We start from the raw sequence: 135476 nt of genomic DNA, 5'->3' as shown, positions 1-135476 counted from the left end.
TCCCCTTCTTTCAACCTTCAACACTCATTTCTCCTTCACGCCGAAAAAAGAAAGAGATAGAAATAAATTTGACAAGTCTCATCAGTGATCTCTAGGCCACAGTGTTTCCCAAATGTCCGCCACACGCGGTGACAGAAGAAATATAACGTCCTCTAATCTCGACAAAAACAAAGTGACTACGAACGGTACCGGATATTTAACTAATCGTAGCTTTTTAATCACGTTCTCTCTTCTCTCATGCACGGCCATTCGTCTCTCCATCAAGCGTCACATTTTCGCGACGAAAATATCTTTCCTTCTAATCGTTCATCGCCTCGATTTAACTTTGATAAATCTTTGAAAATCTTTATTTTTATCTAGAAATTTGAAAATGACGATAAGCGATAAAACATTTATCCGTACATCTTTGAAAAGCCGCAATAAAACGTTCACCGAAAGTGAGCCGTCCGTATGATCCATTTTGGATGGTCAAAAGAGTGCCAGTAACAAGATACTCACCAGCGTCCACTTTGGGAAACACTGTTCTAGATGCAAAGGAAAAAAGGCAAAGGTTTCGCCCACGCCCGAGGAGGAACAACTTGATACAACGGAGCCGTCTCGCTTACAATCTAGTCCTTATAGAATCCTTTTGAACCGAAAAGAGAGAGAGAGAGAGAGAGAGAGAGAGAGAGAGAGAGAGAAAACGATAAAGACAAAGGCAAAGGAAGGAATGAGAATGAGAGAAGGGAAGAGTATGGGGGAGAGAGAGAGAGAGAGAGAGAGAGAGAGACGGAGTAGAGTCGGTAGAATAAAGAGATGAGAAAAGGGGAAGAGGGAAATACTCTCAACGGTGTACACAATGGAGAGTCGGAAATTCGAGCCGATGCAACGAGAGAAGCATCTTCGGTAATGATGTAGCTAGAGATCTCACTCGGTGAATGGCTTTGTGGCGAGGAACAAACAAACGTTGAAAAAAAGAAAAAGAAGAAATGTCTAGAGAGAATGACATGTCTGATGGACTCAAAGAATCGACGGCATCTTGAGATTTATTCGAGGTCACGCGATAGAGCATCCTCAGAAATGTTGACGATGTGAACGAACCCTTAATCGTGGAAGCCAGAGTGCCGCGCCTCTTGTATTAGGCAGATTTCTTAACGCCCGTTATCGAGATGCTCCTTTGAGTCTGAAACGAACTGCACGGACTGAAAATCTCGCCGTAGAATCTAACGTCGTGAATTGGATCTATAATACTTCTTTCTTCGTGCATTCGTACGAAAGACCTTGGCCTCTGTAATATCTATGATTCGAGTTTACTTTCGAGTCTCGACGAAGCTTCGTACCTTTTGTACGATCACCCGACGAAAGATCGAAAATCGTAAGAAATGAAAGATCGAGCTAACATCGAGGCAATCTCTTTTCTATCGACAAAGTGATACAAACCTGTTCGCTATTGTCGTACTCGAGACTCGGCAACGAAGGCGAGATCGGCTACGTGATTTAAGGGACGTCTAGGATAGTAATGGAGTATAAACGTGACTGCGGGGGTGTGGTGAGAGCAGGTCGACCACATTTTGGAATCACTCGGACGAGTTATAAGCCTTTGAACGCAAGACATTTTCTCGACGTTTAATTGTGATTTACGATACGTTCGACGCGAGGAATCCTCTTCTTCTGTTCTTCTTTTTTTCTTCTTTGAAAAAAAAGGAAAAAATCCTTCTCCATCCAAATGCAACATTTCGAACATATAATAGCCATTCTGGGCGAAAATCTAAATTATTTCGTTGATTCAAATGTTTTCGTGTATGAAATATCGATTGACGAACGAAGATGCGTGAATCAACGCCCACGCCGCTCGTGAAAATTTATATTCGATTATTACAAAACGATTCGCGAAACAATCCTGAAAGAACATCAAAGTATCGCAGGATCGCTATCACGAGAGCGAAATAATCTAACAAACTAATGAAGAGATCTCACTGTCCTCGGAACACACCGACGGACACATATACGAATTTCCACTTTTCTCTGTTTTTTATAGACGCTACAAAAATTGAACTGTAATCGAGTGTATACTTGGTAAATGTCTACGAACCACTCTCTCCTGTTGAACCTATTTCACCGTCATCTACAAGAAGGTACACATACTCTGGCTCAACGTCCGAGCAAAGATAGAAAATTGTCGATCGCAAGCAAAACTTTGTTTTCCTTCGCGATCCCTTCTCAAAGAACACTCCTATACCTCCCACTCGATATCATGGCGCGAGGAAGAACGTTCGATTCTTACAAAAGAGATCTATCTTCTCTCGCGATCGATCCTCTCGCGTTTATATCTCTTCTATCGGCAGGATCAGAGAAGAAACGGTAACATCTGTAAAAGCGAGAGATCGATCGATCGAAGAAGAGAGAGAGAGAGAGAGAGAGAGAGAGAGAGAGAGAGAGAAAGATCGCCTCTCGATCGTGAGTGGTTGGCAGGCGCGCGCGCGCGCGTGCCCAGAGCTCCCTCTTATTACTCCGACAGGCTGTCTCTCCGTCGTAAAAGCCAGCTGTATGTAAGTGCGGCGTGTGCACGATGGGAGCCGGTACGTTGATGCAAGGATCGTGGGTGTCGGTCCCACGCGTCTAGGTGGGGCCCGTCCTCCTCCTCCTCCTCCTCCTCTTCCTCCTTCTCCTCCTCATCTCTTCAGTCTCCCTTTCATTTCTTTTACTTCTCCTCTTTCTCCCTCTCTTTCTCTCTCTTTCTTTACCTACCTATCTACCTACCTACCTACCTATCTACCTACCTACCTATCTACCTACCTACCTATCTCTCTTCCTCGCCTTCTCTCGCTCATCTCTCTCTCTCTCTCTCTCTCTCTCTCTCTCTCTCTCTCTCTCTCTCTCTCTCTCTCTCTCTCTCTCCCGGACCCCAGTCATTACATATATGGAAGGTGGAGGTCTTCCAAACGCGATCCAAACGAGTCTTCGTGATGCCGTCGTGAACTCACGAGAAAAGTATTCTTCCTTTCTTCCTTCTGTCCGTTCTTCTTTTTCTTCGGCCAATTTTCTGATTCATCTCAAAAGCTTTTCAAAAACATCAATTAAAAATGTTGTCATTCTTAGTCTAATAGATATAAAGGACAGGTACGATCATGAATATTTCCACTTTCGTCGATTATACGAATAACCGAAATTTTGTAAATCCTCGAATTGATGCGAATTACGATAATACGCGTATATTGTTCAACGTACGCCACGATTCGATATTCGTGAGAAAAAAAAAGAGACGATTATTACACGCGGCGATACCACTTTGCCGTTCGATCACCTATTCTCTTTTTAAGAGATCGAATCGCAAGACACCCGACACGATTATTAGTTACGAACCGTCAATGTTTCGAGCACATAAAACTCAATTCCATAATATACCGATACCTTATCTATATTTTGTACAAAAAAGTGTGAAAAGAACGGAGTATAAATTTACTCGCATCTTCGATCAAAGACCTTAGAACGGAATATCCCACTTTAATAAAAAGACATAAAAGGATAGAAAGACCGCGAGTATCGCGGAAAGGGCTCGACGACAGCTCGCGTTACGCCTGGAAGCAGATCTCTTTGCGGTCTTGTTCGTTCTTTTTCTCCTTCGACGAAAACGAGACTTTGGCCTTCTCTTGGTGTACGAGCGTAAACATATGCAGATTGCCGGGTGGCAGCGTGTCCCCAAACTTTGCGTGCAAGATTATACACTTCGCGACGAGATTCCAGGACGCGAAGGAAAAAGGAAGAAGGAAACTCTCTCTCTCTCTCTCTCTCTCTCTCTCTCTCACTCAGGAAAGAGAGTTTGAGTGAAAGAGATAGATAGATAGGGAGAGAGAGAGAGAGAGAGAGAGAGGACAAGGGAGGCTGTGGAATCACGATGCTGCCAAGGTGTAGCCAATATTAATAACAGGACATGTGTATCGAGTCCTCTGGAAGTTCGATGCTTCCGTACAACGCCGCCTTTCTCCTCCTACCTAACACGGATGCATTTTATTATGCTCTCCGCCTTGTCTCCTTCTCCCCCCCTCTCTCTCACACTGTTCGATCACTAACCGTATTAAATGCGATCGTCTTCCTACCGTTGCGTTTAGCCGCTCCAACCTAAGACCAAAACGATCGCTTCGTACGATCTAAGACGTCACTATTAAAAGAACTGAGAAAGAAGCACTCACGCTTGGGGGCGTATTTATGAAATAAAGAGTATAAGTGTGGTAAAAATAAAGGGACGACTATACATGGATTGCGGCGAGAAAGTGGACGTGAGAACGAATAACGAAATGGAAAAGAAAAAGAGAGAGAGAGAGAGAGAGAGAGAGAGAGAGAGAGAGAGAGCATATACGGAGCTACCTTTTATTATTGATAGTTACATGGTCGCGAGGCCAGCAGGGCATGTACGAAATTAATTTCGTACACGAGAAGAGTCCCAATATATTTGAGGGGAATAGTGCATAAATCAGCGATCGAATGCATTAGCTTCCAAAGGACTGCGCGATTATAGCGTTTAAAAGTACGTGGCTTTTGGCGCTCGTGAAAGAACCACGACCGGGAGAACGAGAGAGAGAGTGAGAGAGAGAGAGAGAGAGAGACAGGGCACGACGCTCAAACTAAAGAAAGACAAACGAATCGGTACATTCGCTCGCCCACGCGCGCGAATTAAAAACCCTTGGATAAGGCGAAGTCTCGGAGAAGCGTGTTGGGCGAGAGAAAAGAAGAAAGACGGAGGAAGGACGAAAAAGAGAGGAGAGCGTGGAAAAAAGACTCGCAAGGGACCACCCCACCATAATCTCTCTGAGAAGAAGAGGGAGAAGAGGGGGAAGAAGAAGAAGAAGAAACGAAGTGAAAAGCACAGAAACGTGTGGGACGACGAAGCCAGAGGCCCTACGAAATTGGCGCCACTACCAACCTCCCTCCTCTCTCCTTTCCTTTTATCTCTCTTCTTCTCCTTGCACCTCGATAAAACGACTGTTCACGTGCAATATTCGATTTTTTACAAAGACCCTCTCCAACGGAGAATATTCATGAGAGAGTTTAAACCTCGCGGGAAACGATACTCTGACGCTCTTAACGAGCCGACGAATATTTTTCTCTTATAATTATCGGTAATTACGTTAACGGCTAACATCCCACAGTAAGATTTCCTTAATAAACACTCAATAATTGCGTTGTTACGTGTATATTCCTTTGGATAAGTACATGGCTTCTTCGCTTTCTTACATAGGTATATGTAGGATCTTAACAAAACTCTTAACAGTTGATGTCTTTTTCTCTATTCAAAAATATAGATGAAATTTTGAAAAGAACGTTAAAAAAAGTATTTTATATTTTGATGACTACTGCAAAAATTTAGACACATGCACGTCAAAGAGAATTATTTAACAAGTATTTTTATACGCGATGAGCAGGCAAAGAAATGAATTGTATAACATAGACACTCCCTTTCGAGGTCAGATTCACTATGTATATTTTTCGCTCGAGCGAAAAAATTTCCTTTTACAGAATGCCTTTGCCTTTTGCAGACAAAAGTGGATGAAAAAAATCTGACGATGTCGGTCGACTCAAAAAGGCAGGCAAAATCGTAAGATAAACGTAACCTTAGCAAAGATAGGAATCTGATCCTCGATAAAAAATAGTGGAAAGATTTCTTGATACTCTTCTTTTCGTCTTCACCCATTAAAAGTGAAATCCTAAACAATGCCATGGAAATGTATCTTCATCCTCCAGAAATTCCAGAAATTGGAAAGATAAGGTATTCTCCATGTAATACGCTTATAAATATTATTCTTATATAGATTATTTTCTTACTCTAAAAAATCACTTCTCGTCTTTAATGAGATTGAATTCGAAATTTAAAAAAATTAACACGTCAACTCATCGGGATTGTAAAAATTCTTCGCCGAGAGCGAGCCAAGGAGGCTTCTACGAGGCACTCTTCTACCGCCAATTACACCGTGACTAATGCTCCATGGCCTTGGGCATCTTTTCGAAATTCATCAAAATAAAGTAAAAGTATGAGGCAAAAGTACCGCGGTGGTCGGTAAAGGACCACCGGAGAGAATAATTCATTATACGAGGAATATCTCGCGAGGAATTAGTAATAGGAAACCCGTACGATACAATTTCATATAACGTACGATGTATCACACGTAATGTGTACCATACACGTATACGTTCGTAAAATACGAGGGTAAGAACGACATCGTATATCTGCTCGCGAAATATGAACAATGAGGAAATTGAAAATAAGAGGCGGTGATATATTCGTTTGCTCGCACGCAACGATTATGTACACAAGCAACAATACATAGGAATCCGAGGAGCTCGAAGAACGGCATTAACGAAACAACAACGTCGACGACGACGACGACGACGACGACGACGACGACGACGCAGCTCCGCTCCGCTCGTTTTTCATACTACGTACTTTCACAGCGTGACCCGTGGCATACCGTATATACAATAACTTTCTTGCTAATTATAAAATAGTGATACGAGCGCAGTGTGCGTATAAACATGGTAACACATCGAAAAACACGAAGCCAATTATCTGCCGCCCGGTGAGAACGAACGCATGCCCTCTCATAAAGTGCTCGTCCCGTAGTTCCGCAAAGAAAAAAAAAAGAACAATGAGAAGATCAACAATAAGGAATAGCGCATATCTTAAGTTTCGAAAAATATTAAACGCGTCCTCGAACCTAATTGAAATCGTTCAAAGTTCATAGTCCATATTTAATCGAATGCCCATTTAATTATCAAGCAAAGATCTTCCTCTTTGTTATACATAACTATTTGATGTTTAATAAAAATAATGTGCGCGAACCGATTGAAACGAAATGTGCAATCTCCTTGCACGGTCCATTAACGTTATTACAAGTGCGGTGGCAGCGGCAGCGTCGTCAAGTAGAGGAAGCATAAGAACGTTTAACTTTAATTTTAATTTAAAATCATTGCGTCCGATGGGAGGACCACCTACGATCAGTAAGGAGGTCCGTCTCACTTCGAGAGGAGAGAGCTCGGGACTAAACCGCTGCTGAGAGTTAAGTCGGATTTCGTTTGACTTTTCAACGAAAGATTTAAGCAAATTCCAACTCGTTCAAACAAGACAAATCATTCGATTTACGAAATGATACAAAATCGATCTCATTTCGTAAGTTTTCCCGCTCGCTGTTTAGCTTGTTATTGATCCAAGAATAAAAAAACGAATGTCGCAATGATGAAATAGTTGGCATTTCGAAAACAAACAGGTTAGTTCGAAAGTAAGAGACTTGAACGAATCCTTTTGCCGTCGAAGATCCATCGCTGGCCGAGCCACGAGCCAAGGTTCTCCAGGTAGCAGCGTACCCGACTCGGAGGCGGATGGCCATTGTTGAGACCTCCCACTGGGACCGCGACTCCTTGTCATCGCTCACATCGTCTGCGGCGAAGAGAAACAGTCACAACACGACCACGAGTGACGAGAAAATGCGTAATTACTTTGTCGTGAGTTCACGATTCTCCTCGATCCTCGCTATATCGAAGGTTTGAAAAGGTGCGAAATGAAAACAAATGTTAGAATAGAGAAGATCGGGTGTAAGAGAGATAAGATACGCGTAAACGAGGTAAATAATAATGTCGTTAGTAGTCTTCTCGTAGTACGTAAACGCGTATAAGGTCATAGAAGACAATAGATCGAGGCAAAGAGTAAAAGAGAAAAACGAGAGGAAACAAACGCCGGTGGGCTTCAACGATGAAACGCTTTTACTCATCGACATTATTAACGAGCCGCCGAGCAACGTATCTACGTCGAGTACGTTAATGACGATGATCGATCGTAGAATCATAACTATCGTTGCTCGCGAAGGAAAAGGCCATTGAGAAGCTCTTCGAGGAAAATAGAGAAATGAAATTCCGTCTCGACTATTATTCGAGGCGATCTTCCTGTGAATCTCGCTAAAGAAAAAGATAGGCAATTCGATGACGACACATAAAGCTTTCCATATTTCCATTCGGTACCTCGATTAATAACACGTTAGAGCGATACGGTAACTAAACGGCGACAAATACGGAGTAGCGGCACTAATACGGAACACCGGGATTTATCGTCCTTACACATGCCTCGATTTATCAAGAACTACAAGAGAGCTACCTTCGCGTACGTGCGTCACGGACACACGAAAGAAGAATAATGATCGGCTGTACGAAGCCACATACATTTAGTAAACCCTGTCGATTCGTTAAACTTATTCCTCTGACTTTGCGAGCCTTAGATGTTTATTTTCGTCTCTGCCGATCCAGCGATATGTCATAAATAGCCGACATTCAAATTTACGTAGAGTAAGATCATTAAGGACTTTTAAGTAAATAACTTGAGAGTCGCTCGTCGAGGATCTCCTTTAATCAGGGTTTTTCGTTTTTTTTTTTTTTTTTTTTTTTTTTTTTTTTTTTTTTTGTTTTTTTTCTTTCATCGACCGTAGGCGCCAGCACCATGGAGGATCGTCGTCGCAGGACATAAATCGGCATCCTCCTCGTGGCGTATCGCGCGGACTACACGCGAGAAGGACGCGCGATGCACCGACCGACCTACCGCCTACTTGCACTTGCACGCTCGGCAGGCACATACTTACGCGTTACCTGCATCTACGTAGGATATCTATACGTAGTAACGTATCTACATGCCCGTAGATATACACTTGAAAGGAGAAACGCCGTGTGCGGGCCCGCGCGAGCCCGCGTACACACACTTGACTAGATTTGCGAGCGTATTCGAGCTCGGCCTTTAAATCGCAATTTTCCACGCATAATTTCGTAGCGTAACGTAACGCAAACGAACCGAACGGACTACCTAACGTAACCGTAGACGCAACTCTTATTTCTCCTGACGATCCTCCAGTCCAGGATTCAAATTTTCTTTCATTTTCGACACAGACAAGTGCTGCAAGACGTTGAAATAGTATAGAACGTAAAGGTGCTTCCTCGTCATCGCCTATCGCCAGTACCACCTCCGCTTCCTCCACCTCCACGAACGTCACGCTTCTCGATGCGAAGGAAAACGGATTTTGCCCACGTGCAAAGCCCTCCACCCACAGGGTGGAAAAGGAAGGGAGATGGCCAATACACAACAATGAACGCTCAGGATTTATGTTGTAGCTCGTGCTAATATAAAAGCCAATTTATTTCGCGTCGGAGAAGGAAGAGAGATATCCTCCCTCTCTCCCTTTCTCTCTCTCTCTCTCTCTCTCTCTCTCTCTCTCTCTCTCTCTCTTTCTCTCCCGCGCGCGCGCGCGTTTTCAAACTCCTGCCCCACTCTACTAGTCACTTTGTCTCAGACTATAAGCGCTGGACACACCGTTCTACAATTTATGCACAATAACTTTGTACAATGGGCAAAATTTATCACGAAAACAATGCCGAACGTACCTAGAATTTATGTACGAACGAAGCTAGTCGGCCTTTACTTCGGCTACTCGTCGAATTAAAGGGAACGTTGTTTTTTCAACGATTAGATCTCCCTCTCGAGAACAGCTCGATCGCGTAAATCAAATTGTGAAAGTGAAAGGACGGACAGTGACCGTTGCCCGTAAATATTATTAACATATCACGTGTGCGTTTCAAATTCGCTCGATCTTTCGAAAGAGATATTCCTAAATAGAGAATAAGAGGAGAAAAAGAGGAAAAAGGATGAAATGTTTGATCCATGGGACGGGATAAAGGGAACGACGCAGAGAAATCGTAAAGAACGCGCGTTCAACAACGATACGTGTATGTATATCTATTTATTCAACTTTCCTACGTCCTTTACATCGACGATGAAGCGTCACGGTCGACCCTTCTAAGGGTGCGTGCCTTCGGTCATTTATTTTCAACGCGTCGGGATTCACGGATCGCGGTAACGACCACGGTTAATATGATTTTCCCAAAGTGGTAGTTAAACCCTAAACCGGGCTCATAACGCATTACTTGGATAAAGTTATGTAAATAGTAGCTTGAACGGAAAACGAGGGATTAGAATCGTATATGTAGGTGTCTCGACGATATGACTAACAACTAGCGATGTCCGTACCCATCTCCCTCATCCATCCGTACTCCCTATCTAGACATTCCTCTAGGCATTCCTCTAGCTCTCGACCTTGAGTTTCGTAATAAACGTTCTTAAAAGGTAGATACTACAGACGATCACAGTCGTGAGTAAAGAATTGTGCGACTTTAATGTACCTTACATAGCTACATTATCGCGACGATGGATACTTAAGATCGTAGACAGTGTTGCGCAACATACGTACAAGGTTAATTTCGTATCGCATAAAAGTGACAATTTACCGGTTACTTTTATAGAGTCAAGATAAAGTAGCCATCAAAATAGTATCCATAAAAGTATCCATAAAGTGGCATACAAAGACGTATGATCTACTCGTACCTTTACACGCCATTTCGAATTCAGAGTCATCGAGGATGAGCATTCTGGGTACGGAGAAACGATGAAATAACGAATTGAGATATTTATAGGACTCGGAAATCACTGTGGAGAAACGAACCCGCGTTCGTTCGATTAATAAATTTCAGAAGACACAGGCAAAGACGAGCGCCTTACAAGAGTCGGACGTTCGAATCGAGCCTTTTAAGCTGGGATCACGATCTCTATCTGCACCCTTCTCTCCCTTTTACACATTTTTATCCGACGACGAAACGCGTCGTCTAACGAACCAAACGATCGTCCGGACGAGCTAACAGGCAGAGTAATTTAAAGTGTAACTCTTCCCAAACGTGTTGCGCGTCCTAACGTGGGCATCGAAACAATGCGCCCGATGGACAATACTTATTAGTTTCGGGGAGGTGGGCGAGTAATTTTCTCACTCCTTCTTTATGGTGCACGAGAGTAGAAGCGAGTATGAAGCGAGGCCGAGAGAATGCCGCCTACAAGCCCGGAACGAGGTGCCGGGGTCTATCATTGCCGAGGTTACACGAAATCGCTTTCGGAAGAAACATCTGAAGTTTCGATCCCACGTGGGATTCTAGTGGTTTTCAAGATAAAGAGGAGATATAACAACGTTCTTAAGCGTTAATCGATCCCACCAATTTTGTTATTAACGCGAAAAATGCAAACGCTTCGACGCTCTCGACGATAAAAGGGCCGGCAGTTAACGAACGACTCTTCGACCGACTCCTCGAACGACTTCTCGAAGGATCTACGAGGGATTAACTTTCGTGGGCACAAAGTCGATACCGCCGAACGATAAATCAGATCGTGCCGTTCCGAGAGAGTGGTATTAAGCCCCTATCGCATTACGCGGAAAATAGGGCAGCTTGACGAATATTTAGACCACGACCAGTCGAACCAGTCCCCGCTGGCGGATTCACCTCGGCGCGATATAACTTGCCCGCTGCCGAATCATGAATAAATTTTAACAAGATCGAGCACGCTTGTGATCCTACGAGTTGCCGAATGCCGCTTCTACCTACACACGCGCACACACACACACACACACACACACACGGGCGAGTAAATATACGTAAGAAAAAGTTATAAATCAAAAGTTCTAATCAGATTGCTTCATCGACCCCACTTTTCGAGAAGTTATGAAGAGAGGAGATAGGAGAGGTTGAATACGAAATGTTGCTAAAATTTGGAGCCAATGGACAAATCAAACACCGCTCGATTCGATATCTCCAATTTTAAAAGCGATCTTAAAATGTCGTGCGCCCGAATAGAAGAATATCCCAAAAAAAAATCAATTTTGTCTTGAACTTAAAAAACTAATTTACATAAAATGCATAAATACTCTAAATGTACAATGATCGTTAGAAATCTCTCGATTAGGTTTTAGAGGCCTCTAAATAATAATAATAATTTCAATTATCGCATCGTACAACTCGACCCTAATGAATGACATGAGGAACTCGAAGAGAACGAAACGATTACCGCATGCCATCGTTGAAAGACAAAACTTTCGACTTTCTACGATCGCGAGGGAAGTTGGTTAACGAATTTTTTCATTCGAATAAAACTAATTGAACGTACTTAATAACTCCCCCTCGTAGGCAGTGTCGAGCGATATCGCAGGCAAATTATTTTCTGATCTAGCTGAATAAAATAGGTTCGTTAATATCTTTTATCGAGAAAGCTGAGCAAGTCGAACTAGTGCGAAATATCTTTCTCTCTCTCTTTTTTTCCTCGTAAAGTCCTACACACAAAGTGTCGGACACGCGCGATGACGTAAGTTTCGTTTCACGGAGGAAAAAAGTACAACTATATGTAAAGAGATAAATTGTGGCGAAACTCAGAGGCACGCGTGCGCACGCTCTCACTCGCTTAACGATTCACAGAGAATCGCGAGATTCTACGTGCACCCTAGAATATTTATGCAAATCGAGAGCGTAAAATGCTCCTCCACGCAATTTACCTCCTCGTTATCCCACGTTCTAGGATCAAATGAAGTCTTCTCCAAGGAAGCCCGATTAATATGCACGCAGTCTTTCTCTTTTCTGCTTCTCTCCTTCGAACGAAAAATGTTTGCGATATATCGATACTAATCTAAAACCTTATGATCGGTATTACGAATAAAGAGCTTGCCAGTGATCTTGAAAAAGTTCGAGAAGATAGAGAAAACGAAAAGAAAATGGAACGTGCATAGCCTTGCATATCGAAAAGCTAATCCATCCCGACGCGTCAGCACGTTCATTCGTAGTATATACCGTGAAAATTGTAGTTCACCTACGTGAGATAAGCCGCACCTCTCAAAAGAACGAACGAATGAAAGGACACGGAGGAACATTTGAGAGAAAGGGAGAGAAATAGAGAAGCCAGTTTGGTTGACGCGCGCGTTTTACATGCACAGGCACAGTGTTTACAGCTACAAGCGCTTGGTCGGTTATTTAGTCACGCTCCAGTAAGCGTTTTCAAGAGTACGCTTTGTGACCCATTATGGCGCGTGTCGGGACGCGTGTCATAGACTTGGTGCAGGGACCTGCCACGCGACGCAAATATAGATGCGACTTCTCCTTTCTCTTTTTTTCCACCGATACCTATTTTCGATATCCCTTCTACTCTTTTCCTAGAGATCCTAGAGAAAAGCCGTAATTCAATGGTATTGAGAAAGCAGGCTTCTCTCGCATCAACGGGTTGCATCTGTCCCCGTGTGAGTCCGTGCGAGAAGAAATATGGCTTGATTTTCTGAATGACTGCGCGTGTAAACGCGCGACTGCGGAAGCCAAGAAGATACGATCCGCAAATAGTAAAGCCCGAACCGAAAAAAGACGGCGGAAATAGAGAAATGTTTTCCTAACCCAGAGACAAGAATAAATACAAGCGACGCGTATCCGTGAATAGAGAGAGAGAGAGAGAGAGAGAGGAAACTCGTCAAAAATTAGGTGACGAGCAGCTCATTTTTTTCAATAGTAAAACTCGATTCGAATCGAGATAAAAAAAAAGATGATAAAGAAAACGTCAAGCATATCCATCCTACCCTCTTGTTGGCCACTGTGGATAATTGAAAGCGCATCCACCGACGCGCTGAGTTTCTTCTTTTCTCGTTTATACGAGAGTATATTTCGCTGCTTCGCGAGAAGAAAGAAGATGAAAGCGCGAAATTAACAAACCAAGCGAAGCGAAAGAAATCAAGCATGACGGAACAAGAACTCTATACTTTCTTTCACACCTTTTGTTCCCCCACATACATATATTATTTATCTCGCTTCCTTATATCTTTTCTCAGTAACTATTCTACCATTGTCGGTCGTGCATCTTGGGTCACATTTGATAAAATAATATTTTATATTCAGGTACAGACGATGTATCTCTACTATACTTTTCAAATATTTTATCAAATATTCTATCTCGTAGATGAAATAATTGTAATTAATGAATAGAAAACAAAATAAGTTTAGATAAGAATCCAATAAAGATTCTCCAAGAGAATAGTATTCATAGCATAAGTTATATACATTTAGATGTCAAAAATAATTGTATCTTTAATATTAAATATGTGCGCGGTGTATAATAAATTAATATTTAAACAATAGAACATTCTTAACAACGTTATAAAGATCAAGTTCTATCTTATATTATCGATTAATAGAGATATTATCGATTTAAAATTAAGTACCCAATGGGGTTGGACCCATGAATGTGGGCCTTTGTGCGGGCTGCTGTCTCAGCATCGTGTAAAGCCCATCTGGGAAGGAGACACTTTGATGTGGACCCTCGGATGGAGTCTCCTTCTTTCAGTAGAGAATAATTAGGCTTCACCTCTCGTTCTGAGTTCCATCGTTCTCACGCGCATATTATTTTGCGGTTTTCTTTTCTACTATTTCTACGGTTTACCCCTCTATCTCATATTTCTACTCTTTTTCTTCTTCTTTTCCAGGGATCATCAAGGGTCATAGAAGGGATCATCGAAGGATAGATCCATCATCGATTTTTACGTGAGAATATAGGAAAGATAGGAAGAACAATCGCGCGCATGTTGGCGGGCACAGAACGACTGCGTGTTCGCGGGCGCGTTTAAAAGTTCTATCGGGGACTTTGTTTTATTTCCATGAAAATTCGATTGGATTACCTCGCGAACGCGGATTTTAGAACAGAGAATAGATCGCCAGCTCGTAAATCTCCACATGCAGTAACTTCTACGTAGTGAGATTTATATCGGTAGTACTACTAGCGATCTATTGAAATTTAATTGTACATCACGCTTCTTTTCTATTTCGACGAGTAAACATATCCTTCCGTCTTATTATATTTATTATTTTACTATAATTAACTATTATTTAAACAATACCGCATTTATTTAAATATTATCAAGTTAAGGTAAATTATTAATTTTAACACATAGTTCTAATATTTTTTTAATGAATCTAGGAATAGGATGAAATTATTTTAAAAACCGAATGATCATTATTTATTTGATGTTTTATGTAATGAATAATAACAAATAACCCATATACTTCGTAAAATTATTTACGATTATATGTTGTTTTACATATATACAAATTACTATACAAGTAAATAGTATTGTTAATGAACAATATTTTCTAGTTTTCAAATTATGAAATATAAATAAACTTTCGTAAAAAATCATGTTATTGGATGGGACAAACAATTTTAATATTACCAAATACATTAATGATGTAGGCATACTTTTATTTACTAAATATTTTATATTTTTCCAAATTTGAATCTATCATTCGTCTCCTCATTCGGAATTTTGAGATTTCATAACGCGCATAATTTGAAAATTGGTACATTTGTAAATAAGTAAAAGTATCAATAGATCGACTTGTCAGAATTAGCACGAATTAGTTAACAATCGTTATGAATTATCCAAGAATATTTTTCAATGTATTATAAATACTCTTTTTCTATACATATATATATATATACATATATATATATATATATATATATATATATATATTATATCGCTGGAATAATGCATAAGATAATACAATTAATATTTTTAAAATGACGTTTATCAGTTGAAATAATTATATGATATTACAACTTCATCATACTTGTAACTTGTTTAAAAAATGGAAAATATACAACTGAAATGAATATTATCTGCATTAATAATGTTTGTACTTATCACTGCAACAATTGGAACTAATATTTATACACCAATCCTTTAATGTTCTTCACTTTATACATGTTCTCCTTAATCAAGCTGTAGCAATTGTCCTTTCTTCTTCTTTTCTTTCTGTATGAACTTCTATTGCTGGAGCTTTAGATTCCATTAACTTTGCACTGCTCTCTTCAGTCGCATAAATAGATTTGGATTCTTGTTTTTCTTGCTCACTCTGCCATTGCACCTTTAAAATAAAACACAAACAAATTTATGTTGAACTGTATCATAAAATTTAATGTTTCTTTTGCTTTTTCATAAACAAATAAAATACCTTTTGTTTATGTTGTTTAATAGCTTCCATACACCTATCTACCACCATTTGCTCTGTTAAAACCCCATCTCCAGACGCATATGCTACTGCTTGCCATGCAACACCAAGTTTTGCTAATTCTCTCCCAGACATTCCTTCTGTCATTTTAGCCATTTTACTACACAGAGCACCATAATCAAATTGTGCTACTTTTAATCTTTTATTGCCTTCAATGGCTGGTTGAAGAACAAACTTATCAAAATAAAGACGAACTAAGCGCTCCCGTTCTTCGATACCCGGAAGATGGAACTCCACCATTTCATCCAATCTATCATTCACTGCCCAATCAAATTGTTCTGGAGTATTTGATGCCAAAACTAACATAAATTTATTACTTTGCTCGCCCGTTCTATATAAAAATGCATTTAACATTGCTCTTAAATCTTCTGATATATGTTCGCTCGATCTTTTCCTTAAAAAAGCATCTGCTTCGTCGATAAATAATAAAAGACCTTTTCTAGATGTTGTTGCCCAATCGAAAACTTTATGTATTGCAGTAACGCCGTCTCTACCCAAAGGTGCCAAATCACCGCCTGTCACAATTGCATAATCCATGCCAGAATGTACTGCTAATTTTTTAGCAAACATAGTCTTACCAGTACCAGGTGGACCATGCATTAATATATTCCTATACATTCCACGATTTTGTTTTGTATTTTTGGTAGCTATTGCAACATCACGTAATCTTTCTTCAAGTTTCGGTGCTAAAACTACACCTGATAAAGCATCAGTCTGCTTATCCTTGAGCTTTTTAATGGCTTGTATAGGATGTCTTACAGTATCCAATACTGTAAATCTAGAAGTTTCTCGAACTAAAGATGGTTTTCCTAAACGAGATTCAATATAGCGTGCAGCTATACTGGTTGACCCCTTAGCAGAATATACGCCAAAGGCTAAAAGTGATAAACCCCCTGCAGCAGCAAGAATTTTGTCCCAATCTTGTAAAAGAGCAGTGACTCCAGTACCAAGTACCGAACCTGCAGTTCTAAAAAGTATCGTTAAATATACAAATATTTAGCGATAAAACAATTTTCAGATTCAAATTAGAAGGAAGATATAAGCACTTTAACTTTTTAATAATTACCTTATAGATTCTAAAACAGTAATTCTATTTTCAGATGCCTTCAGTCTAATTTGTTCTAAGTTAAGATCTTGGTTTTCCCTATCAATCTTTGCTTTAGCTTTAAGTTCCGCTTCTAATTTTCTCATTTCATTTTTATGTCTCAATTCCATTTCATGCTCAATAGTGGCTTTTCTCATAGCTTCTTGCTTGGCTACCGATTCTTCTTGCCTTCTTAAATTTTCATCATTCATTCTTTGTTGCTGTGCCAATTGATCGTCGTAACGTTTTCTAGCCAATTGATCTTGATACTGAGCCCTTGCCTGGTGCTGTTTTGTTTCTTCTTGCAACGTTTTACGTTTCTCTTCTCCTTCAACACGTTTTTGGTCAGCTTTCATTTGCTCAATACTAGCCTCATACTTTTTTAGTTCTGTTTGCATTTCTGCTTGTTTAGTCACCTCTTGCATTTTGGAAAGTTCCAAAGCTTGTACAGCATGAGCTAGAACAATCATAACGTATCTTATTCATATGAGTTAATATTATATATGCATTTATTAATTTATTTTTTGTTTATAACAAATTTTTCCATTATTTATAGTTATTAGTACATTTCTAATTTAAATTAATTTAAATTTTTTATTTAAACGAAATTAAATTAGCAAATATATTTGCCTTATATTTAACGCGTACATGATTTTACACGTTGAATGTTATTTTTAACAAATATGTAATAATTTAAGTTATATAATGAAGAAAAATTTCATCGTCATAAAGTCATTCATATAAATTTTATGCATAGGAACATGTTTCTATAACCAAAAAACATAATCAATTCTCGCTTACGTAACCTATATGTAACGTTAGATCGGTGTCGAAGTTACTTAGAAAAAAATAAACATACAAGACTTTTCAAGTTCTTTGGCAGCTGCAGCCGCCCTTTCTAATGCGCTCGAATCAAATCTATAAGCTTCCATTTGAGATTTCATAAAATTTTTTGAAGAAGAACCATCTCCACCACCGTCTTTGCCCGATGCCGGTGGTTCAATAAATTGAGAAAAATCCTGTGGCTTTTTCGTGTCACGATAACCAAAAACCCACGCCATTTTTAAATAAGCCCGACAAGTATGAAAATTCTTTAAAGTAGACGTTTGTTCTCTCTTTTCAAAGTTTAAATGATTATCCTTCAGTAGCTCGATAAAGTGAACCTCTCACGTGCACTTTATGGACATTGAACACGAATCAACACGAACTATGTAATACGATTAAAATTAGTCAAAACGAACAGCGCGAAAACGAAGGAACACGCAATTTCATGCGATTGCGCACGCTATTGGATGTATATGATAACCAATGAACGCGTTGCTTTCAACTGATACTATATATTATATATAACCAATGACAATATTGCATAGTAAAAATTTTCATAAAATGCATTTCGTAATACCAAATTATTTAAAAATGGCATCTTAATCAATGAATTTTCAATCTATATTTCTTATTTGCATTTGGATTATATATATTTCATCATTAATCAGGAAAAGAAAAATTAAATCCTATATGTAGGGAATGTCCTAGAATAAGTAACTTGATATTCCCCATTGTATTTACTGCGCATCCAACTGCGTCATTCATTTTCCACATTTCCAATTAATCAAGTGAAATGTTTCATACGCGTTTTATTTAATGTCAACACCTCATAAGAACGTATTGAAAGTGACAGCTGACGAATGTAATAAATTTTCGCATTCTCGATTGTCTGCATATTTGTACTTTACGATTTACGTTTTCGTATACAAAAGTAATAGCAACGGAGAATCGCATATATTTTGTTAATACAGTATGTATAATATATTAGTAGATATCAGAATTATTACTCTATAATGTTGTTTATCTAATTTCTTCAATATATAATGCATTTTCAAAGAATAATTTATCCAAGACAACTTTATTTTCCGATATTATTCAAAATAGAATATATACTATGCGATACTATAATGGTTGTATACAAGTATCTAAAAGAACCATCAGATCTGTCTTAATTTCTTAATTAGATTTTTTATTAAATTAACGTTTGTTCTTTATCACTTTTGTGAATTAATAATTATAATTTTAATTCTGAATTTAATTCGTCACAAACAATATTATTTTCATCTATAAAAAGATATATGTATATATATATATATATATATATTTATAGAAAATTATATTAGAGCAATTTTGCTCTATAAAAATTGATCATGGAACAAATGATCGCATTGAGTACACAAAATCCATTATCATTATTGGTTAAATTTGGAATGATGGCTTGGAACAACAGTTGCGGAATTGAAAATTGTTCGGGACATGGTGAATGCCATAATGGCACTTGCTTATGTGAAGTAATATCTCTTTATTATAGATATAACTAATTGTTAATATATACATGTATATTATATATATATATATATTCATTTATATTGATATATGTATATATTGTTTTGTTCAGATCCAATTCGATGGACCTGAATGCCATGTACCAAACCTAAGTTATTACATAGCATTTGCATCTATTTTCTTTATATTGGCATTCGTATGTCTTATTCAACTTGTGATGTGTATTATTGCTGAATGGAAAAAGATGAAGGCACCTTCATTTCTGAGAGCTTGCCGAGTTACTACTCAAAAAGTATTATATTTTGTAGTTTTTCTTGCATCAGTAATACGTGGAGCATACTTTACTTCTCCGGTTAGTACATTCACTTGTTTTATGAATTTATATCTTTGATATTACAATTAATTTAATATTATTTTCATTCTTTAGACTGCATTCAAAGAAGGTTGGTCAAGAAGTTTGTTATCAGCATATTATCCACTTTTATTAAGTGGTTCATCCTTAATTGTATGTTTTTGGGCTGAAGTTTTCCACCTGAGAGATGTTCAATGGGATAAACCGCAATTTTTATCAAAATCTTTTTTAGCATTTGTTGTATTTAATATAATAACATATTCATTATTATTAGCCGAATTTGTCATTGCACAAATAAATTCTCAAGAAGATCAAGTAAGCCGCCTCTTATCAAATTTTTCATATATATAAATATTCTATTAAACATGATCTTTTATATTTATATGCAGTAGAGATTATAGTACATAGGATATTACATTTATATTAGAACATTTTCCAGAGCTATTATACACACATTTTTAATGGATGCTATGCAGTACTTTTATTCATTGTTGTCATATTTTTTTTGATATATGGAGTGGAAGTATACTTTAAGGTATTTTGATACTATCAGTATATTTGAGATAAATAATTTTGATTGTATTTATCTTTCTATCATGTTATTATCTTTTAGCACGATTAAGATATGTCATATCATTTTGAAGACTTTGTTAAAATAATCGATGCAATTTTTTTCTACCAGGTTCGAGGTGGATTTTTAAATGAGTACCAGGTAGCTTCTATTGCAACAAATATACGTACTCCAGATGAATCAAAGTTATTAAATGAAGATCAAGTTACAGCTAAATTATTCGATTCTCAACCATCTACATCTGATATTTTACACATGCAACAACAAGTGAATACTTCTCAATTACATCAATCTAGATTTGGTTTATTATCTCAAGCATTCATGTTGTTTATCGTGGTTGGATTTTTATTTAGTGAAACACTCAGCGAATTTTGGAAAACAAAGTGAGAAAAATGAAAAATATAAAAACAATAAAATATAAACCGATATACCTAATAGATATAATGAATGTTCAATATTTTAGAGTTCCCTTATATAGCAGAAATTGGCATGATGTTGTGTTTCGTGTAATAGAAGTTGGTGTAGCATTATGGTTTCCTTGTGTTTTATGGAATTGTATGAGGTGAGTTCTATTTAGAAAATTTATGCTACCAGTATTTTATGTTCTTTAGTGTAATTATTATTTCACTTTTGTCTTTTTCTTATAGTCCTGAACAATTATGGATTTTAAATCCAAAACGAATTTTGAAAAGGCTAGATCTTGATCAAACAAAACATATGAAAGAAATTGAATTGCAAGATAAGTGTTCAGCACAAGAATCTGCTGTACTTACTGATGGAACATCAATTAATAGTAAAGATTGTTGGATATGTTATGACAATGACAGACACGATGTTGGTCCATTGATACAGCCGTGTCAATGTAGAGGCGATGTAAGTGCAGTCCATCATGATTGCTTGCGTAGATGGCTTGTTGAGGTATGTTAATATATATATATATACACGCGCGCGCACACACACATATAATATGCAATTAGATCTTTTAATCGATTCTTTTTGTCTATGAGTAATAAATTCTTTTTAATATTTACTTTATTAGAGTTCAGTTAATGCAGATAGTCTTACTTGCAAGATATGTGGTACCAATTATAATGTGGAACATGCTACCCGTTTGGATTGGCAAAATAGTTTAACAACGAAACATTGCCTTCAAACTATTGCAATTGTTACTACAATGTGTGCATCTTCTGCAGCTGCATGGACAGTTATACAACTTGTAGAAGGTCCCATTATTAGGATGCTTGCAGCTGGTGCTGCTCTGTTGATAATGTATGTTTGTATAAGGTAAGTTTATGTGAAAACATTATATATTTTTTTTAAAGACATATGTTCTAGTTTTTGAAAATTATTATAATTATTTTATTACTACCATTAATATTATTCTTTTTAGATTTTTGAGTTTGAACACAGTGGTGGCTTATCAACGTGCCAAAATTTTATCATTAAACATTGTAAATTCTGATAATAGTGGAACAGCAACACATGTTGCCACAATCAGTCATACTGTTTCTGTAGATTTAACAAAAGCAGAACCTGCTATGATATAGGTAGCATGGCATATCAAGCAATAGGAACATAGGATCTGGAATAAATAAAATATTAATGATTGCAAAGGCAGTATAGAAATTCTAAGGTAATAGTAGTAGAGCTATCAGATACATGTAAATAATAAGTAAAATGATAGTCAAATGTGGTATACTTGTAATAAAACTTTCCAAATAATTTTTTATAATAATCATCAGGAAACTTTTGAAAACTTAATGCTTTTTTGTTGAATTTGATATATATATATATATATATATATATATATATATATATATATTATATCAGTATTATACACATATATATATATGTATATATATATATATATGTGTGTGTGTGTAAATCTGAAAATTACTAATTAATGAAAATAAAATAGAATACTTATAGTTTGACATTATACTTTATTTAATTGTTTAATTTTATTTGTATACTGTGAAAAATGTTGTAGTTATATTTAATAAACCAGACAAATATGAAATTATAATAACTTTTAATTTTAATTTGTTCTAATATATATCTTTCAAGATTATGAGTACAACATTTTTCAAAAAAAAAGAAAAAAAAACATAAAAAGAAAAAAAGAAAAAGAGAAAAAAAGAAAAAAAATCTTTCACAATATTAAAAATATACACTAACATTGTTATAATGTGTATCATTAAAATTATTAAAGTAAAAAGCAGTTGCTGTATTAATGATAAAAGATTATCAAAAAGTAAACAATCATATTTAATGAACAATAATAAAATCGTAGATTTTAGTTTTATATAGTTCATAATGGGAAAACTAATAAATTCTCATATGATTGAGATTATCAACATAAGAATTTAGTGAATAATTTTCATAAATTGCTTTTTAAACTACCATATTTGACATCAATAAAAATAAATTCATTATTTTGCATTAAAGTATAATATTAGAATGAAGTACAGTACCAAACATTTCTTTTTTTTTTTAAATCTACATATAGTAGATTGTTAATTATACATATTGAAAATAGTTATGTTTTCAGTTAAATTTTTGCCAAAGACATTTATCATTATTCATTTATGAGAGCGTATACTTTTTATATGATAATGCATATTTGGTTTAGATTTAAGTGCATAATATAAAAAATTAGGTATTCAAAATGTCATTTGAACATTTTTCATAACATATATGATATTTCTATTCACAATTAAATTTTAGTGAGTGATATGTAAATATAATAACTAATGTTGGTAAGTAGATCGTCAATAATAATAGTATTAGTAAGTAGGATGTACTATTTAGTATGTATTATTGTTGGTTTAATCTTGATATGGCAGTTACATAAAAAAATATCTACATAGTTTATTGGAAAGAATCTGTTAAAATGATATCATTAATATGTGTTATAGTACGACTGATATGACAAAATATACTTTTCTGGGATTGTTATTAAACAAAGGAAATTTTAGTTAATATTTTACTAGTAGTTACAAAATTGAGTCAAGTAAAATTTATAAGAATCAATAAAAAAAAAAAAAAAACATTGCCATGCAAGTATTTCTTATTTATTAATAATATATTGCATAATTCAAAATATAGTTTAATATGTTGCTGAAGTATTTTACTTAATGTCTTGATATTTCTATATTATTTGTACGAAAATAAAAAAGATAATTGATGTATTTAGTATTTCATAAATCAAAACATTTATAAGATATATTTTAAATTATGAATTTCGATTATATTATATTGTAGAATATTATTACTTAGTAAAATGTAAATATATGGAGAATGATTGTATGACTTTGAATGGGATTGTTTGAAAGAAAGTTGAAGTAAAATAATTACTATGTATGTACGTAATATACATCATTTGGAAAAACAATAATTATAGAAAAAAATTAGAGAAATAAAAGTATATAGCAGTATTCTGTTATCTTGTATTTCCCAGTTATTTTTACTTAGTAACTTTAACATAATAAGGTCAATAAAGTAAAATAAAAATGTAAATGAACAGTGAAAAAACAGATTATTCTAGGTGTTGAATTTTAGGAATGATAATTAGGTATTTTTATTATTATTATATTATCCTTTAAGACAACTACTTATATGTATGTATATGAAATACATGTTACAAATTAAATTGAATATTTAATAAGTAGCGTAATTATAGATATACAAATCAAACAGAACTTAACATACTGTTTACATTTATCGCTAATTTAAATTTTGTAGTTCTTCAAAATTTTGCTCCAACTGTGCATTAATATTACCTCTTGTCAAGTGTAAGTGGAAATATTGTGACATGACATTTGTAATTTCTTCAATATTGTTGGATAAATGATAAATGCACCTGGCATCCTGCTCAGCCTATGCTGAAACAAAATTGATTATCTTTCTTATTATAACTCATACGAGAGCAATAAAGAATATAATAAAACAATATACCATAGAGTAGATATCAGTATATCATTAATATAATTCTTGCATTATCATATATGCATATTACGATATATCTGTAAAATTATATAACAACGGTATATTGCAACATTTCTTATCACTGAACTTAACAGAGTTCAATTTATTGAAAGTTTTAATTATCACAATATATTAAATTAACAATAAATATAAAACAGAAAAAAGCATATCCATAAGTTATATAAACGAATTGTAATTTTTTAATGTTTAACATTTTCATTTTAATTGAAAATATAAAATGAGATATATTATCGTAGACAAGTACGTAATCTCTCTCTTATTATTAAAAGATTATTTCTCCTTAAATATTCAATATATTTAAATAAAAGGAAAGGAAATCAGATATTATGTAATTATAATATTTTATTGATATCTAAACTGTCTTGAGAAAAAAAAAACGTTTTTTTTCCAACGTTCGATTATTCATGACATTACATTTATATATAAAAACACGTCATTGCGTTAAAAAACAATTTAATCATATAAATGGTCGTTTTATTGGAAACCCTTGCCACGTTACAATACAATAGATATAAATATTCTATTCTGTAAATAAAATAAATATCGCTGAATTATATACCTGCAATTCCAGCAATTGCTTCTGAAGCAAAATATTTCACGTCTACATCACTGTCAGTATTAAGTTTGTCAAGAACAGGTTTCACTTGTGTTTGAACTGCAGAAGGCTCCAGGTAGGGTCCAATCCGTTGTAATGTTTTAGCAACGTTAAATCTTACATTTGCAACATTATCTGTTGCCATTCCTAAGACCGTTGGAAGCATTACTTTTGTCGTTATTTCTGGACCGCATACTTCAGCCAATACCTAAGAGGAAAAAAAAAAAATTAATTTAATAATAAAGATCGATGTGGAGCATTTGACTACCCAGTTATAAATATAATTTAATGAGAATTCATAAATCCAATTTACATTAATACAAAATAAACATGTCATCCTATGAAGATAATTCTGATCCCTGGACATTGCTAATACTTTAGGTATTACAGTATTTTGTGCCCATTCTGGTCCAAATTTTTCCACTAATTTTTTCAAGTTCAATGTCGCTGCTTCCCTAATAGCATAAACATGGTCTACGAGCCAAGTCATACATAAAGAATTTAATTTCTCATCGAAGAATTCCACTCCCAATTGACCAGCTAAGAGAGGCATATACCTGAAAAATAAATTTTTGAAAATAAGAAATTAAATGATTTTTCAATTACTTCAAAATTTATTCATTAATTGAATACTTACTCAATAATAGCTAATCTAACTCGCCATTTAGAATCTTCTGCTAACTCTACAATAGCTGGTAAAAGTGACAATGAAAGCTGTTGTATGCCTATAACCTCATTAACACATTCTAAATTGCTAATAATGTTTAGACGGACCTCAGGACATTCATCTCTTAGTTGAGATAAAAACAGAGGTAACAAATGTTCGATCGTGCTACGAATATAAATTGTACATTATAAATATTTAAGATTAGTGGCACGTAATCTGGCCATTTAGTTATGTTTACACTTACTTATGTTTACCAAGTATTGGACTAAGTCCCATTATGACACTTGCTAAAGCTGATTTAACATGCTGATTAGGATCTGCTACAAGTTCTTTGACTATAGGTAAAATATTATTCATAATAATGGATTCTTGATTAAACTGATCAAGATTTTGACAAAAATCGCGAACTTTATCAGCGGCTGCTGCTCGTACTTCCGCTTCTATATCTTTTAATAATACTTGAAATGCAGGTACAAGATCAGTTTTTGTAATTTCTGGTCCAACTGCTTTCTGGAGCTATCAATTATTATATCATATGTTTAGTCTTTCATCATATATAATGAAATATGATAAAGAAATGTTAAAAACATACATCAGTAAATTTATCCGCTACCATATATCGTACACGCCAAGACTGATCACTAGCACACTGTCGAAGCGTTGACATAACTAATTGTTCAACATCTTCTGGCTGTAATAAAGCTGCAATACTGACACACGCTTCAACTGCCAAAAGTCGTACTGAATCCTAAACATAAAATATATAATTCTTTTTCACTATTTTTTTTTTCTTTTCTTTTCTTTTCTTTTTTTTTTTTTTTTTTCCACGAGTAATCCAAAATATCCTACTACTTATATAATATAAATATCCATACATTGAAAATACTTATGGTATTATTACTTGCGTATAAATGTTCTTTATTATAATTAATCTTTCATGAATATATATACCTGTTCATCTTGGGCAAGTATAACAAACATAGGAATTAAATCTGATTTTAAGTATTCAATTTCTACAACTTTAGCAAACTCTCCTAATTTAGAGGCAGCAGATCGTCGTGCCATGGGTGTATCATCTTGACATAAATTACGAAAATGGTTTCGTAAACTTGCTGTAATTTTTGAAAGCATACATTGAACAATATACATACCATAGAAAATTATTATACAGAATAGAAATAGATTAAAATAAAAATAATTTCATAAAAAACACTTATTACCTTTGATGGCTGGGCTAACACGTGGATAACATACACTAAAAAGTCCACAAGCAGATGTTCTTGACGTAAACCAATCTCCAGATGCCAAGCGTTGTACCAAAGGGACAAAATGTTCTTCTAGATCTGCTGGACTATGTTGGCTTGCAATATTTCTCAAAGATTCAACTGCTTTATCACGAACCACTGTTTCTTCAACTGTTGCTAGTGATTCTAAAGGTGGCTAGATAAAAAATTTAATTTCATTATTTGTACTTTATCAATAACATTAAAATAATACATAATTCCATGTACGACAACAAATTGAGCACTTCAGTTTGTAAAAATATCTTGTTATTAACTTTATTTATATTAATAAAAACAGTGTTATTTACCAATAAACAATAGACATATTCTGGTCCTCCAACAAGAGGTGTAAATGTACCAAGCTGTTCTGCCAATGCAAGAAGAACTTCGTCTTCATCGTAAATAGTTTCTGTTAAAAAAGGTATTAACTCGCTACGAGTCCTTTCAATACCTAATGCAAGAGCAATTGTTGATAATTTCTTGATAGAATTTAGACGTAACTGTAAAATAAAAAAGTGTATAATAGAATTAATAACTTCCAGGTTTGAATAAGATTAATGCTTTTATTGTGATATATACGCATATATTTTTATATTTTTATATAGAAGTTTATAATATTTTGAAGATTTTGAAAATTTTAATAAACCTCCTTGCAATTACCTGAACATCCTCATTCTTTAATTCATCAATTAAAACTGCGATCGGATACAGACTATCGTCCGTAGTAGAATCACTCGCTGCCATTTTGCTACCGACTACACTTTAGCCGTTTTAGCAGTATCGCTTTCCGAACGTTCGTTGAATGATTTTTATCTTACTGCAATCTATTTGTTCGGAATTTATTGTGCCACGTAATACTCAACAAAATGGAAAAGATTTCCAATGGTTCTTTATAAATTATAGCATAATTGGCGAATAGAAGCATTAATTAAAATACGATCGAAATCTACCCCGACCTATCCCGCGAATCCATGAATCACTGACAATTGTTGTAATCATTTGAGCTACCGCTAGATGGGGACTCACGATCACCGTCAAATGCCATATATCAACATTACAAATATGTAGTGTATGTAAAATACATATTTACGTAGCATATGAAGAGCTGCGCCGCCTGGTGACGCAAAAATCAATAAGTGTTTCATATAGTTTCATATAGTTTATGCTTAAGTCGGCCTAAACCAAAGAATATTCTACTACTCTTTGGTATAAATTACGTCTGCACCAGTTAACTCTTTTCTTTAAATCCGCCGCACCCGAGATTGTTTGTACGTATATTTCGGTTGATCGAACATGTATATCTTCACAAATTATTAAGAAATGTAAGAAGTGTTTATTCACATGTAGTTATAAAATAAATAAGGATAGTTATTGGAAACTGTTTTGATTTGTATTCAAGAGAAAATCACTTTTTTTTTTGCGCAATATTGGCGTGCGTGTCAAATTTCGCCAACTATTTCCGGAATAGAATTTAGCCGAAAGATAAAAGGTGACGTTTGCTAGTAGGAACTATTTTTGAGGCGTATTGTATGTGTTTTTCACCTCTAAAGAACAACCTGCATTCATAACCCACATAAAGGAAAATATTACACGTTGCATTTTTTTGTGGTTATATTAGTCCATTACATCGTAATAGATATTAACATCCTGGCTAAAGTATTGTCTTAGGCAATCGATTAAGGCATTCTCCGCGGAGAAGATGGGCCTGACAATAAGTAGTTTACTTACCCGATTATTCGGTAAAAAACAAATGAGAATATTAATGGTGGGCTTGGATGCAGCTGGCAAAACCACTATTTTATATAAGCTCAAACTTGGGGAAATTGTAACAACTATACCAACAATTGGATTTAATGTCGAAACAGTAGAATATAGAAACATCTGTTTCACCGTTTGGGATGTTGGTGGACAAGACAAGATTCGACCACTTTGGAGGCACTATTTCCAAAATACGCAAGGTCTGATCTATGTGGTAGATAGCAATGATCGTGAACGTATTGGAGAAGCCGAACGTGAATTGGCAAACATGTTGAAAGAAGATGAACTCCGAGATGCTGTACTTTTGGTCTTTGCTAATAAACAAGACTTACCGAATGCTATGTCTGCTGCTGAGCTTACAGATAAACTGGGCCTTAATTCACTTCGTGGACGACATTGGTATATTCAAAGCACCTGTGCCACGCAAGGCCATGGATTATATGAAGGACTTGATTGGCTAAGTAATGAATTGGCTAAAAAGTGATAGCATGTTGTATGTTCAATTGTGTCATCACAGACAATATCCTCATTCAACATCAATGTAGAACACAATTTATGGTTTCTTATTTCATAAGATTACATTTATGTATAATTATGGATCTATTAATACGGTACTATGTACTTCTCAAAAACCATTGTGAATGCAATTGAACTAAAAGGAGGACATTGTGAGACAATTAGAAACTTACTGAATCATTTAATATTTTCCTCTTAAAATGAAACTTATCTTGCTGCTCAATATATAAAAATAATAAATTTGTTGATACACAATGTGTCTGCGAGCAATTAAATAGACATCTAATAAATCACATATAATATTTGTTAAATTCATATTTATACTTTACATTATTTCGATTATATTTTCATATTAAATAAAAGATTTGTATCTGGTTTCTTTTTGATATTACACTCATGAGTAAATCACACTATTGTAATGAAAAGGTTTCCAAAATTTTTATAGAAATCTATATTCTGTATGTAGAATTATATTTTATTATTACTGTTTGTTCAAAATGTTGTATATAATACACAACATAATCACTTATGAATTCACATTTTGCTTTTTGGTAATTAAAAATATTAAATAAATGATGTTAATACATATTAGTTTTAAATATGCATATATGAATAATGAAAGAATATTTAGAATTTATAAATTCATTCCTTCTTTTTAAAAATCTAATGTTTATATTATAAGGAATATGCTTGTAAATGAATAATAAATATGAAAAAAATATTGTAAACCATAGCTCACAAATTTATTTTGCTTTTATATTTAATGGATATGACAACTTTCCCTATTACATGCATTAATTATTAAAAGAGAAATGCCACAAAACTGAGATTTTGTAAACTAACTGAATGTATAACTTTATTATTGTACAAAACAGTACATCGGACATACAAATACTGTGTATAATATAATACATCACACTTTGTTTAGTATGTGGCATATTATACTTTGTAAAGCTCTATTCTGTGTCTATTCCATAAAGTAAATAATTTACAAACGAAAAAGCTAGTAAATATTATTTACACTGTGTTTTAATAATATATAATGGAACAGACTGCTTTTACTGCAATTCTTGCAATTAAACTTTATATAATGCACTATCCTTAATTATACTTTATCATATACCTTAAAGTTTACATTTCAAGGAAAATTTGTTATTAAAAAAAATAATTTTATTTTTATATTATACCAATAAAAATTAATCAACTTTCCTCTTTTCCCCTCCTCCCCCTCTCTCTCTCTCCCCCCCCCCTTCTCTCTCATTCTCTCCCTCCCTCTTTCTCTATCTATCTACCTATCTGATGCCTTTATATATAACATATTTGCATTTAACCAAGTGGCAGCTATATAACTTATCAATTAACCATTTAGGCTTAGCAAATAGTCAATCTTTATCGTATATAGAAAATTCTCTATTGCTGCAACTTGACTGGAATAAATATCACTCATTTTACTGGAAAGTGCAACATAATAAAAAGTACTTTGTATCATCAATATAATTCCAAAGGAAAGATATTGGAATAATGCATACATTTACATGATTTTACTAAATCACCTATATTGAAATAAATGTCTATAATAATAGATTTCATTTGCGTACCCACATATTTTTGTTAGGACCTGTATTACTTTTGCCAAGTACTGGAAAATGATTTTCTAATGTATGATTAACCATATGTGTTTGAAAATCAGAATTTTTTAAAATTTGATTACATGTTGCACAAATCTCTAAACCTTTAACTTTATTATCCAATTCTTTTTGATAAACTTTAAATAGTTCTTGTTGTTTTGAGATATCAGGTAAAAGAACTAAAAGCTCAGGAAACACATCTTCGACTGCCGTTTTACCCATAACAGTACAACAATGTGCATAATACTCTTCAGCACTGCAAACACCTTGTCGGAACAATCCACTTATATAGCGGAATTTTTCAATCCGATCTTGTTCCATTAGTACTTCATTCATTTTAGCTACGAGAGATTTATTTCGCTTTTGAAAATCAGGTGGAAGTATATAAGTATATATGGTATTGTGCTTATAATCACTTGGTAAAATAGCATAACTTTCACCAGAACTGTTTGTAAATGTCAGTCCATTATTACTATGCAATTGTTCCATGTTTTCAACTTTAATACAAAATCCTGGAGGTGGAGATGTAGTAGATTCAAAGCCAGGTGGTGGATCAATAAAACCTGGTGGCCTAGAGCCACTGCTACCCAAAGCTGGAAAATCTTCTATTTGATGCAAATTATTATTGGTAGAGTTAAGACTGTCTATTTTAAGTTCAGTACGTTTTCTTAATATGTTGTTAGTTGTATTACTACTTCCAGAACTTGTTTTTACAATTACTGCACAAGATCCTTCCTCTAAGCTTTTACATTTCTTTTTATCCTTTTTATTTGTATGGTCAACTTCCTTAGAATTTTTAATATTGTGGGAATTTTTTACATCATTGCATGTATCATTGGATGACTGCCCATTCTGTTTGTCATCGTTATTATGTTTAGTAGAATTTTCTAATGAATTATTCGTTGGTTCTAAAATCTGACTAGAACCAGCAACATTACTAGAAGATTCACAATTTTTCTTAATGTCGCCGGTGCTAGTCTTATTTGGTTTTATATTATTAGTCTCATTTACAACATTAGAATTGTGTTTTGCTTTTTTCTTTTTTGTTTTCCCTTTTACCGATTCTGCAGTAGTTTTGGTATTATTATTAGAAATACCAGAAGATTGAGGTTGAACCCATGATGGGACAACCATTACTGCAGATTGTTTATTTTGCTTAGATGATTTTGATAAACTTGGAAAATCCTCTCCAGATTGTATAGGTGGTGGCGATGGTGCTAATGATCGAACTGTTTTCTTGGACTTTGGAGTAACCGCAGATGAGGACTTTGTGCAAGTCCACTGTAAGACCTCTTTCCATTGGGCTGAATTGGGAGTACTAGTAGTAGAAGAGGATTTATTACAGCCCAAAACTGGAAATTCAGAATCTACAGATAATTGTGCTGGTCGAACTCTAACATTAGGTCCAGATACCCTAGTAGTAACTGTACCATTAAGTTCACGATTCACTTGGATGGAAACATTGGGTGTTGAACCTTTTCGACTTTGTGATACACTTGGTCCAGTTAAATTACCACTAGAAACACTAACATTAACGGTTTTAGAAACATTAGAATTAGTGGATTCAGGACCCAATGCGGGAAAATTTTCATCGGTGACAGCCAATGATTGAGGTCTTACAGTACTACGAATAGTTACATTACCTCTACCTTTAGGTTGATTCAAATTAGGTATGAAAGAACAATTACCTAAAGTTGGAAATTCTTCTCTACTTTGAACATCAACAGATGGCTGTCTAATAAAAGCATTTGTAGTTTCAATATTATTTTGAGAATTGCTTGAATTAGTTAATGCCATTGGTTGTTGATATTCCCTAGTATTATGATCTCTAAATCCATAATCTCTAAACCCATAATCTCTTGTACTTTTGGAAGTCGATGGTCCTGGCATACCTCTTCGAATTCTATTCTCACCTCGAGGTGCCAAGGTAAACTCTAATTCCAAAGTCCTAGCTTGTTTAGCTGCAGCTTTACTTAATTGTTTTCCATGAACGCTCGTTTTATGTGCTTTTAGATCTATATCAGTTCTAAAAACACTAGTAAATTTTTCATCTACACACATTCCTTCTTCGCATAGGAAATGTTCTTGCCTAAAATGATCTCGAAGATATTCATATGAGCTGTAATATTGATGTAAGCCATCTGCATCACAGAAATGACAATATAAATGATCTCGTCTTAGATGACGATACAATTCATCATTATCCATGTATCTTTGATCACAAAATTCACAAAGTGGATGACCTTTGTGACTCCTGTCATCTACATCACCTTTCCTTCGATGTTGAGCTAGCTCTGATCGCGTATAACAACGTCGTTCACATGAAAAAATCTGTAACAAATTAAATAAATATTATATATTAAAAATATACTCGTCCTATGAACATCTTTATAACAAGCTGAATAATAATAACAACATATAGAATACGGTACTAATAAAAATGCAATAATTGCAAATATACAATATTAAATTTATATAATATATACCAGAAGCTTGAAATAAGAAAAATAATGTACCTTTAAGTTCTCCACACAAAGATCGCAATAATGAAGTTCATGGTGATGTCTCATATGATCTTTTAAACTTTGAAAGTTACTAAAGACTTTTTTTTCTTCGCAAATTGTACAAACGTCAGCTAATAACTCATAAAATTTCTCTTGTATATCAACAGTGTCAAAGTAAATATCATATCGTGTGTCCAATAAGCCACCTTTTCGAAGAAAACGAAATGGTTTTATCTCCCTAGTAAAAACAACTTTTGGTAAATCTTGACGACAAATGGGACACTCATTTTGACGACAAAGCACTCTCATCCGTGTACTACATTCATAACATACGGGATGCTCACACATCCCTATACTATAAATTTCCACATTTTTATAACATACAACACATGTATTAGTATTCACACTTTCATTACTTGCAGACATGCTTAATAATGTAATTAAGATATGTTCTGTATATATTTATTTTAATTTCTTCAACCACTATGACAGTTTGATTATAAAAAGAAGACAGTGCTTCTTAAACAGTTTAGATAAACGTTTTATTAAATGATTTATACAGTTGATCATATCATGAGTAGTCCTGAAAAATAAATATTGTTATTAAAAGTTAACCTAAAAATACGATATTTTAAAGAAAAATATTATATTACGCGATTATTCGATAGAATATTTCAAAAATTAATCGTCTCAATTTAATAGGAGATGCTTACATATATATGTGTGTGTATGTGTGTGTATATATATATATATATATATATATAAATATATATATATATATATATGTATATATGTACGTATATATATGTATATAATATGTATATATATTATGAAATTATTTTATTTATTAAAGTAAAAAATAAAATTATTTCAAAAGTCTGAACATTCACATTAATGACTAAAAGACAACTGCCTTACGAAACGATAATTATCTTTACCCTTAGAGATGTCCAAAAATAGATAATGAATCTAAAAAAATTGGCAGCAAACAGACGGTAAAGTTGTTCAGTAAAATTCTTAAAGAACAAGGTTATAACCACTCGCAAGAAAAAATATTAGGATTGCATCTTTTCCGATAAAAAAACTATAAACGACCCGAGAGCAAATCGCCTTCGAAGATGCATACGGTGGACGGTCTTTTATTTTATCAAGTCGTTTCGACGTATTTGCGATCTATACCAAATCTTGACCACTTTACTCTACGTAACAAAAAGCAGACAGAAATTATTGTGCAAAACCGGAAATCTATATGACCACCTCACTTCCAATCCCTTCCTTTGTATATACGTACATACAAGCACTATGATTGACATAACACAATATACGCATTTTCAAACGCAATGAACGTAAAACATTTGACGATCATTATACATAACTGATCATGTATCACATTGAAAACTAATTTACTTATTCGAGATTAAAAAATATTCTTATCCATTTAGATATGACGAATGAATTATATTGATTGACTATATATTTTTTTTAGATAAATTTAACGTTACAAGAAATCTATTTATACTATATGAATATATATGGTATAACATAATATAATTATACATTTAATAAAATATTTTGTAATCTTTAATTAATTAATGTCAATAAATATTTATCGAACGATATATAATAACAATAAGGTAATAGAACTTTTGATAATTTTGTTATGATAAATAACATTTAAAATATTTAAATTTACCGCTAAAGTATTAAAATGAATATCAATTTCCGATTATTTCGAATTTTCAAGGGAGATTTTTTATATATTTTAGATTGATATTAAATGAGCTTATTTTGTATATTACAGAAAAATAAAATGTTAATAAATCCAAATTTTCTAATTATCTAAAAATTGTTTGTCTCTCTTGGATTAATTGAATAACTATTATATTATTAAATACGTATATACCTTTGTATTTGATCTGCGTTCAAAAGAATAAAACCAATACTTAGATAATTGCGTCCACATTTAGTAAGTCTAATGTTATCATTTTCTGTTCTATATTTTGTTGGGTAGATGGACAATTTCAAGTCCTATTTGATATAATCACCTATGACGTCATTTAAAATTATCCAAACACTGAAATCTAGCACTTAGTTCTTGGACGGAAAATTCTGATCATTAGCATAAACTCTCACTCAACAAGTTTTTTATTACAAACGGAATTTAATTTATTTTCTATTTTTCTAAATAGTATATATTTTTTCGTAATTCTTCAAAACGTAATTTTTTCTCCTTGGTCAGGGTTGTAAATCTAACGACGTCAAACCTTGTAACAGCCAATCATCGCAATGTATGTAGTAGCATACAATCTTTGGAAGAGTTTCCCTTCTATATAAATATATCTATATAAACCTGTCAAAATAGCGGTAAAGAGTTGTTTATGTTAAGTCTAAGAAGGGCTTGTGTGTCCAGTTTCGACGATAGATGAAAGAAATTATTTTACTCGTAAGAATATGTCACAACAAACAGCTCTTGTGCAAACTAGTACAGGATCTGAAATAACACCTGTACTTGGAAATTTACAATCTGTTGGTCCTACTAACCAAACGTTACCAGTTATATCTGCCATGCAAAGTAATAATTCAGTAGTACCCATTTTACAACCACAAACACAAAATCAACAATCTCAATATACGTCTCAAACATCGAAACAGCAAGTAGCACAGCATTCATCTGTATCAAGTTCTTGTAATGACTTCCCACAAGTATGTTAAAAAAATATATAATTTAGAGTTAAAATATTAAGTACAAAATATTAATTTTTTTTCGTGCTTCTAGTTTCTTACTAAAACGCGTTTACAAGACTTAGTAAGGGAAGTAGATCCAACGGAACAATTAGATGAAGAAGTAGAAGAGATGCTTTTACAATTAGCAGATGATTTTGTTGAGACAACAGTAAATGCAGCTTGTCTTCTAGCTAAGCATCGTCATGCAAATACAGTGGAAGTAAAAGATGTACAATTACATTTAGGTAATTTTATAAAAAAAAAAAATAAAAAAAAAAAAAAAAAAAAAAAAATTGATAATACTTCATCATATCAAATAATCTCATTTAATATTAATTCTATTTTCAGAAAGGAATTGGAACATGTGGATACCTGGTTTTGGTACCGATGAGGTTCGTCCATATAAGAGAGCAACCGTTACAGAAGCACATAAACAAAGACTGGCGCTAATAAGAAAATCCATTAAAAAATATTAAACTTCTTATGGTTCCTATATGTAAAAAAGATTATAGTAGCTTACTTTCAATCAAAAATTTTATACTTATATACATTCATGTGTTGGCATATGAATTGTTAATATATGATTATATTAATATGATATTGTAATTGTTAAATTATATCCTTTCATAATATTTACTTGTGTTATACCTACTTCAAAATTGATCTTATATTTCTTATTGTGGAAAAAAGTCTAAATCGATAATTTTAAGTCGAAGATATAGTTTTAAAAAGATGTTGTTTTAGACATATGCAATTGCTCAACAAAAAATAAAACATCTTATCTTTTTTTGTTCATTTATTTTTAATGCTTTATTCTGTTTTTCATTTGTAAGATGTATGATGTATGTATACGCGTGTGTGTGTGTGTATATATATATATATATACGTGTCCATAAGTATTATTCCTTTGTTTAAAATAAAATAATAAAATCGCGATTCAGTTTATTGTTGCAAATCAGTTAAGTCCGTGTAAGTAGATATTCCATAAAAAGACCAATTACAGTTCCTTTACAGAATCAATAGAATTTGTTATATTCTATTACATTATTGGTTAAAACCATGTTTAATATCGAGAATATCTATACATACGTGCATTAAGCTAAACACATGAGATCCTATTGGTCTATCATATTCGAGAGCTCGATTATGTCGAAACATAATATATATCGAATAAAATCGATTACTACAATGTCGCAAAGAGAAGCAATGGCCTTTCCTTCGTGATCATAGTCATAGAGAGGAACTAATGTGAGTATAACATTTTCATTTTTAAGATTATTGTTATGAATATATCAAATAATAAATACAAAAAGCTCTCTCTTTGTTATTCCATTAATATTTATCATCTCTTTCCACTCAAATTTGATTAATAAAAGAGTTGTAGAAATAATAAAATGCAAATTTTGAAAATACCACGTGTCAAATCTTATTTAATTGGTTATGTTTTTATATATCTGTATAAATTCAATATGTGAATTTTATTATAGAATGGCGGACACTGCTCCAGCCGCGCGTGGAGGTTTTCGTGGAGGTTTTGGTACTCGTGGTGCTGGCGGAGATCGTGGAGGTCCCCGAGGAAGAGGTCGTGGCGGAAGAGCAAGAGGACGCGGCCGTGGTCGTGGCAAAGAAGATAGTAAAGAATGGATACCTGTTACTAAATTGGGCCGTTTAGTTAGAGATGGAAAGATACAGTCTTTAGAACATATTTATCTTTTTTCTTTACCTATTAAAGAATATGAAATTATCGATAAATTTCTTGGATCTGATCTTAAAGATGAAGTCTTAAAAATCATGCCGGTCCAAAAGCAAACTAGAGCAGGTCAACGCACTCGTTTTAAGGTAAGAATGTTACAAGATTATTCTTATGTTTTCTAGTTTAATCTGTTCTAGTTCATTATATGTTACCTTAAAATATTTTCTAGGCCTTTGTAGCAATTGGAGACACCAATGGTCATATTGGTTTAGGAGTGAAATGTTCTAAAGAGGTGGCTACTGCTATCCGTGGTGCTATTATCCTTGCTAAACTTTCTGTAGTACCTGTACGCAGAGGTTATTGGGGAAATAAAATTGGTAAACCACATACAGTACCTTGCAAAGTAACTGGTAAATGTGGATCTGTACAAGTGCGTTTGATTCCTGCACCTAGAGGTACAGGAATTGTATCAGCACCTGTTCCTAAAAAACTCTTGCAAATGGCTGGTATTGAGGATTGTTATACATCAGCCAGAGGATCTACTTGCACCCTGGGTAATTTTGCAAAAGCAACGTATGCCGCTATAGCTAAGACTTATGCTTACCTAACACCAGATCTCTGGAATGAACAGCCTTTACTTAAAGCACCATATCAAGAATATGCTGATTATTTGTCAAAAACTCATAAAACTGTAGCAGGCCAGCGAGCTGCAGAAGTTGTTTAAAGAATAAACTTGGACTCAATGAGAACCCCCTAATTGCTGATTTTATTATTTTCATATCATTCATCACATTTCATCACATCTTTTAAATCTAGTATAATATATAATAATGTACTGTAACATATTTTACTAGTGTTTAAAAAAATTATAGACAATTAGAATTTGTTTCAAAATGAAATGTTGGACATTAAAATATCAAAAATATTTTAATCTAAATTTATTACTTATTTTATTACAAGGGAAGTAGAATAAAAATTTATAAATTCATATTTATAATCAAAAGTATAAAAGCTAAGATCATGTAATATCATGTACTTTCTGCAGAAAAATGTTTGGAATTTCTATATTGTTTACATGCTTCATTGAAAGTTTCCAAAGTGTGATCACAAACTTGTTCCAAATCTTGAAGTCCACGTTTTAATACATCTGTGGCTCGTCCTTTTTTAGTCTGTATCCTAAAGTGCATCTTTGTTTCTGCTGGGTGAGGTACGGTATAACCACAGAATTCTACATCAGGACTAAGATAAAAAATAAATATTAATAAATGTTCAATTCAATAATCATGTACAGTGTATGTTATTGTGATATTTAAAGAGCATAGCTGTTCAAAATACATACTATTGAGATATTATAAATTGAAGTGCATTTCCCAATGTATGGCCTTCTTCTGAAAATATAAAAGTTCTAGACTTTTCTCCATACATTTGATCACCAACAAGCTGTCACAAACAAACACAGCATTAATAGAAAATATTTATTTTACTATATTAAAAATATATAAATTAATGAGTATTTTTAGATTTCATACCTCTGCAAGACGTCCCATTTTTTATCTCTTTATTAATTCAATATCTTGGAGAATCTTCTTTTGTTTATTATGAATTACTACCAAATGTCTAAATTAGGATTACTCCTTTTTTTGTAGATTTATAATATTTGACGCTTTATTTTATAAACAAAACTAATAATAAACCAAGGTGTAATCAGAACAAAGTGTAATACACGTAATTCTTTTGATAAAAGTTTATTTTTATATATAATTATATGTAACTCATATATATATATATATAATTTACAGAGGTTACTTATGATATATTATATTTAAACGTTCAATTTCGTTCATGAAGAACACAAATGGAGTTAATATATTGAAATGTATTAAAGGCTTCCTTTATAAATAGCGAATAGAATTAACTTTGCAAATATATATAAAACTAAAATTTTCTTCACGTGCAAATTGATGAGGAACTAACTTCGATGAAGCGAATTTAAATCGAGCCCGTAGCACCAGCCTTTTTATTGGTTGGCGAAACTGGTTAGGCAACGAGCTTTAATATAGTGAAAAACGAGCAATATATTCGATTGCGACGCCATCTAAAAGTATATAAATGAGAAAATCTAGTGTTTAGAAATTTAATCTAGTTCCTTAATATAAAACTAATCGTGGAAACAGGATCTGACAGTTTGACAGTCTAATAGTGGTAGACGTAATTGGATCAGATCAAAAATAGTAGGTGATTGATAATAAAGCATTGGTTTTACAAATTTTAAATAAATATGTCATACAAAGTCGGTCAACGTGTCGAAATATCTGGTAAAGATTGTCAAGGTGTAATTGCTTATATTGGTTATCCTACATTTGCATCTGGAAAATGGATTGGTGTAATACTTGATGAACCAAAAGGAAAAAATAATGGCACTGTCAAAGGACAGCAATATTTCAAGGTTTCTATTACTTATTCTTTCATTTATATATCATCTTAATCCATAAAAAATCAATTTTCTTTTATTAGATTTATACAAAAATATTAATGATAAGGATAATTTATATTATAACCATTTTTAGTCCATACGTATAATAATAATAATAATAATAATATTGCTAATATAATGTTCTTTTTACTATTATTATTATATCTTACTATTTTATATTGGTATTGTGATAGTGTCCAGATAATCATGGAATGTTTGTACGACAAGGACAAATCATACTGTTGGATGAATCTGGTAATAGAACAGATCTTGCCAGTCCATCTTCAGCAGGTAGTAGTGCTACAACACCTGATGAAGGAAGTGCAGTCAGAGCTAGAAGTCGTCTTAATAGGTTTGCTCTTTTATACTTTTATCATCTATCAATACGATTTAAATATTATATATATATATATGCAAAAACTTCATTTTATGTTTTATATTTTTCTGTATAAATCAAATAACTTTTGTCTAAAATATTTTATTTTATTTATGAAGATAAAACAATCACCAAAAATTTCATCAATCACACAGAAATTCATTATTTGGGTATCCTATATTGTATATTATCTCGAATTAATTTTTGATATGATAGGAATTTATGAAAGTTTTTAAAATATGCGTATTTGCACATGTTAGCATATGTATAATATAATTCCCTAAGTAGTGATAGAAACCATTATTTGTTTATAAAATGTCTTTTAAATATATATAAATTTACGTAATGAAATTAGTAGATGTTACAATTATTCATGGTATAATATAAGAGCACACTTTTTATTCTTGAATATTGTTATATTCTTTAATCAATAAATTCTTAATTTATTTCTATGTAATGAGGATAAAGCTTTGTTCTTTTTTCTATGCTAGCATGAGTATGCGTCGAAGGAATGAACCTACAGCGTAAGTTTACATCCCCACATTAAAATAAATATCATTATCATATATTCTAATTCTTAATTTAAGATGTTAAATCTATAGATGTTAGATCTATAGAATACTTTAAAAGTTACATATTATACAGAGTTCATATATATTTTACTATTATAGATATAAAATTTGTTAAATGTATATATATGTATATAGAATCTTATACTATTAAGTTATATGATGCTAAAATATTTAATTTCATTCCAAGTATATTACTATCTGTAAAAAAGTTTATACCAACTATAATAATAATTACCTTTTTGGACATATTAATGTAACATTGAAATGTATATGCTGCTCACAAAAGAGTACGGAGAAAAACATCTCCAGCACAGATTAACCGACAACAGAGTGACAGACTTTCGGGGTAAGGAACTGTGTAAAATGAAGTGTTTCAATTATTGTTTTTAATATATCCATTAGTTAATATAGTTTAATATATTGTATCAATGTAAAATATAAAGCACACATGGTCTTTTAAAATAAATTATGAAATATTTTGTAAATAAATAATTATATAACTAAATAAATAAATAACTAGAAGCATTAAAATTCTGAATAATAAGTTAAAGAGACAATGTGTGCATTATTATTCATCTAGAGCATGAAATTCATTACCTTTATTCTTATGTAAATTTGAATATTATTGCCTGAAAATTTTCTATTTATTTCTTTTAATATTATGTGGATATGATAATTTTATTATATTTTATTTTTTGCATTTGTGTTCATTGTTAAACACATTATTAATTTAAGTAATCATCAGACTTTTTATGATATATTGTTAAAATATATAAAGATTGCAGATAAATGAATTAATATATAGAGTAATAGAATAAAAGTTTCTATATCTTTTTATTTATATCAATATTTGTTTAATGTATTTTTAGCTATATTCACTATTAATCTAAATTATAATTATTTTTCTTGATTGTTGAATTAGATTTTTATATTTGAGATTATAAGTGAATAGTTAATATATTGATCTTTTTGTATATACTGCAAATATTATTGTTTGTTATAGTTCTCGATTATCTTTGGTTGGCAGTAAAACACAGTTCAATACCTTATGCACTGAAAATGTGCCGGGATCTCTGCATGAACGTAAAGATGGTGGTGAAACACTAATACCAGCTCCCACAACAACTAAACGAGCATCATTCATTGAGGTAACAAAAATTATCAATGGTATAAAATATATATAGCTTAGAGTGTCTAAAGTAAAATATGCTTTATATATAAAAAATAATTCATTTAATATATTTAATTAGGCAGAGGTGGGAAATCTTTCCAATACATGTCTTTTTAATTATAATATATTTAGTTGCAAATTTTTTCAAGCTTGATTCAAAATCTTCAAATGTGTTTGTACATTGTTATAAGTACAGTGACAGATGTGTAGCAGTGAGAGTAAAGAGAAAGTATTATTATTTTAATTAATAATTGTCTAATCAGGGGCATTTACATTTAACACAAAATTATTATTAAACGTATTATTAAATATTTTAAAATAATATATTCTATTCAAAATATATCAAATTTGACCAGTTTGAAAGTAACATATACCAATTAATATCTTCCACAACTTAGGTGCTGATTTATAAAAAAAATCACAGAAAGAGAGAGAAAGAGAGGGAGGGAGAGAGATAGAGAGAGAGAGAGAGAGAAAGATGATATTTAAATATATTATATTTATTATTTTTTTTGCATAAAATTTTGCAACTACATTATCTTCCTGTACTCACAAGTCACTGTTACATAACTTATTATCACACAGTACATCCAAATTCATTTCTAGCACAAACTACTACACACTATTTCGATATTCTTGAATTTTTTTATAAACACTCTGCATTGTTATGGTATTAAAAAATTTCAGTATATTATATAATACAAATAATATATTTATATATATTTTATGTCTATTTAATACTTTTAACTACATTAAAAGTAGCTCATTCTAAATACCATATATATTTTATATAGATTTATCAACGATCATAAATTTATTTGCCGATTTTTAACTAATAATTCACTGGATAGTAGGTTCCCCGCCACTGCGATAAGAAATGAAAGTTTTAATAAATAATACGAAATATCTGGTCAAATAACTTTACATCCCAATAATAAATAAATTTACATTTGAAATTTTGTGTTTCTAAATTAGTTTTATATTAATCATAACTATAGTCTACATATTTTACCCTGTGATTCAACAATAATAAAATAAGTATAGATTTCCATGCATGTGCTTTCATATGGTCAGAGAATTTGAACTTCAAATGGTCTAACATTGAAGCATTTTGACAACTATATATCACGAGGACAAGTTAAAGGATTCTGCTGGCACAGAATTATTCATGTGGGAATGCACATACGTGTTTCAGAAGTCCCCTAGCACGAGCTCACCTTCCGGCAAAAAGCCAAAGGCCCAAGATGATCACAATAATGTAATTAATACTAATTAATTGTAATGTCTCAGTACTTAACACATCACCTTTCTGCCCCTGTACTTTCTCATACTAGCTGTATGTCAACAATTTTCATAATCATAACACATGACCATAACAATTTTATTATTGCACTTTAATGGATTTTCTTGTATTTACAGATTATAATATTAATTTAATTTAATTCTTTTTCATACTCATCATTTTCTTTTAATTCGCTTAGTTGATTGTGTTTTACGATGGTTCGATGGTTTACAGTAAATATACACAAGGATGGGGTATTTATATAATCAAATAGTTTTTTAAATCTTATCATAACAAGTTATGTTTCTAATCTAATCAAAATAATAATATTATTAATAAAATAATCATAATGATAATGATGATAACGATGATGGTAATGACGATTATGACGATGACAATGATGATGGTAATGATGATGATGATGATGATGATGATGATGATGATGATGATGATGATGATGATGATGATGATGATGATGATGATGATGATGATGACGATGATGATAATGATGATGATAATGACAAAAATAGTGGTAATAATGTCAAACATTATTGTTAAAATTCATCGAACATCAAAGAGATACAGAGGTGTAATTTTGCTTGACCAGTTACTTTTTTAAATATAGTCATAGAATTAGATACTTAAAATAATGAAGCATATAATATTTTATAAATTAGTAAAAAAGTTAGATATAATAGCTAATATTATACTTTATGAAAGAATAGCAAGCCTGTAATATGTCATTAAAACCAATTCTACAGACTGTTCCAAAAGTCATTATCCTGTTAGAAGATGGTACTATGAGTTATAAAACGAAATAAATAAACTGATGACTTTAGGTACACCCTGTATTGGAATCAGAATATTTATTAGAATTGATAGAACATTTCTTTAGCCCTGATGTGCCTAAAGACCTATTATTAGAGCGTTTTTATATTTTATAACTTATATGGGAATAAAAAGCAAGAATAATGATTAATTTAATGGGCATTAGGCATAACTGGGTTATGTCTTGTTGGTGTCTATTATCATAACTAATCTCATTAATCGTTTCAAAAAGAAACTAATTCTACTGATTGCATTTGTAAAAACATATCGTTAAACACAAGAGTTCACATATTTGCATCTTAAATCTATAGAATCATTTATCATTTTATTATCATACCTGTTTCACTTTATTTTCTTGTTTTTAATAAACAAAAAATAATAAAGAATTAATAAGTCTTATGCAAGAAAGAATAACCAGATATGAGATGCAGATATTGACCATAGAAATATTGATCTTTCATTTAGAGTTTAGTGGGTGTTTTTTTCTATTAACACAATATTCTAAAATACCTCATCACTTATACTTGCACTATTTACAAGTTACCTTGAATAATTGTATGTTGTGCTGTTACTCAATCCTAAATGATCTGAAAATACTTTCTAAATAATATTAGATTTTTAATGTGATAATAAAAAAGACACCCAAATATAAACAGAACATTCATTTGAACTTCTTTCTTTTATAATTTAGACAGGCTTTGTTGAAACTCTGAAACCACAATTTGTTCCTGGCCAAGTAATGGCTGGTTCAGCTGCAACCTCTAATTTAGTGGAGGAAAAATTAACACATTTACAACTTATGCAAGAAAATGAGAATTTAAAGGCTCAGGTATATTATATTTATTTTAACAACATATATTTCTCTATATATTCTCTTTCTAAAATATTGCATTTAATTCTTTAGGTACGTGATTTGAATGAAAAAGTAGAAACATTAAGAGTGAAGCGGATACAGGATAAAGAAAAAATGAAAGATTTTGAAAAAACCAAACTTCAACTTGAACAACTTCTTGAATTTAAAGTGAAAGTTATGGAAAGCCAAGTACGTAATAGACAAATCAAGAATTAAATATAAATCTATATTTTTTATACAATTTATTTATGCAATTGGATTATATTCTTTGTTTCAAGGCCAGTCTTCAAAGAGATCTTCAGCGAGCAAAACAAGAAGCTAGAGAGGCACAAGCAGCCAGAGAACAATACCAAGATGAAATGGCGGATCTTGCAGAAACGGTCGAAATGGCAACGTTAGATAAGGAAATGGCAGAAGAAAAAGCTGAAACACTTCAAATAGAATTGGAACAATTGAAAGAAAAACTAGAAGAACAAACACTTGATTTGGAAATTCTTCGTAATGAAATGTCAGAAAGGGTATTAAAAAATTTTCATTTTCTATAAATTTAATAATGAATAGAAGAAATATAGGAAATATATAATATAGCTTTTGTTAATATTATAAATAGATAAGATTTAGAAACCTCTTGTAAATTCTAGGCATCAGGAGGAGGAGGAGGATCAACTACAAGTGTATCAAGTTATGAGGTAAAACAGTTAGAACAACAGAATAGTAGATTACGTGAAACACTGGTAAGAATGCGTGATCTCTCAGCACATGAGAAACATGAATTTCAAAAGCTTCAAAAAGATTTGGATCAAAAGAAATCAGAGATCTTGGAATTAGGACGTACTAAAGAAAAATTGTCTGCGCGTGTTGAAGAAATGGAACATCAGATAGCAGACTTGCAAGAGCAAGTATGTATAATTCTCATAATATTCAGAATTGAAGATAAACATATGTATTATTTTCATTGTTTTACAATAGTATGAATACTAAAACATAATAATTATTAATCAATAATATGTCTATATAGGTTGATGCAGCATTAGGTGCTGAAGAAATGGTAGAAGTATTAGGTGAAAAGAAAATGGCTTTAGAACAAAAAGTTACAGAACTTGAAGAAGCTGTCGCAGATTTGGAAGCTTTACAGGTAGTATTTTCAAAATATTTTTATGAATATATATATATATATATATTATTGTAAACAATAAGATAAAAATTATTAAATAAAGTAAACAAATTTATTTAAATTTTTGTAAGGATATGTCTGATCAACTTGCTGAATCTTCCAAAGAGTTAGAATTAGAATTAAGAGAGGAATTGGATCTTGCTCTTGGATCAGCTCGTGATGCTCATCGACATCGTGATGCAGCTTTAGAAACATTAGCAGATCGTGAACTCACTATAACAAAGTTTCGAGAGCTTACGTATCAATTACAAGAGCAATGTTTGCAATTGCAACAACGAGTACAGACGACAGAATCTACTAAATCTATTACGCGAGGTTGATTTATGTTTAATATTATTTGATGTTACTTAAAAATGAACATAAGGTATATTAGATTAAAAAAATTTTTGTCGACCACATTTTAGGTGCAGAACAGCAGCTAGCCGAAATATTAGATTTCCAAAAAACTTTTGCAGAAACTCGAGCGCAAACCAAAGCGGTCGACCTCGAAATACGACGATTAGATGCTGAAGAAGCTCAAAGTCATGTGCGTTACTTACTTTCATTCATGTCTCCTGCATTTTTAGCACGCGGTGGGGATCACGATGCAATCTTAACTCTTTTACTTATCCCACGGATGATACGTAAAACAGAGATACTGATTTCACAAGTTAGAGATAAATACAATACGACTGATAAAATTGACAGGTGAGAATATCGGTTAATACAATATTGATTTATTATTCATTATTATTGAAACCATTATTATTATATTTTTGATAGAGTAAGCATAGTAAAAGGTCATTCTGTGGAACAATATGCTTTTCGTTCACGTCTTTGTGCGTGCATGTATGCATTACAAACTACTCTCGGATGTTTCGAATCTGCCCTAAATGTTTGCAATCCAGAAGCACTACTTAAAGTAGGAGCTGCATTCCCGGAAATGGTAGCGCAAGAAAAATCAGTGGATTCGTTAATTGAATTAGCCAAAAGAGACCAGCTAGATGAAAATCTTTCGGTGGATGCCGTTGAAAAATGTTGCGAGTATTTCTCTACAATGTTTTCGATATTATTTGGAGGAAGTGCATCTATTAATCAAGCTCGCCTAATCGTTAATGGAACTAGAAGTTTAGGTAGTGCTTGTGATGCCATTGCAACTGATGCTGCAGCTATAAAAGTTCTCATTCAAGGAGATACTGGCGATATAGGTTTGTTGAAGAAAACAAAAAACAAAGATTTATAAACATTATATATGTTGTTTTATTTTGATTCATAAACAAGCTTTCTTCCCATAGGACTTCTTTGTCAATATGCTGAAACAACTTGTGAAGTAATACAGCAGCACTTAAAGTCAGCTAGAAGACGTGTTCCTCGAGATCATACCGGAAGCTTAATAAGCGCAAACCTAGGATTAGATGAAGATTATAGCAATCAATTATTTGTATGTTATCAAGCTTCTGTAAAAATTATGAAAACATTACAAATTTTACTAAAAAGTGCATTGCAAGCTATTGTTGCAAATGGAGGTGAGTATTCTATAAAAAATGACAACATAAATATATTATATAAAAACACAATATAAAGGCAATTGATAAATGATCTAATGATTAAATATTTTATTAGATTTAGATACAGGTCTTGCAGCCGATAAATTAAAAGATATAGCTGCTATAGCTAGTGAGAAAGTCTATGATACTGAAGATATAGGGCCAGTGGCAACAATAAAATCTAGTTTAACAATTATGCAACAATTTGCAGCTAATTTAGCACAAAAAATGACAGAATGTGAAAATGATTTAGCAATGACAGGGCCTATTTCACATCAACAAGAAACAAATGAAACAATAGCACCAATAATCTTAATGGCTCAAATAGCAAGAAAGGAAGCAGAAGAGACCAAAATACTTAGCAGGTAACACATTGTTATAAAAAAAAAGCTAGACCATAATAGAAAACAAAATTATGTAATAAAAATGAATTACTTCAATTTCTGAATTATTAGAAAACTCGAAGCACGAGATAGCGATATACGTGAAGCAAGAATAGCATTAAGAGAGAAACAAGAAGAATTATCCGAAATGACTTTGAGAAAAGAATTAGCGGAGAAGAAATTTACAACGCAACAGCATGAACACGAATTAAATGTTGAAAAATTAACAAGAAAGTTAGAAGAAGCTCAAAATCAACTTAAACGGAAGGTATACTTGTCCGTAATTATTTTTATTTACTAAAATTTTTAAACATTGTTAAAGAATAAATATACTCTTTATGCTAGGAGAAAGAATTCGAAGAAACAATGGATCATCTTCAAACAGATATTGATAGTTTGGAGACCGAAAGAGGACAATTAAAAGAAAAATTAAAATCATTTGGAAAAAAGACGATGATATCAACATCTGGGGGAGATATTTCAGTAGGAAATTCCTCGTTTATAGCTGCAGGCATTCAAACTGCAAGTGATAAATTGTTGATGCAAGAAGTAACATTACTCAAAGAAGCTCTAAATAATGAGCATCTGCAAAAAAGGAAATTATTGTCTGATTCATTACGTATAAAACTGGAAAATTTAAAACCGTTGACATGTATGAAAAATCCGGAAACTACAGATGCAAATATCAATGAATTAGAAAAGAAAACCAATAATCTTCTAAAAGTAAGTGTAAACTTAACTCTTTTAAATATTATTTTGTCTACATGAAAAGAAAGGATCGAATTTATTGACTTTGAAATTATTTTTCAGGATATCCATAATGTAATAACGTTCCCCACCGTACCTGACTTGACACGTAATAAAGCGTCTTCAACAAAAACGCCAGTACTCGAAAAATCAAAACCTATATATCAATTATTACAACGACAAATATTGATTAAACAATACAAAGAAAAGGCTGATAGATTGGCAGTAAGTTATCTTTATTTGCCTTTTCTTTGCATGATTAATGATTATTAATATTAGCAGAAATACTGTATATCTACAATATATAACTTTTATTTATTAATAAAATGGTTTTATCAGGGGGAAATACGTGAGGAAGCGGTTAAACGTAATGTTGGAGGAAGAGCAGAAGCTCATTTTGCTGTATTTCCAAATCGAGAAATGACAACAGCAATGCAAGAAAATCAGATACTTGCAGCGCAGATAAGTATTCCCTATAGTGGTCCAGAAAAAACACATACTATAGTTGTAGGAAAAAATGAACTTCGACAAGTTCACACTCTTTTATGTTATTAAATTTGTAAATTATTTGTTTTGTTCTTCTAGAGAATTGAGTATATTAATGTGATATGTTTCAGGAGTATTTTAAAAAAGTTTTTTTTTTCTTTCTTTCTTTCTTTCTTTTTTTTTTTTTTTTTTTTTTTTTTTTTTATAACATTACAAACAATTTTGTATTATTCTAACGGATACTTTAATTTATTTTTATAAGAATAGAATTTACGTATTGTAACTTTCATTTCATATCGTGTGTGAATAAAGCTGTGATCAGATTTAGTAATTCGTCATAATTAAGATTACAAGTTGTCTTAGTATTGACATATTATAAAATGCTGAGATTTACGATAAATTATTGTATTCATCATTATAATTTTAAATTCATTCTTATAATTGTATTATTTTGAAATTTCTATATGAAAAATATTATCCCATATAAGGCAAGCAAATGTAGCCATAATTTTTCTTTGTATCTTAAATATATAAAATAAATTATATACAAAAAAGCAAGAAAAAATAAAAAGGGCAATGTCCAATTCTAAAAAGTAAAAGGAATTCGATGTTTTCCTTTGAAATTAAAGATAAAATCAAACAATAAATATAATACAATGTTTCAGTATTTATTTATAGAGGTAAAAGGAGCAGTAATGTTAATGTATTTCCTCATTGTTATGCATTAAAGTATATCTTAGTTAATGTTACTGTCACAATTTCATTGCATACACACACGCACAAATATGTATATACACCAGAGACATTAATAAGTGCATATATCATTATTTATTTATTAACTTACACATTCGCACATTCGTTTTCTTGTTTTATAACCATACACACTATTCATTTCATTTATACCTCCCACTAATGATTAATCATACACATTTAGTTCTTTCAGTAATAATTATGCACATTCTCACTTAATAATGATTAATGTTTTTCTTGGTAGAATTTCCCACTTGTAATGGAACAATATAATCTATATATGTAACTAACGTTGTTTTCGCATCGCGAGTCACGATAATATTAGCTATTTTTTTATATTTTCTTCCACCTCAAAGACACGATAACACGGGTATCAATGATGGTATATGATTACAATTTTGTCAAAGGCAATCGTCAGGATATATATGTAAAAATTAAATCATAATATTTGACATATAATATAAGGTCATATAGACAAAACAAAACAAAAAAAGAATAATAAATAAATATTTCGAAATTTATTATTATCTGTAAATATCGCGACATTTTAGTAAGATCCAGAATTCTTATTTCTGAAATAAAGAATAATAGAAGCGTGATAACGACCTTTTAAAGATTATAATAACCCATTTTATATTGTAGAATTTCGTATCAGGCGATTTTATGAAAACTGAAAAAAACCGAAATATGAACTCACCAATGATAACGATCAATTCGAAGATAGACTATTTCATCAATAGTAAAGTATAGTTATACAATGCAAAAGCTCATGTTATAATAATAAACATAAACTACATTTGCATAGCTTCATCCATGTAAAACTATGCAAAAAAGTAATCATCTTATTCTTCTTCTTTGCCTAGAAAAAAATATTAAATTGATAATATGATTACAAACATAATGTCCTTAATTTTATCCACGCAGACTAATAATTAAATCTGCAACAAGTCTACAACAAATAACAGTTTTTTTCTTTTTCTTTTTTTTTTTTCTTTTTTTTTTCTTTTTTTTTTTTACAGTAATACCGTTATATATCACTGTTGTTGTCGGTCAAATACGCCGATGATAGAAAGAAAGAGAGCAAACGATAAAAATTGTTGAAAAAGTTAATATCCTTTTGTTTTGCCTCTAATTGAAATCGTATAGCATATCTCAAGAAAATATGCAACTATTGTTGTCTTAACATTAATGTATTTTAGTACAATTCTATTGACATATTATTTGAGGTAAGAAAAATATTAACATTTCTCGCAAAAGCCCACTCACACTATATTCGTATTACATATTGGGAACAAAAAAAAAATATAGGAAGCAATTTCTGTACTTATTTGTCAGTACACAAAGTAATGCTTTTGTGATTTTGCAAAATAAATTTTCGGCCATTTTTGTATTTGTTTTCTATTTATAGAGTAAATACAAAATTTTTATTACGATTTACTCTAGCGATCGTTTAAGTGTGGTCTCATAAGAATAAGATATTCTCTCCTTCTTTCCTTGAAAAGTACGCAATGGATTCTCATATATGTGCACTTTCTAACAAAATCTTCGGGTAATCAATATCTTTATTTTAATGATAATCAATGATAAACCAGATATCAAAATAATGGGACAAGCCATGTTTAGTCAATTTTGCATTGATGCTTAACTCAAAGAGAGAGAGATGGTTCGATTGAAACTCTAAGTACTTAACCCTTTGATAGCATGTTTGTTTGTTTTCTTTTTTACATTTTCTATGTGAAGGCAATCAAATAATGAAGGAAAAATGAATAAATAAAATCAACTTGATGATACATGCATAATACCAACAAGTCTAAAAGGGTTAAATCACTGTAATGTTTTGTTGTTTTTCCATCCATAATCGTGCAATCTATATATTTCACCACTGTTATAAACTCCGAAGTTCCATCGCGGTCATTCGTTTTCTCTCTTTGGACTTAGAGAGCCGCTTGATTTAACTCTTCGGACAAAAATTTAGATCAAGTTGTGCACCTTGATTGAGATACCTCTGATCATAATTGGGGTTGATGATAGTAAAATTCCACAGCTTTAACGTGCTCCTATGATAATTCGTTCAGTGATTGCATAATCGTTATATATCGTCGTATTTAAAAGTGAATTAAAACGTTAACATTGATTGATACCTGTTTGAGCGTTAGTTTTAGCAGGTGGCTGAATCGCAGATTGTACTTGTGCTTGAATGCCTTCAAGAACTCGACCGTGTGTACCTCCAGATGTTCCGCCATTGACATTGAGGCTGGAGGTTGCTACTTTCTGCTTTAACATTGTCCAGTCAAATGTATAGTCGTATTGATGATTTAACGTACGGAAAAGTATACGGAAAAGTTGACGTAGATACATATAATCTGGGCTCTCTTCGAAGCGTAATCCTCGTGTATAATTTAGATACATTGCAAATTCGGCAGCAAATCCCTATTAGTTAAAAATCAATTTAGCTGTACTTTTTAATCGTACGAAAAAAAAAAAAGGATATTTTCTCATCAATAAAATCCAAAACCTGCCTTGCATAAAACTTCTACAGGCGTGGACATTTTCTTTTCACTGATTTTTTCGTACTTCTGTTTTTTAGTTGCAGCTTTGAGACCTTGCCAAGGCAATGATCCTCGATTAAAGTACATAAGTACATATCCAAGTGATTCCATATCATCTCGACGACTTTGTTCAATGCCTAAATGAGCGTTGATAGATGCATACCTTGCTGTGCCTGTTAAATTTTTATCTTCTCGATAGACTATATGCATTCTCGACTGGCTATCTCTATATTTTTTGGCTAGTCCAAAATCTATGAGAAATAGCTGAAATAGATTTTACAAAAAGCTCTCATATTTTTTATTCGACTTGTCCGGAATAAAATACTTCAAATAAAAAAAAAAAAAATATATATATATATATACTTTATTTTTTCACCTATCTACTAAAATCTATCAAAGTGTCCACATGATTTGAGAATATGTTACCTTATTACAATGACGCCCGATGCCCATTAAAAAATTATCCGGCTTTATGTCTCTGTGAATAAAGTGTTTACAATGGACAAATTCGATTCTGCCAATCATCTGGTCCGCCAACATTAAAACTGTTTTAATTGTAAACCTTCGCGAACAAAAAGTAAAAAGATCTTCAAGGGATGGTCCCAAGAGATCCATAACAAGGACATTGTATTCGCGTTCGGTTCCATACCTATTGATCAAAAGAAACTTTTTCTCGTATTTATTTTATCAATCTTATCGATCCATCAAACCTTTTAAATTTGCGATACATTAAGTTTATTTAATGACAATATATAAATGTAATTCTCTTACCAACGTATATGCGGTATTCCTATGCCACCATGCAATATTTTGTATAATTTGGACTCATATAGCAATTGTGGATGGCGGGCACGCACGTTCTCCAATTTGACTGCAACTTCCTAGAAAAGAAAAAAGAAAAAAAACAAGAAAAAACAAAATAAAGAAAACAAAAATACAATTTCTAAAAAATGTGTAAAATATTGAAGATCTAACAAAATAGCGACTAAATATGTTATTTTCTCGTAATTAATCGTAATGTACTCCGCAGTTACCTTTTTTAATTACCTAAATATTGTACAATGTTATGAAGTGCAACACGTCGTTATAGAATTCTTCTTTATACTTTTGTATTTTTATAATTGTTTAAACTAAAATTGACAATGTATAACTAATAAGAAATAATAACCATTCAATTTTAAAAATAAAAAGGCCAATATTATATTAAGATATCATATTTAATTATTCAATTAGCTTTTAGTTTTCAACTTCGTATAGAAGGAACATTTAAAGGAACAATTTTTTATTCGGACTGCAAGAAACTTAAACAAATACATTGTGTCCTAATATAACTCTCGTTACTGTAAATATCACTAAAAAGAGAAACGATAATAGCGAAAGATTAATTTAACGTGGTGTGAAATTTTTCTTTCCTAAATCTGTATCATAGTTTTCTAATTAATACTAAAATTACTACTGAAAGTTGAAAGTGAAAATAAATAATAGTTTTGAAGGTAAAAATATTATAAAATCTTGCACTTCCGAATAAGTTTGTTTCACATTTCAAATTAGTTCTTTTTCTGAGAAAAAACAATCGTAACTTAAGAAAGAAGCATCTAATATGTCCAAATCTATATTTACGAACTACTTTTACCATGAAAGAATATTTTGCTTTCTTTGTCCACCGAAGATATTTGACTCGACGATTCGTCGAATAGTAATCTAAGTAGGAATCGCTACCAAATTTTACGTATCTTAATAGTTTATATAAAATATAATGATAATATAAGAGAGAAATTAATGAATAAATGTACATTAAACATTAGTGTTTTAACATTGAAGAGCAGAGCGCGCGCGCGCGAGTGTGTATCATTGAGTTATACATATGATTACTTTTTTTTTTTTTTTAATGATTTCAATTTTTCAAAAAAATCTCTTTTTCCAACTTTATTATCTTTTTGATTTATTTTGTATGACAAATTAACACTTCCTACGAATAGGTTAAATCAATCGAAAAAATATAATTCTACGAATCCATTCTAATTGTTATACGATAACTAGTCTTATAATTTTTTGGTTTAGTTTTTAAAAAGAAATAAGTATATCTCTATCATTAGCTTAATCATCTTTTTTTGTATTGTTTGAAAATATTTATTTTTATGTCTATTAAAAATATTACAACGTAAAATTAACTTCTATAACGTATCTATTCGTAACATTAAATTTATACGAATTTCGTTAAAACTTAATATATGTAGATTCAATTATAACACCAAGTAAAAATATAATACCAAAATAAATATCGCCAAAAGAAAAGATTAACGGACGTTTCGAATAAGATATAAAAATACAAGTTATCCATAGTTTAAATTAATTACATCCTATTAAAATAGAACAGATATTATGAAACATCGAAAAAATACGTATCTATATATTTCATTCATGATTAATTCTTCTTTGAATTAACTCCTCATCACCGTTTATTGAAAACATATGTATGTAAGTAAAATAATTATTGTTTTCGATTGTTCTACTTATTTATTGTAATTTTTTGTTTTTCATTCATTATTTTTTTTTTTTTTTTTTTTTTTTTCTTTTTTTTTTACTTTCACTATTTTATCAATGCTGTAAATATTATACAATGTTGTCATGATTACCTAACCTCTGATCTTGAAATCGTATTTCTTTTTACGAAACAAGTCAATGGCTCGACATATATTATTCTATATAACTATTAAAACTATATAAAACGACTATTTAAAAAAAACTTTCATTCATAAAACATTGGTAGACTTTGTGGTTTATAACTTTTAAGACCTTAAGAACGTTTGAGAGAGTTAATAACATTTATGGTCACTATTTGATTATATCAGACAAAAATTGCACATAACATATCAATGCTTGTCGAATTTTTATTGTTTGTAATAAGATACCTTAATACTTAGATTAATAAATATAGCATGTATAAATTAATGACATATTTTTGTCAAAGAAAAAATTTAGAACTTCATCAAATTAATAAAAAATAGATACTTTGCATCTACGAGAGTTTTTAAATTATTAAACAATCAATAAAATTATATACAAAGCAAATAAAATACTTCTGGAGATAATAAACTACTTGTAACTATGTTTCTCCTGAAACTATAAAGAATATATTAATATATTTAATGATAAAAACAAAACAACTTATTTATCAAAAAAAAATTCAATTGAAGATGTATTATCGATAATCTTTTAACAGTATATTTGAAATTTTCTTGATAGAATTAAGTATCGATAAAATAATAGTTTAAAGCTAAATATATTTTTAAATGATTATAGATTTGATTTATCATTACAAACTACTTCAATATTTGGTATGATTTATAGAATTTAATTATTATTTTTGAAATACTATCTCAGTATACTCCATTCTTCTTGCTTTTAGTACATTATATAAATTGCAATTTTTTGTGTCATATGTACACATAAATTTTAAGATACTCTATAAGATCATTTGCATATTACACAATTTCAAAATGACATTTCATTGTCCAAAAAAGTAATTCACAAAATATTAAGGTTATGATAAATATTTTACAGATATATGTATACACTATTCTATTAGATCAATCTCATTAATCTATTTTATCTTTTTTTTTATTTAACTAGAGATATGAGAGTTGATCGGACATTACTGAACAATCACAAAAAACCGATGATGTCGACATAACTTATCGACAAATTTGATCATCTACATTATGAAATTTAAAGAAAAGAAAAAAAAATGAAAAAAAAAAAAAAGGATAAAGCAAAAAAATAAGAACGATATCGAAAGTAAGAAAAAATAAGAAAGTATTAGCGAATAAAATAATAAAAAAGGAAAAAGAAAAAAGAAATAAAGTAAAGGAATAATGTATGCGATGACAGATCGTCACAAATTAAATGGTCTTTCTTACCTCGCCATTAGCGATGTTGATACCAAGATAAATATCGCCAAAGGAACCCGAACCGATTTTCCTTAACAACCGATACTTGCCAGCCACAATAAAATCGCTCTTTCCCATTACCAGCGTCACCGCCGACGCCATGTCACCCGTGGCTTCTTTACGCCTCTTTAGTTCGACGACGCTTTCCTGTTCTCCCTGCGCACGGTCCTAGCAAAAGGGAAAAGTAGCAGGCAGTCTCACTCGATCCTAAACTACCGTTGGAATATCTCTTTTCTTAGATCAGAGCTTTTTAGCTTACGCCTGAAGATATCTAGTGACGTCTTGACGATTTCAATGTGCCACGAAGGCGTTTAGGATACGAAATTTCCTTTATTCCGTGGTGAACGTCGGAATATAGTAGGAAAAATCACTGCTGGTACGACGTACCCCACCAGCCCGTCGACATTTTCCCTTTCGCTTAAACCTAGAAGCAGCACGAAGTAACTGTGAACCGATGTTGCGGGGATACGATGCGTCACGAACAAGGAGAGTAAGAAAGAAAGAGAGAGAAACAGTGAATGTATGAGAGGAAAAGAGGGATAGAGGAGAGTTAGAGAGGGAGGGGGGAGCAAGGAGAGAAAGCGCTGCTCAAGACAGTTGCTTCTTTCCTGTAACATCGATAATTATATGTAATACGCTTCTTTACGATTCTTCCCAAAATTAAGAACTGTAATAATAGATAAAAATTCGACAGAGTACCTGAACGTCTTTTTAATGACGTTGTTTAAATTTGATTACGTGAAGTAGTTAGCTTGAATACGCAGTTGCAAACTGCCCATCAGGAGCGTATCTACAGTTCGTCAAATACAAATTTTTATCGCACATCTTCGGAAATTTTATATTTAATTCATATTTTTTACATTTCTTCTTTATACATTTTATTATATTATTACTCTTGCAATGGAACAAAATTCAGGCCATTATAATTATAATTTATTGTAAACATAATACAATGATGTATGTGTGTTGCAAAGAAACTTACCAATTGAAATAATTCTTAAATAAATTTCTAAACGATCGTGTGTGTGTATTTATATGATTAGTATAATGTATATTACTAGATTAAAAGTATATATATATATATATATATATATATATATATATATGCATATATATATATTAGACTTGTTATGACTTTTATGCATTTTAATAAATATATTTAATTTTAATATTCTCATTCAAACTTACATAAAATAATAATTGATACATACTTTTTTTGAACACGTTAGAGACCATTATCTAACAAAATTCTTTCATCTGATTCCATCGTTCAAAAATTGAAGTAACCAATGAACGAGCAGATATATACCAATAAATTAGCAACTAACTATTACTTACTGCCTGTTATCGCTTGGGTTAAAGAGGTTAGTCTCGGATGGTTTCGGGCAGTCTCGTACAATTTCGGGAAATCTCGGATTGTTCGAGGTTTCATACTACGAAGACCCGTGGAAGTGACGACAGAAGAGAGTAGTTCCAAAATGTTGTCGAGACTTGCCCTTCGTAATGGTAATTGATATTTATATTTAAGATGAAATTATAGCTTTTCAAAATACAACAATAATAAACTCATTTTTGATATTAGTGCGATACATTATATCGTATCTATTACCATAATTTGAATATGTAGTTACCGTTTATTTCATTTCTATTATATAATAATGTATTTTTCAATTTTTTCGATATTTAAATAAATTAAGTTTAAATTAATCTAATCGATTTAAATTAATATTAGGTATATTTTTTAAACCTCTATTAATAAGCCTAGAGATGGACTCATTTGTGATAGTATAGCACAAAATAATAGATTATTGATTGATATCTGTTTTGCGATAAAATTCTATAAAAGTGATATATTTTAATGTGTTTAGCTCAAATATTACCAGTAGCTATTCGTGGTGTACAGGCGGTTGCAATGTCGAATGGCCCTCGACCTACACGTCTAGTAGATCCACCTCCTGTCAGATTTGGATTTATTCCTGATGAATGGTTTACTTTCTTTTATTCAAAAACTGGAGTAACAGGTATTCTATAACAAATAGTAACTTTTAACTGTATTTCTTTACTGATAATAATAGCCGTTATATATTTTTTATTTTAATTATAATTAATTGAATATATATATATAAACAATTATTTTTTACATAAAATTTTCTACTTTTAGGACCTTATATGTTTGCTACTAGTGTAGCAACATATTTAATTTCCAAAGAAATATATGTCTTGGAACATGAATTTTATAATGCTATTTCATTTGTGATTATATGGATAATTTTGGTTAAAAAATTGGGGCCTCCTCTATCTAAATATCTGGAAAAAGAACAAAATGCTGAAATTGAAGAATGGGAAGACAATAGAAAACAACAAATTGACTTTGCTAATGAACAGATAAAAAATATAAATGAAGCAGTATGGAGAGCCGAAGGGCAAAGCCTCTTTATAGAAGCCAAGAAAGAGAATATAAAAGTACAATTGGAGGCTGTATATAGGGAGCGCCTTGCTCAAGTTTATAATGATGTATATCATTTTTATTTTTGTCATATATTATAAAAATATATTTAAATGTAGTTCATACATTATTATTTCATAAGATATAAAGGGAACACTTCATACATATACATATATATATATATATATATATATATATATATATATATATATACACATACACGCCCTAATTATATATTATTTTTGTTATATTTATTTTTACTTATAAATATATATTAATTTTGTGTTTTTAGGTAAAGAATCGTTTAGACTACAACGCTCAAATACAGATAATAGAACGAAGAATAGCTCAAAAACATATGGTACAGTGGATTATAAACAACGTATTAAAAGCAATTACACCAGAACAAGAAAAAGCAACTCTTCAACAGTGCATTAAAGATCTTGAAGCACTTGCTTCAAAAGCATAAGGGATTATTATAAATATTATAAATATGAATAAAATCCATTATGTCTGTAAGAATGAATAGAAAGATTAGTATGAGTCATTCTAAAATAGACAATGAGCATATTACAAATGTATAAAAAACAATGTCTTTATTAATTAAACAGCATAATTATTAAATTTTGATGAGCTAATAAAATCTCCAATACAGTTTGATGACTCCTCTATTTGTTGAAATTTCTCTTTCCATATGTCATGTTATTTCATTTCTTTTATTCTACTTGTTTATATAACCATAACACTTTTATTCATCGTTATTTTTAAAATTTATTTTTTTATTCATTTTTTTCAAATATAAATTGTAAAACGAAAAATTATGACGAGTAGAAGTGTTTCCAACGAATATTTACTGAAAAAAGGTCAGATTTCCAATGAAATAAAATTCAAGATCTGAAATAATTATAGCTCTAAAAATTGTTAAAACATAGCAAAGATTTTTTTATTAAAATAAAATAAAATATCATATATACATAAAAACAAAAATATCGATTTCAATAATACCTTTTAGAATTGTATAATCAAATAAAAGTGCTTATTTTAGTTTGGTCCAATCAGAATAATAGATATTAATTTTTCTTAATCCTCCAATCCTCTTTTAATGAGCCGTCCCATATTTTCATAGACACAATCATTCTATACATGAGTATAAGCTTTATGGTTGTACTTCTAAGGATGATTGCATTCACCTGCGGTATATCGGAAATGTAGATGAAACCAGCTTTAACCCTGAACGAGTTGCGAGCATTTGCGAGTATGTATTTTGGTACTTTTCGGTACTAATCTGTAGTCGTCATCAGTTGCAATATTTGCGGTAAGAAACGAATGCAGTCTTAGTTTATCAACTTGTTTATTTTTCAAATCACTTTTTTAATGCAAGTATTAAAGTAATGAATTAAAATAAAAAATTGGAAATTAAAGATTTGTTCATAAAATTGTAAAAAGTATTTTTATTAGTAAAGAATTATAGTAAAAACGTCATAGCACATAGGTGTGTGTATGTGTCCAAATGGCTTGGCTGTCAGATATTACAGATAAAGTAGAAGATCTATTGAATAAGATAGATAAAAATAGTGCAACTGTCTTGAACAGTGATTATTGGAAGCGGTAAATATTAATGTTATTTTTGTAATAAAGTGTTGTATATTTAGACCTAAGAAATTAGTTATTAATTTTATGCAGTACCAAGAGTTTTTTGTGTAAAATTTACTTATTTACGCTTATTTCAGCTACGATAATAGTATTATTACAAAATCTTCCTTGGAAACTCCAAAACAGTTTACACACGAAGAAAATCTTCTGGAGTATCTGAATACATCATCAAAAAGTGTGACAAAAACTGCAGTAGAATCTGGACTGTCATCGCCAATACCTTCGTTATTAATGGAACGATCTACAGATAATATAGATTCCATATTGCAATTATCGATTCAGAATAATGAACCAAATCAAGAAAGTTCATGTACTACTATAAATACAATTGATGGTGAAAATTATAGTTTTGAAAATGATCTACAGATTAGAAATATACATTTAAGAAATCAAATACATAGATATCAAGATAATGCTTTTGATTCACAAATGATACAAAGGGGAACAGATGATGGTAATTATATTTAATTCTTAATTATAATTTCAAGTTTGTTGAAAAAAATTGTTAAAACTCATTTTCTTTCTTTAATTTATATCTAGATCATGCTGTGGAAGTAGTCGAGCCAAAATATTCATATGATTCAAAATTACAATCATTAGATACAGATGAATTAATGATTTCACCTGATTCTTTATTAAAATCTTCATCTGAAACTTTAACAGATCATCAAAAACAAATTGTAGTGTTAAATAATAAATTGCAGTCCTTAAGAACTACAAACATGCAAATGTTAAAACAGATGACAGATTTACAAACTGTTCTTAGTAGAAGTAGATTAGAATTACTTTCCACTAGATCCGAATTAGAACAACATAAAGCAAGAGCTTTTAGAATATTACAAGACAAAGAAAAGTTAATAGCAGAGTTAAGGCGTAATGAATTCACAGGCATAGATGATGCTACACTTGTAGAATTAAAACAATTGAGGTAATAATTATAAAACTATATTATTAAATAATTAATTGATCAAAATTAATTAAGCAATCTTATAACAAATATTAAATATATTAAATCTTAAAATAAAAATTGTTATATACATAATATATAAATAAATAAATATATACATTATATTATAGGCAAGAACGTGATCTCCTCAGAGAAGAAAATCAACAAACTCATGAACAATTAAGAACAGTACGTGATGAATTAAACAATACTGATCTTAATTTAGAAAAGATGAGGCAAAGATATAATGAAATAAATTTAAAATCTCAAGAAAGTCTTGCAAGTGAAAGACAAAGAAGACAAGATGCAGAAGAAATTGCAAGATTACACTCAGAGGTAATATATAATATATGATTGCAGATTTTTTAATTAACAAGAATAAGAATCATTTATTTTAGGAGATAAGGTCACTAAAAGATGAAATCATTCGTCAACAAAATAATTATACTATACAAATACAAAAACAAGATACAGAAATATCTAGACTCCGTTTGCAGTTATCTGCAACATCCACACCAAATAGTGAAGTAGAATCTAGATTAGCCGCTCTTACTCAAACTTTAGTTCATAAGCAACAAGCTCTAGAGAACATAACTACAGAACGTAATGCGTTGCGTCTTCAGTTTGAAAAGTTAGAGGTAAATATAATAGAATATACAATTTTATTTATTAATCAATTTAAATTATAATAATATATTTTGTTATTAGCACGAGTTTAGAACTATTATGGGAAATTCCAATAGAAATGTAGCATACAACAATACAAACGATAATGATGATGTAAAAACTCAAGTTCCTGTGTTTTTAATGGAAACACCATTTGATACCGGTGTCACCAGACGAGTGAAGAGAGCTTATTCTTCGTTGGATGCTATTAGTATTCGTACAGGGGTCTTTTTGAGACGATATCCACTTGCAAGAATTTTGGTACTAATTTATATGGTGAGTATATAGCAAATTTTATTCTAATCAATTAAAATCCTATTATTGCTTATTGTGTAAATATCTATTAATTACTTTTTACATTTTTTAGGCATTACTTCAATTCTGGGTTCTTGTAGTACTCTTTTCGCAATCGCCAGAAGCACATTGATATAAATTAACAATAGATAACTGGAAAACGTTGTTATTTTTATATAGATATTAAGCAAAGAAATTAATCATTTATCATAATAGAATTATTTTAGTATGTTATACTTTGATATAAATTATTTAATTATCATAAATTAAAATGTATGTAATTCTTTTCATTTTCTTCTTATTTGAGAAGGTATAGTTTAAATAGATGGACCATCGTCTTGAAATTTTTAACAAAGATCAATCATCACTTAAAGATCTATTAAAAATTTTGACTTGTCTTGACTTCTAATTCCAAAATGATAAACGTTTCAAATATTGTGTTGTCAAATAAAAAATTATAGAAATCGGGAGATTCTATTTAAAGATAGAATGTCCAAAATCTGATAAACCTTATTAAGTAAGTGACGATAGAAGAATAAAAATATAATGCACACGAATATACCCATTGATTTTATGCTGTTTATGTCAATGCCTCGTGTCAATAAAAATTGCAAATTCTAAGAGAGGATAAAAGTACAATTCGGTACTTTAAAACGTCAGATTTGCCATTGCATTTCGATAGGACCGCCAACTATCGATAAAATTGTGAACTGATTATAAAATCAGTCGTTATGAACGAATAGACGATATAAACCTAGGGAATATTTTTAAACAATGATTACAATTATGTAGAAATATTGTTGCATAATATTTTCCCTAAAATTCTACGAAATTTATATTTCTGTTTGATATCGAATTGGTAAAAAAATTGGACAACATTTATAAAACACAATTTTTTATCTTTGACGTGCTATCCAAACAATTTATACATTGGGTGCTATCGTTTTTATACAATGATAGCAATATTAATGCACCTATCGGCAAAGGCAAAGGAGAAAAACTTTCATTGGATCGAAATAATTCCTATAGTTGGCAAAACTGTGACAAAATTTGATACAATATCAGAACGTAGTTTATCCTCATTCCTCGGCTTGAGTGTAAAAATTCCGAATATTCACGTAATAAGGAAACTGGCATCGATTGTTCCTCGTGGTGAATGATCGTACTAAGAATAATACAATAGAAGATTTAATAATACTTATGTAGAAATAAAGAGGGAAAGCATGGTTTCGGTGATGCAGCCATTCATGGTGAGTTGACGAGATTAGATTTAAGTTTGCACCGGTTTTGCTTTTAGTTTCGGTATTAATATCGTCTAAGTATAGTTAATGACAGTGAATTAAAAAAATTACTTTTTTATTATATCCATAGGATGTTGAAAGTTCAAGGAGCTACATCGATGAGCTGTATTCGCCGGATCCTCATAAATGTTTACAAGCAATTATGTGAGTGAGCGTGAGACTTAACCTCTAATTCCGATTATGCACAAATATCATTTTTAGAAGATATGTACCAACGTTAGTCACTAAGAAGTCATGAATTAGTTGTTAATTATATAAGTGATTTATATAAAATTTTATTATTTAAATAAATCGTAAATATTTTTATTTCGAATTAAGTACTATTATTGTTGTGATGAAAATAAACTTCACATATTTGTTTAATATATGTCTCAATTATCTATATGATACTTGCATATAATATATATATATATATATATATATATATACAATCCTTTATATATAGAAACTGAAATAATACTGGATTTTTTATTTTAGATGCCTTAAAAATTCTGTAATTGGAAGCAATAGACAAAAAGGTTCAGTGATAGCACAAGGTGTAGTACCTCGATTATTACAATTACTTGGTAATACATCTGGTCCACTCTCAGAGCGTATACAGCTAGAATCAGCTGTAACATTAGGTTCTTTGGCTAAGGGTACTGATCAACATGTCTTAGCTCTCATTGATCTGGGTGTGGTACCATTACTTCTTCAAGTTTTGCTTTCTATGCCTATCTCTGATGCAGAAGGAAAAGGAAAAATTTTAGATTTATTAAATGAAGCATGCTTGCGTTGCTTACGTACAGTGTTCCAACACACCGCAGCACCTGTTCATTCTATATACCAGGATCCTGCTTTGGTGCCACGTTTATTATCATTAGCAAGCAGATCTGTTACTTGTCAAGTTTGTGTAGCAACCATCTTAACAACGGCATGTAAGGTATGAATACATGATGTGTTTGAGCTCTTAATTTTTCTATAAATAAAAAGAAATTAATTTTTTTTATTGCTAGACTGCGGAGGAACAAAATGCCCTTTCTAAAGGAGGAGCGGTTGAAACATTAGCAATGCAACTCGATTCGCCATTAGCTGATGTACAATTGCCTGCATTGGCTTGTCTTGCAAATATGTGCTATCAAAATCATATGGTGTCTGCTATGGTTGCTGCAGCAACAACAAGTAATACTCTTAGAGGTAAACTTGTGCCCGTAGCGTTAGGACAATTGATGGGACGTGAGAGAAGTTCATTAGTCCAACTGGAAGCTGCAAGATGTATAGCATATATGCATAGAGCTGGTGCATTACCGTCTACAGATCCGAGAGTCGTATATCGTGCTTTACCTTGTCTTGTGAGACTTTGTCATAGAGATCGACCACCACGAGAAAGAATAGCCGCAGCAGAGACATTAGCTTATCTTACAGAAGTTGATACTGATTTGCAACGTTTAGCTTCTATTAGTAATCACCTTATTCCAACATTAGCCGAATTATTGAGACCACATTCACAGGTGGAGTTTAAATATTTTGTTAATATCAGTATTCAAAAATTTATGAATTCAGTTACTTTATTTAAGGATATTATACAAAATTTATTTTATTTTTTTTATTTATAGGTACAAGATGCGACATTAACACAAGATATGCGCCAAGCTGCATTTAGAGCTTTTGCTTCTCTTGGTGCTAATGATGAAGACATTCGAAAGCGCATCATTGAAACAGAAAGTTTAATGGAACAAGTTGTTTCTGGTTTACAAGATCCTGGTGGTCCTCGAGTTCGTTTAGCTGCAGTTAGATGTTTACATTCTCTTTCTAGAAGTGTACAACAGCTTCGTACAACGTTTCAAGATCATGCAGTTTGGAGGCCCCTTATGCAATTACTTCATGGTGCAGATAAAGGGTTGGAAGGTATCATATTATTGTTGGTAATGGTAAATAAATATACAATAGATACAATTTACTGATCCAATATGATTTTGTTATCATTTCTTCATAGGTAGAACAGAAAGTGAAGATGATTTATTGACCGTTGCCTCAAGCACTTTGTGTAATTTATTATTAGAATTCAGTCCAAGTAAAGAACCAATTCTTGAATCTGGTGGAGTAGAACTATTGTGTTCTCTTACCAAACGACCTGATCCAGCATTACGACTAAATGGCATTTGGGCTTTAATGAATGTTGCTTTTCAAGCGGAACAACGTGTTAAGTCACAAATATTATCTTGCTTAGGCACTGACCAAATCTTTCGTCTTTTGGCTGATCCAGAATTAGCAGTTTTAATGAAGACCCTTGGTTTGTTACGAAATTTGCTTTCTACAAAAGCACACATAGATCGTATAATGGGTGAACATGCAGCTCATTTTATGCAAGCAGTTATATTAGTATTAGAAGATCCAGAACACCCAGCGGATGTAAAGGAACAAGCTCTCTGTATTTTGGCAAATGTAGCCGATGGTGATCGCGCCAGAGACCATATTATGGCTAATGAGGATGTTTTAAAGAAGCTAATGGATTATATGGTAAACGACATTAGTCGTTTTGTGGACACACACATATATATATATATATATATATATATATATATATTACCAAATTTTCTATTATGTATTTCATTGTTATATCGTAGATGCATAGCAATGTGAAGCTACAAGTTGCAGCAATTTTTTGCGTATGCAATTTAGTGTGGAGAGAAGAACCTGGAGCAGCACAACGTCAAGCACGTTTAAAAGAATTAGGCCTTTATCGTATTCTTCAACAATTACGTCACACGAAAGATTCTCAACTATTTGATAAGTATGTTGCTATTTATTTTTCTTTTTTTCTATATTAAAAATCATTACACACGTATATAAAAACAGAACATGCAATATATGTATATATATATATGTGTATATATATATATATATACACACACATTATTATCATTTTTATTCCAGAGTAAAAACTGCCATGGCACAATTCTACGATGCATGAACATTGATCATGTTAATGACGAAGGTTAGATTTTAAATTTGTGAATTTTTTATTTGAATGATATTATTTGATGTAGAATTAATACTGTGATCTTGTGCTTTTGTTAATACATAAGCATCTTAAACCTACTGAAATAAGGTGAAAATAATATTTCTAAGCCTGAGCTTGTAGCTTATTTACATTATATTTATTTTATTTAAAGAAAAAGAATTATCTTAAAGAATAATCTAAGAATGAACATATACCTTACGTATATAGGAGAGAGGGTATGAATGCTGCTTGGTACCTTCTGAGTACCTTATAAACAGAAGTTTTTAATTCGAGTTCTCGATTGCAATAAGAAAAATCAAACATTTAGAAACATTACAAATACAAGAGAATATGAGAGTGCTTATATACATTCGATGTTTCAGTGCATCTTCTGGCAAATTGTACTATAATCTTTACATAGTAATCAAATAATACATTTTATTATCGTGAGAACAAAATTTTTTTTCATATATTTTAAATAAATATTTGACTGGTAGATCTTAATACATGTTTGGAGCTTGTATTATCTTTGGTAGAGAGCTTGTATGAAAAATTTATGAAATGGAAATATATCTCTTTATCATGGTTATGTTAAAACCATATTCTTAAAATATATAAATTTAATTATATTTTTAATTATTTTGAATAGCTTAAATGCAGGTATATATTTATGCAATCACTTAATGTTGATAACAGATGAACATTTCATCAACACTCAGTATGCATAATGAAAAATAAAGGATCATTCTTTGTCCTGTTTATCAGATGCAACTAATCATGTTGTGACAATGCCATATCGACGTCATAAAAGTTACACAGGTGCATCCCCATCACTACCTAAGCTTTCCATTGGATTATTAGCTAGTGGATCGAGTTCTGCAAATAAATCTAACCATGAATTACCTTTGCCCTTTCCAATCCTATTTTTTTTCTGCAAGAAATACATGTACCATTAATCAAATGTCATATATGTAAACATGGAAAGTACTTTGGGTATCTTAATGTAAAAAATGACCTTATCATCTGTATTTGTAAGTTGCATATCCTTTTGTCCAACACCAAGTGTTGCATCACCTAAACTTTGTTTTAATATATTTGGTGGCAAAAAGGTATCATTTAATATAGCATCCCACTCATTTGAGTTACTACATTCATCTTTGTCATTGATAATATCACTTAAAAGTGCAGAATTTTCTGAAGTCAATAATTGTAGTGGTTGACTACTTTGGCTTTCTGATACTGTAGAAGAGAGATCTGTTAAGTTAAAACCTGTATCGCATATATCAAATACATCCATTGCCAAATCCAGTTCTGACAAACTTTTATCTATATCTAAATGAGTTTTCATATTTATTTTGTCTATTTTTTGTTTGTTATCATTTATAGATTTATTTATTTCAAGATTCAGATCTCCAAAAAATTGATCGAGCTCTTTGTTATGTTCGCTATTAAGATGTTCTACCATTCCATTTTTGGTTGAACTTGGACTAGTATTTAAATCTTTTGACTCCAATATATCTTTTGGGTCAGATTCGATATCTAAGAGTTTCTCATTTTGTTTGTCTATACATTCTGTAATTGGTTTTACCTCTTCAGCTTCCTCAACATTATCATGATAATCCGTTTCAAAAAATAATAATCTGAAATAAAAAGGATAGGTATTTCATTAGTAAAAAAAGTTCTTATATTACAAATAATCATATTTAAAAATTTTAACTTACTTATCCTTATTGTCAGGATCATCATCTCCCCCGGTTTCCTGCGCCAATTTAGAAGAGGTTTCTGCAAGTTCTCTTACAACCATAAAATCGTATCTTTGATAGCCTTTGAAGCTATTCGCTATTGTAGAATAAGCTTGTGCAGATTTTTTAGTAAAATTAAGCAGAGTACTTTGATATAAAACTAAAGCATGGCTAAACATATTACATCTGGCTGCAGCTAATAAATCTACTTTCTGTAGGCAGTCCAAAGCCAAGTTATCAAACGCCAGTTTCCCTCTATATTTTAAATAAAGAAATATATGTGGTAATCTATATTATAGATAGGATGGTTCATATTACTTCCAAACAAAGTATTATTAATTATAGATAAAAAGACTTACTGTCTGACACGTGTTTGAACCTTTCGAAATCTCTCCAATTGTTTAGAGGTATCCGGATCCAATTCTTGAGAAATATTTTTCATCCATGATAATGCAGCACGATATTCTGTCCGTGCTTTTTCCATTGACTGAACATTTTGCAAGGTATCTTCGATAGCTCTTTGCCTAAATGTTTCAACCTCTTGATATAACCTTCCCAATGGTACTCTTAGCGCAAGTCTTTGTTGTCCAGAATAAGACAATGATTTTCCAACAGCTAACATCATTTTGCCAGCTCTTGTTTTATCTTGTTTACCAGCTTCTTTTAGAAAACGACCCATAGTATTTTCTTCTTGCGCAAGATCTAATTATCAGAGATACGATAGTTATAAATATTATTGTCTTATCACTATTCGATTTAGGATCACACTTACTGCATAATCTTTCTTGATATTTATCAATAACTCTTTGCAAATAGGAACAGGATTCTTGAATACTACGAAATAATTCAAGTTTGGCATCCAATTCTGCATCCGAAGCAACTATGCAGTCATCTTCTTTTTTTCCTAATTTACGAGATAAGGCTTGTTTTGTTACCCAATATTGATGTTGCATCTTAATAATCGGAGAATCATTTTGTGCATTTGACTTCTGTATCCAACGATCAAATGAATTTCCCGATATTCCTGAATTGTTTCTGTCACTTTTAACATAGAACAATTTTTTATTTTATTTGATGTAATAGAAAATAATTTGATTAAAAAAATTGAGTATGTATCATATTTACATAAGCATTTCCAATGGCTTTATTCATTTACTGATATAGATCTAATCAAACCAAAAGAAATGAAAATAGAACGATTTTATAAGCTTTTTCTCTATCTGTAGGTATTACTTAAAAAACTTACTACGTATTCATGACGATTACTGTTCATTCGTTTTATATTGATTGGTATGACGAAAAACGATACATTCGATCAAGGCATTAATGTATTTACAAGTTTAATGCTAGTTTGACGTTTCAAGCGTACGCCATGTTACTGCTGTTTTCACAATCATGGCTACGTTCGCTTAGAATAGTAAAAGGCTTATGTACATGTAGACGACATTTCATATTTGAAAAATTCGAGAAATTGGATTTTTTATTACGTCCATCTGTTATTATACGAATGGTATATAAAGTTTACGATAAAATAAAGATAAGTGGTGTCAGTTATATTTAGTTATTTTGAACGATTCATTTTATTTCGTACATGTAAATATAACTTTCAGTGAATATTTGCTATGACAATAGATAGTATACATAGTATTCACATTTCCTCTTCGTTTTGTCATATAGATAAATTCGTTTTTCAAAAATTTTCTTTTTTTTTTTTCTGGTAGATTTTCTTAGCAAATAAATAAATTTTATTAACATTTTATTTGCAAATAAAAATTAATTTTTTCAACATACTGCCACACACTTGAAATACATTCAGATATATTAATTGTCTAAAAATGCTGAGTAAGTGATAATACTGATAAAAAAGAAATTGTCTAAATTTGATAATCTATATTATTATAGAGATCTCTGATACAGAAATGAGTAGCATAATTTACCATGTCATATGATTGTTTCAAAAAGAGTACGATAAAGGAACGTAAGAGCGCACTACTGTACAATGATATGACGACCCCTTATGGTAAGCAAAATTCTTACATTCGTGCATAATGCAACAGACGGTAAAAAAGATGTAGACAATAAAATTGCGTAACATTTGAAACTATAACGCAAAGATTAGTAAGAAAAGCATAAATGAACGTTATAAGATTATATACGAACGAGATAAGATACCTTGCGTCTAATGCGTGAAAACGCGGACAATACGTTTGAGGTTGTAAATGACGATCATAATCGATGAATGTAGCGTAAAGGAAAACGATAATGGCGCAGACATTTGGCGACAATTCTGTAAGGATCCTGCTTCATTTATAGTCGTCTTTTATGGTCATTTCTCACAAGAGATATTAATGTTTTAGATTGCCGTAAGCATATTTCAAAATAATTAGGGAAAAATGATGTAAAAGAAGTACATACGTGTGGAACAAACGAAGCAAAATCAGATCTTCTAATAACAAAAAGAATTTTAAAAGCGAACGATGGTGATAAAGAGATTTTAAAAAATCCTCACTTAGCTCGTAATCGCGTTCGTGTTCGTGAAAAAAGGGAAGTTCACATAAGCGCGAAAGAAAATATTCGCTTCTTTGTAAAAATTGAGAAATTCGAAACAAATTTTAGAAAATTTCGGAAGGAATGGTAGAAAAATAAAAAGGATACGTGACAGTTCGAGTTTAAAGCTGCAGGCGAATGGTTTGTTTTATTTCAAATTTATCTTTTTAAACTTTTCACGTAACACTCACGCTTTAGTCCCTTCAAGGAAAAGGAAAATTTGCGCCGATAAGCCTAAAATATAAATTATATAGAGTAAAAAAAGAGAAGGTTACGTTTAATTACCGACTAGAAACCAATCGGTGATTTCGAGTTTAGGATGAGCTGCTTCTTTAAGTATTCGTTTCGTGTCTGTTAACTTGGTCATTGTAAATCATATAATACCATTGCCGCTGAGAAGATCGGTAATAACACTTAGTCGCGAGTCATATGAAGAATTATCACGCAAATGATAGGTAAAGAGTTAACGAGTCAAATAGTAAGCATAATGTTATGAGCAAAAGGACATTTCACTGTAATTTTAAAGCTTCCAACTACCGTTAAGAATAATCGAGATCACCGATGCGGTTCTATAGTCATCTTCGGAGTACATAATATTTTATAACAATTGCGGACTCTTGATATATCCCTTCCGCTTATCCGGCCCTCCGAAATCTACTATTTAGGGCTAACGATCTCACAATGGAGGCACGAATTTAGGGTTAATAAGAAAATCGAATCCTTCCGACCAACAATGCCAAGGTAAAATATCAGAGATTGTAAAATATGGCTTGCAAAACACGATGCCTATACTCGTCCGATCGAAACAATGTATCAGTGAATCTGATATTTCTGAGCCCGAATGCACATAATTAGAACACGAATGTATATCTGGTTAGCCTTCTCGCAGGCGCCAGCAACCTACGCACATCCTACAACTTGTCCTATATTTTCCAAGCCCTCATAAACGTATAAGTGAAATTTTATGAAAGAAAAGTCTCGATGTTTATTGACATACGAATAGTTTTATTTATTTCTTTGATTTATCTCTGATACTATATAAATGTCGAATGAAAAACAATAGATATTAGGATATAAAGATCGGCGCGTGTAATTACGCAATTCAATTACCACGACGAAGTAGTAAAGTATAAGTATAGCAAAGGATAATGTGAATTCGCTAGAGAAACAGACTCTGCGGTCGCTGTATCGTTTCCATAATCTGCAATCTTCAAACTGTACAAGTCTTCTATTTATGTAGATTTCTCGCTTGTTACATAAGCGAAGTCAATTAAATGATCCTGTATTACATTTAGGAAGCGTTAGTAATGAGTTAGACGCGAAATGATACAGATTGAAAATTAATTATAACAGTAGTTCTTTTTCAATGACTTTCTTTCATTTTAATTTTTGAGTTTGATCTTCGAAGCAGTATCAATATCTTTGATAAATAGTTCGACTTGGATTCTACTGAGATGTGAAATAAAAGAAATCTTTCCTGAATTCATCTCGAATGACGAAGAATAACACTTAAAAGGGTTAAAAAATTCCTCTTATAATTTCTATTACGTATCTTTGTCGTAGCTGTCGGTATAGCGAGGATAGGATACACGAGAGTAGCGGTGATAAATACTGAATTACGCAGATCCTTTTGGTACGAAGGCGCCAATAGGTCTAGCTCCTGTTTCTTCCTAGAACCCACCTCGGCATTTACTTCTCCCTTTTGTCTCTTTTATTTTTCCTATTCGTCTCTTTCAATCCAATCGGGATGCTGAATTAATTGCCTCACTGCTTATATTAAAAAAAAGATAATTTTCTATCGTCCACTGATATCTCGTTAGATTCTCATTCGAAAAGAATATACTCATATGCTAATGCAAATAGAAAATATGGTAAATAAATGTATTGCAGATCGTACGATTTAGAGAAGTCATTCTCGACGTAAATCATCACGATAAAAATCGTCCAACGTTAAGGAAAGATACAAAAGCCACACAAAAGAAGCTCGTGTCGTCTAACGAATATTTGTCAAGTCTTGCTTGTTGCTTTTAATGAGCATATTCCACGTCATCGCGACGAGTTAATTGTTTCTTAAAATAATAGCTCGAATGCACGATCAACGGTATCATCGTCTTTAACTTTTCTAATAGCGGAGCTTGCTAGAATTTTCATTTTTCGTTTTCTTTTTTTTTTTCGAGAATGAACTACTTTTCTTATTTTTTCTCTAAATAACACATGGTTTCACTTTCATTAATTTCTCGAAGCAAACTTTTATTTCATTTTTGTTTCTTTATCTTTCTGTTTTTCTACGTGGATACGTACATATAGTTACGATGTATACGTTCGTGTCTTCATTTATTACGGCTCTCGGAAAAATGACGAGCTGTATTAAAGCATCCATTGCTTTAGAGACAACTATCTTCTATTCCGTGTGCTTTACGCGATGCGAAAGGAAAATTAAAATATTCGAAGGAGCCTTCGTTGTAGACATAAAAATAACCATTGTGTATCTTCTTCCGTGGTACTGATATATCAAATATATATATATATATATATATATATATATATATATCAAATATATATATACATACATATATATATATATAACTATAAATATAAATTGCGAAGTTCGTTTTAAAATTAAGATCTTCGGAAGGCACCAGTTCTAGACTCTTGATTTCTTTCAAACATTTCGAATGCGTCTACCCACGTAAATTCATCGAGCGTACGTAATCGTAACTCGAACTCCGAGACTTCATCGAATGTTTTTTTAATAAAAAAATAAATTAAAATAAATGTACGCTTTTGCGAACTTATTGTTAATAATTAATTAATAAAGCTTACTTTACGAAAAGAGAGAGTGGAGGAGTGTAGATAAATACATATAGATGTGTAGATAAATTAAAGAAAGCGAAGTTTTTTTAAGGATAAAAAAAAATGCAAGTCAATTTCATGTCGTACGATTCGTTGGCTTGCGTCAGTTCCTGTCATTGATATTTTCATTGTGTAGAAGCTTTTCTACAACCGGAGCCACAAATATCGTGGCGTCATTCATGAAAGTTCATTCATAAGCACATTTAAGAAACGTCGATGCTCGATGTCGAGACGCGGAGTCTGCCGGCTATATTTTTTCTCTTTCCTTTCTTTCTCTTTCTCTCTCTCCCTCTCTCTCTCTCTCTCTCTCTCTCTCTCTCTCTCTCTTTGTCTCTCTCCCTCTTCTGGCATCGTCCGTGGTTTCGTTAGATTTTCTGTAATATCATCGTGAATTTACTTTAGGAATAAACAATAAGTTAATCCAATATCTTTTTAGTCAATCATGCAATAGACTGAAATAATAAATAAAAGACATTTTATCAAACATTTCAATTACAAAATGTTCTTGTAAATAAACATACCGACGCGTAACAAAGAGATAGTCGAATTAATGTAATTGTTAATCAATAGTTATATTTATTGCTTCTGGTTTAGAATTTGGACCAGCTAATGGGTCAGCTGCTGGATGGATTAGCTGTAGCTTCGATGCTCATTCCGAAGAATCCTAAAAATGCGCGACGAAAGCGATGAATAGAATTAAGATTATGTTCTTCTTGATTAAATGTTTTTGTATATTTAACGACAAGCAAAATACTTTCTTGCTACTCCTTATATTTGCAGAGCCTTATATGCCTGTCAATATCTACTACTATCGTGATCAAATATGTCATGACGTTTAAATTACTAATATCTTAACGAAAAACGTGAAGTATTATTCCTTTTATTACGAATAAATATAGAAATATAGCTCATGAAACATGTGATAATTTCGTAATAAAATTAGATATATAGAATCGGGTGGAGACTAAGCTCGATGACGTAATAAGAATTGCGTACGCCCTGTAAGGAAAAGGAGAAACGCGAGGATGACGATGACGACTACGGTGGTGGTTTGTGGTGTTGGTGGTGGTGACGGTGGTGGTGGTGGTGGTGGTGCAAGCATCGACAATGGTGGATAGAATTGTAGGAGAAATCTCTTGATGGTACGGAAGAAGAACCAAGAAGGGGGTGAGAGCTTCGCGCTCGGTATAAATGTAGCCCGCGCAAGCTCGACCAATCACTCGCCCTCTAACCTCCAAACTCCACGCTACCAACATCCCCCTCCTTATTTATTCAGTGAACGGCAACCCGCCACCTTCGACAGAAACTCGTGCCTCGTGAAAACCTCGTGGTGGTTGCTTCTTCTTACTAAGAGAATCCTCAGAATAAGAAGATCTGCCACAAGATATTTGACTTTGAAGATTTCCAACGCAAAAATGTCGACGGTGAGGATTAAAATTTAACTCTCCGCTTGTTTCTATTCCTCTTCTTTCATTTTATTTCTCGATCATTAGTTCATCATAAAAGTGACTCCGTTTCTTTCTTTCTTTCTTTCTTCTTTCGTCTCTTTTATGTCAGTGCGTTTTGTATTTTATGTTTAAGAAGATTATTAAAGAGTTTCTTTAATTTTAAGTCTCATATCGAAAAGTGATATGCAGGAGAAAGTGACGATCTTACTTTTCCTTTTTTTTCTTTTTCCTTTTTTAAGAACAGTCTGGAATGTATACTTCCATCTTTTTTCACTTTAAAGTGAATTAAAGTAATTCTTTCTTCGTTCGAGTTGCGATATCGAAAATTGAATCGTAAAACGACGAATCGTGGTGTTTACATGTATTCTTTCAAAAAACAAAATAATCTTTTCGATGCCGAGAAAACGAGAGCAGATTGAAATTCGTTAAACAACTTTCTCAACGACTATTAGTTTATAGATCATTACGCCTCGAGCAGGAAGTTAGATTCGGACGCAATCCTTTATAACCCTTCGTTTCGTATATGTCGAAAAAGCAATCGAAAACGCAAACGTATTAGCTACGTCTAACCGCTCGTAAAATTCACTTCGGAAAATGTGCTACGAAAATTTTTTAAGCTTTCGCTCGTTCATTTCCTCGTATACAGGTCGATGACGAATCATATTAAAATCTGTAAAAAGTATCTACATGCCAAAAATATAATTAGAATGTTATTTAAGAGTTCGAAACATAGTACTCGCGAATAAATTTCATTCAACGTAGGTACTTAAACGTTAGAATAAAAAACTTTGCACTTTTAACAAACTTTTGATGCAAAATCCTCTCTATTATTCATGATTACCACTATACAAAGAGAAAATTCGAACAAGTATGTACATAGATAGATAGCTACATCCAAGATGCTTCGTCTACTTGTGCGGTTGCCAAGTAAACTTTGCTCTTCCGAAAATATAGAAAAACTGAAGAGTTTTTCATTTTCCTGCGTCCGATCGTACGTTATTACGTATTTGCGAATTTACGAAAATTGGATTAACTTTCATTTTGCGAGTTTAATCTATTCAAAATTGATCCGAAATAATTTTATCAGGATTTGTTACAGAAATATCTATTTAGGCATCTAATAAATGTTTTATCCTCTTTAAACTTGTATTTAAATGCAACGATAATTTATTTGTAATTATGCTGTGTAATATGATCAACCGAGGAGAAAACTTGTAAACGATAAACCGCGATGAAAGCACGAGGAATAGAGTAAACGGTGGAAGAATAAAAAAAGCAATTTGGTAAAAAGGATTCGTGATTTAAGAAGACTCTCGTGGATCAAGCTAATGAATTAGGATATTAGACGAGATTAGACGAAAACGAGGCTAAATGCTTGACGTGAGGTAAAGAATCGGAGATTCTAAGCGTAAAGATCGGAGCGGTCCACGACCTCGTCGATTGATCTTGATAGAATCGAAAAATAAGTGCCTTAGAATTTTGTGCGAAAGCAAAGAAAAGATTCGATGGCGACAGAGGGACGCCCGAAGAAGGAGGAATCTTTTTATATGCCACGAGACAGAGAGTCGCCGCTACGTCCTACATCCGCGATAGAGAAACTGCGTTACGTTACGTTTCTATCTCTATCTCTATCTCTATTGTTATTACTGTCTCTCTCTCTCTCTCTCTCTCTCTCTCTCTCTTTCTCTCTCTTCCTCTTTTTCTCTTTCTTCTCCTTTCGCCATATCGAAGAATATCGGGTAAAACCCAAACCTATCATCCTTTTTGTTAGATCGTTAATTCGTTATCAATCCAAATGATGAAATCTTTTTATGGATTTTCTTATGGAATAAGAATACTCGTGTAGATTTCGTCAAGCGTGACGACAGCAGTTCCTAAAATCAAAATCATTGTTTTATCTTTTGTTTCGCCTAAAGGAAGTCCGGTAATACAAGAATCTCGGAAATGGTGGACAGGGTTAACGTTGAAGATATCTATTGTAGGAGCTTTAACCGGATATCACGAGTCAGTGGGGATAGAAACGTTTTTGCGAAAAATCAATTAAAATTTCCCTTCTATTGTCTCTCTTTTCGCTTTCTAATCGTTTAACCATCTCTCATCTTACAATCTATTTGATATCTTTTTTCACTACTTCTCCGATTTCGGAAAAACCTTCGCGCTTGGGTAAACGTCGCGTCATTCCTTCTTTGGCTAGACCACTATCGATTGCGAAAATGTTCGATGATCTATTTTAATAGATTTCGGCTTTGTGAACATAGTTTATCATCTTTCTCTACAAACATCAGCTAAAAGTTTCGATTAAGAGTTTATTATGGCTTTGTAAATTGATATTAAAGTCTTCATCATAAAGTCCATTGCAAGAATTTCATCGTCGCTTCTCCAATTCATTTTCGCGAAATACAAATAGACGATTAACTAATAAAATATGAAATCTATCTAATCAAAGTACGAACATTTCGACCGATCAACGGAACTTATCGTGTACCGCGAATTGAGCGCATTTCGTGCTCAAAGATTTATTGATTAATCTTGTTAATAACGTGACCCCATAGTGTTACTTTATACAGGGCTTGTACGTCGCCGCATAATTAGATCGTAAATCGTCATCCTGACACCTTACGCACATTGCTTGACATAAAAATCTAAAGAGAGAAGAGAGAGAAAGTGAATTGCTAATGATCATGACTAATGATCTCAACGCTATGTTACTAATGTTACGGAGCAGTCGTACGATGCTTCAAAAAATGTAAATATTTCGTAACCAAGAAAGAACGCGTTATACTCGGTATGTTCCTCAATATTCCGGGGCATAAGATTTATTTTTCATTAAGCATATTGTTACCGATATCAACGCTAATGTCCGAAATGTTTATAAATAAACTTGTATTTATAAGCAAAATATTTTTACGTGATATTTTTCAAAAGAACAAACGTTTTTTATACAATTTCATAAATCCATCAATTTACTCTCCATTTACTATGACTTTCGAAAAACTTCGATATCGTTTTCGTTGAATCAATACAAAAGCTCGCTTAGAAATATTTCGGTATATTGATGCAAATAACCATTAATTTGCTTTTTAATAAACGTTCACATCGATGATCGTTCATAAATAATTGTGCAAATCGTCAAAATACATCCTTCTATGAAAAGGAGACGCTGCAATTGTTGCGGCTACCACCGACCTTTTTCGAGCTATACCACCAATCCATTTGTATAATTTCCGCAATTTCGATTGCCGCTAATTAACTAAATTCAGTCAGCTGCGACGTCGCGTAAACACCTACTCTCTCTCTCTCTCTCTCTCTCTCTCTCTAACATGTACGTGTGTGTGGGTCTTTTGATAAAATTTCAATCGACGTGCGAATCCATGGCTGAGGCAAACTAATGATCCGCAATAAAATCCTTAGAAAATTTTATCCAAATGAACTTACATTAAATCTTATTTTAAATCGTCATTCAGGTAAAATTGATTAATTTCATAAAAATGGACTTTATTGATTTAACGATACGAGAACGTATGATTAATACGAATGCATTAATATCTTCAAAATCTCTCTCTTTCTCTCTCTCTCTCTCTCTCTCTCTCTCTCTCTCTCTTTCTCTCAACGTTATTATATATAAATATATGTGCGATTTTGTTTGAATATTCCAACTTTATTAAATGCGGTATAAAATGAAAAGGGAAAAACGATCGATGCCGAAGCAAAATTTCTTTTATGATCTCACTATATTCTTTTACCCCTCTGCGAGTAAGTAATCTTTGGGGAGGTAACAATTTGGTATATTCGTATTTGCTTACCGCTTATTGCTACTTATTAAGTGATAAAAATCGACGCGATTATCCTTCGAAGAAAAATATCTACTATCGAATATCGTATAATCGATTAAATTTTTATGTGTTCCCTCGTGAGAAATGAGATCGTTTGGAAGGTTTTAAGTATTCGAAAATCCAGGCGCGAAATTCAAATACAAAGAATATGATGAAAGAAATAAGTATTCTTGTAGGTAGATATTCGTACTTATTGTAGGACAAATAACGATAAACAAGGATAAGGGCCGAGGACAAGAAAGCTATCGGTCGCATATTCGAAAAACGCATCACGCGATACTCTTTTATGAGGTGTACACTACGTGATCAGTACGTCAATCCTTTGGATAGTTATTTACAATTAGTTGCCATCCTACTTTGAGGAGTAAAGAGGAAAATTTTAATGTCTTCTTATAATAATTCGAGTATCGGATAAAATAACGTAAATAGAATCATTGTAAAATATATAGGGACATCGATCTCCTCGAATCAGTATCCGATATAACAAATAAAGATTATTCATTTCGACGATCTTCGGACATATGTTCCTCATTTCTTTGTCTTTTCGTTCGTTTTTTTATTCCGAATATGGTGTGTGTCTGTGTGTGTGTGTGTGTGTGCGTGCGTGCATGCGTGCTTATCATGTGTTGAGACTTCACCGCTGTAACTCGAACAAATATTGTAGAAAAAATATGAGAAATTGTGTGGTGGACACTCGATAGAAACATCTTCTTCTATCGTAAGATCCTATTATTTTCAAGAGAAATGTTGGACAACATATATCCAGTTATAGGAGCAAATTATTTTCTTTTTCTTTTATACTTTTTCTCTTATGTGAAGGAAACAACACTGTTTTTCGTCAATTCCCGTCGTACTCGTTACTGAAACTAACAAGAGAAACTATATTTGAAGCGACCGCAGAGATTTCTTTGTTTTAAATTGACGCATGTCCTAGAAAAGATAAAAATATCGGACGCTTGTTTTTTCTTATATCAATACGATTCTTAATTTCACTAATTATAACATAACAAAAATATAACACACAGACACGCAAAATAAACATGTATAGAGTTATATAATATAAAAGTTGCTAGTATTCGTATTATAATGCTTTTGAATAAATGAATTCAAATTTATCATCCAACAAATGATAATGAATGTTTCATGAATCCAACAATGAATGTTTCAGTTTAAAAATTTCCTTCGACGATGCATCATCTTTATCCCTCTCTTCGTTTGCTGTGTTCAAGCATGGTCGGACTACAGTTGGTTCGACGACGTGGATTGCGAGTACGTACACGCATTTGTTTCTAATAATTAATATGCAATAAAAATAAGGAACTATTATATGACAATAATATAATTTAAATATTCATCGTTATTTTATAGAAAATTTCCCTATCATCCTACTTGCCGAGGTCAGATGTTGAGAAAACGAATGAATACAATTGGACTTTATAAAGAATGCGATGAATCCAAAAGGGATAGAAATTGTTTGGACGGCGAAATGAAATCACAAGAGACGAATCGACATATCGTCTCGAATCCAAGATCTAAATTTTGGAAAAGTCTTCTCGAGAGCGTAAGTTTAACTGCTAAACTTAACTTATTATTAGATGAATCTTTAGACGAAGACATTTGAATGATTCTCTTTTATTTAGGGAGTCAGCCTGGATACTATCCACGATATCTATGGTTCGGATTATGACAAACAATCAAGAAGAAGGAAGTACAACAACCTAAGAATACCGTTGATCGATGCGATCTTCCCGTCAGACCTGACCAACTCGAACGACTATTAATTTGAAGAATGGCGAAATAAATGTCATGTGTTACGCGCAAATATCTCACAAATTCTAATTTTCTATAAATGCCTTACTCTCTTGCTCATATTTCATACATTGACTTTTAATCTTATTTACGTATTGAAATCTATGTACATTTATTTCCTCATGTATATGCATATAAAAATTTTGAAATTAAAAATACGTACTGATTTTCTTGAGAAGTATATCGAAGAAGAAGAATTATTTCCTTCCGCCTTGTCTTCTCCGCTTTGCGAATATATTTTTACTATTTTTCGCTTGTGAAATAAATAAATAATGTAGAACAACAACATAGACATTGTATCATCTATATTCATTTGATATAGTCAAGGAAATAAAAATAAAAAGAAAATATAAAGAAATATATTTATTATATTCTGTAAAATGTCAAAATTTCTCTATTTTCATCTACATATGATATATGTGTGTCGAAAGTACGAATATCCTTATGTACAAATAATGAAAGTTTATTCCTCCAAGTAATAAAGATTAATGAAGTATCGTATCATTATATCATTTTCAATCTAATTACCTATATTTACTTCCCCATTTTTAATGTTGTATAAGTAAACAAAGGAAAATTCAATCAAAAACATATATATACCTATATATAGAATATAACCTGATATGCGCATGATTCTATGTTCTCCCGTTAGAAAGCACATTGTTGATAATATGTATACATATATTTCGCACGAGCCTCATGACACTGAGATAATATTGTGTTGTTATTTGAAGTTATTATAAATAAAAAAACATCCATTTTATTTTTTTTTCTACATAATTAAATGAATCAGCTATTAAATATGAATAATTTAATAAAAGCGATTATTAAAAAAGAGTTTAGAAATTGTGAACATTTAGTATTGAGGTTATCTCGCAATATTAACTATAAATCAGGAATAATAAATAATATGATAGGATCCACAATAAAATTCAATTATGTTATTAATGTTCGGACGATTAACCAATTTAATAATGAGGAAAGACAATCCATAGAACAAAACTTATATTGCAATGATGTAAATAGAAATAATAGAATTACAGAAAATCAGTATGCTCGTCAATATTTTCAAAATTGTATTTATTTTAATAAAACAATTGTGCCAGAAAGAAAATGTGAAGTAATAGTTACGGACGAAAAAGCAGAACAATTATTAAACAAAGATTGGTCGACAGTTGACATCGTCGAATTAGTTTCTGATCTCAGGATATTGTCACATAATATTATAAATAAAACTGATCATGATTTTAACGAAATAAGATACGAACGTATCTTCGAACCTTTAAAGAAAAATATTGATAATCTTTCAGGTAATTTATTAGAAGAAGTGTTAATCAATTTATTACCATTTCATAAATATTTGAAAAATACAAAAGATTTTAAAGTTTTAATTAAATCGCTTGATGTGTATTGTGAAAAACAATATAAATATTGGCCTATTGATAAAATGTTTTTAATAGCTGATACATTTTATTGTCTTAATATGTGTAAATGCAGTCATTTTATATGGAAATTATTGAGAAAAATGAATTCAAAGCTAAATAAATTAACATCGAAAAATTTAATACAACTTATGTTTTTTGTTAATATTAAACGTAAAACTCCATTAAATATGTATGAAGTAGAAGTCATTTTAGAAGAACATTTAAATGATTTTTCTATAAATGAATTGGGTATAATAGCAATGGGATTTTTTAAAAGTAAGACAAGAATAAGAAATACTACATTTTTGAAAGCGATTATAAATCGTTTAATCTGTGAAATAAACAAAGTGGATAATATCAGCCTAGCAGCTTTATTAAAATTGATACGGTAATGATTTATTGATATATATATATATATATATATTACTAAGATTTTACATATAATTAATAATAATATAATAATAAAATAATTGTATATATCATTAATAGGTACAGCATGAATTATGATGAAATGATTAACTTAAAAATGTTACTAGATAGTATTATACCAATTCTTCCAAGACTCAGTTTACAATGTTTAGCTCATATAATACATATTTATGCTAAAGCACATATATACGTGGAGTCATTACTGGATATAGTTATAACAAGGTAATTATAAATATGTATAATACAGATTAAATTGATAAGCATATGCTTTTCTTCAAAAAATTAAATCAATTAAATAAACAAACCAATTTATGAAGAGTAATAAAACTTTCATGCAATTATTTAGGATATATAATGAAATAAGGGATGCAAGATTGAAAGACATAGAAAAATTAACATATGCCTTAAATACATTCTCTGTTGACACTACACATCCTATATATGATAAAATAATTGAGGAAATTACTAGTCGTGTATCTAATGATAACTCAGAGATACTTAAGTAAGTACTTTTTAAAACTGTACTTTTTAATACTATACTTTTATCATTTCTTAAAATTTGTTTTAAATGTAGACAAGTTTTAATGTTACTTGAAATGTTACTTTTATAGGTACACATGGAGGTATGTTAATATATTACGATATTTAGCAAGTACAGGTATATATCCCCTCCATTTGATAAAAATAGCATTTGATCCATCTTATACAAACTTAAGAACTAATGAGTACATACTTGGCTGGGAATATACTATGTTAGAATATTGTCTAAAAACAGAAAAATCTGAGTATACTGGTCCATTCCTTCCAGCAGGTATTCTTCTAACTTCAACAAAGGTATGTATGTAGTTAGTATGTACTAAAAAATTTATTAATACTGTGCATATCTTATATATATATATATATATATATATATATATATATATATATAAAACTTAGAATATGTGTATAAATAAAATATATATTAATAAATTACATTTTAATAATGTTTGCATTTTTAATAGCGACAATGGGCGAAAATGGATAAGGACACTAACTCCATAGTACGCAAGATATTTAATGATGTTGTATATGTCTTGAAGGTATGCCTACACTTGTATTTCAATGAAAAAATTACTGTGTATAAATGATACTATAATACAATAATTTATTATTAGGAAATCATTGTAAATGATATAAATTTATATACTGGTAGAATATTACCTCATTTTCTACAAAATCATATTATATTTGGTCTGGATGAAAATCAGAATTTCATCTCAGCTGAATCAATTTTATCAAAAATACCTGATGTTGACATCAAGAAAATAAATGATACATTTCCAAAAAATGTAAAATGGATAGCACTTGTCATAATACATTATAAGCATATGCTTAGAGAAACTAATAAACCAACAGGTATTATAATGGCAAAACTAAGGCAATTGAAACATATTGGATACACACCTATTCTAGTAAGTTTAACATTATATTCAAGAAAATGATTACATTGATGCAAATTGTTAATTTTAATATAAAATAAAATTTGTGAATTATATTTTAGATAAGAGGTGATGAGTGGTTGAAATATACAAATATAACAGAGAAAGAGAAATATTTGAAAAATCTTATAACAAATGCATAAACTGTATTTTTTCTATTTTTATCTTATCTTTATACAAATTTAATTTCATTGAAAAATTAATGTTACATTAATAATGTTATGCTTAATACTATATTTATAATATGTGACCTATTGTTTAATATAATGTTCATTTACTATAAACTCGATCATTTCTTAGCAACTGAATTCCATGTGTTCTATTTTTATGATGTGTTCCATGTGTTTCCATATATATGAAATTCCATGTGTTCACATATATATGAAACATATAGCATATTATAAAATAAACCCTGTATCACACCATGTATTAAGAAATAATTTTTTCTAAACATAATCGTTCCTATGATTTTTAAAATTATAGAAAGTGTTCTACATTAATAAGTAGTAAAAATCTTTAAATAGAATATATTTAATTCTTTGTTATAAATAAAAAGAAAAGAAGTATATGATTTCAAGATCATGATATCTCATTTCTGCATTATTAACATTTTTAAAAATTTCAATCCAGCATTTTCTAATGATTCTACTATTTATAATAGTATTACTCTGGATCATAGATTTTCTGTAAATCACAAAACTTTCGAAATTTAATACTATACACATATTTTATATATACATAAAATTGTACTAAGTAATTATCATTAATTTTGACTAAATGTTTTCCCATAATAATTTTGATTATAAAATTGTCTAAGACACTGAAATGAAAAAAGATTTTTTTAAATCTTATATGATATGAAATATGCTACTTCAATTAAAACATTAGAGATATTTTGAGATGATCAAGTTAAGCAGTATATTCTGTATATTATTATTATTCTTCATTTGTTCTCTTTTAATATATCCTGATGTAGTAACACACACATATATATATATATATATACATACATTAACAAATAGGAATGATATAAAAGAAAGTTAATTATTAACAAATCTGTGTATTAGCTTTTTAGTATATTCATAAGTTATAAATAACGTTGCAGTCGCTGGTATTGTTCTTATTAAAGTCGGTTTTAGGCCATTATACAATGCCCCAATTCCTTCCTGTTTTATAATATCTTTCATGACTACTAAGGCAGGTGTTTTTAGATTTTGTACCTTCATAAATTATAATGTAAGATTAATAAAAAATATCAGAATTATTAAATATTGTTGGAAAAAATCATTGAATAAGTCAAAATATATATTACTGACTTGTATTCTACTTTTAACTACGTCTGCCGGAAAAATTACAAGCCAGAGAACCGTACCACCAACAGCACCAGCTACCATTGTTTTCTGCCAACCAATATCATCTCTCTTTTGATTTGGTTTTGCTAAGAGTTCTCTTGTAACTTCATATCCACCAAAAAAGAAAAAATAACCTGGCATTTCTCTGACTATGGTCGATGTTAGCCCCACAAATAAACCTCTTATACCTTGTTCTTTAAGAATATTTCTTGTCAACTCCCATGGTCCTATTCGTGCCTATATAATAATTAATATCCACATAATAATATTTTATTAACACGAAACAACATATTCTGTATATGGAAAAGTATACGGATTTCTTTTCATTACCATAACTTTGTTTGCTATATCCATTTGACTTTGCACTTCATGCATTGCTTGTAATTTACACTTTATAAGTTCCGTTGGGCATAATGTTAACGAAGAAAAGAACGCGGCAAAAAATCCAGCACATGCATTGCCTAGTGAACTAAGATCCTCGACTTTCTCTTTACCTTTATATGTATGGAATTAGAAAAAAAGATTGATTTATAATGAATAATACAGCTGTTCTGAAAAAATATTTACCTAATATCTTAGAAACAACTTTCTGACATCCACCATAAGCAGTGAATAATACTGAATTTTCAGCTACATTAGCTACAACAGCAGGCATAGTTCCTGCATATAAACCTCTTATTATTCCATCTGTTTTTACTGTTTTTACAAAGCAATTAATCATTCCTTTATATATCGATGGAAATGTTTGCATTTTTACTTTCACTGTATCCAATGGTTGACCAACATATACTAATGCTATTCCACCTATTAAAATAAAAGATTTCAATTGCAAAACTATTATCATGACTTATTTTCATTGTATTGATTGTCCAACATTGTTTTCTTTGTTTCTATTGAACATTGTTTGTCTCATTGAAAAATATCAATGAGATGATTATTTGGAAACAATTTAGGAAAATTGCAAGTCACGAGATGTCACTTTATAAATGACGATTGTACAAAATTCTTAAGCTGACATCATTTAATAGAAAGAATTAGGAAGAAAAATATAATATACGATAATGTGACTCGATATGTGAAATTTATTATTACAAATTTACCGAGTGAACCAGCGACAAAATCAATGAGTCCATCTTTTAAATTATTCATATAATCTTGTTTTTCTTCTATGGATTTAAGCGTCATTTTTAAGTTTTATGAATACTATATTTATATACGCGATAAGAATGAAAGTACAAATACGATAAACACGTGCTTGAATAACATTCGAAACTTTGACTGACATGAGCCTTCCAATCTGTGGCTTCGGTCATAAGTATAAACGCATGCGCATTACGAGATCTATGGGCTACATTAAGATCCAGCTACGGATCCAGTATATGATAACAGCGGGATTCTTAGTCTTTATCGCTAATATAAAATCTACAGTAGATAAGATCACATATAGATAAAATCCAACATTAGACTTTGCATTTGATCGAAATGAAGAATTCGTTAAATATTTTCTCTTACGTATTTCATTTATTATTTACAAAATTTGATTTTTTATAAAATGCTCTCAATTTATTCATTTTCATCGAAAAGAAAGATTTGATTACTTAGATATAAATGTTCGATTTAGGAAGAATGAATTAATCTAACATACAAAACCAATTGCATATCATTACTCCTCGTTATTGTTAAACGAAATATCTTGATAATGTTGCTAAGTTACAGAAAGACGCAAAGAGTAACACCAATGTACGGTTGCTATGGTAACGCAGAAATACCAAATAAAAAGCAATAAATCACTAAAAGCTTCTAGACACTTTCTTAACACGCGATAGTAGCAGCACATGTCAAATCCCTTTAAATTAGATAGAACGAAGCTACCGACCTCGCGACAAGAAATTCACTTTTAATCTTGTTATCGTCCACGAAAGATTATCCTTTGGACATTTTACGTTAAAATTACGTGTAATGAAATATTCAAGAAAATAGAAGAACGAGAAAGGGAAAGAGAGAAGAGAGCGCGCGCAAAAAAGAGAGAGATAGAGAGAAAGAGAGAGAGAGAGAGAGAGAAAGAGAGAGAGAGAGAGAGAGAGCGAGAGAGAGCGAGAGAGAGAGAGAGAGAGAGAAAGAACAAGAAAAAGAAAAAGATAGAAGGAATCGGAATTACGATGGTCCATTGAGCAAAGTCCCTAAACGATGATCGTACTCTGCCTATTCCAGAGTGCACATATGTGTATGCATGACGTACGCGACAGTCGTATACTTCAAAAAGATGGATTTTCTCTCGTATCAGCTCGATTAAAGGATCTCGCCGAAGGTCTACCTTCGTAAAGAGAAGGAACGAGTTCGCGTAGACTCGAACTCAACGACGATAGGAAACGTTAGACGAATTGTAGATTCGATCGTTACTCAAAAAAGTGTGAAAGTGTGCGTCGCGATCGGATCTGCCATGATAGATCCGAACGCGTCTTCGCGGCGCCCGAAAATAGTCGAGAATCATTGGGAAAATGCGTGAATACTGCTATAAGGAGCGTTCCTTCGTGGTAAGTATGCTCCTTGGCGAAATCTTCGCATTTTCCTTAATCCGACGAATTAACTGACAAAGGATATCAATCCATTTTGCGGCTCGCTTCTCTTCCGAAAAGGCAGAGCCGTGCAAAGCGCTCGGGTTCTACCTGCGCCATTAGCGTTTAGGGCATGGTCGTCGTTCGTCCCTACCTTTCAGTACAATTGTCAAAATAACTGAAAAACATTACGAAAGATCGTACGGCCGCGTTTTTCTTACACTCGCTCTACTTCTCTTCATTCGATCGACGATGCAAAACGGTTTAATCAGTATGCGCTTCGATCGATAACGCCTGTGTTATACAAAACTTTTTCCAACCGCTGTCTCGCAAGACGGTCGCGATGACTTTTCAAGTAAAAATTCATCCTGCTTCTTTAATCATCTTTTATTCCTTCCCTTTTATTTTCTTTTATTACGAAAAATTCTCTCGACTATATCGGATTCTAATTGGCCTATCTTTTGGATTCAACTGGAACTACTATTAATTAATACTTATATGAGTTCGTTATATTTACTACTTACTCTATACGTTCCCTGTTCAGTCTACGTTCAACGAGTTTTGATCGATCGAAATATATTAGCATGTCCTTCTGTCTAATTACGAATGATAACTTCAATTTTATGAAATAACATGTGACATATACCTTGCAAACTGTCATAACTTTATCATATGTTTGTGCAGTAAAAGTCAGGATTGCAGAATGGTGGTAGATTGCTTGTCAATCCAAGGCTCAGCAGCTGCAGCACGGAAGCAGGAGCGAAGGCTAGGTGGATCTGTTAGTGCAAAAATGCAATCAAATGCCCTTAATAACGGGGGTGGAGGTGGAGGTGGAATGACACCAAAAGAACTTTCAGATAACGATGACCTAGCTACTTCCCTCGTGCTAGATCCATATTTAGGATTTACCACTCACAAGATGAATATAAGGTACACATATATATATATATATATATGTATATATATATATATATATATATATAAATTAATCAAAATTAATTCAATTTAATTTTTGTAATTTGATTTTATTCTGTGGGGTCTTTTATTGTTTACTTTTTATTTTATGTACTTCTTTAATTCTAGATACAGGCCGCCCAAAGCAAACAAAGAAGACTTACGCAAAATTATTTGTGAATTTATCCAAACTCAAAATTATGAAAAGGCTTATAAAAAACTTATGGGTGGGGATTGGGGGGCAAGGCTTCCACACACTAAATCCAAACAGCAGCAGATCAATTTGGAGAAACATGTAAGTAACGTTAAAAAGAATTTTCTTGATGTGAATTTTAGAAAGATTACAAATTGTCCATACTTTCATAGATTTATCGGTATTTGAGAGTTTTCGATAAGGATTCTGGATTTGCCATTGAACCATGTTATAGATATAGTTTAGAAGAGCAAAAAGGAGCAAAGATATGTGCCACTCGTAAGTGGTTGAAGCATGAAAAAATATCTTGTCTTGTTGGTTGTATCGCAGAACTTAGTGAAAAGGTTTGTTGGAGCTTGTCAAATTAAGGACAAATTATTAGGAAAATTCTGAATAGACTTATTATGAAATAATAATATAACTTATTATTCATAGGAGGAAGCTGCACTACTCCACCCAGGGAAAAATGATTTTTCAGTGATGTACAGTTGCAGAAAAAATTGTGCACAATTGTGGTTAGGTCCTGCTGCATATATAAACCACGATTGCAGAGCCAATTGCAAAGTTAATAAATATATATTTGTCATATTTAATGAGATTTATTTTCCAATAATCCATGTATAAAATATATTATTTATATACTTCTTTATATATTCTCAGTTTGTAGCTACTGGTCGAGATACCGCGTGCGTCAAGGTACTACGAGATATCGAAATAGGTGAGGAAATAACTTGTTTCTACGCAGAAGATTTCTTTGGAGATGGAAATTGTTATTGCGAATGTGAAACATGCGAAAGAAGAGGAACCGGAGCATTTGCCAGCCAAAAACCTGGAGAAGAACTTTCTTCTGGTAGTTCAAACACAAAGTGTTTTGAAAGAATCTTATATCACTTGTCATAAAAATCTTGAAACATTTTAGGATACCGCTTGAGAGAAACAGATAACCGCATCAATAGAACAAAGCATCGACAGCAACCATTGGGTAGAAATAAACAACAAGCTGATGGTGCTTTAACTGAAAAAAATGCAGTCCTTGTTGACAATGCAGCTATTGCACCGCAATCTCTTAGTATGAAAGAATTGCGACGCAAGGGACTTACGAAGTATGACGCGGAACTTTTGATTGCGCAAGGTTGTAGATTTTCAGATATTGCTCAACAGCAACCATCGATAAATAACGGAGAAAATGTCTTGCAAACTTCTCGACCTCATCCCTATACAAGTACTAATTCTGTGACAAGAAATCTTAGAAACAAGGTTCAACATAACAAATGTGAAAACAACGGCAATGAAAGAAATGTAAAAACTGGTCAAAGTCTTAGGGCTTCCAGGTAATATCCAATTAAATTAAATATAATACTATCATACTAAATTGATGTTTAAATTGATTTTATATGCACTTATATACAGGCTTCAAAAGAGAACAGAATCCAAAAGATCAAAGAATAATGACAAAACTGAGTCTACCTGTTTGGATGTACCTATAGAAAAAACTTCTGCAGAATCAAGTGATCATAAAGAAGAACTGGATAGAACAATAGCAAATAAAGAAACCGTGTATTCGAGAGTGCCGAAACATCATGTCCATAATACATCATCTTCGTCTCCGAATTTTGAGTCTGATCTTCGAAATTCAATTCGCAATGCATCAAAGCAATTAACTTCCTCTGCCTTTCAGAAAGAATGTTCTGTTAGATTAATTGTTGGAAATACGAGACATACAAGTAACGATAACGTAGAAGAGAAAGGAATACCTAAGCTTGCGATAGAAGTTGATCCAAATATTATAAGTAATATTGACACTTTCAGTTATAAAAAAAGACATTATAGTACAAATTCCTGTGATTCAGTTCAAGTAAGTTCCACATCCCTGCCTCACGTTGATCATATAAGTGCCACAAATAATCATGAACCAGCTTTACAAAATACAAATACATCTAACACTTTTTGCTGCACTTTAGCGAATACGCAAAATGTTAATGAAAAAGGCAACCATTGTGAAACACCTGAAAAAATATCTAATAATTGTATTAATAAGTTAACAAAATGTTCCAAATCAGTGTTAGTAGATGAGGTGAAAGATGATAGTAATGTTGTATATAATGAATTTCCTCAGGAGCTCAATTGTTATAATTCACCGATATATAGAAAAATTCCTCGGAATATTGATTTTCGAGGAACCAGTAGAACACCTTCTATTTCGTGTGAGATCAGATCTGATGATGAGTGTCACAAAATGGATACTGCAAGTATAATAATAGTGGATAAATGTGATAGAGTGAAAGAAAAGGTGGAAAATCTTGTGAGTGATCCAACGAATACTTCTGTTACTGTTGGATTTTGTGAACTTGATACCGTTAAAGATACTGCCAATATAAAGAGTGATTGTGAAAGTGTTCAAATGTCTTGTAATGCAGTTTTGGATCATACAAATGAGCTTGATCCGAAAGGCAATATGTATTTTAAAAATATTCAAAACAAAGTGGATATAAAACCTGAAGACTGTGAAATACCTGAAGTCAGTACAACAGACAGTGAATCTAAACTTCTAATGGCAAAAGAAATTAGCACAAACTTAAGTAGAATTGAAGAAAATGACTGCAATGCGAGTATTAATGATACAAATTCTGAGGATAGTTGTAGTTTTACAATGAAAAGATCCACGCATCAGCAAAAGGAGATAACAGACATGCCGTTAAAATCACGAAAGAGTCAGAAAAGTACAAAACGTTCTCCAAAATCTCGATTCAATGATATTGTAAATGTTACACAATGTCGTACGGAAGATAGTGCAAATACAGTGGTAGCAAAGAATTGTGCTAAAACGGAAAAAGAAAAAAGTAGACTGACAAGGAGTCAAAGGAGGGATCAGCAAAGACCACAGACTTCTGAAATTGGAGTAGCGGATGATGATTCAGGCATACAGGGTGATATATATGAATTTAGTGAAAAAGAAAGTAACTTGGAGGATATTGGTATACCATCAATAATACGACGTGGTAAATGTGAAAATCGTCATATATCTGGAGTTTCGTCGCATTTACAAGAAGTTCAGTGTAATAACGAATATAACAAAACTGATCCTCCGATATTGATGCCTGAAGAGCCATGGCCTCCGTCTAATAGTCTGGGTCATTCAACAGAAACAGATATCAGTAGCCAATCAAGGGAAAACTCTGTTGATGTTGGTGAGAGTTTGAAAAGGTATGTTTTTCAGCTACGTCTTTCAATTTCAGATTTTTTATTTTATATAAATGCATATATATATATATATATATATATATATATGTGTGTATTTATATATAAGTGTATGTATGTATGTATATATATATGTATATATATATACACATACACTTTTAATTACTATCCATTATATATAAACAAAAATTGAAGTGTTATTTTTTCAGATTGACTGTTTGCAACAATGGTAGTATAGAAAAAAGATCAACGTTATCCGAGTGTCAATGGCAGACTGATACTAGTAATTGTCGAGTTTGTCCTACAACTCCTGAAAGAACTGGTGGTAGATTAAAGCTCACATTACGTATGAAACGTTCTCCAGTTTTGGATGATATTGTAGAATCAGGTACTAGTCTAAGTGAAGACAGTTATGAACCTGAATACGAAGTATTACGCGTTGAAGGAGTGGAAAGAAGTAAACGGCGGAAGAAACATAAAACTCGGGATCGAGAAAGACGGCACAAGAAACGCGAATTAAATCTTGATCCGCCTCCGCCACCTATGAAAAGATTAAGATTAATTTTTGGAAATGAAACACACACTATTGATCTGCCACATTCTTAACAGCTATAAAATTCATTGTGTATACACCATCATTGATTATAACAGACTATTATTATGATTATAATTATGCACGAGAGTTTAAGCCTCCTTGTCCTTTAAGACTTCATGACTATTGTTTATGATTTATTATTAACAAAGGAGAAAATGATCTATTAGTATTGTCACATTTTCCATATTTTCAATTTTCCTTAACTTCCTAATTTATTCCTTGTTCTTTTATAAATTAAAATGTACTTATTCCTATAACAACGAATAGCTAAAGGCCTAGTAATGTTCTTCAAATATGGTTATAAATTGAACAAGATATGATGTTGGTTTTATATAAACAAAAGAAATATCACCTATAAATTCCATATGTGAAACAAAAATTGGCCAATTATATCAGATCGTAAGATTAGTCCATAACACATAGATATTTGTGCAAAATAATTTCATATAACTACATAAAGATATTACACAAATAAAATGACTTGCTAATAAAAATGATCATAATTTAGATGAAGCAATTTTCTTTTTCTTTTTTTTTTCTTTTTTTTTTTTTTTTTTTTTTTTTTTTTTTTTTTTCTTTTTTTTTATTTCTACCGTGCCGATTAGTAAACGAAATATTGATAGATATATATGTCTGAAATACTTTATTCTCCTCCAACTTTGATGTTTTATGATAAAACATTAAGAAATACATATTTTAGTTGCAATTTGAAACATAAATTAATAAACTGAATGGAAACATTTTTCTCATGCAAAATTTATATAATATTATATTCTTTTTTAATGGTGAAGAACTGGTTAAGTAGGACAAGGTATACTACACACTGTGTCTTTGTGTGTTACTGCAGGCAACACGGACAAAGAGGAGGATCCATACACTTATACTATGTATAATAATTAATACTAAATAATTGAATTGGCTAAATAATAGCTAGTATATAATAATTATTATTCCCAAATGCGTGATCGAATGTCATGATAATATTGTAAATAATACTTATATTATATATAAATATGTGTGTATGTTGGTGCCTATTGAAAACTATATACACACATATTTGTGTGTAAAAAGAATTCATACTTGTATTCTGTATCTGGATGTACTACAATGCCTTGATACGAAATCAATGTCAAAGAAAAGCATTGCACATACCAGGGTATACTGAATGCTATCATTAAAATTATTATGAAGAAGTATTACAAGAAAATTTAGTTAGTGACGCAGGCTATGAAATGCTTACTTGAATATCCAGATTCTTTTGATGATTATAAGCAATCGTTATAATATATCTTTCGAATATTACATTTTTTGTTATAATTATCAGTATAACGTGACGTGATCACTTCAATTTATACGTTATAATCGAAGTCGCTAACATAGCACTAATAGTAAAAGGCTGTTATGTTTATTGACAAATTACAGCCTATTTAAAATATTTTAAAATTCATCAAATAGCAAAGAAATTATGCACATACTTTTGGTGTGAGCATATGCTATTGTACATAAAATTGTAATCTTTTATTGAGATATTTACCAGATAAAGGTTCTTATTTCAATTATATTTTATGTGGTATAATGTATAAGTTTACTATTTAAATGGGCCGTTACTTGTAATATAAGTACTATTTGGATCTGTATTATACATGTTATTTAATAATTAGGTGTATATTTGCTTATTATTTAGAAACTATGCTTATGACAAATTATAAGGGGAATTACAAGTGACAGATTCTATATCACTACGATTGCAATAAAAATATCTTCATAATAATAATAAATAACAAAGTAAGCAGCGATGACACCAACAGAAGAAATATCGAAAATTCCAACAAAAATATTTATGAGTTATATTTGCATAAAACTTGTTTCAGTTTGCATGTAATATGATTTAGACATCGCTTTTTCTACTATAAATACTTATGAATTAACATAGTGACATATATATAAATAAATACAAAATAATATGACAGAACTTAAACTCTAATAGTTAATATGTAAAAAATTATATCTATTTTTGTGCCTCTTTTCTGCATGGCTATGGTACAAAACACGATGAAAACAAGCAATCATTAATATATTTTTATGTGTTTCGTATCAATGATTTTTGTGACAAAATCAATGTAAATATTATCAAATAATACTAAATATTTTTCTTAGTTTTCTCTTTCTTTGGAGAATACTTAAGTCGACAAAATATGAGTATTGCCACCTCAATATGTTATTCCAATGTCTCATGAAAACAGGTAATGGGTACAATAGGAAGACTTAAATTAATTTTGTAATAAATTATTTACTGACAAGTTTATCATTTTAATTATATTCAAGAATCAATGATTTACATGTAACTTTTATATTCTATAGATAGGCAAGTTATTAAATTACATAAAATAGTGAATGAAATTAACAAAGAAGCATGTAAAATTGAAAAGGTAAACAAAATGGATTTTATCAGATCAACATTTTTACTTGTTAAGATCCTTTTCTTTTTCTTTAAAATTGAAAAGTACATAAACAATGTTTATTTTATATTTATTTCAATACTCTGTGAATTTTATAGAATTTTATTAAAATTTTTTTTATATAATAACGTTAATCGTTATATGGATTGATTATCTCAAATATAATCTAAACGTAGCGGCCCATTTTGTCTAAACTTCGATGATGAAAGAAAAAGACTCATGTGACAATAGAAGATTATAAAATTGTGGTTCTTCATGTAGTTTAAATAACGTATTTTCGATGGATTTGCACGATGAAGGAAATACTACGTCCATATTTTGAATGCGTTAAAAAATGTATTACCGAACAAGAAAATTATGAGTCGAAATGACACGTACGAGTAAATTTTCAAAATTAAAATTATCTTATAACTCTATTAAATCCATAAATATTTAACTTTCATTGTCGGCAGAATTTACATCACTGCCATTAAAAAAATCCTTTTTTTTTTTTTTTTAGCACATACGAGACTGCGGGGTGCAATGTCATTATAATTATTATAATAATTATAGACGAGTTTTACGACATTAGGGGAAAAAAATATTCTTGAATATTCATCGGAGTAATTCAACATATTTTCATCTTCATCTGTACATTATAATTGTATTGTTGTCTTTGTTGAGCAATTCGACAAATGATTTATGAAAAAAAAATATATATATATAAAATGTATATTATCACATTATTATTTTTTATGATTTAAGATATAGTAATAAATCAATCACGTAACGCAATATTCGCTCGATATTCCATACATATATAAACGTGTTTCTTTTCTTTCCTCTTTTCGATTTGTTTCTTTGACTGTATTGTTGTATTTACTTTGGTGTGTATGTGTGTGTGTATGTGCATATATATATATATATATATATATGAATCTGTTTTTCTTTGCGTCATGTATGTTTTATGTTTCTCTTTTTTTAGTTGACGTATTTTTTTTTTATGACTGTTATCATTGTTATTATTTTACGAGGATCTAGACTAATACACGATCTATGTATCCTGGATGTCATAAAGAATAGCATTCATTTAGTACTAAAGTAATTTTCTTTTCTTTCTTTCTCGACGGCCAAGTTACGTTCGAGCCTGTCGAGCTTCTTTCTTCCAATATTTTCTAAACGACTCTTTGAGATTAACAGTTCGAATACTAACGGATTTACCAGCATCTAACATTGGTCTTTTAAAAGAGTTTGTATCTCGTTGTATGTTCGTCTAATCGCTGGAATGTTTTGCTGTCTGGAAGATGTCTATTAGAGAAACGATTAGAATCCCCATATAGATGTCTTGCTTCTGCTGCATTACATTCGCCGAGTCTATATATCAAATGCATACCTTCCATTTTCTAGTTCAAATAATTCATTATCACAGCATCAGTTGCTTATTGCCAGGTTGATATCACAAAAACAAAGTGATATATGCCCTAGAACATGTCTAATGTACAGCATAGCATAGCTTTTGTTGTATCAACTGCTCTTAGCGGGAATATAAACAGGAATAATACTAGTAAACAGATTGAAAGATATCGAGTATATATACAAACAGATCAAGTGGCTTTAATTAGAATAAGTCACATGTTCATATGAACTCTTCAAATTGTTTAGTGTCTCCTGTCCATTGATGAAGTTGGTCCCACATATTACGAATCATATATTTTATTTATATCAAATCATATATCATGTTATATGTTATAAAATAATATATAGACATATATATTATTTAAATATATAGATAACTTAATACCATTACTGTTTTGTTAACATTCTATTTTATACAACATTGATTAACGAGCTTTCAATTTTTTATAATATATATATATATATATATATACGTGTGTGTGTGTGTATATCGCTACGCCATTATTTAGTGTGCGAAGCATGCGTTAAGTGCTTGGCAAGAAAACGCAGGTTTTTGACATTTTATTGAAAAGATATTATATTATTTTCTTATATTTTGCCAATTTCGTCTTCGTTTAAATAATTATTCTACATGAAATTGTAAAATGATTACCGATTGTCAATCATTCACCGATCTAAATCTTAATTCGTGGATCATTACTCAATGCAATTCTATGGGTAAAAATAATTACTTTTTTCTGTGTTTTACAATATGTATATATATTTGTACATATATATTATATGTTTTTATCATAAGTAGAAGCAATATTAACGCACGTCAAGATTAAATATTTAATTTTACTGTTGTATACGATCTTATCTAAATCATACCTAACCTTTTTATGCAAAAAGATAATTGATAATTTTATATTTTTACATTTATAGGATTGAAGAAACCTACACCAATTCAGCAACAATGTATTCCGCGTATACTTGCTGGCGATAATTGCATAGGATGTGCAAAGACAGGAAGTGGTAAAACCCTTGCTTTTGCACTTCCTATATTACAGAAATTGTGCGAAGATCCTTATGGCATTTTCGCTCTCATATTAACGCCTACAAGAGAACTTGCATTTCAAGTATGTTTAAAAAAACACTTGAAAACAAATTTTTAATTTTCATGAGATTGCAATCTACAATATGTGTTATCTATAGATAGCTGATCAATTTGCTGTTATTGGAAAATCAATCAATTTGAAAAAATGTGTTATTGTCGGAGGAATGGATATGATGGTACAAGGTTTAGAATTAGCAAAAAAACCACATGTAGTCGTGGCAACTCCTGGACGATTAGCGGATCATATAGAAAGTTGTAATACATTTTCTCTGGAAAAAATTAAGTTCTTAGTATTGGATGAAGCTGATAGGTTATTAGGTGGATCTTTTGATAAACAACTGAAAGTTATACTTCCAACTTTATCTAAAGAAAAACAAGTTTTGTTATTTAGTGCTACAATTACAGATGCTCTTGATAAAGCAAAACATCTTGCCCCTGGGAAGGTATAGCAATTATATTTGTATCTGTTATTATGCCTGTGTATATATATATATATATATATATATATATATACACATACACACACACACACATTATTTATTATTATTGTTTAAGGTGTTTATGTGGGAAGCAAAAGATGAATCTGGTATTGCTACGGTAAAAGAACTTGATCAACGTTATGTTTTGTGTCCTAAAGATGCTATTGATTCTTTTCTTGTAGAAGTTGTAAGAACATTTCGCACAACAAATGAGACTGGATCCATTATGATATTTACAGATACTTGCAAGTAAGGGATATGTCTGTAGATATATATTTCTTTTGAAAGTTTTCTTGAAATATGTTATTTTTGTAGGAATTGTCAGTTATTATCTATGACATTAAATGAAGTAGGATTTATAAATGTTGCACTTCATGCAATGATAAAACAGAAAGAACGTTTAGCAGCTCTTAATAAATTTAAATCAAATCACATAAAAATTTTGATAGCAACTGATGTCGCGGCAAGAGGCTTAGATATAACTGGCGTAGAATTAGTAATTAATCATACGATACCAAATGTACCAAAAGAGTATATTCATAGAGTTGGTAGAACAGCAAGAGCAGGTAAAGGTGGTATGGCAGTTAGTCTGATAACACCGTATGATATAAAATTATTACATGCAATTGAAAGTATTATTGGAACAAAATTAATTGAATACAAAATAGATGGTAAGATAGTTTCCAACATTAAGTTCTATGTGTAATATGATAAAAAAATTTGTTTTTCATATATGTACATATATATAACAAATTGATTTTTTGTAGATGAAGAAGTTGTTACAATCTTAACTCAGGTATCCGTAGCAAAAAGAGAAGCAGAAATAAAATTAGATGAAGCTGACTTTTATGAGAAAAAAATAATTAATAAGAGAAAACAGTTACTCTTGGAAGGGAAAGATCCAGAAGAAATAGATTTAATTTTACAGAAACATAAAAAACGTCGAAAATTGCAAAAAAGAAAAAAAGAAATATCACATAACGAAAATAGATAATACAGATTGAATTACACATTTTTAATAATATAAATAAAGTTGACTGTATAAAGTATATATTAGTATTTAAAACGATGATTTGTATTATAAAAAAGGTACAAAATCATTCGTAATTACGAATTTAATAAAATTTACAAATATTTTAATACATTTTTTGCAAAAATATATTACAAAGACGTTAGTTTAAAATAATTACGAATATGTTCAGTCTCGGAAATACTTATTATTTTAATGTATCCTTTCGCCTTAAGTAATTACGATCATTTTACTCTATATAGACGATACACAATATATTCCATTAATGAGATTATATATACCTCTTATTTCTTAAAAGTAAGAATTTTTCTATATTAATATTGATTATATATTAAATTGATTGATTTTTAAAGTGACATAGCAAAAATAATATTAGTAAATTGTATATATGGGTATTAAATAACAATTGATGGTATATATCATATAGACATAGATGAATATAAAGATATTAATAATATTTATATTCAATGATCTATTTCAGTTTAGCCTTGGGCTGTAATTTTATCTTTATTCTTGATTAAGTTTAACATCCTTAAAAATGCATGAAGTTCTGCTATATATTCTTTTGGATATTTCCGATAATGTCCTACATGGGGTGATCCATCAAATATTTTGACATAAGTCTGCAATTAAATAAATTGAGATTAATTGGAAGAAATATTTATATTGTTAGAAAAATACCCATATAAATATTCATCTTTACCTTTACACCTAAGGAATCCCATGAATCTCTTACCCTCATATTACTACTTACTGGTCCCACAGGATCTACATTACTTACAAGAAAAAGTGCTGGACTCCGTATCAAATTTGTATGAAACATCTGACTAGAGCGAAGGTAATACTGTGTAGATTGCTTGTAAAATGCTTTCATATGATAGCTAAAAATTTTAAAAAGTTATTAGTTTGTAAATTAATTTACTACATGTTATTTATACTACTTATGTAGATGTTTGTTGTAGCTTACATTAAATATTTTTGTATTATAGATTGCAACAAAGGATTTTTAGGAAATATAGCACGTGGCGTGCCTATAACAAATTCACTAATATCTGCAGCACTGTCCCATACATGACCAATAATTCTATCAATAACATTATTATATTTTTCACGATTGCTATGTACATAAGTTAAAACTTCGCCCCATAAATAGCCAGCCACAGAAAATCCATGCAGCATAATTTGTTGATAATCCTGATTTTCTTCTAAGAATGTCAACAAATCTGCTGCAATTATCTACAAGTAAAATGTATTCAATGTAATTAAGTGTCGTATAATTTATATATTATTTAATAACTCACTCTGGATCCTTTTTCAGGCCACATAAGCTGCCATGGAGTGATAGTTACTATCGTAATATCAAATCCGTGTTGTAAATACAAATCAGTAAATTTCATATAGTGTTTCTCTTTAGCTAGAAGCCAACAAATCAAAACTAGCAAAGGTCGTTTTTCTGATGAATTAGAAGTTTTCACTGTATATTTTGATATTCTAATGTCATTATCATGGGAGATAAATTTTATATTCTTAGTAATCTCACAAGTGGACAATAATCTAGGAGTTATTAGCATAATAGCCTATTAATAAAAACATAATAGAATAATTATTTGCAGTGATTACTTCAAATATATAATATTTAAATGAATTATAAAATAAAGATTGTTACCATATTTTGTCTATTCATTAATTGTCTTGGTTGTAGACAATAATTAAATCTTTTCCATAAAAAGGAAGACATTATTTTTGCTTGTATCATCATGACAAGAATTTATTCCAATACCTACAGTATGATCAGTTTTTAATCAAATAAATTCTAATTGTGATCGCACACATGTAAAACTATTTCTGCTAAACTATTTCGTAACGTGTTATCTTCGGTATATTTCAACTTAATCTCTTGATATTTTGCGAAAAAAATATCAAAACCATGAGAAAGATATTTGATTTATTATTTAACAGCGACCGTTTTTCTAATAATATGTAAGATGTCTAATAATATATAAAGCAAGATCAAAGATCGATTTTTTAATGTTTTTTTTTATCTATAATTAGACATAGAATGTAATTATTATCTGCTTTGTTTTTATTAAAACACATCGAATTAAGTCATAAATACTTGAAGAATAGTTGTATAAACCACCAATAATATATTGACGGTTATCGTTAAGTTCGTTCATATTCTTGCGAATCATAGCTGATTCGATCCACAATCCAATTCAAATTAAAATCAACCTACATGCCTGTCTGTATGAAGGAATGTAATTCAATTTAAAGATCGTATTTTAACTGCGATCGAACTACACATTAGATGAAGAAAGTGATTAATTTGAAATGGCAAAATGTAAAAAAAAAAAAAAAAACAGAAGAAAAAAGAAAGAAAGAAGAAAAGAGAAAAAAAGAAAAAAAAAAATACGTTGGATAAAAACGTTCTGCGTATTTTGAGAGTAAACTTACGAGATGCAACTCAATCGACGAAGAAGCATTAAGACAAACTACCTTCGACAAGCCTTTGACGCATACTAAATATGACAGTAACTGTGTGGATATTATGTCTATAGTTGCGTGTCAGCACTGTACTATGTATAATTAACAACACAATAAAGAAGCTACAAACAGGACAGCGCATGCTCATATGTCAATGCACTATCATTTTTGCACTTGATATATTTATAGATTATTATTTTCTATTAAAAATCTGTTCTAAATAGATATTAAATATATCGGTTTGATCTTTGCCTTTGATACTTGACTTTATTTTTTTGCAAACTTTTTATCATTTTTTTATCTTTCTTATGTGTACTACTAAGTGCGCAACAATTCTGATGAATAAAATGTGAAAGTAAAATTGCCAACATAATACCTTTCCAATCATGTTATTAACTTTTATTTTTCGTTAGTATATCCCAATGTGTAAGAAATCCAAAAATCTAAACGCAATTCGGACGATATTTATAAGATAATTGTCAATAATATTCTCGAATACTGTTGAATATCTTTTTTATTTCCAATGACCTTCAATAATTGAGTGATGAATTAATCGTTATCACGCATTCGTAACGCGAGAAGCATTTAAAATGATAAAATGTTCGCTGTCCGTTAATTCGTCGCGAACTTTATTTCATCTAAAATATTGATACTAATAGCCGATGTTTTCATTAGCACCGAAAATTTCAGATTTTATTATATAATATTATTAATACGTCCATGTATGAAACGATACATATACATATATATATAGTCTGAGGGATATGTTACCAAGCACATTTTTAAATTATCAGCACCACGAAAGTATCTCATTTCAAACTATACTATCTGTCTAATTGCATTTCATATCGAACGCAATCATTCGTAGGCCGCATGAATGAGCTAAACTGCAATGCATCATTCGTCTTGGCTTTTTATTTCTATTTTAGGAATACTATACTTTTAGTATACATTAAGATGTGCTATTTTTATTAAATAACATGAAGTAAATGAAAAAACATATATATACACATACATATATATATATATATATATATATACATACATATATATATGTATATATACACATAAAAATTGGTGACAGGCATTCATTGTTTTATTACAACTCTTATATATCGATTATTTAAATATCATTTAAATATTCGTATAATTGTAGATACTGTGGACACAACATCAAGATAAATTTTATCGATTATTATATACTAATGACAGAAATATTCCGTACTGATTTATTATTATCGAATAATTAATTAATGTGTCCCATTTGCAGTCCTGAAGAAATATTGTAAATTATTATAACTTAAATAAATTTAACATATATATATATATATATTCAAATTACAATTTTTATACAGCTCCAAAATTCAATTTAAATATTATTTTTCCTTTTACGTACGAAATATTATTAAATCATTAATAAAGTATTTAACAGATTGCACCAACTATAAACTACGTGCAGTTGATTCAATTGTTCTTTATAACAAATATCATGGAGCGTTGCTTCGTGATTTAATAAATTAATAAAAAAAGAAAACATATTAAAAAAAGTCCTAAAATTACGATATCTTATTGCAATATATATCATGGAATTTATATATTTTATATTTACAGTAATTATATTCCTATATACGTTCGCATTAGTTTTATTTATATTGGTGCCTTGTATATCGAGTATATAGATGATTATATTAACTCATTGATGTAGCATTAGAGGATAAATTTACAGTATAATGAAGTTATATAAATTTGGTGCCATTAGATATGATATCCCATATTATTGCTGTATTAAATGTTGAACTTTGTAGCATGAATATTTAACTGATAATAAGTAAATGTTGGATTAGATATCATAAGTTATCTAATTTGTAGTATATTTAATTGATGTATCTCTCTTTTTTTACGTTGCCTCTAATAATATTATTTAACTTGATTTCATATAAAATACTCACTTATAAATATACTGCATAATATAATTTTAAATATTTTATTATTTAGTTGAAGAACTGTTATATGAGAAGTAGTCCGCTATTACAAAATTCTACCATTTTTTCTACACAAATATATATATATATATATATATATATATATATATATATGCGCTCAATAAGAATAAAGAATATTATTGTTTGTAATTATAGTACAGCCTAGCATTTTCCTCCAATGCTAATCAAAGTGATTAAGTTTAGAATGATACATTTGAACACAAGTAGTTCTTCTGAATATAAATATACTTAAGATTTCAGATTTTTATTCATGATTATTTTATCTAAGAAAGTAATGAATGTATTATAAAGCTGTGTATGCTAATCGATCGAGATGTCTTAAGCATTCATTTTGCGGTATACCTTATGCAATCATTTTGTGTGCTACGTGGACAATTTTATTATTTACATTACCTTCAATTTTATATATTATCAAACGTATATATTCTCTAATGTTATCATATTTTGAAGATTAAACTGATTCATATATAACAGATACATACATATATATATATATATACATATATATATATATATATTTGGTACATGAAGATCTATAAAAGAGATCATAAATTTATACCAAAAGATAGTGTACTATAAACTTTTGAAATAATTAGCAGAGCATGAGTAATTTTTGTATTATATAAATTTAAATATAAATATAAATATAAATATAAATATTAGCAGAAAACATTATATGGGATACAGTAACATTATTTTGAAATTGTCACTTCTGTACCACCCTGAATTGACTTAATAATACTATTAATAAAAGAAAAAAACAAGTATTATTCAGAATTTAAAAAATATCAATGATATTATTGGTGATATGTAAATATGACGAATTGTTAAGATAAATTCAAACTTTCAAAGAATGATTTTTAATTAAGGCTATTGCTATTTTTATGTACTGATAAAATGTGTATGTTATATATACCCGTACTCATTCGAATATATATGTATATAATATTTATACACATTATTTACAATGGCAGCGTATTGAATTAATGAAACAAAAAGCATTAAAACAACATTAGCAAAAAATATTCTTTTACAACAGTCACTTTTAAGTGGCAGTATAAACATTGCACAAAACGTGTATTATTTCCTAGTCATCCTTGTACTTACTATATTATCAATGGCAGTATAAGTTCAATGTATCAGCATATTTATGTACATTACATTGTCTCCTCTCTGATATAAATAGTATATAAACTGTAAGCACATTTTATACGTGTAATACGGGATTTCTTTATGATCATGCACATTTTAATTGGAGCATTAGTTTGTTATGCAATATTGACAGTTCTTGAATATTGACAATTCATGAAGAAATTATTTATGAATTTTTACTTTTGTCATGACTTAGTATCTTTTAACTATATTGTTCTACGCTAATTATATACATGTTTCTAGTACTAGTCGACCTTGAGCTGGTTCTCAGAAAGCTTCCACAAAACTTGCGGGAAAAAGACCGGTGCGTCCGGTACGTTGCTGCGTCCCTTTATACCATCCATCATCACGTTTTTTATGTACATAAATTATATCACCTACTCGTAGTTCTAATTCAAATTCACTATTAGGTGGATATGGTACTATGCAACGAAATCTATATACTCGTTCACTGTGTAAACAAAATTATTGAGCAGCTTTGATTAATTATCATAATATAATAAATAACAGAATTAAATACAATAGAACATTGACAAATATAATAAAAGATATTGTTCTTACCGTTCACGCGAAGGTTGTTGTTTCACTTGTTTACCTATACCAGTATCCAAAGAATTACTTTTACGATGATGATTACCAGCAACGGTTGTAGGCATTACTACTCCGCTTGTATCGCTCGATCTATTAAAAATAATGTTATATAAAGCACAGAATTATGAGGTACAAGCTCGAAAATTCCAGAGAAATTGACACATTCACGAGATGAGATTAAACGAGAACAAATGACTATAATACAACAAATAATCTAGCATTGTCAAAAAGAACAAGTAATAAAATAAAAGAATATATTGATAATGTAAATAAATATTTTAATTCATTCTATTACATGTAACAATACTAAACTTGTCATTTTCATGAAATACTACTAACAAAAACATAAGTAAAAATACTTAGTGCATATTATCTTCTTGAGTGCATTTATAAAACACTTACCTGACTGAATTACACAATTAGCACACATAGTAATAAGGTCAACACCATGAGCTCATGATCATATTATAATGCAAAACTGCCAAAAGCATGTACAGCTTATGTGACAGCTACATTGTATTTTTTTTTATTTATTTATATATTATAGAAAAAGCATATATAGAAATTTATTTTCTGTATGCATTTAGAAAGTCATTATAAGCTGATATTTACTTTAAACTTTATCTTTATTATAACAGCTTTTTAAAACTATTTTATAATTTTATGCATATTATAAATAAACATAAATATAATTTAATGAAAGTCGCACTGAAATTTGTATTTTGAAGTTTCTATTTAGAATTACTTTACAACGACTAACCTCTCGAAAACTGAGACCTGTAAAGAGGGTCTCTCCTTGAACTTTAGTCTCTGTGAGGACGTGACGTGCCCTTGCACAGAGCCTGGACACATGCGATGAACACTGTTCGAAGCATTTAATTCCTGTGTGGGTGCCACCTGTAGCAACTGACTTGGACAAGATCCCGATCTAATTTTTAATACAACCCCCCACCCCACAGATATATTAGAAACATATCAATGCGTGCAAAATATCATTTATTCTTATTGTCTCAAACTAATAAAATAAAAATTTATTTCTTTATTAAATGTATATTAATAAAGTGTGTATCACTGGAACAATAAAATCCCTATTCATTATGAAATTGTGATAAAAAATGTAATTTCATGTGTAGTGCTAAACTAATGTAAAAAATTGTTAATGAATTCTGCTGAAACAAAATATGCCAATACGAGCACACATACATACAGTATTTATTTGACTTAAACATGAGTACATTCACAATTGTACGTGCACAAAGGTATTATCAATAAAATTAAAAAAATGCATAGAGAAACATGCAGACTAAGTATACTTAAAATTACTCTTTTTTTGTGAATAATAAAAAACTGAACCATATAACATATACAAGCACAAAGCTTTAGATTATAGAAAGTATACATAAAAGCTTACCTAACATGCATTGGATTCATGGCATTACCATCCTCAAATACAGGATTATCCATTGAATAAGTAGCTGGTGGGGGTGATTTAGATTTTTTTATGTTAGTTAGACGACGCATCAAAGAAACACATTTGTCTTTTTTTTCCTTTGACTGAAATTTGAAAAAAAAAAAGTGTATATTTCGATGGTATAATCAATAATAATTCAATCTAATAGAAAGATTACCTTTTCACCAGTTTTATTTGAAGTTACAGACGTACTTGAAGTAGGAGCAGAGACACTTGCTGTATGTAAAGTATTATTTGGGCTTTTGCTTCTGTCGGGTATAGTAGAAATAGCAGCAGTAGCAGTAGCATTTATGGCTGTACTGTTGTTATTGGTAATACTGCCAATAGCAGCTGTTGTTGATGTTGTTAAAGCAGGTTGTAATAATACTTGTTTACCTGGAGAAGCTATAATCATACAATTTTTCTTATAAATTTAGAAATATATATATATATATATATATATATATATATATATATATATACACATATATACAATAAATAAAAATACATACGTAAATTTGAAGTCATCACTGCACTATGACTACGACCTAGCGGCGTTATAACAGAGGTTTGTTCATTGTGTCTGGGAGGACTATCCTCTTGAGTTATGCCTTGGCTTTGATTGAGTCGCGAAGATGATACAGGCGGAACTGGATTAATAGCACGAGGTGGCAATGCAGGCGGTGGCAATGTTCTTATATTGTAAGGTTGGGGTGCAGGCCCTTTGTTTTTAGTATAAGTAACAGTTAATCGCGATTCATTATTGCCCTGACCAGTTGTCAATGAAGAATTCTGATGTTGCGTAGTATTTGATGTACCTCTGCATAAGCCACGTTGGCATCTGCATAGTATATATATATATTTATATATATATATATATATATATATATATATAAATAACAATAAAATGTAAATAATTTGAATTACTTATTTTAATTTTATATGTGTAATTTGAAAAAGTACTTACTTTGCTGGGGCGACATAATTTCCAGGGAAAACTCCACATTTTTGTGTACGATTGGATGTTCCTTTGAACCAACCATCTTGACAACGTTCTGTTACCATATAAATACCTCCTTTCCTCAACTCAAGCTCATCTGCTTTTTGTGGTTTATACGGATACAAAGCTACATAAGCAGCTGGTAAATGACTACCATTATTAGAGTTACTTGGTAAATTTTGTGATGATTGAGCAAGGACTAGATCACTGCTACCACTTCGTCTATGCCGAAAGCTCTGATCTGTACTATTACCTAATGACTGATAAAAATTAACATTATATATCTATTATTGAAGTTTTCTTCCAAATAAAGAGACTGTTGAGTTCTCATAAAAAAAAAAATATTTTACTTGTAAAGATGAGGATTCATTGGCAGAACTATTGTTTCCACTGTTAAGGCCACTGTCTATAGCTGGACTAAGTATTTCAGCACTATGTCGATGATGGGAATGTGCATGATGACCAGTATTCATAGCAGTAAAACTATGACGCTTGACATTGTGTCTATTTCCAACTGCTGAAGGAGAAGTAGCAGGACTACTAGGACTACTAGGAGCAGTACTAGAACTGCTGGAAGTACTCGAACTATTAGGTGTATTTGGAGTAGTTGTAGTAGAACTACCTCCAGAAGATACAGTTGAACTAGAATCTGATACTGGTAATGTTGTAGTCTAAAAACAAAATATTAGGCAAATTTTAAGAAAAATGTTAATTTGGTCTAACAAAAAGTTTATCATATACCTGTGTTAATTGCGAATGAGGTTGGCTCGTTGTTTGAATGTTGCGCGAGTGATCAGTTGGTATTAAAGGGGTAGTTTCTTCATTGGTAGGAGTAGGTGGTGCTATTCGCGAAGGTCCTGGTTGTACACTGGGTATGCACAGAGAATACTATTACAAGTATCTATTTGGTATACGTATATGTTATTAAAGATGATAGTACTTACTTTGTTGACAACTTCATTAAAGCTCTAGCAACGCTATTAAGTTCTACAAAGGCTAATGGAAAAATGCCTATTCTATCTAAAAGTTTTCCTTCCGCCCAATTTTCATCTACCCTTCTAATAACGCTAATAACTTCTCCCTAGAAATAATTAATAAATATGTTATAGAAGATTTTTATAAGATAGATCAATGGCTCTATCTCTATATGTACCTTATTAAAAGTAAGACAACCATCTTCATCGTCAGTGGTCATTCTAAAATCATATAAAGCTTTACATTGTGGTACATGTGGTGGCAGTGGAGTCATCACCTGGAATATATTATCGATTAAAGGTTCAATAAAAAAGAAATTGAATTTCATTTTATTCTGAACTTTACAATACCTGAACATAGGATAATGGAAAAACGCCATGACTAGTACCGCACTCTCCAAAATACCAATTGTTATCAATTTTTTTACGAAGAACAACAATGTCACCTTTCTTAAAACTTAAATCACTAAAAGGAAAAATATATCAGTAAACTGTATGGGACGATACAATGTAGAAATCTTATTTTATCATAAATTTTATAATATTTACCCAGGTACTTTAGACACATAATCATATATGGCCCGGCCATATGCCTGATTGTGTAAGTGTACCTGCTTAGCTGCTGCATTAGCATGACGTACTACTTCGGTAGTGTGCGTAACAGATGTAATATTCGTGGTTACAATAGGAGCTGGAGCAACTTGATGACCACCAAACAGCCGCTGTGGGCCTGGATTATTGCGAGAAACAGTTTTTATATTCTTAGGTGCAGCATTGCGCATTCCTTCCAGAATACGCATAAGTAATACATTTGGTGGCAAGTCATCGACTTTAACATCGACAAGCACTCTGCACTCAGGGCATCGTAGTTCTCTGTGCGTACTCACAATTTCTTCTAAACATTTTTTACAGAAAGTGTGCTGACAAGGCAATACTTTACTAGAAGTATCCAATCGTTCTAAGCACACTGAACATTCCAATAAATCATTTAGCATACACTCATCCATTTTGTATTATTATTTAATAAAATGTGCGTTTATTTTGGCCCTTTTAATTTCTCCGACTTGTATGTGCATCCGTCCTCTCAGTTTGCACACTCTCTCTTTTAAATCTTACCATGATTCGTCTCCCTCGTATTGACAAAAATTCCTTCACTTCGTCCGTTCTGTCTTCATCGGAATGGCACTGCACACTATACCGTGCCGAAAAGTATGCAAAGTTTACGAACCGGATGTCGTCGTTCAAGAATTATTCAAAGCGGTTTCAGATATCTCTTTATATTTTTTCAATTGCCATCGAATTTATATAACAAGGAAATAGAAACAATATGATCTTACTCGCGTTTCCTTAACGTACTGTCACTTAACTGCTGCTTTCATAACGAATATTGTCGCACATCGTTGCGCACAGTGCATCGATCAATCGCACTTTTCGATTACAATACACTGTAAAAATTTTATAATACATACCAATGAGAAAGTATTATTTTATGGGCGACAATCACGAAAATAATAGCAATTTTGCGAAGCTTAAGAATAAATCATAATTCTTCATTTTTGGTTGCTTTCCTTTTTTTTTTTTCTTAACGGCCACTTACAAATACGCGGAGATGTAGCTGGGTGCAGCATTGAAGATGCTTGCTTGTCTTTGAACGCACGTTATTCAGAAATGCCTGTGCCTCTGTTTATCATTATTCAACCAACTCGTTAATTGGACAACTTTGAACAGCTATACGATTATCATCATACCGAAATGTCTAGAATTAGTAACTTTTTGTATAAGATGTCTGTCATTTTTTAAATAATCAAATAACTCTTTAAATAGCTCCTTGACACATGTATGTAAAAATGAAAATCACTAATAGATGTTGCAGTTTACATGAAATAAAAGTATTCTTGGAAACTAGTTATAATCAACGGTGTCATTTGAAATGTACCAATCGGTAAACGTATCGTCTAAAGGTGGCCTTTGATTGGCACTCATTTTAATCAACTTTTGTAAAAAATCACGAACTATTCGCGTTACTGCATGATATGTAAGTTTCTGATAGACACTGAAAAGAGAAAGAGAAAGATAGATAGATGGATAGATAGATAAATAGGGACGAGAGGAGAGCAAGAGAGAGAGAGAGAGAGAGAGAGAGAGAGCGAGCGCGAGTGAGAGAGGGGGAAGAGAGAGAGAGAGAGAGAGAGATAACAGAGTTTGAACGGATATGACGCAAAATACAAATAGTTCGATTGGTTAGTATCCTTAAATGTGAAATCCTAACGCATTTAATACGCGACTCGTTGATTTACTGATATTTCATACGATTAACTTGCAGACCATATATTAAGTTACTTCTTGATTTTTGAAATGTATCTAATAGAAAAATAATAAAAAGTAATGTGCCCATATATAGTATTTGTATTCACGCATGCGGTTTTCGTATGTGGGCTAGAATGACGTCATAGCCAAAAGAGGGAAAAAGAGAGACATATAAAGAGAGAGGAAGTAAGGATAATAAGTGGTAGGGGAAATTGATGTACACGTGTGCGCAAGTATATGTGCTCCCTGGTTCCCGTGGCCGTGGCATCGTACAGTTCGTAGAGTGGTGGAGTGTGTCAGTTGCTTGGGAAGTCTGCTCTTGTCGTGCATGTCTATGATTACGGGTGGTAAGATAACGCGAGTGATTTTACCGAAGTAAGGGTAGTGGATTTCGATTAAACGAAATTAATACGTACCACATGCACAACTAATTAAGATGCTCATCAAGGAATTGTAAGTCGACCATTTTTTATTCTATTGCATTAGAATTTATATATGAGCGCGATGTGTAATTGCAAAGCCTAAATTTGAAACTAAAGTTTCGGATATGGTTACCGATCTTTAACGGTGTGCGATAATGGAGGGGAGAAGAGACATCTTCACCCTTTACGGCCTCTTAAGGGAAACTTTTCTATGAAAAGAGATAAATATCTTAGTTTTATTATCTAATCTCTTATTCAAAATTTCTGATAATATTGATCTGTTACGGACTTGCTGTTCGGACAAAATTTTCTACTTAATCGTACGTATTTGCACTTATGTATATGCATCTATTCGATGAAGGAAGATCTTTGGTCTCAAGGCCAATTTCTTAAATTTTCTTATTTTCCCATTTTTTAATAGTAATAGCAATAACACAATTTATTACGATTTTGTTTCAGCCGTGTCACTCTACCTTTGACCGTGGAAGAAGTATGTATTTAAATCACTATAAGCTGTAATTATAATTGAGATGTTCTTCTATAATAATACTCTGCAGTTATCTTCAGTTGCAATTCATCTAATTATTATCTCTTGAACATTACTGGCATATTTTATTTGTTAAATTTAATTATGTAGTTTGGTCCGTCTATTAAGAAGACTATGATTAATTAATAATATGTAGTTGAAAGGATAGATATTCTAGTAGGGGACAGAAAGAAAAAGAAAACGAAAAAAAGATACATCATTGCTTTAATAAAAATTCTTTCAATTGCATAATCTAATTTTAAACAATAATTAAATTTTACATAACTTCTATCAACTTTATTTAATTTCTAGGTTTTATTGATTTTTCTATCCATTGTAATAATGAAAATTTATATTAATATTATTTTAACTTTTTTCATTTTCAACAGTACCAAGTTGCTCAATTGTATTCCGTGGCAGAAGCAAGTAAAAATAATACGGGTGGAGGAGAAGGTATAGAGGTTCTAAAAAATGAACCCTTTAAGGATTATCCTCTTCTCGGTGGAAAATATTCTGCGGGTCAATATACATATAAGATTTATCATTTAGCCAGTAAAGTGCCTGCTTTTATTCGTATCTTACTTCCAAAGAATTCTTTGGAAATTCATGAAGAAGCTTGGAATGCATATCCATATTGCAAAACTATTATAACTGTAAATATATATATATATATATTTATATACATCTGTGTGTGTGTGTGTGTGTGTGTGTGTGTGTGTGTGATATAAGAAAATACTTTTTTATCTTATGGAAATTTTATTTTACTTTATATCAATTTTTTTCGCAGAATCCGGGTTATATGAAGGATAACTTTATAATTATGATAGAATCTTTTCATATTGGAGACTGTGGAAATCAGCATAATGTAAGTACTATGATCACACAATAGTAATATTCTTTATGCATTATTTATTGTTTATATATATAATTGGCAGGTTCATGAATTACCCTCTGATAAGCTTAAAATAAGAGAAGTAATACATATAGATATTGCAAATGATTCTATTGCAACTGCTGATTATAAAGAAGATGAAGATCCAACAAAGTTTAAATCACAGAAAACAGGACGAGGTCCTCTTGTAGGCAAAGATTGGATGAACAATATTCAACCTGTGATGACATGTTATAAGCTAGTTACTTGTGAATTTAAGTGGTTTGGGTTGCAAACACGCGTTGAAAGTTTTATTCAAAAAGCAGAGAGACGTCTGTTCACAAATTTTCATAGACAAGTATTCTGCTGGATAGATCGTTGGTATGGATTGACAATGGAGGATATCAGAGCTATTGAAGATAATACTAAAGAAGAATTAGACAGGGTAAAGAGTTGTCTCTTTTGTAAATCGCATAACAATGAATACCCACATTATATCAATGATTTTTTTTTTTTTTTTTTTACAGCAAAGACATCAAGGTGAAGTACGTGGAATGCAAGCTGATGATTGAGGCTTCAAATGCCTCTGTCATAAATGGTTTAAATCAATTTCCTTATACATGTCATACATAGATACATGCGCATACCTATGGATGTATACCCAGACAAACCCTGCCATAGGCGATCCTGCAGGATCGGGACATTTTCCAGAACTTATATGTCTAGATTTAGTGTCTATTACAATTACTTACAATTTTAATTTATTTACATTTACAACCATTTTAGATAAATGTACCTACAGTCAAAGATTGTCATTAGAATATAACTGTTAACATGGAGAACTGATATAAATCGGTCCTATTTAAGTAATGCATAAACTGTGAAAAAAAGAGAATTTGGTTTGTTTAAAACCAATATAGATAAAAAACAGTAATGATTAATAATTTAGTAGTTCGATAATAATATATAATGAAATTTGTCAACAAGCAATTGAAATTGCTTGATACAAAGTACATACAAGGGTAAATGTGATTAGATGTGAATTTAATTTATAGGCAGATGTTTAAAAGGGAGAAAAAAGAAATAAAAAAAGAAAAAGAAGATAATGATTTAGATCTTATCACAGTGAATATGATTTATGTATTTATATAATTAAATTGGGTAGATGAGATACTTTTGCTCTTGTATTCTCAAGCTTACTGGCATATTGTGATGATGTTCTCCAGCATTCCTCAAGGCCTGCACAATGTATTATAATCAGGAAATTAAAGAAATCTATTTTGTTAGAATCACAATACGAATTTCACTAATAATATATTTCTCAGAATGTATACCAATGTTATAATAGATATGGTAGGTTACAAAAAGTGAGGCTCGTGCATTATGCTTTCCATTGAAAAGCAAAGTTGTCCCACATTCTTTATTTAGGACCAAATTGATAGATTTCTGAAACAAATTTGAATACAATAAACTGACATAAGTAATTCATTGTATGGAATTGTGGGATGTATATATTTTATGCAAAACAATAAGAAATTGAAAATATTAATATGACACACATCGAGAGGTTATTACTCTCCGTTTCAATATTTATGACAAAAAGAGAGAGAGAGGGAGGGAGGGAGAGAGAGAGAGAGAGAGCGAGATTGAGAGAGAGAGAGAGAGAGAGAGAGAGAGGAAAGGAAAAAAATTCTCTATTGTATATAAGCAAAACAAATAATAAGCAAAACAAATAATGAAATTCAAATTAAAATGTTTCTTTTGCATTCCAATGGATCTCTATAAAATTATATAAATTTCTTCAAAACAAGTTCTATATGCGCACTCTGAGAATAGTTTGTGCATAGTGAAAGTATTGATGAAAACTGCAGCAATTAAGTAAGGAAAATAGTATGAGGTGTCATTTGCACAAACTAAATATACAGTTTCAAACTTAGGCTAATGTGTAAGATAGACTTTGAAATTTGAGTTTATTTACAATAATAGTTTAAAGAAGGAACAGTATGTGTGTGCATATACATATATATACATATATATATATATATATATATATATATATATATATATATATATATGTATATATATATATATCTATATCTACATCTATAATAAAAATCGGTATACATAAAATTGTTATAAATATTATATGCGCTAATAGTTGAATAAACAAATAATTAATTTACCTTTCGCTATAATATTGATTGCCAAGAAATGAGGTTTATGCTGCTCTGTTGAAACTTTCACTGTATGTTTCAAACCTATAGTTTCTCTATTGAATTCCACTAATATAATAGATTATTTTTGTGGAATTGAACTATACTGTGCGTAATATGTACTACCTGTATTATAACATCCATTACTTAATATGTAGGTAAGCATTAGCTGTTCCTTACGGCAAGCAGAATAGAAATCGTTAATAGAAATTTCTATAATGTTGCCAAGAGTTAACCAGTAAAATACCAGTATATATGTGTAAATGTATGCTGTGCATTAGCACAAATACATATATGCATGTATATTTGTGTCAAATATTTACATAGTCAAAAGCGAATAAAAGTAGAAGGCATGGTATGTGGAACATGTATTGTTTCTTTTCTTATATATCAAAGTATGCCATATAAAAAATATATAAAAATATATAGCTTGTGCGTACAAATTACAATTTAACTGAAATTATATTCTTTTATAAGATTTCCAGCTATAACCAATTTTTGTATTTCTGAGGTTCCTTCATATATTTCTGTAATGCGCGCGTCTCTATAATATCGTTCTGCTGGCATATCAGTGACATAACCCATACCACCCAATATTTGTATACACTGATGTGCACAGAAAGTAGCAGCTTCAGATGCCGATAGTTTTGCCATAGCAGCTTCCTGTATATAATAATATCTTTCTATTTTATAGTTTCTTTTTTTTATATAACTCTAATATAGCTTTATCATTTATGGAAAGAAATGATATATACCTTCGTATATGATTTACCAATATCTTTAAGGTGTGCAGCTCTCCATGTTAATAATCTGGAGCTTTCCAATTTTAAAGCCATATCTGCCAATTTTTGTTGAATGGTTTGTAATTTTGCAATGGGACTTCCAAATGCTTCTCTCTTTGCTGCATATTCCACAGCACAATCGAGAGATGCTTGGGCTATTCCAAGGGCTTGGCAGGCAATACCTATTCTTCCAGAATCTGAAAAGTATATGTAAATTCATGAGAACATTTAACGTTGGATAAACTAAAATGTGGATATACAGACCTAATGTCATCATTGCAATTTTAAAACCCATTCCTGGTTCTCCTAAAATATTTTCTTCTGGTATCTTGCAATCTTCAAATATCAAAGAACAAGTACTGCTACCTCTTATACCCAACTTATTTTCTTTTTTACCTAGGGATAAACCACTTATGGGTTTATCCACTATAAAACTACTTATTCCTTTGTGTTTCTTTGATTTATCTGTGGTAGCAAATAAAATAATAGCTTCTGCTTCATATCCATTCGTTATCCATGATTTAGTTCCATTGATCTCATATTTATTTCCATTTTTCACTGCAGTGGTAGTAGCAGCACCTGCATCCGATCCATTACCAGGTTCGCTCAGAGCAAAGCAACCAACTTTTTGCCCATCTAAAAATGTTCTAATATATTTTTCTTTTTGCTCCGGTGTACCAAACTTTTCAATAGGTCCAAGATACAATGAATTATGTACACTCATTATTACTCCTGTACTGGCGCAACCTCTAGATATTTCTTCCATGGCAATTGCATATGCCAAATAATCTAAGCCAGTTCCACCTAAGTTTTCAGGAATTGCGATACTCATGAGACCAAGCTCGCCCATTTTTTTAATTTGTTCTTTTGGATAAAGATGTTCTTTATCTAATTTTACTGCAATAGGTTTCAGTTCACCTTCTGCAAAGTCTCTATAGATAGGAATGTCAACAAGAATATATAAATATTCTTTCAATCAAATATCTTTTTAATTAATTTACATGCAATTTTATAATAAATGTATTACTGTATGATTATTTATCATGATAAATGTAAATATTACTTGATAAACTTCGTAAACATTAAATGATAATTAGAAACAAATAATGATAACCTGCAAGTTTTATATAACATCTGATGTGTCTCAGGTAAGGAAGAAATTGAAGCGATGCTTCGTGCAGTCAAATAATATGTTTGAAAAACATTGCAGCATTTTCCTGAAGGCAAAAAACGATGGTAAAAAGTCTATGTGATTTGATTGCTAGATTGTTTATATCATAAATATTATCAAAGCTCACCAATTAACCTCAAATTTTGCATTTTGTGAGTATTTATTAATATGTAACTTTAATAAAGTAGTTTGCACAATTATAATAATTAATAGGATTTTTAGAAATAATACAAGTTTATGTCAATGTCAAAATGTCAATTAATGTCAAAATGTATTTACATAGAAATAATAAGGATAATATAAATGCAATAGAATGTAGTTAATTATTTGAAAATATCGGTTTCATTGACACAAATGAAGCGTACGATATCGTTATTTAAAATTAAATTAAAATAAGATGACCATATAAGAACACTCGCGTGGTTCGTTTAACGTTATTTATTCGTTTTTCCTTTCTTACGCGTACCCGAGTTGAAAGTCCAACTCGCCGAACAATTATTATTAGTGAATTGATTTTTATTTCTTTTCTTTTTTCTTTTCTTTTTATTTTTACATGGGACAATATTCAATATATAATTCATGCCACTAACTATGAACTAGTTTAACACGTGTATAGTCATTCAATTAGTCGTCATTAAAATATGACGTCGACGTTGGCTTAAATGGAATAAGTATATTTAGAATACGATAGAAGTAAGGTGTAAGTATATAAGCATATTATTACAAGTATTATACAACAATATTGGATATTTGCAAGAAATCAATTTTCATCTAATATACTTTTTATTATTGTAATTCGAATGTTTATTTAAAAAAAGATATTATATTCATATTATCATTTCAATAATTACGGTGAGAGCATCGTATGTATATGAAAAGTATGTGTGTGTGTTGAATCAAAAATCAAATTTGGCGCGATCTTGTACGATAGATCGATGTGAATTGAATGGGGAAAAAAAAAAAAGAAAAAAAAGGAAGAAAAGGAAATAAAACAGAAAAAATAAAAGGAAATTAATTAATTTGATATCGTGTAAAATCTATTATTTGTGTTTACATTTAGAATGAGAGAAAAGTTGAGTGTTCTAGGATTGTGTGTAAAATAGAAGAATAAAAATAGATTTATTCAGGTCAACGCCTCTCTCGAGATCATTTTCGTTAGTGAGTTTCCTCTCTATGCTAGTCTCGTTGGATCGTGACACGATGATTGTTGACAGCCCCCTTTAGGAAGGAGCTTGTTGGATCTCGCGTGAAAGAAGTGCGATGTCAGTGACATTATTCTTTTAGTAAACGAAAATCTTCAAGATCGTTCTGCAATAGAAACTTTTCTAAGGGAAGAACATTAAAAGTTTATTTCGGTTTCGTTGAACGATTCCGATCGTTTATCATAGGAAGGTATTCGTGATAGTGTAAAAATGAGGTGAGTAAACTTCCCAAAAGCCACTGGCTTCTTGTTCGAACTTCTTTTACACGCCGCTTTTTTTCTCTCCTCTTCTGAATTTCGTTAAAAATTTCGCGATCACGCTTGGCACGACATTATTCTGCAGTTGTATCGGGCGATGTGCCAATACAATTTAACGATATATGCGTCAAAATATACGGACTTGTGGCAAATGTGCGATAGTATATTATGTTGCTGAAGATGAGGGAGAGGCGGGAAGAGATAAAGGCGGTACGTTAGCTGTCATATAGAGACGCCATATTTTTTTGAATGACGTTTCATGTTTATCGTTGATTCTTTCTACGGTAGACACAAGTGTTTTCTTTCGACTCTTATTTTTCCATTGATATTCAATAAATTTAATTAAAATGACAGACGATAATTTTTTTTTCTTTTTTTTTTTTTTTTTTTTTCTTTTTTTCTTTTTTCTTTTTCTCCCCATACAAGATCATACGATGTACATATTAACAAAAGAGATATGATTATTTTATTATTACATTATTATCAGCAGAATTTGATCATAAATATTTTTTTTGGGTTGTTTTTAGCGGAAGATCACAAATAACAGCAATGAATGGAAAAAGGCCATCTTCTATGCCTGTGAAGCATCAAACTGAAACTTTGGCTCAGCATTTCGACCTAATCAAATACATATGTGACTGTATGCACTTAAGATAATCTATCAATGTTCCTTTCTTTTTTTTTTTTTTTTCTTTTTTCCTCATTCTTATCAAAACAAACAAAATAATTATTTTTTTTCTGTTTGTAGCTTGGAATTCCGTATCAAGAGAATTAGACATGTGTTATAATCAACCGCACTTAAATTCTTCGAATTACAGGAATGGTACTTCTGTTACATATTACCAAGAGCGCGAGCCAAATCCCCAACTTAAAGGTAAATAATTTTTCGTCTCTTGTTCTAAAAAACAATTGTACGTTTTAACGTAAAAACTGATCTTTATATTTTCCTTGTAGATTTTGAGCCATTCGATCTTGAAGCCTGGTGGGGACAACGTGTAGTTCAAAGTATTACCAGAAATGCGAGTTCCTAGTGCCAGGCTGAACTTGTTGGCTATAATCGAACATTTTCGAACAGACATAAGAAACAGAAGAGATAATCTCAAAGTTGTAAAAATAACTTTTGTCTTCTCTAGGAACAATGCATCGTATACATTATATAAAAGAAAGAAGTAACGATGGTACACAAATATAGACACACATAAAGACACACGAACATATACACGAACACACAAGTATCCGTTTGAGCGACTTGTGAAACTTTTGATAATGAAAATGGCGGTAGGTAAATATTACGGGAAAACAAAGAGGAAAGGAGAATAGCATTATTTTATGCACATGCTATGAAACAACATTCCTCTCACCTTTGATCTTATTTTAATGCAATGTTATCTTTTACTTCGTCAGTTTAAGAAACACACGTATTATATAAAATTGAAATTTTTACCTTTTCCTAGTTCTAGCGTACGTTATCTTTGTAAGATTCAAGAGACGTAGTAATTAGGAAGATGTTGATGCATGACGAATTATTTATTTTATTTCTCAAAGAAAAATGTAAGTATAGGCACTAGTTTATTCTGACATTAAATTTTCTCTATTATTTAACGTGTTATATATATATATATATATATATATATATATATATATATATATATGTATATATATAAATAACACGCATTTAAATAAATATGTATATAAATAAAAAATAATTCCGCGCGTTTTTTACATTTTTAAAGTAAGATTTATGTGGATAGAAAACTAACTTAATGCACAAAGCATTTAATGGATAATATAAACACGAGTGATAGAAACACGCGGATAGATAGTCTTCAACGTATACTTCTAAGAATTTAACATATACATACACACACACACACACACACACACACAAGGATTTTCACACTAGTTGCATTTTACACTATTAAAGATTTTGCTCTTCTTGGCACTCACGGAAAAGAAAATATTTATGTTAAAATAAAAATAGGAAAAAGATTTTCATTCTAGAATGATTAATATTAATATAAAAGAAAAGAAATGCTATATGCGATTGAAATAGTAGACGTAAATTGCAGAACTATTTCTGCATAATTTTAAATACGTACACAGACGTACCCACGTGCATGCATGCATACATATATACATGTATGTATGACATGTATATGTTTATAATATGTACATCTATGCGTGTATAGTAATTGTATAAGATTAATTGGATAGCGTTTTTAATGACAAAACAAAAATAACGATTAGTAACCTTCTACAATGTGAGAGTTTTTTTTAATTGCCCAATCATCTAGTTATGTTCTTATCAAACTTTTCAACAGTATGTATTATTCAGTCTGCAGCCAAACGTTCGATGCACTCAAAAAATTCATCGTTTCTCAAACATTTGGAATGTTTTCCAATCATAGATCGTGCATGATGTAACGTGTTATATTTTAAACGAGCTACGGTCTCTTCCAAACTTGATAAATTCCTTTCAATGGCACGTTTTTCGCTATTTAACATCTGTTTGATCGATGAAGCTTTTCTTAAGAACAATGATATTGATTTTATGAAAGAATTATTATCGCGCGTTCGAGTACCTACCTTATAGCCAACATTTAATCGTAGAAAATTGCGTATTTCAGTGATCGAAGTTTGCGTATAATTATCACGCTTTCGAGTTAATACCGTCTGAGTGGCACAGTTAATGCCGGTACGCTTGATTTTAATGGACGTCGAAAGATTTTTCAAAAGTATTACGACTTTATCCGGGGAACTTTCCTGATATTTTTCCTCGCAATCCACAATTTCCAATTTTAAGTGCGCCACCTTTGTACCGGTCACAGGCGAATGTTTGATTTTCATTTGTCGATTGTTTGAGAATCCGATCACATATTCGTCATAAAAAATTCCATTTTTATGCGATTCGATGCAGAGCAATTTTTCATCAACGTCGTTGGACACGATGTCCTTACTATCACGATTATATCTCGTTGGAAAAGGTTTTTCTTTGGATTCTTTTCTGTCGTTTATAATCGTTCGATCCTCTTCGAAATCATTTTTGAACGACGTATCGTTTACAACATTTTCTACGCCGTCGTCGTTTCCTTTCGAGTTCGCTTCGTGCTCTGTCCATATTTCATTTCGATTCTCTTTTACGTTATCGTTGACATTTAAATCCCTATAATTATGAGACTCTTCGATTTTGTTTTTTCTCTCATCGATGCTTTCCTTTAAATCTTCTTTCTCTCTTGAAACTTGATTGTCCGATCGAAATTGCGTCTACGATCACAAAAGCTTTTGGAATATTTTGTTTTAGAAAAAATGTATCGAATTTTTACCTTTCGCTTAAGACTCTTCACAATTTCTCGCAGTATTAAATTTTGAGATCTCAATTTATCCGTTTCGCTGTCGCGCCCTTTGTCATTGGCTTTCCAAGTAAACTGTCTCAATTTCTTTATAGTTTCCGCGAAGTGTAGTCCGACTTTGGTCAAATTTTCCACGGCTGTGTGAGGAAGCTGAAAGGTACTTTCAAGAACATGTAAAATCGCGGATCGTACTCACCTTCCGCGGTAAGGCGACACAAGATTTTAACGTCGAGATCGAAGTGCTCCAAAGTTTCCAACAGATTTGCTAATTCGCGAGTTTTCGCTTCAAAGGATTCTTTTCGCGTCGCGTTTTCCTTCGTTTCCTCCTCAAGGCGACGTATCTAAAAGCAGTTTGCTCGATTATACTAAAATGTGGACTGGATGATTAACGACGTTTATGCGAAACGCGACGGAAAATAGATCCAAATAGATGTGTATCTATCGACGTAGTATATCGGAAAATGCATCGTCATCGGAAATTAAATGGAAATTACTCTTTCCGGTTTCCGTTCGATGGAACTCGCGAATCAACCGATCCGACCGGAGAATTCGTTATATTAGATTTCGCAAATTAGATTTCACACCGAGAGGAGCATTTGGTTCGCCTAGATGAAAGACAGAAGATCTCGAGAGTTTTCTATTGAGCAGGCAACGAAATAGTGCACATGGCAAAAAAACTAAAGTAAGGAGGAAGGTACTTTGATCGTACACAGTTACTCGCATACGGTCCACTATTGTAATCGAAATTACATTCTCGGTCTTTGAAATGGAGTCTCATATGAACTTTGTATCCATACCACGAAGAGATTTGGGAGTTACATTTACTTTGCGCTATGAAATATCTATTTCTTTTTCTTCGCTTGGATAGCAATTTGGCAGATTCAAAGATGTACCTTTTCTTTAGCTTTCTCGTAAAAATCGGATAATGCCTCGAGCTTTTTTTCCGTCTCTTCGTTTCGCATGCTTCTCGAAATGCTTTCCCGTTTCTTTTCAAGAGATTCCTCCACGATTTTGATCTCGCTTCTACAACGACGATGATACTTGGTAGATGGATGATATTAAAAAAAGATTTCCCTAGACGTTTTAGCCTAGATATTTTTAAAAAAATTACGAATAAATTTCTTGCGAGTAATTCAATCGAGCGATCGATCTCGAATGATAGCGCGAGCATTTCGTGTGCGAAATAACGAGACGGAGCCATTTACAATTATAGCAGCTCTCTCTCTTTCTCTCTCTCTCTCTCTCTCTATCTCTATCGCGCAATCTACTATCGTAGCGATGTCTCGTATTGCGGCATAAATTATTGCGGGCGTAATCGCGCGGACAAACGATCGCATTGCGCTCGGCTTAATCCTTCGTGTACTACATCGGAATGCGAAATGTCATCTCTCTCTCTCTCTCTCTCTCTATCTCTCTTTCACGACGAGTCAACAAACTAAGGACCATCAACCGTAAACACATATATTCTACGTACGAGTGCGTCTATTTGAATTTGCATCAACTCGCTTTCGATCGAACGGATTCGTCGATGTATTCTCCTTCTTAACGACGTTGTTGTTCTAAAGCTTTTTTCATTTCCCCTGTCCCCTTTTATGATAACGGAAGAGCGCATTATCAAACTCAATGGCGAGTTTGAATTATTCGATCTAGTAGATAAATAGTTCGAATTTCTTTCTCAATAATTGTCTTCCCTTATCTTCTTGTGTCCCTTGCGCGTCGCTATTTATCTGACCGTCCCAACGAAATTTATCACGCGTGTGTTCTATGCTCCGTTTTCTGACTGATGTCAAGGTAGATATTTATGACGATAAATACATCGTGTCTCAGGTTATAAAGATTCCATGTGTTTTATGTGTTTAAACACATGCGAATCCTTTGCACTTTCGACTATCCAAATGGGATGCTCCATATTAATCGACTTAATATTTAAAAAATTTTTCAAGCTTTGTCCGATAATAATATTAACAATAATAATGATGAAAGGGAGGAGATGGTAAGCGCATTTTGCAAAAGAATTCCTTAGGAATTTCATTTATTTGGCCAATTCAAGCTTTATTAAGTACAGAGTTTATCTCTGAACGGACTTTGAGCACGTTTCGAATGGAATTTATTTTACACGGAAACGCGAGCACATAGAGAGACGCTTTTTCACAAGAGTTTGTTTCGCTTTGTTTTATATCACGAACGATTTCGTTTATTGGAACGTGGTTCTACCGCGACCCTCGATTCACGATTGATTTCGGCTGGAAGAAGATTATGACGTGGCCTCGGGGAAAAAATCGAGGAGAAAGATGAAAAAAGAGAAATAGATGAAAGAAAAAAGAAAAAAAAAAGAACGGAGAAATGGAGGAAGAAAAATGGAAATTGCCCTTTGGACAAACAAACCTCGGAACGTTGAAAGATATTACCCGTTGTTGAATTTTTCAAACCGATATTCAATATTATACCGCGAATCGCACGTGCCGATCGAATATACCAGCAATTGAATTTCTCACGGATTCCTTTTACTACAGAAATTCGAGATACTATCCGCTCGTACGAACAACCAACTAACCAACTGGAGGATGAGGAAGGATGAGAGAATGCATGCTCGATCCAGCTCGACTAATCAAGATTAATGGGAATCGAGATGGATCGACGTACTTCCGCCGATTCGTCCGTACCTTTTCTCCGCGACTCTCCGTCGCCGTATGGATGTATGCACAATATGATGATGATTAGTCACATATGTTATACGATTCGTTAATAATTAATCAATCCACTCCGTTTCCGTTTAACTATATGTCAAAAATGGTGTCCGAGTTTTATCTGGGCGCTATCAAATTCTCGATCGATCTCTCGATCTTTCTTCTCGATCAAATGCGCAAGATCTCTTTTTAAAATAACGATTTTTGTTTACCTCATTCGCTCCGCTTCCTTTCGTTCACGCATTGCCGTGCTTTTCCAAAGATCCCTCTCGTTTTCCGTCTCTTTCAACCTTATTCTCATTTCCGTGACCTCTCGCATGCATTCCTCGGCGAATCTTTGAATCTCTGAAGATTAATCGACGATTTCTTTTCTTCTTATCCTTCGATGGGTATATATTGCGGGTATATACGTACGACGGCTCGATATCGAACGAAAAAATATATTACGTGTTTGTGCATTCGTATATTGTGTATTCGCTCTATTCGACCAACAGATCGATTTGATTGCGCTATCAGGTCCAATTTCGTAAACCATGCGAATTGGTTATTATTCCGGACGGTATGCTATCGAAATTACTTCCGATTGCTCCTCGAAGCAACGGAGGTTAACGCTCATTATGTTATTATTTAACGCGAAGATCGTGTCCTACCTTGATTTTCGTGATTCAGACGATCGAACCTTTGCGCCTCTCGATGATTCTGCGATCGTAGTTTCATCACGAAAGCCTCCTGTAATTGGATGAACTTTGCATTTACCTCTTCGAGCTTCCTACGCAATTGCAATGATTCCTGTTGTTCCTTCAAACGATACATTTTAAAAATCAAACCTTTCGATTCGACTTCGCGTTATGCGCCTTTTTCTCGTCGAAAAGAAAAAATATTGACTCCGAATTCGGTCATTCTCTGTCAAGGAGTCGACGTGTAACAACACTGTTTCCCAACGAAATCATTCTCCTCCTTTGCCGCGTAAACAAACATGACGTAATCTTCGAACAGAACTTTCCGATTCGCTTGACGCGACAGATGTACGCGAATGGCTTTTCTCCCTTCTTCTCTCTTTCTCTTTATTCCCTGACAAGCAGTTTTCGCTGGAAGTTGACCGCGATAGAAATTAATCGATCAAAAATAAATCGCGTCTTTTCCGTTCGACTCTTTCGATCTATCGCGCTAAACTCTAATGTCTTTTTACTCGTGTATTTTAATTATTTAAATAAGTTCGCGTCGAACGAACAAGTCGTATCGAAACTTTTTCTTTTATTTTCGTTTCTCTTCTTCTTTTTACTCTTACAGTATCATTTCGCCTTTTATTAAATCGATATACCATTGAAGAATATATTGTTATACGTCGCATAACAATCGATTAGAAAAATGTAAATGACGTGGCCGTTTGACATGCGAAATATGATAAATAACTCGGTCAGTCTCGTCGAGTGAATATATCGCATCGCGTAACGCTTTTTGCTAGAGCATGCTGCAGCCAAAGGGTTAAATATCTTTGTGCATGTAGAGAGAATGTGGACCTCCTCCTTCCCCTTCCCCTCCTCCCTCCTCTTTCTCTCTGTTCGTGATACCTACGTGTCGCATGGAAAAAAAAAAGGGAAAATAATATGGGAAGAATAAAGGATCTTTCCTGTTTCGCACTAATGATCCTACCATTCTCATTTTTCACGATGGAAGCGAAATACGAAGGGGATAACTCTGGAGGGACATCGCGCTGTCCGTTGAACATCCTGGATGTTATAGCCATGTCCTATATCTCGATAACAACAATGTCAGACAAAAATAAACGTACGAGAATCCGCTTCTTGTCGTCGCGTCTACTTTATGTCACGACATTTCCAATGATTTTCGTGAAAAGAGAGAAGGTGAAAGATTGAAAGCCATTGATAGATCCGCTTCGACTAATCATCAAATATGATTGATCACCGGATCGTTATTCATGCCGCTCGATAAAATCCAAGATTATTGTTTTTACGCTCTTACTGTTGGCATTGTTAATCGCATTTATTTTTACGTTTCCGTCTTATTTCGACGGAAATCCCCCGAAAGATTTATCTTTTATCCCCGAGTTTCTTTATTAATCCGCTAAATCGTCCTCATTGTTCGCGATTCGGTTGATCTTTCCTAACGAAAACGACGAGGAACGAGGATATGAACTCGATTAAAAGTTTCAAGACTGATTTCAAGAGCAAAATATGCTTGCATAAAGTTACGAGGGTTTGGACTATCGTGAAAAAACTTTTGGTCACTGGCGGACCGAGAAAGAAAAAGAAGAAGAAGAAGAAGAAGAAGAAGAAGAAGAAGAAGAAAATCGTTCTCCTTTATTATTTCTTTTTCTTTTTGTTTTTGTTTTCTTTTTCGTTCCTCTCCTTTGGGCAAAAAGATTGTCAAAAGAAATACGCTAAAGTTTCAACGTCAGAAGGACCCCTATCTTGACACAGAATCTACTCGCTATTGCGTTCTTTCCAATCTCGATCCTGTCGAACTTTAATGAGGTTCCTAGCTGTTGGATGATGGTACTTTTCTCATGGTATGTTTTCGCTGTAACGCTGACATGTAATTCGCTTGCTCGTATCTCTTCGGCACGTACTTGTCGGGAATAGCAACAGGTATGGGAAGAAAATTTTTAAGTAAAAACGTTGATGGGGAGGAGGATAGCCGTCGTCTTATTTCCCGTGCTTCCTCTTCGATTTATACCAGCGGAAAGAAAGAAGAAGATAGCTTTTGGCGTGCGACTCGAGGCAAGAGCCTGCGTCGAATAGCGATTGCATAACATACTTTCGATGGAGATGCCTAAAACGAGGAAATGGAAGAGAAAGAAGCCGATGCTATTTGAAAAATCGGAAGAAATTGGTGGTATAAAATAGATGAAAATAGATAAGGTTACTTGATAAGTCGAGTCAAGGATGAATTTATAGGTTCGAATTTTAACGAGACCTTACGCGGGACAAAAGAGATATAGAGGAGAGAATCGAAGAGATTGGCCGAGGGAGGACCTTCGACGATATTGACCTACACGTAGAAGTGCAACAGGTTCGTCTGTTTTTTTCATTTTCTTTTTTTCTTCTTTTTTTTTTCAAAGAGCGTGGGCATACTTCTCCCCGGAGCGGACGACTGTAGTGGAAGACGGTAGACGCAGAGGTACGTCCATACGCGCTAATTTCTTACTTTTTCAATTTTTTTTTTATAATTATATTTTGGCGGCGAGGGTAAAAAGAGGATCGCGAGGTAAATGATAAGAAAGAGTTTCGATATCTTTCGGCATTAAGTGAACGCGTAGAAGTCGATCTGTGGTGAGACATCGAGTAGATGGGAAAGGAATCGTCGATGGGAATTATTCGAGTGGCTAATCGATCTGGCTTCGTCGTGGAACAGACAACATTCCATGTAATTCCGTGTTGCCCGAAGGATATGCTATTCGAATTCGCGGAGGAGTCGGAAGCAACGCGTAGAACGTCACTTGAATCATGACTCTTCGGAGGTATTAAGTACCATTGTTCGATGACGTTTGAGAATTCGTGCGGGGAAATATCTCAGTGTTTCTCTCTGCGTCACCTTTGACACGAATATTAAACGTCTTTAATGTCGATTTGACGTTTAGACGAGAGGCCGACAATTCTCGAATCGGCACGGCGAAATAAATCCAAATATTTATCACATCGCGCATCATCGGCGTCATTCATCGTCAAACAGGATAGAAATAATTTTACGACGTGTCCCAAACAATATGACCCAAACCAGATGATCTATTCTTCCGTGTTTTATCATCGAATCGTCGAATGTCGTGCGATGTGATTTCGTCTCATTTTCTAGAACAATATTCCATTACCATAATTGTATCAAGTTCTATCTTATCACGAATAGACGAGAGTGAATCATGGTTCATTGTTAATTATCATCTCATTTCATGAGATATTTATGCGTGAGAAGCGTTGCACGGGCATATTCGTTTTGAATTTTCCTAGCAGATCGAGTTTAACGAAGACATGGAAATGATGAACTTTTTTGACTGGATCGTCCGACGCTCATCAATGTAAAACGATCTTTTAAACGCATACGCTTAAATTCGATCTATAAATCTATCGCAAACACCGATAGAAACGGAACGCATCAGCGTATTTCCTACAGCCGCAATTATTTCGAATAGAAGGAAAGGCAGGACGAGAGGGTATGGGAGGAAGCTTATTACGCCAATCGTGGTGCTGTGAGGTATTTAATTAGCATCGGTTATCTATCAACCGATCATCGAAAATCTCTCGTCGAATTAACGGTAGCGCGTTGCGTATGTGCGTTTTGTATTACTTGTAGAGAATTCATTAAAACTTGTATATCGCCTATAAGTAACTTGATTCTAGATCGAAAAAATAGGTATCGTTATTCCATTAAAATATCGATTAACAAACACGCCGAATAGGATAACTTTTAATATCAATCAATTTATTGAGTTATTTCTACCGATGCACGATCAAGCGAGCGCATAGAGATTCGCGAACTCTTTGTCCTTTTTTTCTATTTTGTCGCCGTTCATCGCTTCGCGCTTTATTACACGTGTGATTTCATTAAAATTATTCGTTTCATTAAACTTATTCGTTTGAATATCACTATATCGTGTGAATATCACTATTTTAATCGCATGAAAGTATTCTTGGCCGAGAGAGAAAGGAAAATGTGGAATGTAAGATCGTTTCTATGGGGAAGGGCAAATCCTTTAATTTATAACGGTAGCCAAGGGGGGAAAAAAAACTTGTGGGGAATAAAAGGTTCAAGATAAAGGAAGAAAGAGGAAAGTAGAAGAAAAAAAGAAAAGCGTCACACGATCGGACATCGAAAAAGGAGGTGTAGTATCCCGAAGGTGTTAGCTCGAGCGAGTTTCGAGGTGAAACGCGTGCGCGAGTGGTTTTAATCGGGGGCGGAGGGAAGGGTGGGAAGCGAGGGTGGTAGCGGAGGCGCGGTCACGGGGTAGAGAACAGTTGCTCCCCAGTTGGCTTTGGTACGCGTTCCGCGGCTGGGCTCCCGTATCTCGATTTTTCCCTCGTCTCGTTTTGGATCTTTCCTCGAAGTCTTTCTTTTCCTGTCGTGTCGCGACAAGACATCGTCCTCGTCCTTCATCTCTACGTCAAGCGAAGAAAAGAAATAATAGAAGAACAAGAACGGTTCGGGGCAACAACGAAACAGAACAAGGAGCATAATTTCAAGAAAGATTCTCACCGTCGGTGAGATGCGACACCAAGGAATGCGGGAGTCTTTTATGGTAAACCTATCTTCTTCTTTTTTCCTTTGTTTTCTTTTTTTTTTTTTCTTCTTCTTCGTCTTTGTCAATCCTCGATCGACGAGCCCTTTTGTTTGTTTTTCTTTAATGTTTCCTTTTATCTCAGTTTATTCTTTAGTTCCTCTGCAAAAGTGACGAATCACGGATGAATTCTACGACTCGTTGCGTACTAAAAAGAGAGGAGGAGATCGATCGATCGCGATCGCGCCACGACAGACTATACACTTTCCTTGTTTCTTTTTATTTCTCGCGAACATTCGACATTTCTCGTCGAGACATCGAGACGTCGAGACAGCGATTGGGTATCGATTCTCATTTCGCTTATAACAGAAACGTCGTGTATAAGCGCACGTCGACTCGTTCATATAGTGAAAAATCATTATTTATATTATTTCTCTTCGCAAGTTACTATAACAGAATCTTAGGAAAAGAAAGAGAAAAACGAAGACGATGCACGTAAAATACTGATCAATTTCTTCTCGCAAGTTAAATTGGTCGTTTATTAAATGCGAAAGAATACAAGTAGCAAGTATATTTGTCTTTTTAAAATTAACCTGCGTTATTCTTTCAGACAATATTATCTCAAATAAGAATGAAAAAAGTACTTTTTTCTTTGCATTTTGTTCTTTTATCAACGATGAGTCTCCGCTAAGTCTCTCTATTTTTCTTTCTCTATCTCTTTCTCGATATTAAGCTCTAATAGCAGGCAAAGACTTGGCTTTACTCCGACCATGCTGAACAATTTGTTGTTCGGTTCTGAAGTTAAATCGCATAAATTCTCAAATGGCAGCTATTAAACCGATTCTCGATTTGGGTCGTAACGTGATCGAGCTAGTACTTCTACTCTTTAAATCATGATCCTCTTTTGCTATTTGCACCTTTAATAAAATTCATTTCTCTCTCCCTCTCTCTTTCTCTGTGTATCTGTTTCTCTTTACGTTCGACATTTCCACCTACATATATACATGTATATGTATATATATATATATATATACACACACATATCGACGTCTCCTCGCATGATGAATGGCGCGTCAATGTCACAAATCGACTACGTCGTCGAACGTAGTGACAGATCCGATACGTTTCGAGTTCATAAAGAGATTATTACCCGATACTCTAGTATAAGGTTGTTTAGATGTCTTTCTAATTTTTGTTATATAAAGTCGGAGGCAATAGGATGGAAGCGATAAAATCGATTCGCCCGATCAGTCGATTTTCTCTTGTGGTTCTACAAGATCCTTCTTGTAGATGGAAAGGGTGAAACTTCGTCCTGGATAAACAGGGAAAAGAATGATGGGAATACAACGATACGGAGGAACGTTAATAGCCCGCATCTACGTTCAAAGATATTTTCGGTATTTCTGTGTTTTTTTCCGTTGATCCGCAGTAGACGCGACCCACTGCCGAGTTTGGTGCTGGTATCATAGCGATAGCCATTAACAGGGTTTTCCTGTTCGTTGCGTTAAAGCCACGCAAGCTAGAGCTTGTGGTCACGTGTTACCTCCATTTTACTTCGAATTTTATCTTTCTTTTGTAACGTAAAAATTTACTTAAAGCCTTGACACGATCTTTTTGTTTCTTTCCCTCGCATCGCCTTTATTTTAGCTTTGTCACGCAAACGAAGCTAAAGGCTCTAAAGAGAATATGATTAATTATATTTTCAAAGTTTAGTTTAGTTATAGCCGTTCGTCGAATACAAAGGAGAGAAATGGGAAGTCGAGTAAACATCACGAGTGACATTGCTGTTAATCGCGTGAACGTCAAGTGAACTTAGGAAAGATGGGCGGCATTTAAAGTACTTGTACCGTTTCTTCCTTCTATCCTACTACCTTTCAGTTTCTAGTTTCGGTAATAATGAAATTTAATACCGCCTTAATATCGTCGAGGGAGTTGACAATGATTGAATTAAGCGGCGCGAGGTACCGCCATTTCTTTGACACTTGGATCGTTCCTGCATCTTTCGAAGAGGAGGATTCCGAAAGGGATTCATTAACGAATTTTTCACTTTCCATATAATAGCGCATTTCTTTGGGCCGAATTGGCACGTAACTTTTTGCCGCGAAAATATCGGAATTTGAGCGGCAAAGGAAAGGGGTCACGCTTATCGGGTCATCGTTTTATCGCATCTCGTTTGCACTTTTAACCCAAAGAATCGCGACTTCGCCGTACTTGCCATTTTCAGGATAAATTTGGATAAAGGCCACGTGTCGCCATTCTTAAAAAAGTATCTCCGAATTGCTTAGAACGACTCATCGTTCATCAACGGAACTGGGTCGACACGTGCTTGGAATTCGATTACTTCGTGTTTAGCGTTCGAGTTATTCTTTTCCGCGAAAGAAGAAACGCGTACCTATATCTTTATAAAAATATCCCTTTTAAAATCGTAGTTAGAACTAGAAAATCCATTAGGATCATCTTACTTACGGAATAGGAAAAGAGTGAACAAACAGAAACGTGTTACGGCCATCTCATAGGACGATATAGCGCGTTGAATAATTCATATGTTATTCGCGCTCCATAGATCATTCATAGGAACGCGCGCATTTTATAAACTCGTGAAACTTCTCAAGCGGATCCACGTATCGGGGCATGGTCGAGAGACTTTTCAATTATAGATTTTACAACCATCTTCCTTCCTCCGGGCAAGTATCTAACTAGTTATCAACATTGTATTAAGTTGGACAAAGTTTTCCATAGTTCCGTACCTACGCCGGACAGTTATTTCCTCTTTTCTCTTTATTTTCTTTTTTTTCCGTTTACCTTTTTCTGGAGAAAAAAAACTTTTTCAAAAGATTCGAAATCACGCTAACCATCGATTTATTGAGCTTCTTTCTATGCATCTTTTTCGATTACATACTATATTTTCTTGTTCCTAGTCGTTCGTCAAGAAAAAATTTGTCTCTTTTTTCTTTCGAAAATTATAACGACAAAAAATATTTTCTCCGTGAAGATTTTTGCGGCAGCACGTATTTGATGTCACAAATGGAGGCATTTATGAGAATACGATGCGAGGCGATCTATAAAATTCTTTTAGTCTCGGTGTCTACGAAGAAAATAAATTTAGTTGCTTCTCAATGAGTTCAGTGCGAACGCGTGTAAAATACAAAAATCTAATGAACGTAATGCATCTTTTTATAGCTCTTCTACGAATGTTCGATTTATGTCTTACTATCACGATAGTACGAGCCGCTGTACTCTAAATTGCTTTCTTTCTTCATAGTCGATTAATTGTCAAGCTAATTTAACGACGTTACGATATTCCTTTTTTTATCTGTATAATGAAAAAGAGCGAATGGATGGACGAAGCGTGCCTAATGAAAGTTTCAACCTCGTTAATTTTCATTTCTCTTTTTTTGAACGGCATCAATCAATTATGATTGATACACGCGACGATATGTATGCGGAAAGCGCGTAGAAAAGAGCGTAAAAAAGCGCGTTTACGTTTATCAATTTTTGTCCTATTCCTCTTTTCCTTTCCAACGCTTCCTGGTTTTTGCTTCTAAGAAGATACTTGCGCGAGTAGAAGAGTGACTCCGTCGGGAGCATATTTTCCTTTCGTCTCATCCTCTATCCTCTTATATTCTTTCTCGTTCTTGTTTCATCACCATGGACGTCGATCGTCTTTCGAACCATATTATTTTCTGACCTTTACTTCGTAAATAAACAAAAAAAGAAAAAAAAAAGAAATTGAATCCTTGTTATTCTTATTTATCTCAAAAGCTTAAATTTTATCTCCATCTACGAATATATCAATTTGCAGGTCTACGATATCACCAACTAATATCTTAAACTCTTAAAGATATCGTAAAATGTTCAAGAAAATAAATCTATTTTGCAGTGATCTTAAGCTTTTCTCGAAGAGAATTAATTAATCTCTTTGCGACCATCGAAGAAGACTGATACGACGAGAGATTTCTAAGATTCTTATCCTATCTTTCTCTTCAGAATGCAGTTTCAACTTTTACGACGATGAACCCTTCGGAAATAACTCTTAATTCCTCTTTCTAAATTCGTGGCTTCTTGAAGGTATCCTTAAGTACGTTGTGCTCCTTATCTTCGAACGGAACAACTAGTGTAACGGAAGATGAAGGAAGGTGAATATCTAATGATACTTGACGCGATCACATCGTTAGTGATATATTATTCTCCTGATTTACATAATAAATAGCTCGTACAATGTCGATAATGCGATCCCTCTAAATACGAGAATGTCCGTAGGATTATTTCAGTCGTCTTTGCTTCTCCAGACGTACAAATATTTTCGCGCTTATCGTCGAGAGGATATCGTTCTTCGTTATGAAGCGATATAATTGTAGAAATTTGTACAAGCGGATTGAAGAATAATTAAAAAGCAATTATTTCATTTGGAACGATCCTACAATAAGCAATTTTCAAGTCACTGAATAGGTTCGTTTCGATTTGGTTTATTAATCGTTTGATAATTAGAACGAGTACGAGAGGAACGTAGGGCCAATCTCGTCGAAAGACCATTTTTTACAGTTCGTTCGTTAGATACGATTGCTGGATGGTCTTTTACGTTCGCTACGAACTTGCGTTAAATTTACTTTATTTCATTGAATTTCGTGCATTATCGACAATAATGAATGGAAACAAATAATAATGCAATCGTAGAATACCCAGAATATTCATAATTATCGATTCAAGAGATTCATGGGAACAAGAGAGAGAGAGAGAGAGAGAGAGAGAAGACGATATCGCTGAATAGTCGAAAATAGGACACCACAGCGATGTCAAGTTGTGCGTGTTTTTCACTTTCCGAGGGAAAAAAGAACGTAGCAGGCAAGAAGTAAAAACATGTGGCGTTTTTCCCTCTTATATGCATTTATGTATG

General features: G+C 31.9%; 26 protein-coding genes across 56 annotated transcripts in view; 15 read left to right on the top strand and 11 right to left on the bottom strand.

Annotated features, from left to right (window-relative positions):
* Positions 1–14857: 14857 nt before the first annotated feature.
* Positions 14858–18225, bottom strand: LOC124949874 (ATPase family AAA domain-containing protein 3A homolog). The gene is made up of 4 exons (XM_047495643.1): positions 17862–18225; positions 16985–17459; positions 15862–16885; positions 14858–15774 (listed from the first exon to the last, which is right to left on the bottom strand). The coding sequence occupies exons 1-4, from the start codon at positions 18061–18063 to the stop codon at positions 15625–15627; spliced, it is 1851 nt and encodes a 616-aa protein (XP_047351599.1). The 5' UTR covers positions 18064–18225; the 3' UTR covers positions 14858–15624.
* A 295-nt stretch (positions 18226–18520) lies between these two features.
* Positions 18521–21824, top strand: LOC124949883. Of its 3 annotated transcripts, none has more exons than XM_047495675.1 (10): positions 18521–18797; positions 19158–19338; positions 19446–19685; positions 19761–20000; positions 20113–20220; positions 20368–20639; positions 20720–20818; positions 20904–21174; positions 21296–21540; positions 21647–21824. In XM_047495675.1, the coding sequence occupies exons 2-10, from the start codon at positions 19198–19200 to the stop codon at positions 21801–21803; spliced, it is 1773 nt and encodes a 590-aa protein (XP_047351631.1). In that variant the 5' UTR covers positions 18521–18797; positions 19158–19197; the 3' UTR covers positions 21804–21824. The 3 variants fall into 3 exon arrangements, with proteins under 3 accessions (XP_047351631.1, XP_047351633.1, XP_047351632.1); XM_047495676.1 differs by having other exon boundaries at positions 18524–18797; positions 20125–20220; XM_047495677.1 differs by lacking the exon at positions 19158–19338.
* A 1416-nt stretch (positions 21825–23240) lies between these two features.
* LOC124949985 (serine/threonine-protein phosphatase 2A 65 kDa regulatory subunit A alpha isoform) lies at positions 23241–27810 on the bottom strand. 2 transcript variants are annotated; one of them, XM_047495987.1, is made up of 10 exons: positions 27470–27810; positions 27118–27309; positions 26747–26966; positions 26478–26638; positions 26119–26274; positions 25771–26042; positions 25497–25691; positions 25173–25416; positions 24824–25067; positions 23241–24140 (listed from the first exon to the last, which is right to left on the bottom strand). In XM_047495987.1, the coding sequence occupies exons 1-10, from the start codon at positions 27551–27553 to the stop codon at positions 24136–24138; spliced, it is 1773 nt and encodes a 590-aa protein (XP_047351943.1). In that variant the 5' UTR covers positions 27554–27810; the 3' UTR covers positions 23241–24135. The 2 variants fall into 2 exon arrangements, with proteins under 2 accessions (XP_047351943.1, XP_047351944.1); XM_047495988.1 differs by having other exon boundaries at positions 23241–24135.
* A 273-nt stretch (positions 27811–28083) lies between these two features.
* On the top strand, positions 28084–29461 carry LOC124949992 (ADP-ribosylation factor 2). Its single transcript, XM_047496001.1, has one exon. It carries the CDS (start codon positions 28509–28511, stop codon positions 29049–29051), a length of 543 nt encoding a protein of 180 aa, XP_047351957.1. The 5' UTR covers positions 28084–28508; the 3' UTR covers positions 29052–29461.
* Positions 29462–30364: 903 nt separating this feature from the next.
* LOC124949983 (E3 ubiquitin-protein ligase ZNF598) lies at positions 30365–35257 on the bottom strand. 3 transcript variants are annotated; one of them, XM_047495983.1, is made up of 3 exons: positions 35119–35257; positions 33228–33798; positions 30365–33042 (listed from the first exon to the last, which is right to left on the bottom strand). In XM_047495983.1, exons 2-3 carry the CDS (start codon positions 33639–33641, stop codon positions 30670–30672), a joined length of 2787 nt encoding a protein of 928 aa, XP_047351939.1. In that variant the 5' UTR covers positions 33642–33798; positions 35119–35257; the 3' UTR covers positions 30365–30669. The 3 variants fall into 3 exon arrangements, with proteins under 3 accessions (XP_047351939.1, XP_047351938.1, XP_047351940.1); XM_047495982.1 differs by lacking the exon at positions 35119–35257 and adding an exon at positions 34154–34470; XM_047495984.1 differs by lacking the exon at positions 35119–35257 and adding an exon at positions 33929–33945.
* A 297-nt stretch (positions 35258–35554) lies between these two features.
* LOC124949991 (transcription initiation factor TFIID subunit 12) lies at positions 35555–36537 on the top strand. The gene is made up of 3 exons (XM_047496000.1): positions 35555–35918; positions 35992–36184; positions 36288–36537. Exons 1-3 carry the CDS (start codon positions 35667–35669, stop codon positions 36413–36415), a joined length of 573 nt encoding a protein of 190 aa, XP_047351956.1. The 5' UTR covers positions 35555–35666; the 3' UTR covers positions 36416–36537.
* Positions 36538–37032: 495 nt separating this feature from the next.
* LOC124949990 (40S ribosomal protein S2) lies at positions 37033–38389 on the top strand. The gene is made up of 3 exons (XM_047495999.1): positions 37033–37187; positions 37427–37778; positions 37862–38389. Exons 2-3 carry the CDS (start codon positions 37428–37430, stop codon positions 38354–38356), a joined length of 846 nt encoding a protein of 281 aa, XP_047351955.1. The 5' UTR covers positions 37033–37187; position 37427; the 3' UTR covers positions 38357–38389.
* Positions 38390–38553: 164 nt separating this feature from the next.
* On the bottom strand, positions 38554–39651 carry LOC124949993 (probable DNA-directed RNA polymerases I and III subunit RPAC2). The gene is made up of 3 exons (XM_047496002.1): positions 39162–39651; positions 38972–39072; positions 38554–38871 (listed from the first exon to the last, which is right to left on the bottom strand). Exons 1-3 carry the CDS (start codon positions 39177–39179, stop codon positions 38661–38663), a joined length of 330 nt encoding a protein of 109 aa, XP_047351958.1. The 5' UTR covers positions 39180–39651; the 3' UTR covers positions 38554–38660.
* Positions 39652–39792: 141 nt separating this feature from the next.
* Positions 39793–50953, top strand: LOC124949982 (dynactin subunit 1). Of its 7 annotated transcripts, XM_047495974.1 has the most exons (20): positions 39793–40078; positions 40300–40457; positions 40973–41005; positions 41340–41399; positions 42057–42201; positions 43420–43482; positions 45026–45163; positions 45239–45376; positions 45466–45705; positions 45829–46086; positions 46206–46322; positions 46433–46676; positions 46766–47048; positions 47124–47548; positions 47636–47866; positions 47964–48252; positions 48343–48538; positions 48616–48993; positions 49081–49242; positions 49357–50953. In XM_047495974.1, the coding sequence occupies exons 1-20, from the start codon at positions 39911–39913 to the stop codon at positions 49570–49572; spliced, it is 3942 nt and encodes a 1313-aa protein (XP_047351930.1). In that variant the 5' UTR covers positions 39793–39910; the 3' UTR covers positions 49573–50953. The 7 variants fall into 7 exon arrangements, with proteins under 7 accessions (XP_047351930.1, XP_047351931.1, XP_047351935.1 ...); XM_047495975.1 differs by lacking the exon at positions 40973–41005; XM_047495979.1 differs by lacking the exon at positions 41340–41399 and having other exon boundaries at positions 39794–40078; positions 42081–42201.
* On the bottom strand, positions 50151–57305 carry LOC124949988 (casein kinase I-like). 3 transcript variants are annotated; one of them, XR_007101237.1, is made up of 7 exons: positions 56723–57304; positions 53574–53683; positions 53229–53451; positions 52773–53066; positions 52395–52683; positions 50951–52310; positions 50151–50825 (listed from the first exon to the last, which is right to left on the bottom strand). XR_007101237.1 is itself a non-coding variant. In XM_047495997.1 (7 exons), the coding sequence occupies exons 2-7, from the start codon at positions 56852–56854 to the stop codon at positions 52300–52302; spliced, it is 1059 nt and encodes a 352-aa protein (XP_047351953.1). In that variant the 5' UTR covers positions 56855–56920; positions 57012–57305; the 3' UTR covers positions 50151–52299. The 3 variants fall into 3 exon arrangements, 2 of the variants coding, with proteins under 2 accessions (XP_047351953.1, XP_047351951.1); XM_047495997.1 differs by having other exon boundaries at positions 50151–52310; positions 56723–56920; positions 57012–57305; XM_047495995.1 differs by having other exon boundaries at positions 50151–52310.
* Positions 57306–58096: 791 nt separating this feature from the next.
* LOC124949989 (ATP synthase subunit b, mitochondrial) lies at positions 58097–59869 on the top strand. The gene is made up of 4 exons (XM_047495998.1): positions 58097–58258; positions 58621–58773; positions 58914–59266; positions 59491–59869. Exons 1-4 carry the CDS (start codon positions 58231–58233, stop codon positions 59665–59667), a joined length of 711 nt encoding a protein of 236 aa, XP_047351954.1. The 5' UTR covers positions 58097–58230; the 3' UTR covers positions 59668–59869.
* Positions 59870–60371: 502 nt separating this feature from the next.
* LOC124949987 (golgin-84) lies at positions 60372–63314 on the top strand. 4 transcript variants are annotated; one of them, XM_047495993.1, is made up of 8 exons: positions 60372–60513; positions 60662–60806; positions 60929–61305; positions 61392–61779; positions 61929–62133; positions 62196–62435; positions 62506–62739; positions 62831–63314. In XM_047495993.1, exons 2-8 carry the CDS (start codon positions 60709–60711, stop codon positions 62888–62890), a joined length of 1602 nt encoding a protein of 533 aa, XP_047351949.1. In that variant the 5' UTR covers positions 60372–60513; positions 60662–60708; the 3' UTR covers positions 62891–63314. The 4 variants fall into 4 exon arrangements, with proteins under 4 accessions (XP_047351949.1, XP_047351948.1, XP_047351947.1 ...); XM_047495992.1 differs by having other exon boundaries at positions 60373–60513; positions 60657–60806; XM_047495994.1 differs by having other exon boundaries at positions 60392–60513; positions 60691–60806.
* Positions 63315–63775: 461 nt separating this feature from the next.
* LOC124949984 (armadillo repeat-containing protein 8-like) lies at positions 63776–69907 on the top strand. The gene is made up of 8 exons (XM_047495985.1): positions 63776–64007; positions 64129–64202; positions 64536–64980; positions 65054–65548; positions 65654–65945; positions 66034–66557; positions 66665–66831; positions 66975–69907. Exons 1-8 carry the CDS (start codon positions 63981–63983, stop codon positions 67009–67011), a joined length of 2061 nt encoding a protein of 686 aa, XP_047351941.1. The 5' UTR covers positions 63776–63980; the 3' UTR covers positions 67012–69907.
* LOC124949986 (islet cell autoantigen 1) lies at positions 66158–70196 on the bottom strand. Of its 2 annotated transcripts, XM_047495990.1 has the most exons (7): positions 70030–70196; positions 69909–69949; positions 69556–69824; positions 69143–69485; positions 68763–69038; positions 68057–68681; positions 66158–67972 (listed from the first exon to the last, which is right to left on the bottom strand). In XM_047495990.1, the coding sequence occupies exons 2-7, from the start codon at positions 69914–69916 to the stop codon at positions 67853–67855; spliced, it is 1641 nt and encodes a 546-aa protein (XP_047351946.1). In that variant the 5' UTR covers positions 69917–69949; positions 70030–70196; the 3' UTR covers positions 66158–67852. The 2 variants fall into 2 exon arrangements, with proteins under 2 accessions (XP_047351946.1, XP_047351945.1); XM_047495989.1 differs by lacking the exon at positions 69909–69949.
* Positions 70197–75243: 5047 nt separating this feature from the next.
* On the top strand, positions 75244–81764 carry LOC124949662. The gene is made up of 4 exons (XM_047495157.1): positions 75244–75607; positions 80633–80733; positions 80833–81025; positions 81105–81764. The coding sequence occupies exons 1-4, from the start codon at positions 75323–75325 to the stop codon at positions 81243–81245; spliced, it is 720 nt and encodes a 239-aa protein (XP_047351113.1). The 5' UTR covers positions 75244–75322; the 3' UTR covers positions 81246–81764.
* A 169-nt stretch (positions 81765–81933) lies between these two features.
* On the top strand, positions 81934–86006 carry LOC124950256. The gene is made up of 7 exons (XM_047496716.1): positions 81934–83085; positions 83187–83348; positions 83473–83628; positions 83738–83960; positions 84128–84205; positions 84281–84577; positions 84667–86006. The coding sequence occupies exons 1-7, from the start codon at positions 82058–82060 to the stop codon at positions 84745–84747; spliced, it is 2025 nt and encodes a 674-aa protein (XP_047352672.1). The 5' UTR covers positions 81934–82057; the 3' UTR covers positions 84748–86006.
* LOC124950258 (mitochondrial ornithine transporter 1) lies at positions 84045–87710 on the bottom strand. Of its 3 annotated transcripts, XM_047496720.1 has the most exons (6): positions 87057–87368; positions 86524–86760; positions 86287–86450; positions 86145–86193; positions 85921–86060; positions 84045–85824 (listed from the first exon to the last, which is right to left on the bottom strand). In XM_047496720.1, exons 1-6 carry the CDS (start codon positions 87139–87141, stop codon positions 85645–85647), a joined length of 855 nt encoding a protein of 284 aa, XP_047352676.1. In that variant the 5' UTR covers positions 87142–87368; the 3' UTR covers positions 84045–85644. The 3 variants fall into 3 exon arrangements, with proteins under 3 accessions (XP_047352676.1, XP_047352675.1, XP_047352674.1); XM_047496719.1 differs by lacking the exon at positions 87057–87368 and adding an exon at positions 87602–87710 and having other exon boundaries at positions 84049–85824; positions 85921–86193; XM_047496718.1 differs by having other exon boundaries at positions 84049–85824; positions 85921–86193; positions 87057–87354.
* Positions 87711–87800: 90 nt separating this feature from the next.
* On the top strand, positions 87801–96622 carry LOC124950253 (histone-lysine N-methyltransferase Suv4-20). 4 transcript variants are annotated; one of them, XR_007101301.1, is made up of 10 exons: positions 87804–88490; positions 89196–89441; positions 89595–89760; positions 89832–90002; positions 90094–90222; positions 90319–90508; positions 90578–90989; positions 91069–92862; positions 93066–95880; positions 96410–96622. XR_007101301.1 is itself a non-coding variant. In XM_047496712.1 (9 exons), the coding sequence occupies exons 2-9, from the start codon at positions 89215–89217 to the stop codon at positions 93068–93070; spliced, it is 3108 nt and encodes a 1035-aa protein (XP_047352668.1). In that variant the 5' UTR covers positions 87801–88490; positions 89196–89214; the 3' UTR covers positions 93071–93192. The 4 variants fall into 4 exon arrangements, 3 of the variants coding, with proteins under 3 accessions (XP_047352668.1, XP_047352666.1, XP_047352667.1); XM_047496712.1 differs by lacking the exon at positions 96410–96622 and having other exon boundaries at positions 87801–88490; positions 93052–93192; XM_047496710.1 differs by having other exon boundaries at positions 93066–96622.
* Positions 96623–97778: 1156 nt separating this feature from the next.
* LOC124950257 (probable ATP-dependent RNA helicase DDX49) lies at positions 97779–101335 on the top strand. The gene is made up of 8 exons (XM_047496717.1): positions 97779–98022; positions 98230–98423; positions 98500–98844; positions 98957–99129; positions 99196–99551; positions 99648–99969; positions 100676–100748; positions 100900–101335. The coding sequence occupies exons 1-6, from the start codon at positions 97950–97952 to the stop codon at positions 99872–99874; spliced, it is 1368 nt and encodes a 455-aa protein (XP_047352673.1). The 5' UTR covers positions 97779–97949; the 3' UTR covers positions 99875–99969; positions 100676–100748; positions 100900–101335.
* On the bottom strand, positions 99881–101162 carry LOC124950259. Its single transcript, XM_047496721.1, has 3 exons — positions 100878–101162; positions 100614–100791; positions 99881–100533 (listed from the first exon to the last, which is right to left on the bottom strand). The coding sequence occupies exons 1-3, from the start codon at positions 101087–101089 to the stop codon at positions 100393–100395; spliced, it is 531 nt and encodes a 176-aa protein (XP_047352677.1). The 5' UTR covers positions 101090–101162; the 3' UTR covers positions 99881–100392.
* Positions 101336–101656: 321 nt separating the features above from the next.
* On the bottom strand, positions 101657–111515 carry LOC124950255 (E3 ubiquitin-protein ligase SH3RF3). Of its 3 annotated transcripts, none has more exons than XM_047496713.1 (15): positions 110114–111515; positions 109916–110030; positions 109744–109842; positions 109535–109671; positions 109332–109458; positions 108941–109261; positions 108558–108850; positions 108103–108431; positions 107769–107995; positions 107552–107694; positions 106901–107068; positions 106111–106230; positions 102365–106000; positions 102027–102154; positions 101657–101952 (listed from the first exon to the last, which is right to left on the bottom strand). In XM_047496713.1, exons 1-13 carry the CDS (start codon positions 110569–110571, stop codon positions 105817–105819), a joined length of 2721 nt encoding a protein of 906 aa, XP_047352669.1. In that variant the 5' UTR covers positions 110572–111515; the 3' UTR covers positions 101657–101952; positions 102027–102154; positions 102365–105816. The 3 variants fall into 3 exon arrangements, with proteins under 3 accessions (XP_047352669.1, XP_047352670.1, XP_047352671.1); XM_047496714.1 differs by having other exon boundaries at positions 101657–102154; positions 110114–111009; positions 111162–111515; XM_047496715.1 differs by lacking the exon at positions 106901–107068 and having other exon boundaries at positions 101657–102154; positions 110114–111514.
* A 332-nt stretch (positions 111516–111847) lies between these two features.
* Positions 111848–117187, top strand: LOC124949593 (phosphatidylinositol transfer protein beta isoform). Its single transcript, XM_047494915.1, has 6 exons — positions 111848–112324; positions 112753–112783; positions 113209–113472; positions 113607–113684; positions 113755–114135; positions 114218–117187. The coding sequence occupies exons 1-6, from the start codon at positions 112308–112310 to the stop codon at positions 114260–114262; spliced, it is 816 nt and encodes a 271-aa protein (XP_047350871.1). The 5' UTR covers positions 111848–112307; the 3' UTR covers positions 114263–117187.
* Positions 116158–118553, bottom strand: LOC124949588 (short-chain specific acyl-CoA dehydrogenase, mitochondrial). The gene is made up of 5 exons (XM_047494906.1): positions 117984–118553; positions 117800–117902; positions 116950–117617; positions 116659–116882; positions 116158–116566 (listed from the first exon to the last, which is right to left on the bottom strand). Exons 1-5 carry the CDS (start codon positions 118003–118005, stop codon positions 116354–116356), a joined length of 1230 nt encoding a protein of 409 aa, XP_047350862.1. The 5' UTR covers positions 118006–118553; the 3' UTR covers positions 116158–116353.
* Positions 118554–119045: 492 nt separating this feature from the next.
* On the top strand, positions 119046–121572 carry LOC124949596 (MAPK regulated corepressor interacting protein 2-like). 2 transcript variants are annotated; one of them, XM_047494919.1, is made up of 4 exons: positions 119046–119273; positions 119843–119955; positions 120064–120189; positions 120270–121572. In XM_047494919.1, the coding sequence occupies exons 1-4, from the start codon at positions 119269–119271 to the stop codon at positions 120344–120346; spliced, it is 321 nt and encodes a 106-aa protein (XP_047350875.1). In that variant the 5' UTR covers positions 119046–119268; the 3' UTR covers positions 120347–121572. The 2 variants fall into 2 exon arrangements, with proteins under 2 accessions (XP_047350875.1, XP_047350876.1); XM_047494920.1 differs by lacking the exon at positions 119046–119273 and adding an exon at positions 119500–119525.
* LOC124949587 (myosin-4-like) lies at positions 120972–124349 on the bottom strand. 2 transcript variants are annotated; one of them, XM_047494905.1, is made up of 5 exons: positions 123559–124349; positions 122862–123006; positions 122639–122802; positions 121902–122579; positions 120972–121820 (listed from the first exon to the last, which is right to left on the bottom strand). In XM_047494905.1, the coding sequence occupies exons 1-5, from the start codon at positions 123625–123627 to the stop codon at positions 121647–121649; spliced, it is 1230 nt and encodes a 409-aa protein (XP_047350861.1). In that variant the 5' UTR covers positions 123628–124349; the 3' UTR covers positions 120972–121646. The 2 variants fall into 2 exon arrangements, with proteins under 2 accessions (XP_047350861.1, XP_047350860.1); XM_047494904.1 differs by having other exon boundaries at positions 120972–122579.
* A 5990-nt stretch (positions 124350–130339) lies between these two features.
* LOC124949580 (glutamate receptor ionotropic, NMDA 2B) overlaps positions 130340–135476 on the top strand; it is a 65279-nt gene continuing 60142 nt past the window's right edge. For all 5 annotated transcript variants that reach the window (XM_047494875.1, XM_047494873.1, XM_047494874.1 and 2 more), the window contains exon 1: positions 130340–130603. The gene's annotated coding sequence lies outside the window, so the exon portion shown is untranslated. The remainder of the gene's footprint in view (positions 130604–135476) is intronic.

Source organism: Vespa velutina, chromosome 6 (genome assembly GCF_912470025.1).
Source record: "Vespa velutina chromosome 6, iVesVel2.1, whole genome shotgun sequence".
NCBI classification, from domain to species: domain Eukaryota; kingdom Metazoa; phylum Arthropoda; class Insecta; order Hymenoptera; family Vespidae; genus Vespa; species Vespa velutina.
The sequence above is the reverse complement of the archived record's forward strand: the minus strand, read 5'-3'. Positions and strand labels throughout refer to the sequence as shown.

What these genes read in the sequence shown, in the direction of transcription:
- LOC124949874 (XM_047495643.1), bottom strand. Translation starts at nt 18,063, where the DNA reads ATGGCGTGGGTTTTTGGTTATCGTGACACGAAAAAGCCACAGGATTTT. An exon ending in CAAAGAACTTGAAAAGTCTT is followed by an intron (nt 17,460 to 17,861) that starts GTATGTTTATTT and finishes TGATTGTTCTAG; the next exon opens with CTCATGCTGTACAAGCTTTG. An exon ending in ACTGTTTTAGAATCTATAAG is followed by an intron (nt 16,886 to 16,984) that starts GTAATTATTAAA and finishes GATACTTTTTAG; the next exon opens with AACTGCAGGTTCGGTACTTG.
- LOC124949883 (XM_047495675.1), top strand. Translation starts at nt 19,198, where the DNA reads ATGGAACAAATGATCGCATTGAGTACACAAAATCCATTATCATTATTG. An exon ending in TAAATTCTCAAGAAGATCAA is followed by an intron (nt 20,001 to 20,112) that starts GTAAGCCGCCTC and finishes CATTTATATTAG; the next exon opens with AACATTTTCCAGAGCTATTA. An exon ending in ATAATGTATGTTTGTATAAG is followed by an intron (nt 21,541 to 21,646) that starts GTAAGTTTATGT and finishes TATTCTTTTTAG; the next exon opens with ATTTTTGAGTTTGAACACAG.
- LOC124949985 (XM_047495987.1), bottom strand. Translation starts at nt 27,553, where the DNA reads ATGGCAGCGAGTGATTCTACTACGGACGATAGTCTGTATCCGATCGCA. An exon ending in TGTTAGCCCAGCCATCAAAG is followed by an intron (nt 26,639 to 26,746) that starts GTAATAAGTGTT and finishes CAAAAATTACAG; the next exon opens with CAAGTTTACGAAACCATTTT. An exon ending in TACTTGCCCAAGATGAACAG is followed by an intron (nt 26,275 to 26,477) that starts GTATATATATTC and finishes TTTTATGTTTAG; the next exon opens with GATTCAGTACGACTTTTGGC.
- LOC124949992 (XM_047496001.1), top strand. Translation starts at nt 28,509, where the DNA reads ATGGGCCTGACAATAAGTAGTTTACTTACCCGATTATTCGGTAAAAAA.
- LOC124949983 (XM_047495983.1), bottom strand. Translation starts at nt 33,641, where the DNA reads ATGTCTGCAAGTAATGAAAGTGTGAATACTAATACATGTGTTGTATGT. An exon ending in TTTGTGTGGAGAACTTAAAG is followed by an intron (nt 33,043 to 33,227) that starts GTACATTATTTT and finishes AATTTGTTACAG; the next exon opens with ATTTTTTCATGTGAACGACG.
- LOC124949991 (XM_047496000.1), top strand. Translation starts at nt 35,667, where the DNA reads ATGTCACAACAAACAGCTCTTGTGCAAACTAGTACAGGATCTGAAATA. An exon ending in CTTGTAATGACTTCCCACAA is followed by an intron (nt 35,919 to 35,991) that starts GTATGTTAAAAA and finishes TCGTGCTTCTAG; the next exon opens with TTTCTTACTAAAACGCGTTT. An exon ending in AGATGTACAATTACATTTAG is followed by an intron (nt 36,185 to 36,287) that starts GTAATTTTATAA and finishes TTCTATTTTCAG; the next exon opens with AAAGGAATTGGAACATGTGG.
- LOC124949990 (XM_047495999.1), top strand. Translation starts at nt 37,428, where the DNA reads ATGGCGGACACTGCTCCAGCCGCGCGTGGAGGTTTTCGTGGAGGTTTT. An exon ending in GTCAACGCACTCGTTTTAAG is followed by an intron (nt 37,779 to 37,861) that starts GTAAGAATGTTA and finishes AATATTTTCTAG; the next exon opens with GCCTTTGTAGCAATTGGAGA.
- LOC124949993 (XM_047496002.1), bottom strand. An exon ending in CAATTTATAATATCTCAATA is followed by an intron (nt 38,872 to 38,971) that starts GTATGTATTTTG and finishes TTTTTATCTTAG; the next exon opens with TCCTGATGTAGAATTCTGTG.
- LOC124949982 (XM_047495974.1), top strand. Translation starts at nt 39,911, where the DNA reads ATGTCATACAAAGTCGGTCAACGTGTCGAAATATCTGGTAAAGATTGT. An exon ending in CGAAGGAATGAACCTACAGC is followed by an intron (nt 41,006 to 41,339) that starts GTAAGTTTACAT and finishes TGCTCACAAAAG; the next exon opens with AGTACGGAGAAAAACATCTC. An exon ending in AAAAGGCTGATAGATTGGCA is followed by an intron (nt 49,243 to 49,356) that starts GTAAGTTATCTT and finishes TGGTTTTATCAG; the next exon opens with GGGGAAATACGTGAGGAAGC.
- LOC124949988 (XM_047495997.1), bottom strand. Translation starts at nt 56,854, where the DNA reads ATGGCGTCGGCGGTGACGCTGGTAATGGGAAAGAGCGATTTTATTGTG. An exon ending in TCAACATCGCTAATGGCGAG is followed by an intron (nt 53,684 to 56,722) that starts GTAAGAAAGACC and finishes TTTCTTTTCTAG; the next exon opens with GAAGTTGCAGTCAAATTGGA. An exon ending in CTGTAGAAGTTTTATGCAAG is followed by an intron (nt 52,684 to 52,772) that starts GCAGGTTTTGGA and finishes TTTAACTAATAG; the next exon opens with GGATTTGCTGCCGAATTTGC.
- LOC124949989 (XM_047495998.1), top strand. Translation starts at nt 58,231, where the DNA reads ATGTTGTCGAGACTTGCCCTTCGTAATG. An exon ending in GAGACTTGCCCTTCGTAATG is followed by an intron (nt 58,259 to 58,620) that starts GTAATTGATATT and finishes TAATGTGTTTAG; the next exon opens with CTCAAATATTACCAGTAGCT. An exon ending in TTGCTCAAGTTTATAATGAT is followed by an intron (nt 59,267 to 59,490) that starts GTATATCATTTT and finishes TTGTGTTTTTAG; the next exon opens with GTAAAGAATCGTTTAGACTA.
- LOC124949987 (XM_047495993.1), top strand. Translation starts at nt 60,709, where the DNA reads ATGGCTTGGCTGTCAGATATTACAGATAAAGTAGAAGATCTATTGAAT. An exon ending in TTCAGTTTGAAAAGTTAGAG is followed by an intron (nt 62,436 to 62,505) that starts GTAAATATAATA and finishes TTTTGTTATTAG; the next exon opens with CACGAGTTTAGAACTATTAT. An exon ending in TTTTGGTACTAATTTATATG is followed by an intron (nt 62,740 to 62,830) that starts GTGAGTATATAG and finishes TACATTTTTTAG; the next exon opens with GCATTACTTCAATTCTGGGT.
- LOC124949984 (XM_047495985.1), top strand. Translation starts at nt 63,981, where the DNA reads ATGGTTTCGGTGATGCAGCCATTCATG. An exon ending in TCTTAACAACGGCATGTAAG is followed by an intron (nt 64,981 to 65,053) that starts GTATGAATACAT and finishes TTTTATTGCTAG; the next exon opens with ACTGCGGAGGAACAAAATGC. An exon ending in TGCAGATAAAGGGTTGGAAG is followed by an intron (nt 65,946 to 66,033) that starts GTATCATATTAT and finishes ATTTCTTCATAG; the next exon opens with GTAGAACAGAAAGTGAAGAT.
- LOC124949986 (XM_047495989.1), bottom strand. An exon ending in ATATCAAGAAAGATTATGCA is followed by an intron (nt 69,486 to 69,555) that starts GTAAGTGTGATC and finishes TCTGATAATTAG; the next exon opens with ATCTTGCGCAAGAAGAAAAT. An exon ending in GTTCAAACACGTGTCAGACA is followed by an intron (nt 69,039 to 69,142) that starts GTAAGTCTTTTT and finishes TTTAAAATATAG; the next exon opens with AGGGAAACTGGCGTTTGATA.
- LOC124949662 (XM_047495157.1), top strand. Translation starts at nt 75,323, where the DNA reads ATGGTACGGAAGAAGAACCAAGAAGGGGGTGAGAGCTTCGCGCTCGGT. An exon ending in CCAACGCAAAAATGTCGACG is followed by an intron (nt 75,608 to 80,632) that starts GTGAGGATTAAA and finishes TGAATGTTTCAG; the next exon opens with TTTAAAAATTTCCTTCGACG. An exon ending in GGAAAAGTCTTCTCGAGAGC is followed by an intron (nt 81,026 to 81,104) that starts GTAAGTTTAACT and finishes TCTTTTATTTAG; the next exon opens with GGAGTCAGCCTGGATACTAT.
- LOC124950256 (XM_047496716.1), top strand. Translation starts at nt 82,058, where the DNA reads ATGAATCAGCTATTAAATATGAATAATTTAATAAAAGCGATTATTAAA. An exon ending in GATAACTCAGAGATACTTAA is followed by an intron (nt 83,629 to 83,737) that starts GTAAGTACTTTT and finishes TTACTTTTATAG; the next exon opens with GTACACATGGAGGTATGTTA. An exon ending in TTGGATACACACCTATTCTA is followed by an intron (nt 84,578 to 84,666) that starts GTAAGTTTAACA and finishes ATTATATTTTAG; the next exon opens with ATAAGAGGTGATGAGTGGTT.
- LOC124950258 (XM_047496718.1), bottom strand. Translation starts at nt 87,141, where the DNA reads ATGACGCTTAAATCCATAGAAGAAAAACAAGATTATATGAATAATTTA. An exon ending in TTTTGTCGCTGGTTCACTCG is followed by an intron (nt 86,761 to 87,056) that starts GTAAATTTGTAA and finishes TTATTTTAATAG; the next exon opens with GTGGAATAGCATTAGTATAT. An exon ending in ATATAGCAAACAAAGTTATG is followed by an intron (nt 86,194 to 86,286) that starts GTAATGAAAAGA and finishes ATTATTATATAG; the next exon opens with GCACGAATAGGACCATGGGA.
- LOC124950253 (XM_047496710.1), top strand. Translation starts at nt 89,215, where the DNA reads ATGGTGGTAGATTGCTTGTCAATCCAAGGCTCAGCAGCTGCAGCACGG. An exon ending in ACTCACAAGATGAATATAAG is followed by an intron (nt 89,442 to 89,594) that starts GTACACATATAT and finishes CTTTAATTCTAG; the next exon opens with ATACAGGCCGCCCAAAGCAA. An exon ending in CAAAGTCTTAGGGCTTCCAG is followed by an intron (nt 90,990 to 91,068) that starts GTAATATCCAAT and finishes ACTTATATACAG; the next exon opens with GCTTCAAAAGAGAACAGAAT.
- LOC124950257 (XM_047496717.1), top strand. Translation starts at nt 97,950, where the DNA reads ATGATTACCGATTGTCAATCATTCACCGATCTAAATCTTAATTCGTGG. An exon ending in TACTCAATGCAATTCTATGG is followed by an intron (nt 98,023 to 98,229) that starts GTAAAAATAATT and finishes TTACATTTATAG; the next exon opens with GATTGAAGAAACCTACACCA. An exon ending in AACATCTTGCCCCTGGGAAG is followed by an intron (nt 98,845 to 98,956) that starts GTATAGCAATTA and finishes TTATTGTTTAAG; the next exon opens with GTGTTTATGTGGGAAGCAAA.
- LOC124950259 (XM_047496721.1), bottom strand. Translation starts at nt 101,089, where the DNA reads ATGCTGCATGGATTTTCTGTGGCTGGCTATTTATGGGGCGAAGTTTTA. An exon ending in ATAATACAAAAATATTTAAT is followed by an intron (nt 100,792 to 100,877) that starts GTAAGCTACAAC and finishes TAAAATTTTTAG; the next exon opens with CTATCATATGAAAGCATTTT. An exon ending in GGGATTCCTTAGGTGTAAAG is followed by an intron (nt 100,534 to 100,613) that starts GTAAAGATGAAT and finishes ATTTAATTGCAG; the next exon opens with ACTTATGTCAAAATATTTGA.
- LOC124950255 (XM_047496713.1), bottom strand. Translation starts at nt 110,571, where the DNA reads ATGGATGAGTGTATGCTAAATGATTTATTGGAATGTTCAGTGTGCTTA. An exon ending in TATGTGTCTAAAGTACCTGG is followed by an intron (nt 110,031 to 110,113) that starts GTAAATATTATA and finishes TTTTCCTTTTAG; the next exon opens with TGATTTAAGTTTTAAGAAAG. An exon ending in CAAATAAAACTGGTGAAAAG is followed by an intron (nt 107,695 to 107,768) that starts GTAATCTTTCTA and finishes TTCAAATTTCAG; the next exon opens with TCAAAGGAAAAAAAAGACAA.
- LOC124949593 (XM_047494915.1), top strand. An exon ending in TACCTTTGACCGTGGAAGAA is followed by an intron (nt 112,784 to 113,208) that starts GTATGTATTTAA and finishes CATTTTCAACAG; the next exon opens with TACCAAGTTGCTCAATTGTA. An exon ending in ACTGTGGAAATCAGCATAAT is followed by an intron (nt 113,685 to 113,754) that starts GTAAGTACTATG and finishes TATAATTGGCAG; the next exon opens with GTTCATGAATTACCCTCTGA.
- LOC124949588 (XM_047494906.1), bottom strand. Translation starts at nt 118,005, where the DNA reads ATGCAAAATTTGAGGTTAATTG. An exon ending in GCAAAATTTGAGGTTAATTG is followed by an intron (nt 117,903 to 117,983) that starts GTGAGCTTTGAT and finishes TTTTGCCTTCAG; the next exon opens with GAAAATGCTGCAATGTTTTT. An exon ending in ATGTTATATAAAACTTGCAG is followed by an intron (nt 117,618 to 117,799) that starts GTTATCATTATT and finishes TCCTATCTATAG; the next exon opens with AGACTTTGCAGAAGGTGAAC.
- LOC124949596 (XM_047494919.1), top strand. An exon ending in AATCAAATACATATGTGACT is followed by an intron (nt 119,956 to 120,063) that starts GTATGCACTTAA and finishes TTCTGTTTGTAG; the next exon opens with CTTGGAATTCCGTATCAAGA. An exon ending in GCCAAATCCCCAACTTAAAG is followed by an intron (nt 120,190 to 120,269) that starts GTAAATAATTTT and finishes TTTTCCTTGTAG; the next exon opens with ATTTTGAGCCATTCGATCTT.
- LOC124949587 (XM_047494904.1), bottom strand. Translation starts at nt 123,627, where the DNA reads ATGCGAAACGAAGAGACGGAAAAAAAGCTCGAGGCATTATCCGATTTT. An exon ending in GTGTCGCCTTACCGCGGAAG is followed by an intron (nt 122,803 to 122,861) that starts GTGAGTACGATC and finishes TTCCTCACACAG; the next exon opens with CCGTGGAAAATTTGACCAAA. An exon ending in TGAAGAGTCTTAAGCGAAAG is followed by an intron (nt 122,580 to 122,638) that starts GTAAAAATTCGA and finishes TTGTGATCGTAG; the next exon opens with ACGCAATTTCGATCGGACAA.